Genomic DNA, 144,179 nt, shown 5'->3' with positions numbered 1-144,179 from the left:
AATAAAAGATTTGACTCATTTGTTTTGAGTATTGGTTTCAAAAGAAATGTTTATGACAGTTGCCTTTATTTTCTTATTCCAGACTATTTTGTATCTGCAACTTTATGTAGATGATATTTTGATTGCATGTATTGATTCAAGTCTTATTCAAGATATAAAATGCAAGTAAAAGTCTGAATTTAAGATGAAAGAGCTTGGGCCAACCAAGAAAGTGTTGAGGATTGAGATATATAGGAGTAAGGGGAAGGGGACTATGTATGTATGTCAAAGATCATACTTGTTTAAGGTTATTGAGAAATTTAGTATATTGAATTGTAAATATGTTAACGTTTCTTTGGTGCATATTTTAGACTCTTAAATGATCATTGTCCTAAAACTAGTTTTGAAAAGAATGAAATGTCTAAAGTCCCTTACTCTAGTCTTTTGGGGTCTCTTATGTATCTTATGATATGTACTAGACCTGACATTGCTCATGTTGTGAATGTGATGAGTATGTTTATGTCCAATCCTAATAAAGAGCACTGGCTTGCTCTCAAGTAGCTCTTAAGGTATTTGAGAAGTATTGTTAATAAAGGTCTTGTATTCAAGAGCTCATTTGATGACCTAGTTCTTAAAGGATATATTGACTCTAATTATGTTAGTAATAAAGATAACATGAAATTATTATTTTCTTATTTCTTTATGTTATTTGGTAATTGCATCAGTTGGAAGGTGCAACAACAGTCTGTGATTGCCTTGTTTACTATTGAGGTTGAGGTTGAGGTTGTTGTTGCATTTGAGTGTGTGAAAGAGTGTATATGGTTACATGATTTGTTGTGTGAATTGTGTGTTTTGAAGAAGAAACCTATTGCATTTATTGATACTCAAAAGTGTTATTTTTCTTGTCAAGATAAGACTAAGCATATGATATTAAGTACTTCTTCTTTAGAGAGAAATTAATTGATGGTGTGCTTTTGATTGAAAAGGCAAGTACTGAGCATAATCTTGTAGATTGTAGTACAAAGGCATTGCCTTTTTCCAAGTTTCTACATTGTCTTGACTTGTTGGGAGTTGGAGATGTTATTTTTAGCTATATGTATTTTCTGCAGTCTTAAGTTGTATATTATTTGTTCTTTTAGGTTGTGGTGTGTGTCTTGTGGATTTTTTGTCTCTTTCTTTTTTTTTTTTTTTTTTTTTTTTTTTTTTTTTTTTTTTTTTTTTTTTCTTCAGGTTTTGTCGATAGTTCTTTGGTCAGAGTTGTAGACATTTGAGTCATGGTTAAGGTCTTCTCTACCTATTGCATTTGTTGCATGGTGTGCCTGTAAGGCGTCTATTTTGGTGCATGTTAAGGTGTGTGTTTAAGTATTTTGCATATTTTATATTTGCATGGTACTATTGTGCTCCTATTCTTTTTTGTCTTGGAGGAACACTTTGATGATGTTGGTTGAAGTCCAGTCACTATATGGAAGAGAGGTCTTATAGATTAAGGGGAGAATTGTAGTAGGCTAATCTGTAATTTCAGCCTTGATATTGAACCATGGTTAGCATGGCTTGAGCCTTCATGACCGGCACCAAACCAACCAGTTTAGGCTGGGCATATATATACTTGTTTTTTGTTCATTTTGTAAGTTCAGTAATTTTCTGTTTGGGTTTTCTGTTTTGGGCTCTATTCTCTCTCCTCTCACGTGACCGGACGTTCAAGACTCTCCACCGCTGCTGTTGTTCAAGGTGGGTTTCCCCGACAACTTGGTGTGGTTTCAGGCGTGGATAACATCAAGTGGATCGCCGCTTTGAGCCCTCTCTTTACCATACATTTTCTCTCCAAAATCTGTAAGATTAAAACTTTGATACTTTAATATAATGATTGGTCTCCATCCGGAGTCCTAGAGATGTAGGCGTAAAGCCAAACTCCGTCATCATATTGTGGGTCTCTTCCTCTAGATTCTCTTTGCCATTCTTGCTTAATTATATGATGCAATCATAATTCATAACAAGTGATGTAGGAAAAACAAAAAGCAGGCACGTATGCCATTTTCTACTTAAAACAGATATCTTCTCCTCAGGAGTTCCCTTGTTAAACGACCATCTAAAGGATGGGTTCCTTTTTATTATAATTAGAAGAAGAATTCTTATTTTCCCCCATATATGATTCTCTCTCCTGCTCCCATAAAGGAAATTGAGGTCGAACCATGGTGGAGAAAAATAAACATTCGTACAAATTTTCTTTATGTATGATGCTATATTAAAAACTGAAAGAACTAAACATACTCAGGCAAGGAAACCAGAACCTGAGGGGGAGAGAGGGGGGGGGGGTGGAACTACTCAATCCTTGAAACTCAAATTAATCAAATTCTGATTAATAATTGAAGAAGCTGGTATTTTATACTTCTCTGCTTCCCTTTCATGAGGAGCTGGAATGGACCCACTCCATGGTCATGCTTTGTAGATTGATCTTCAATTGGTAATACCATGAACTGAAAAGTCAATGACTTCATGTTCGCTTGCAGACTAATTTGTCTTCAAATTTGAGATCCAGCATGCAAATTCATTTATAAGTTGTATTAAGATGTAAAACCACACCACAACTGTTAATCCCCCAAGGAGGCCTAACCTCTTACAACTCAAGGAAAGCTTAAATGCTGGAATACTACAAAACAGAACATCTTCCATAATCCGAACCATGAAAAGCAAAATGGGGACCAAGTCATACGGCCAAGCTTGTCCCACGGGTTTCGGAAATAAGCTGCAAAACGACTACAATTGGTCCAGATTTCTTTAACTTAAATATTCCTACTCAAACTAACATTCTATCCCCTGAATCCCATCTACTACAGCTTCTAAACATGAAGTAAAGTTGTGACTGCCAGTTTCCTGCTGCATGCAAACCTCAAATGTAATAAAAGGAAACACTTAAAGACTGACAAAAGCCATTGACAAGTAGCCTTACAAAGTAGATAACTAAGTCAAGCATTGATTCAGCCCAAAGAAATTCAGATCTTAAACCCCCCCCCCCCCAAACCGGGGCCACTTGACTTTGTCCATTTTTAAGTTACAGCATTAACCAGTAAGCTCTTATGAAGGATTAAGTTCCCTAAAAAATTTCCACAACTTCAAGTACCTAACATCCATATCATTCCAACTTGCTGACAATTGGGTTACTATTAACTTGGTTGAGAACTTGCCACTCTTGACCAGATGACATAGCCAAGAGTCCTCCTCAGCTCCGAGATTTACCTGAATGATTTCTGAAATCAAATGAACAGGCAATAGGGACTGCAATTGAGAAAAATCCCAACCGCCCTGGGTAACTCACTTACCCATTCTAAGCTAGCTATAGGGGATAGTTTTTGAAGGAATTCAGGGAATCCAACGTTGAATCCCCTCATCCAATTTTTCTAAAGATAACTTTCTTTAACGAATGCAAAACATCAACAATGCTGTTCCAGATGCGAAAGCCCTTGTTGCGCAAGACTTTTGGCACAAAGGAGATGAACTGGGGAAATATTTCCCCTTGATCACAAGGACCCACAAGAATGAGTCATCACTGAACAATCTCCAAGCCAATTTATAAAGTAAAGCAAGATTATGAACCCTAGCTTCCCCAAGCCCAGCACCCCCTAAACAAGAAGGTCTGAAAAGGTCCTTTTCCTAGTGATACCTAAAAGACTGATTGTGGGGATTTCCATTCGTTGGGTAAAAAGCAGAAACACCAAGAGAAGCTCAATTACAATAAGGGAAAATGGAATCACTTGTCGTCTACTTAACAACAACTAGTGACACTAAGTCTAGTATAACTGAACAATACAAACCAAACCCTCATATAAGATGATGAAACATCTCTGATCATCAATAATTCCATACAAAAAGGAAGAACAACTTCTTCCTAGCTTCATTTACCTATAAAGCCCCAAAAAACAAAGCAAAACAAAACATCACCTGTCCATATCCCTTACTATATTTTTCTGGATTGTATGTATGCTTCTTGGAATAGCTTGGTCTGCTTCCGCATTAGCTCCATGCGCTTGAAGAAAAGACCAATTTCTTCATTTCGGAGCTCACGCCATTGCTGTTCCAGTTGGTTCAACTGTGAAATGCTCACCAGACGGAAACCTTGTTTCACAAAACTGTCCTCCACTCTTGGCATGCTCGTAATAGAAGAAGCATTATATGACTCGGCCAGATGTGGATACGTAGATGACCAATCGTTTTGCTCTTCTTCCTTCACTGCACCCTTTGAAACGTCACCATTATCATTGACAGCATGATTAGCAGCGTGGGAACCCCATATTTTCTTGGACAACTGGAAAGATTTATGTTCATGAGGTTTTGAGAAATAGGGGTCCTTGCCTTCCCTAGCCCTGGCGGTATTATTCGTGTATTTCTTCTTTAACCTTCTGATTTTGTCATACAATTGATTCCGGGAGACGTCGAAATGGAGGAATTTCTTAATGAAATCATGAAAGGCATTCATATCCGCAACTGCAGCTGGGTCCAAGACCTTTCCTTTGTTGGAGTAGTAATCGAGCATGCCCTGCAACACAGCAAGCTCATCATCTTCGGTCCAAACCCTCTGAAAAAGAAGCTGCTGTTTTTTCTTATTGTCGTCGTCACCAGGAGGTTTCTTTTTCTTCTTCTTGTTCTTCACAGTATCATCCTCAGCCTCAGGGATCCCAACGTCATCCTCAGGGATCTCAACGTCATCCTCTTCATCCACGGACTTGTTCTTCCTTTTCTTGGAATTCTTCTTGTCATCTTGATTGTCTGGTTTGATAGGTCGCTTAACTGGGAGACTAGTAGACTTGGAAGTTTTAGAATGAGATACTGGTTGATCTGTACCAGACTCTTCACCGTCCGAAGATGTGCTTTTAGGCGTTTGAACGGGCTTCTGGCCGGAAGAACTTTTATTGTCTTCTGCTTCTTCATCTTCATTGTCTTCGTCTTCTTCTTCTTCTTCTTCTTCTTCTTCTTCATCGTCGTCTTTGTCACCGTCCACTTCTTCTTCTTCTTCGTCACCGTCCACTTCCTGCTGCTCCTCACATGTAGAAAACGCTGGGGGGTCTTCAATGGTAGATGAGCGTTTTGGAGCCATTTGGCCCATTTCTCTCCCAGCTACTCTTCCAAGCTGAGTGAGAAAGCAACCTACCAAGCAAGCGATAGGGTGTGTCTTTGAATTGAACGAGTCGCCTTTCGAGCTACCTACCATTGGAGTTTTGAACAGAAAAAGAGAATGGATACGAACTGCTGCGGGCGCATGCTGGAGTGTTCCCGAATCGCAATTAATGTAAGCAACGTATCCAAGATACACTCCCTCTTCCAAGCCGGTTATGATTTCCAACGTGTTATCATTGCTTTTGTTGTAGTCTGTTTCTTCGTCTTATTCCTTTCTTTATTATTATATAATTGCCCTTGGTTTTGTTGTAGTCGTTTGCGAATTCCAACGTGAGATCACCAAAATCTTGAAAAAGCTGTCAGACTTATGACTTCTAGTCCTATATCACTTGATGTTCATGATACAGATAAAAGGTATTATTGAAATTTGCAGCAAAAGCTTGATCAGCCCATGGTGACGACTGAGGAGGCTGAAAAAATCAGAGATATGTACAGATAAAAGGTGGGAGTATGCACATTCAAAACCTAGTCTGGGATGTGGTGATTCTGGATTTTTGTTCGCGGCTACGTGGGTATCCATCCGCGCAGCCGTCAGAATGTGCCATGTGGAATAGAAAAAATGAACGGTTTAGATTCTTTCACTAAATTTTTATATTTAAAATATTTTATAAATTACAATTATTCGTCCCTTATACTTTTTAAATTTACAAAATCAATCCCTGTTCATCTCCATGAGAATCAAATTGTAAACTACAAACTCCTCGAATCTCTCCAGTGTTTACTTTGCCTTCACCGAAAAATCACCGATGGGCTCCTCTGGTGACTTTTTTTCAAAGTTACAACATGAGAGAGATTTTCTAGCAACAGATCAATTTAGTAGAATGAATGTAGTGGGTTTGTGGTGTAAAGGGAAGGCATAACTGTTGGAATAAAAGGAAAGAAGACGAGCAAGAACAGAGTGATAGGAAAAACTCCAGAATACTTCTTCACTTAATCGATTACCAAAGACCAGCTTTAATGCATTTTTTAAAGAGACTCTATGTAGACTTCAAAACCAGAAAACCATAACTAACAGTCCTATAAAAATTAAAAACAAAACAACTTCTCAAACGGGACTCAACCTCCTACAAAATAGCTAACTACTTTTACACTCGATCAACTCCTAAAAATAGCAACAGAAATCAGCAACGGAGAACCGTTATATGTAGAAGACTCATTTTCCCACCATTCTACCAAATTATCTCTTCTTCTTCTTTCGGCTTCAGCACCCAAAATCCAGATGTTTCTTCTGTGGGACACCAAACTCAAGAGCTTCGGGAGGAAGAGGAAACTAGGAACTGCTTGTCTTACAAGATTGAGAAGCTTGCCAGAGGACAACCCGTTTTGTCTGCCTCTGGATGAGCAACGGATTTCCCGTTCATAGAGGCGATATCTTCCATGCACACCATATGTTTGCTTAAATGCTCAAAAGAACCACTACGCCACCTAATGAACCTCTTCAATCTTGGTTGAGTGCTTTTAGAGATACATTACTAAGTTGAATATCTGCTACATTGTGACAGGTAATGGAATGGGTAATTAGAGAAAGAGCTTGATTACTCTTATCTGTTGGTTGGAGTTCACGGTTAAGCTTCATGGGATATGCAAGGTGAGAGTCTTTTCTCCTCCTGAGTTCACGAAAATCTCTCTCATGTTGCCCATCGGTGATTTCCGGTGAAGAGGAGTTTGTAAATCCGGTTTATCTCTTATGTTGCCCATCGGTGATTTCTGGTGAAGAGGAGTTTGTAAATCCGGTTTAGGATTTTGTTCACACCGAGATGAGCAGGATTGATTTTGTAAATTTAGAAAGTATAAGGGACGAATAATTGTAATTTATAAAACATTTTAAATATAAAAAATTAGTGAAAGAATCTAAACCGTTCAATTTTTCTATTCCACATGGCACATTCTAACGGCTGCGCGGATGGATACCCGCGCAGCCGCGAACAAAAATCCTGGTGATTCTTGCTTCTCAGCTTCAAAATGTATCATTTCTTCATGTTCTAAGGGAGTGTAATGTAGTAGCTGACTCTCTCGCTTGTAAGGCTGTGTCCGTTGCGTGTCGGACTCTTTGACCTATTTTGGATCCTTAGCTTCTTGATCTTTGTAATCTTAATGTCTTGCGTGAGTCACGCGTTAATATATAGGCCCATTTCTACCCAAAAAAAAAAAAAAAGATGGGAGTAATGGAGGAGACATTTAAATTGTGCAGCTTGTGTTGCTTGCTTTTTCTGTTCCTCCCCCAGTATATATTCTTTCAACGTCTTACTTGGACGAAATGTTAATTATACAATGAATCAGATTCTCCTCCTCCTAGTATTACTCCGTTGGGAACCTGAACTTGTTTGGCTGCTGATATTCCGGTCAATATTTTGGAGTTCGAATTGTTCTGTGTTCATGGCTTTTCATTTTTTTATTTTTTTTTTTTTTTTTTTGGTAAAGAAAAGATATTCATTGAAACAGGAAGTATTCAAGGTAGCTGAACAAGTCTCAGACAACCGATAAGAGGAATTCCCTCTACCCTACGTGTACAGTGTACAGTTAAGAGCTTTCCTAACTACGGAATCAACAAGGCTGTTACTATCCCTAGAACTAAAACCAAATGTCACTTTGAGATCCTGTCTCAAAATCTCTACATCCTGGGTAATAGAAAACTTCTCAATCAAGGTGGGGATACTATGACATAATATGTCAACCACCTCTTTATAGTCTATCTCAAAGCATAACTCCTTCCAATGCTCTTGAAGACAATGTAATAACCCCTCAGGGGATTGCTAGCATCTCCCCTTGAGCTATTGATGAGAAATCCCTAGGAAAAGAGACAACAGCTTTAATCCTTCCATTCGCATCTCTTACTAAAAATCCCAATCCTCCTCTATTACTTTTAAGAGATGCATCAGTATTCACCTTTAAAATAGACCCAATGGGAGGCTGCCATTCCCCTTTTTGTTTATGCACTGATTGTATACAACTATGCTCGCTAGTCTTTCTAGTAGACAAACAGAATTCTCTAGAGGCCTTATCTGCTTGAAGCCAAGTTGCCACTAGATCCCATAAACCAACATTAAATAAGAACTCATTACGGGCTTTCCATAAAATCCAACATATAACAACACATTTACCAGCAATTTCCATCCTCCATTCCTTAGAGGCATAAAGTACTAAGGACCAAACACCAATAAACTGGTCCAATTCGTTACCTACAGCAGGGACAAGACAGGATAAGTTAGCAACAAACCAAGTAGCCCTCGCAAAAGGACATTCCATGAGAACATGCTCCACAATTTCCACTCCCATTCCACACCTCCAACAAGTAGTCTCAATGGTTATTCCTCTCTTTTTTAAAGCCTCCACTATTAGTAAACCCCCCAGCACACATCTCCAAAGGAATTCCTTAATTTTAGGCATGGTAGGACATCTCCAGATCTTATGCCAAGCATTTTGAGATAATTGCTGTTGCACAGGGACATTAATCTGAACATCACGCTCATTACAGAGCATATGGTAACCAAATTTGCCCGAGTAAATACCACTCTTTGTGTAGCCCCAAACTTGTAGATCTTCATGTGTTTGCACCCCCAACTTGATTTTTGTTATCTCCCTTGTATCCTCTGGATGAAAAAAATTCTTGCAAAATATCCAATTTCCAAGATTTGGGATGCTCATTATGTCACGACCCCAGTTTTCACACGCTTGGTGGGGCCCACATTATGGACATTTAACTAGGGCACGTGGCAGTTCCTTCCTTTATCAACCTGTTTATAACTACTAAGACAAAATGCTAAACTAAACATTCTCAAGAATAAACAAATAACATGTTTGACTCATAAACATATGTACACAATCTAAAGTCCTGTCATGTTTACATTTGACCTTTCAACAATGTCTAGTCAAGAACATACATTTGCAAAAGAATATATATATTCACAGTCCAGTTATACAAACATCAAACGTAACGAAAGGAATATGAGTTTACATCTTTAACTTTAAAAGCATTGACAGGTAGCAACACCCTTGCTTTTATCATGAATCTGAGTATCTGTCAACATTTACAATAATGAGCTTTGCGGCCCAATAAGCAATATAGACAACCATGTAATTAAGTTAGGCAGTTCATCATGCATCAATATTCACATCAAAATCATATAACATCATACATTCCGATTTTTCCTTTCGTTTTCTTTTTCCTTTTCCTTTCTTTTTCCTTTTTCCTTTTTCCTTTTCTTTTATTTTCATTTCTGTTATCTGACATTATAGTTTTGAGCCTAGGCAAATCCAGAGGATATACCTTTCTCTTCACCACTGAAATGGCTTCTGTCCCTTCACCACCGAAGTGGCTTCTGTCCCTTCACCACCGAAATGGCTTCGTCTCTTCACCACCGAAGTGGCTTCTAGGCACAAGGCCTTGTACACCTCGTGATTTGCCATCGGCACATACTCATTATTTTCACTTTTCAGTCTTGCTTCATGCCCTCCCATTGGGTACATTAAGCACCAGGACTTACAGAAGCCATTACATTTTCATTTCTTTTTCTTTTACTCTTTTCATATTCAATTCATCATTGCGTTACCATGCTCTGTCTATCTCAATGTATCTTTTCATTTCAATCATCATTCAGTCTCATCTGAACACAGTTCATGCAATTCAATCATTTAAATATGAGAGCATGATAATTCTACATTTAATAAGCATGAGCATCATTTCAAATTCATGATTAACAATTCAAGAATATTATCAGCATTCTAATTCAAGCAGTTCAATTCAAGTCATTAAGCTGTCATCCAATCCCATGCATTTTTGTCCAATACACAAAGACATATATCATGCACTTTCCATAATTTAAATCAATGAATAAATAAAATAGATTTCATGTCATCATGTGAATATTACATGTCTACTAAATGGAATCACCTAGTTAACATACATAGGTTGGTCAATATAACTTACCTGTCTCTGTTCCATGTGTGTGGGTCTTGACCCAGGTTCCGTTAAAATTCGCTCTTCCTCCTGCATCCCGAACAATTAACAACTCTTTCGAATATATGGGAGCCAACAAGGAATTTTCCCCTTTTTATATTATTTTCTCTCTCCTTCTTTCTTTCTCTTCCTTTCTCTCTCCTCTCCGCTCCCCACGGTCTTCCTCTCTCTGCTCTCTTGTCTTCCTTTTCTCTCTTCTCCTCCCCACTCTTTCTCTCTCCTCTAGGCCTTTAATGGCTTCTCTCCACTTTCTTTATTTTTCTCTCACCTATCTTCTCACTCTCTGTTCTTCTGTACCTCAGCAATATTTCTCCTTTGCTTTCTTTTCTCTCACCTATCTTCTCTCTCTGTTTAATGCTGTTCTCCACGTTCTCTTTCTCTTCTCTCTCTTCTGCTCTTTAATGGGTTCCTCTTCTTCTGTTTCTATCTGCTTCTCTCTCCACTCCTATCTCCACTCGTTCTCTCTCTTCTCTTCTCTTCTTAATCTTCTTTAATGGCTTCCTTTTCAATTTCTCTTCTCCAATTCTTCTTTCTCCTATGCTATTCTCTCTCTCTCCTCCGTAACTCCTCTCCACTTCTTCTTTTAATTCATTTCTGTCCATTATTTCCTAACATCAGTGTTTTCTCTCTCCTCTTACCTTAACACCTCATGCTGCCATGCATACTTCATTTCAGAAGTCACCACGTAATTAGGAGGTGGGGGTAAAGGTATCACCTCCTCCCTCCCTCTCTTTTCTTAATCGGTTAAGGATTTAATATTATACATTAATTAGTTCACATACTGACTTAGGAATCCGGATCATCACCCCCGACGGATTTTCCACCACAAAAAAGGTGGGCCCCACCACTGAAAATGTAAAACAAAAAAAAAAAAACCTCCCATCACCACCCTGGCCCCCCCTGTTTTTTGTGGTGGCAAGCCGTCGGGGGAGCACTTTGTGCTCCCCCGACGGGTCGCAGATCCGGACTCCTGATTTAGGAGCAGATGGGTCAGAATTACAATGAAGCAGTTTAAAGTTTGGATTTGTAGGAATCCAACCATCTTCTTGAATTTTAATATTAACCCCTATTCCAACAATCCATAATAGTCCCTTCACCAATGCAGATCTGCCCTCCAAGATGCTTTTCCACCCCCAACTAAGGGAGGAGCCAATTGCAGCCTATAGAAAATTGGTACTTGGAAAATAGATTTGTTTAAAAATGGTAGCCTAAAAGGAATCTTCCTCTTTCCATTATCTCCAAGCAAGAGTACCTAGCAAGGCTTTTTTTTGGCAATTCCTGATCGCAAACGCCCAGTCCACCTCTATCCTTTGAGTTACACATTCGTTTCCATGAGATCCACTACAAATGTTTCTTTTGGTCATTAGCATCCCAATAGAACTTTGTAGTAGCAGATCTTAGCTCCTTATGATGTGCCTTCAGTTGTAAAAAGTGGGATGCTTTTATTTGATCGAAAAAAAAAAGAAAGAAAGTGGGATGCTGCAAAGGAATTAAGAGTTAAAGCAACCGATTTAATCATTACTTCCTTACCAGCCTTTGACAGTAAATGAGAAGACCACCCTTGAAACTTCTTCTTAACCTTCTCCATGATCTCTATAAAACATTCTTTATTGCCCGAGCTGAAGTGAGGAGGTAAGCCTAAATACTTCTTTGGTATGCCACCATGAGGGATTTTTAAAATCCTACTAAACCATCTCTTAAACTTCTCTGTCGTATTTGACTAAATATAAGACTGGACTTTGAGTTATTTATACTCAATCCACTTGCTTGATAAAAAGTGTTAATACATTGCTCCAAATTATGGATTTCTTGCAACTTTACCTCATTGAGGATCAAACTATCATCTACAAAAAATAGATGGGATATAGGCTGAGACTTCCCTCCAATTTTCACCCCCTGAATAACACAATCCTCTTGAGCTTTATGAAGCGTTGCACTTAGTCCTTGGGAGCACATAACAAATAAACCAGGGGAGAGAGGGTTGCCCTGTTGTATACCCCATGACAGTACAACAATTCCTCTTGGAGCTCCATTCACAAGTACTTCATAGGAAATCAAAGATACACAAACCATAATGAGTTGCACCCATTTCTTATCAAAGCCCATTCTCAATAAGATATGCTTGATATAATACCAATCAAGACTGTCATAAGCTTTCCTAATATCCAACTTCATAGCCATGATCTTGTGCTTACCTTTTTCCTCTGTTTCAAATAATGAAAGAACTCATGGGCTACCATAATATTATCCAATATATGACGTGAAGGCACAAAGGCGGACTGCCCAGGGGATATTAAAATATCCAATAAAATCTTAAGACAGGTAGCAAGGATCTTTGTACCACCTTTACAACCACATTACAGAGGTTGATAGGCCGATATTGTTCAATTTTCTCCAGCCTATCTATCTTTGGTATGAGGCAAACAAAGGTTTTATTGATCGAATGAGGCATAGTACCTTTGTAGAATATCTCTTGTACAAAAGCACATAACGTGACCTTTGTCATCTCCCAATTTTGTTGAAAAAACATTGGTGGATACCCAGCTGGTCCCAAAGATTTCAAAGTGGCCATTCCAAACAGAGCAGCTTTAACTTCATTTTCTCGAGGGATCTCCAATAATTTCTCATTCATATGCGAATTAACAGCAGGGGTAATTGCTTGTAACACCAATTGAAGGGATGCATCTTCCACCTGTCCTGCTGAATATAATTCCCCATAAAATTGAGAAACTTCTCCATACACCGCCATTTCATTTGTAGTCCATTGGTTATTGGGTGACTTCAAACACAGAATCTTATTCTGAATTATCCTCTGAACAGTCGAAGTATGGAAAAATTTCATATTCTTACCACTTTGAAGCCACAACTTCCTGGATTTCTGTCTCCATAAAATTTATTCTCATTCTAGTTTCACCTGCAACTCTTTTTGTAGCTTATCTTCCAGCTCCTGGTTTGCCTCAATTGGTGGTCAGTCTTGAAGAATCTGTAACTCCCTTTCAAGTTCACTTATCTTCGTCTGAATATGATCGAACTGGTCTTTGTTCCATCTCCTATAATACTAAGTACATCTGGCAATTTTATATTGGGGTCTTTCAGTAGTAGTACCACTATCCTTCTGTTGCCAAGCCTTTTCAGCCACCTTTTTACAACCCTCATACGTCAACCAACAAGCTTCAAAACGAAAAGGTCGAACTCCTTCCCTTATATCACCATCAATACTTACTATAATTGGCAAATGATCTGATCTGATAGAGCTTTTGGTCCTAGTAACTACTTCAGGAAATTGCAGTATCCCTTTTGGATTAGATACAACTCTATCAAGTTTTACTTTAATATTAGCCATGCCCCTTCTTCTATTAGTCCAAGTATAAGTAGGCCCAATAGTATGTACATTCTACAATTGACAATTGCTAACCATCTCCTTAAATCCTTTGTTCGCATTTCCCCCCACTAGTCTACCACCCTTCTTCTCATGCCAAGAGAGATAAGAATTAAAATCTCCCATCACTAACCACTTATCTCCTTTATAAGAATAGTTAAGATCTTGTAACTAGTTCCAGGCAGCTTGCCTCAAAGCTTTATCCAAATCACCATACACCCATGTAAGATGAAAAACTGGAGTATTTGGCCCAGAGACTTCCGTATCAATGATTCTTAGATCTGCACTAATCACTTTATGGTTCCATCCTTCATTTCACAACACAGCAAGACCTCCACCCTTCCCTACTGGGTTGACACACATATAAGATGAAAATCTTAAAGTACGACATAACCTCTTAATCTTACTTTCTTTACATCAAGTTTCCATAAAATAAAATAAAAAAGTATACCAGGATTTGTCGAGTTCACCAAGTGTCTCAAGGCCTAATGTCACATCCCGCCCTAAATCCACCAAGGGGATACCCTATCCTGGATTACCGGGGAGTGAATTACAGTCCCGCCGATCAAGTTTAGGAACGATCATAGTCACTTAGCACAATAATATAATCAAAAGCAAGAACAATTCCTTGTATCCAATTAATTTAATAATAAAAGTCGAGAAAGTACCTCAGAAGGATTCACAAATAACATCAGAGTGCGGAAAGGATTTCATTAGTATAGACAATCAAGTGTGAAAAGGAGGGAGGAAACCCATCCTATAATATTAGCGGAAGATGAAACGACTAAAAGTAAAGATTACAACCGATTCACCAAATAACAAGTGAAACAACTAAGCTATAGTCCCGACAATTTAAATAAAAGGCTAAAAAGGGAATGAGGCGACATCCCATCCCTAACACACAAATATAAAACTGAATTGCTACAAACAAGTCCCGATCTCGGTCTACTCGTCTTTATCAACTGGTTCGTCGCCACCAGTATGATACAAGTCTTCAACTCTGCCTCCAGAGGGTTGACTGCCACAGTCAACAGTGGTAGTACCTATAGAAAAGTCTAACAAAATATGTTGCAAAAAGGAGTGAGTTCAAAAGAACTCAGCAAGGTAGTCATTCCATAAAATATAAACCATATGATACAAGCCATAATATGATGCAATATGATATGGAACACATGATGCAAGTATGGTTCTAACTCTATGAATGCTGGTCTCTAAGGTAGACATGCTTTAAGTCATAGCACCATACTTCTTTGGGTCGTCTGTCACTCTCCCATTCCATATCTTAGGAATGCCGGGGGAATATCGGTAAAGTCATCTCAAAAACCATGGTAAGGGGATCGGTCACCGCTCTCTCACATCACCATTTGGTATAAGTAATGGCGCATGTCACAGTAAAGCCTAGCCCAGTGCAAGTCATCTACTCAGTCATATCATCTCAGATCCAGATACGTCCATTCCTCGCCCTCGGCGATCCTTTTCGGTATCCTTCACACTAGAGTCAGCGTAATCCCGGATTACGGACTCATCAACCCTATTGGTCATCCACAAATAGTAAACGGGAAACTCTCACGTCCTCTCACGAGTTGGTTACCGGTCTTGAGCTCTCGTGAGCCCAAGTATATCCATTTGCAACCCTACCAATAAATGGCTCCCACAATGAGATTTATGACCTCTCACGGGTTGGTTACCGGTCTTGAGTGCCCACAAATCTCCACTGCTACCACGGGTCGTTCGGTCTCAATGCCCTTCCGATTCGGGTCTGATACGACAGGGACATCCTAGCCAAACCACTAGACAATCCTATGTATGTCATCCAATAACTCGGGAAATAGTCAATAGGCACCTTCGGAGAACATCCCATACTATTCCCTCCGGTGCCCAAGGACAGAAGCATCAATAGGACACTCCCTAATCCCAAGTTATACGTAGGCAATCACATATTCAAGTTCATCACTTCTCATGCATCCAATACATCTTCATAATACAAGTTAAATCATGATATTGAAATGAATCATCATAGACATAAGTAAACAAGAATAATAATGTAACATGACAAGAGTACAAAGATTTCAATACTACTGTTCTAACACATATATAACAGTCTTATAAAGATTAAAAGTAATCAAGAGATTCTATTCATAAATAAGAACATAAATCATAAGTTGATGATCTATATGTTTATGGAGATAACCATCCTTACCTTAGGTTGAGTTGATGATGAATTGAGAATACCAAGAATTAGTCCAAAAGAATTGTTAAGACCCTTAACAAACATCAATAATAAGTTAGAGAAGAAGTCAGGAAGATCGGATGTCAATTGGATCAAAATTGGCCAAGGTTACTGTCAGCAACAAGTTTGGTCGATAGTCTTGGTCGATGGTATCGACCAAAAGGATCGACCAAAATTCTCTTCGGGACAGAATAGTGGATTTTGGTCCGAAATGGGTCTTCAGTGGTTCGGATCGATCCGAAACTTGGAGGGATGATTAATAACAATGTAAGAACACTACCTAGCAAGTATTATCACAATCCAATGGTCCAAATGAAAACCCCCAAATTGAGGTCCTATGTTCTAAAGACAAGAATCCTAGCATTCATGAGAAATTGATGTAATTGAAAGGGAAGCTAGAGAATTAGTTGGGGAATAGGTTAGGAACATGATTACAATCATTTACAAGGCAGAGATTAGACTAATCATACTCCACATCTCAGTTTAGTATAAGAAATCAAGTTGTCAAGCAAGGAATCATGGTAATGTATATGTAAGGATCAAGATGCAAGAGAGGCATAGCAAGAATGAAGGAAAAGCAAGTATAAATGGGAAGAGACGTTCATGGCAAGGTGTTTGCAAGGTTGCAGCACCTTGGCCATGGTCTCATCAGTAAAAGAAGAAGGGAAGTGAGTAGAATAGAGAGCAAGAGAGAGAATCATACCTTGGAAGATGATAGTTGGAGAAAAGAGACAATGATTATTGTAGAAGATCATCACCCAAGCCAAAGAGGAGCCTAAGAGGAGCCTTCCCACGTTCTCAGGTGTTGAAATGAGTAAAATATAGTTCTAGGTTCGAGGTTTCACTTAAATAGATGAAGGAATATCCAAAAAGCATCTTTTTCTCGATTCTGGGTAACTTTGGTCGATAGTTTTGGTTGATGGCATTGACCAAAAGGATCGACCAAAACAGGTAACAGGTTTTAGCAGAAAATCCAGAAATAGTTCAGCAACTTCGAACAGGGATTCGGAGAGCTATACAAGGTCAAATTGAGTGAGGTTTTATCCTACAAGTCAATCAAGAAGTCTAGTTTTCAGAAATACTTTTGGATCAAGCATGGGAGTTCATTAGTTCCACCAACTAAGCTCACCTTCTTCGATGCGCAAGCAGGATTTGCCAGACATAGTTCAGCAACTTTGGACAGGGATTTGGGGGGCTATATGGGGTCAAATTGAGTGGGGTTTTCTCCTACAAGTCCATCAAGAAGTCTAGTTTCGGGAAATATAATCAGATTGAGCAGAGGAGTTCATTTGGTATTTCAACTAATTCACCCCTCTTCGGTGCGCAGATTCAAAACTAACACTGACAATGCTCTCAAGTGAGGGGCATCATCGTCAATGTCCACGAGCTTGGGTTCCGACACCAAATAATCAACCAAAAGGTTCCACAAGTCTCTTTTACCCCCACTTTGGGTCTTTGGACCTACAAACATAACAGATTTTGGGCCGGGTCAAGGTTAGGATAAGGCCAGATATTACAGGTCTACCCTAAAGGAAAGGTCTGGCATGACTTCTTAAGGCTTTCAAAGACAATAACACTGAAATCAAGGTCCAACTTTAAGGTCTAATATCAAACAAGTCTTTCTTTATCCCAAAATAAATAGGGTGCCCGAGCTAGGTTTGGGCTGGATGTTACACCTGAACTATCAAGGCAACACCTATTCCTTGACAATTCCAACTCATAAGAATCATGATTCCCTTGGGCTGATACCCAGCCTCCAAGGGGTTCTGCATTAAAAAATGCTGAGGATTTTCAATCTTCTCCCCCTCCGATTATTGTCTTTGTCTTTTCACTCTTACTCAGGTATTCGAAGGGCCATTAGATATATTCCGCTGTCCAGTCCCTACCTTAGTTTTACGTCTTGCAATTGGGTTAGGTGTGATGGAGTTCTGTTATGTTGAAATGATTATTTGAGAGAAGTTGGGAAGCTCTGAATGAGTGGGTAGATACGGAGGGTTATCTTGTGTTATAGAGGGAGATGGGCTTCCATTATAGGAAATTTCTAACATTGAGCTTTTTGTAGTAGTGGGCTCAGGTAGAAAAGGATCCGCTTGAAGAGGAGGTGGGCCCTCAGTCAGTTGAAGACCCTGGGTTTGTTGATTGTGTTGAGATAAAGTAATATTTGATAAAAGTGGAATAATTGATATCAAAGACTCTTGTTGGTCCAGATATGCCCTGATATGATCATATATGGTTGATAATAGATTGATAGTGACCTCAGCCAGCTGGGGTTGTTAGTTATTGGGTAGTGTGCCCAAATTGCTAATAGAAGATGATGGGTCATTTTGGATGCACTTTTTGGGTTTGTAAGGAAGTTGTAACCGACTCAATAATATATGGAATACAATGCAATGTCGTAGATGTCACACCCCACCCGCCGGTCTCGGTTACCCGCCCGACAACCCGTGGGTGCGATCCGTCACAAGATCCAAGGTTTTAGTCTATCAACAATATTTAAGACAAATAAAGATAATCAAGCGCAAAGACTATTCAATAACTGAATTAAATGAATTACAGGAGTCCAAATACTCCAATAACAATAATAAAGGAAAGAAATAATGAATAAAATGAATAAAGGTTTCAGTGGAAGTAAACAAAAAGGTTATATCAATTTCTTCCCAGTTTCCTTTTCTAAATCTAAAAAGTGTTTTTCATGGATCTCAAGGTAAGGTGTTCTCCAATTCAACTCTATTCGCCGAGCGAACTTTCTGACCACCCTCCGTCTTTGATCATCAATAGGAGCAATAAGCGCACTCCATGCAGCTACAGGAGCTCCTGCACATGCTATTTCCATCTCCCACTGACGGTGCCACATCTTCTTCATACGGGATGGTTCCTTCATAGGAAACCAGTCCATCTTCCTGTAAAGTTCCTTCTTCTTGTGCAGGCTAATAAACAATACAAAATAAAGACGTGAGTTCTAGAGAACTCAGTAAGAAACAATCACAATCCCATCAATTATCCAACAATGCCAAGATACATGAATAATATGAATGAATGCAAAATATGAATGATACTATGATTTCTAACTATGCAGGTCTCTAATAGTTGACATGCTTTAAGTTATACACCAGCCCTCCTTTGGGTAAGTCTCATCACTCTGATCCGGCAAGGACTGGTTACCTTTGTAGGGATCCTGGGAAAAAGGGGAAAGTCCACACCTGGCTCTCAATTCAATGGCTGGGGGTTAAGTCAACACTCTCTTACCACGACCATTGGTAATGAGTACTGGCGCATGTCGGGGTTTCTAATCCAATGCAAGGTCATACTGATTACATGTCTACATGAAGTCTAGATACATCCCCTATGGCACCAACCAACTCAGTTCAGTATCCTTCGCAACCTAGGAGAAAGAATCCTCATGGACTGGCTACCGCTGTTGGACTCCACTCCTTAACCCTATGGTCATCCACATATTATTGGGGCGGATGCTCTCATGATTCCTCACGACGTGTAAAACCCAGCCCTAACCTTGACCCGGAAACCTTGTTATTTGTAGGTCCGATGACCCGAAGTAAAGTAAGAAGTCAGCTTTGGGCCATCCCAGTAGAGGACTTGGTGTCTGGCTTTGAATCCATGAAAGTTGATGATGAGGTTCTATTTATGGAAACTGAATCCTGATGAAGATCTAATTAGTTGATGGACTTGGAGTGCTCTCTATCTTGGTTTGAAGGCATTTCTACCTATTAGGTAAGTCACTTGACTTGTGTGCAAAACCCCTTTTGAATTGGATTTGATCTGGACCTTCAATTCCCTGTTTTGGTCTTGCTGTCAGCATTGGTCGACTGATTGGTCGACCGGGCCGCGATCGACCAATCCACTCGACCAATGAGTGCTGTCTTTAGCAATTAGGTTGTTCTTGCTCTATTTAAGTCCAATCTCGAGTCCACTTCGTATTTGCTGCCTCCAAACTCTCTGGAACGAACCAAAGACCTCTGCAAGTCATCTCTCTTGCATCCTTGGTGTTTTCTTGACGGATCTTCGTCGAAACTCTTCTTTTTGCATCAAAAGGTATGTCTACTCTCTCTTCTTCTCCTCCATCTTTGTTTTTCTTTCCTTTTTGAGTTGAGACAGTAGAAGAGATGCTGCATTCTCTGTTGCAAACATCTCTCGAACATGTTCTCATGATCATCCTAAGGATTTGAGGCTAGAACAATGATCTTAACCATGATCATTGCAAGCTTTTGAAGGAATCATGATCAAACCATGATCTAATCTCTGTTAAACTTCTAATCTGAATTCTGATCTCTTTGGATCTTCTATGTTGATCATGTTAGTAGTTAATTACTGTGTTTTCTTTCCATGATCCATAATCTATAGATTTCTAGTTGTTCTCTTCTACCATACTATGTGTTCTTCATGATGCATGGTAGTTACATATATGGTAGGTTTTATTTCCTTATTTAGATTTATGCTTCTAAGCCTTATTCCATGAAGATCTATGTATGTTTTCATGATACCATTACCTGAAGCAAAGATCTATCCTCCTATTGTTTTTGTCTTTGTTTTCTATTTCAAATTCATCAAGATCCATGGTTGATTTAATTATGGTAACTTTTTGTTTCCTAATTTGGATCTTGATATCTTGATTGGATTAGTGTTTTGAGGTCCCCTATATGTTAGAATACTACTGATGTAGTCTACCCCTTGATTAGTACCCTTTTGAACCACCAAATTCGGATTTCATATCTTAAAACTCTGATTTTATAGGCTTGTCATCGCATTGGTCGATTGATTGGTCGACTGGACCCATCGACCAATCCACTCGACCAATGAGTACAAAGCAACTCCAGATTTGGTCTGTTTCGGATGTTTTGATATCTTTGCTGTTACGGATCTTTCCTAATATGTTGTATATACTTGTTTAGGACCTTCTTCTCAAGTTTGCCAAGATCTTACTTGATTTCTTAGGATTCCTTTGCGAGTTATAAAAGGTAAGGATGGTTATTTCCTTAATTACATAGATAGCATGAATCTAGTTTTTATATTTGAATATCATTAATATGTTTCCTAAATTAGATTCTTACAATGATATACTACTGTTGCATAACTTTGATTACAGTAGCATTACTTATTCATATTAAATTGATTCATGTATGATTTACTTACCAATGTTATACAAGTGATTGTAATTACTGATTTCTTTCCATATATGAAGTTACCATATATGTGATGATATGAATTGATGCATGTGTATGCTTACGTATGGTTTGGGAAGGAGAGGTGTCCTTTCGACACTTCTGTCCTTGGACTACTACGGGAATATTATGGGATGTTTCCGGAGATGCCCTCTGGACACCTTCCTAAACTGTTGGATGACATATCTAGGATTGTCTAGTAGTGTTTGGCTAGGATGTCCTGTTATGTCGGACCCTAATCGGAGGGGTATTGAGACCGAACGACCCGTGGTAGCAATGGGGATTCATGGGCGCTCAAGACCGGTAACCAACCCGTGAGAGGACAGGAATCACATTGTGGGGGCCATTTATTGGTAAGGTTGCATATGGTTAGACTTGGGCTCACGGGCGCTTAAGACCGGTAACCAACCCGTGAGAGGACGTGAGAGCTTCCCGTTTACCATATGTGGATGATCAATAGGGTTGATGAGTCCGTAGTCCGAGTTGGTCGGTGCCATAGGATACGCCGACTCTAGTGTGAAGGATACCGGAAAGGATCGTCGGGGACGAGGAATGGAAGTATCTGGATCGACTTGATGTAACCAAGTAGAAGACTTGCATTTGGCTAGGTTTTACCCTGACATGCGCCAGTACTTATACCAAATGGTTGTGAGAGAGTGTGTTGACTTAACCCCCTGCCATGGTTTGTCCTGAGGGATGAAGGACCCATTACCAAACGGCTGCTCAAGACCGGTGAAATGATCCGTGAGAGAATCCAAGATATCTTAAATGGTTGAGGATGTGAGTGGACTTTCCTAAAGAGGTACGGTGCTATGACTTAAAGCATGTCGCGCAATAGAGACCAGCATACATAGAGTTAGATTCATTCATTCATTGCTTGTCTCATATCATATTGCATTTATGTTTGTTCTGGAATCCTTCCATTTATGTTATTATGGATTTTAACTGCCTTACTGAGTTTCTTTGAAACTCATTCCTTTATTGTACAATGTTGTTAGACTATCCTGCAGTACCGAGTACTATGACGGTCCCTATGAAGAAGCGCAAGGCGAAGAGGCATATCTCCGGGAAGGTGATTGCGGTTACCACAATTACTCGAAGATTCCGCGAGTGGTTATGCTCCGTACGATGCTTAGTCCGACCATTGAGTGGAAGCGTCCTTGTGCTATTTATGAGATTTACACTTATAAGGATGTTGTCTATAAAGTGGAGAACAATTTAGTTACCCAATGTACTTGCTACTGGGATTAGATTTTTGTCTAGTTTATTCTTTTAGAGCTACTTTTCCGCTGGTTGTAAAGTGGGATTTTTGCCTCGCTTTACTTATCTGTTTGATACTCTGATTATATTTAGTATTCTGATTCATTTATGATTCATTCTTTCTTTATTGGATCTATGATTTATCTTCCGCACTCATGTTATGATTGTTCATGATTATGTTATTGTTTATGTGGGAGGTTGATCACTCGATACCTGATCTTCGGGCTGTGGATCACACTCTCGGGTATGCCAGATAGGGTACCGGCTGGGAGGGCGTGACACGACGCCCGGTCCGATCCTTAGACATCCATGAGCCCTACCCTAACATATGCAACCCTACCATTTATATGACTAACAGTGGACCACAATGTCACATCACGGGTCACTCGGTTTCAATCCCCCTACCGAAAGGGTAGTAGCATGTGGGGTACCTAACCATGCAATTCTAGACTCTACCTAAATAATGCCATCAAATAGTAAAGACAGTGCTGGAGACATCAGCAGACATGTGTCCCATTCCACAGCCTTCTGATATCCCTAGCTAAGATATCCCAAAATAGATACCTCATCCATCAGAACCATATACCAACTACCATCAATACATAACATCCATAATCAACACAATATGTATATAAGTAAGACAAACAGTAGTAAAGTAATATGATTTCTATATAAGACATATAAACAGCAGCATATATAAAGAAATATGATTTCAATTATACACTAGATTAACATATATAAGTCTATTTAAAAGATAGGATGAATTGTCCTTACCTGCATATAATAAGATTGTCCGTAAAATGAAATCCGATAACTATTATATGACTTTTCTTTCAAACAGTGTTTACCTATATATATGGTTACAATAACATATAAGTTAAATGAATCAATTTGAATCAGAACCAAAAACCATTTGGTCTCTGTTTACCAACCAGTCGCTTAGGTTGAGCGACCGCCACTAGTGACCGCCCCAAAAACAGTGAGTTTCAATCCAAAACTCAGGCCTCTGATTACTCATTTTCAAACCGGATTTCGAGTAATCTTGACCTAAGTCTCGAATCTAACACTCCCTAAGCCAAAAGGGTGAGGGAAAACTAACCATTACCATCAATAGATTACCCAGAACTCTCCCCTTGACTGGATTAACCTTCTCACGAAAACAGGGTTTCGTTTACGGTTAATTCATCTCAAGTAGATTAAAAAGAGAGTTAAAAATATCCAAGGGGGTAACCACAAAGACGAGGGGATGGGTTAATACTAATTTAACGGACAAAGAGAGTAAAGAACAAAGGATTAATTCATTACCTCATGCCAGAGAGTCAGAGAAGGAAATGACTGATCTCCAAGTCACTGCCAGCACTCCAGAGTCTCTTTCGGAACTTCCCCGCAGCTGTCTAACCTCCCAAATAAGCAACCACGAATAAAGTATTCGTTAATTAGACGAGGTTGCCTTTTATAGAAGTTACGGGCAAAATAGGGTAAAGTTCCTGAAAACAGACCAGGCGATCGCTTGGTTTGATCGACCGCCACTAGCAACCGCCCCCATGTAATTTACCATACAAGGGTGCTTTTGCTAGGGGGTTGATACCCAAGGCCAACCTAGCCCTAAAGAAGAGATGGGGGAGATCTTACCTTCATTCCGGATGTCTCCGAACAACGCATGACTTCCAGAATTCCAAAATCCAACCAAGGCAGGCTCTTTAGATAAAGGATCCAGATCCATGGGTTCAGGGTATGGATCATGGACTTCAATCTGGACACTCCACAAGTTCACCCGACTAGACCTTCAGGTTCTCGGACCTGAAATACGGATCTCGGGTTAGAAATATGGGGGTTGTTACAGTAGATGACTGGTTAAGGGCCAAAGAGGGATTTGACAGGGAATGTGGAGCAGGAACCAATGGGGATGTACCACGTGGAAAGGTTGTCTGAGGAGATGGGACATATCTAACAGGTGGTAAGAGTTGTCTTATTCATGAATGGCCGATGAACTCATCGGAGGTTAGAGATTTTTAGGATCCTTAGTAGAATAGGTTCAGCTGGAGAGTTAGGATCATCAAGATAAAGAAAGGGGGCCATTTCAATAACTCTCGAGGGGGGAGTTGGGGCACACATACTTGGATCATAAACTATAGCAGTGAACAGAGGACAACAAATAACAAATCTACAGCCATGAGTTAACTTATGCTCATTTTTTGCAGCAAACAAAGCATCACAATGCCGATCATCATGACCCAATTGACCACAAAAATAACAGTAAACCGGAAGTCCCTCATACCTTATCAACTCCATAATTTCCTAGCATGTTCGTTGTTTAACCATTATGGAATTTTGGATAGGTAGACGCACATCCACAGACACTCTGCATCTCAGAAATGGCTTCGTTGAATTTAGGAACTTAGATCTGATCAGCATCACCACCTTATTCTCACCCATTTGCATAGCAAGACGTTGTCCTAGTTCCAATTTACTGAAATCAGGATCCAACTCAGGATTTGAAGAAATCTTCTCAATCTTCTCCTTCAATTCTTGATCAGAAGTTTGCAGAGCAACATTTCTATCTCTAAGGGTGGATCTTGCCGTCTGGCAGAAAGAACAAATTCTGAACCTTCCGGAACAATTTCCAATCCGAGTTCCGAAATCGAAAACGACATCGGTTGACTCAAAGCATTCAAATCCAGCTCTTTTCTTTTAATTTTCCTACAAAGAGCATCAGCAACCACATTTGCTTTACCAGGGTGATATTGAATGTCACAGTCATAATCAGAGACCAATTCTAATCATATTCTTTGTCTCATATTTAACTCCTTTTGGATAAAGAAGTACTTCAAACTTTTATGATCTGTGAAAATAGCAATTTTCTCACCATATAGGTAATGTCTCCAAATCTTCAAAGCGAAGACAACTGCGACAAGCTCTAAATCATGAGTGGGGTAGTTCCGCTCATATTCCTTCAATTTCCAAGAAGCATAAGCTACAACCTTACCATGTTGCATTAGAACACAAGCCAAACCAATCTTTGACGCATCAGTATAGACTGTCAAACCAATGGAATCATCAAGTATAGTCAACACCAGGGCACTTGTCAATCTATCTTTCAACCCTTGAAGTTCTTCTCACATGCGTTGGTCCAGACAAACTTTTCTTCTTTTCTAGTTAGCTTAGTCATAGGGGCAACCAACCTAGAAAAGTTCTCAAAAATCTCCTGTAGTATCCCGCCAATCCCAGAAAACTTCTTATTTATGTCATGGTCTTCGGTCTATCCCATTCGGCGACTGCCTTCACCTTCTAAGGGTTAACACGAATACCTTCTGATGAAACCACATGGCCGAGAAATGCTACCCTTGAGAGCCAAAAGTCACACTTGCTAAACTTGGCATAAAGTTTCTTTTCTCTTAGTCTTTTGCAAGGTGAAACTAAGATGTTTTGTATGCTCTTCTTCATCCTTCGAGTAAATCAAGATATCATCAATGAAGACAATCACAAACTTATCAAGCACATCATGAAAAACTTGGTTCATAAGATCCATGAAGACAGCACGAGCATTAGTCAAACAAAAGGGCATGACTCTAAATTCATAGTGACCATATCTTGTTTTGAAGGCTGTCTTGAAAATGTCACTAGACTTCACCTTAAGTTGATGATATCCAGATCTCAAGTCAATCTTCAAGAACACAGCTGCACTTTTCAACTGATCAAAGAGGTCATCAATCCTGGGCAGTGGATATTTATTCTTTATGGTCAGCTTGTTTAACTCCATGTAATCAATGCATAGACCCATACTATCGTCCTTCTTCTTCATAAATAGAACCAGAGTTCCCCAAGGTGATACACTTGGTTGTGTAAAACCTCTTTCTAAGAGCTCGTTCAGTTGGTTCTGTAGTTCTTTTAATTCGGTAGGTGCCATTCTATACGGGGCTTTAGATACCGAAGCAGCTCCTGGTATTAAATCAATCAAAAACTCCACTTCTCTATCAGGAGGCAATACTGACAAATCATCGGGAAAAACATCTATGAAGTCACAAACTACCTTGACTTCCTCGAGCTTCTTTTCTTCTTCAACCTTGCTTACCAACAACATGATTTTCTTTAAAACTATGAATTACTTGGTGTTATTGGTTGGAAACATGCTTAGGTACATTTAGAATCATGCTTCAACAACTTTCCATTAAATTCTATGCCTTAACGACAAGTTCTATTGAAATCATGCTCACTTTCACTATTCACACAACCGAAAATCCCTAATTTGAAAAACTTTGATTATTTTCAAACCGCAAGGAATTTTAACACCAAATCAATTCCTACATGCTTGATATGAATTTTTACTTTTTAGACCATGAATTTGATGCATTTATCTTAAACAAACTTTCCTAACATGTTATTCCACATATTATGCACATGATAGTATGTTCAAATTGCAATATTGCCAAAATAAAAAAATTTCAAAAAATTACGAAAATGCCCTTCTTGTTGAATTTTTCACAAGAATACTAACATCAATCTTTCCTTGTCTTCTTAACAGACATTCTCATCATACCACCATGGGGACGTCTGATAGGTGGTAGGAGAGGTAGGGGCAAGGTACCACTCCAGCCACAGGATGTGGTCCTTTGAGGAGATCGATTCGTCACTCCTCAGGCTAAGTTTCTGTACGAGGCATATTTCAAGTACTATCACATACAGTATGGCTAGATACTCCATCTATGACAGCTTAGGACTTTTCGAATTTGACAGAGGTTCGATGTCATGCGGTGGACATCTTTTCACTGCTGATCTTCCAATATACCCTGAGTTAGTGAGGTTGTTCTTCAGCAACCTATCATCTTTCAGCGAGGCTAGAGGTCGGAGTTCTTTTCTGCTAATCATAGAAAGTCGGGTCCAAGAGACACATATCAGATTCTCTACGAGGACACTAGCTCATATTCTGCAGGTACCATATTATCCACATGAGTGTAGATGGATACCTACGAGTGCGGAGGTAGACTAATTTCTTCTTCCCTACGAGCTTCATGAGATTTGTGCTACACTTTGGGATGATACGAGGTGTCACAGTCCATGGACTAGTGCTAGGATGACACCATCTGCTAGGGTCATTGGTCGCATTGTGGGTCGGAACATTATACCTAAAGCCAGACATCACCATTGGATTACAGTGATGGAGGCTTTAGTGATCTATCACATTTACATGGGGTTCGAGATGACTTGTCCTATATCATTCAGAACACCATGATACATATAGTAGAGCATCCAAGTAAACGGAACCTTTGCTTTGGATGGCTTTTGACACTCGTCTTTAGGCACTTCAAGGTGAGATTAGAGGATACTGATGAGCTAACAAGAGATATGGGCTATGCCATTGGGACGAGGACCATTAGTCAGATGCAGCTCAGTCATGCAGAGAGATCTCCGGGTCCAGAGAATGAGGAAGACGATGAGGATTCAGAGGATGAGGGTGATGTTGGTCCAGATACTGATGACTAGGCAGGAGATGACACAGGGATGCGTGAGGCTGATCCAGATGATCATGAGAGTCCTGCATCATCACATTTTGAGGTCTGTGGTCCTTCACATACAGCTCCATAGACATAAGACTTGTATACACAGATGTTAGCTATGACTTCCATCCTGGAGAGGATAGAGGTCAAACAGGAGCAGATACATAGCAGACAGGAGAGGATGGAGGCTCAGTTGACACAGGTTACGGAGGATGTTCGAGTACTTAGAGAGCAGAGACAGTCTCCTAGATAGATTGTACTTAGGATCTCCTTTTATGCTTTATCAAATGTAACTCCATGCATAAATTTCCTAAAAGTTAATGAAGTTCATTTTGTTTCACTTTGTTATTTATGTATTATGTCTTTTCTTTTATTGCATTAAGTGATGTTTGTTCTATCATAATTATTGTGCATTATTCAACAAACATATTATGCTTCATTTATCAAATTTCTAGTCCAAGTTCTTTATTATTCACTTCTAAGAATACTTGAGTCACTTTTGGATCTATAACTCAGGAATGTTCTATTATTGTTTCCTGTGATTAGGATTTCCTTGAACTGTGGGCTCTGATACCACTCTATCACATCCACCCAGCCGGTACTCTACCTGGCATACCCGAGTGTGTGATCCACAACCCCAAAGATCAAGTATCGAGAAAACCAACGTCCCACATTTACAATAACATAATCATAAACAAGATATAATCAATGTAACATTATATAAATCAAGAGATCAAGATAAGATGAAGAGAATAACAATATAATCAGAGTGCGAAAAAAATGATACCAACATAATAATCAATATCGAACAATCACATGTAGAGTGTGCGGAAAATCACTCCACATAACATAGCGGAATGTAGCTCGAAACTAAAAAGGATTGATTACAACTAAACTAAGGTCTCTTCTAACTTATAAAGAGTATCTTCATAAACATAAACTTTAGAAATCAAGCACGGCCACTTCCACTCCAAGATAGGGCTAATCCTGGTACGCAGCATGATCACAAAAGGAATCTTCATTGTTATCTTCGTAACAGCTAGCACCTTGGGAGTAATATGCATCATCGGCTTGTGCTTCATAGTACTGGCCTTCATACTAGTCAGTACCTGCAAGGTAGTCTAACAAAGATATTTTCAAAAATGAGTGAGTTCAAAAGAACTCAGCAAGGCAAGTTATTTCATAACAACACAAATAACATGATAGCAGAACATAACAGATGCAATATGATATGAAACAGACAATGCATGTATGAATCTAACTCTATCTATGTTGGTCTCTATTGGCAGATATGCTTTAAGTCATAGCACCATACTTCTTTGGGTAGGTCTCAAATCACTCTCCCTCAACCATCTTGGTATCTTGGGTTCTCCGGTAGTAATTGGGTCTTGCATCCCTCTTAGACATTCCTTGGCTGGGGTTTAGGTCATTGCTCTCTCGCATCACCATTGGTCTAAGTATTGACAAATGTCAAGGTCAAGCCTAACAGCCTAGCCAAATGCAAGTCATCTACTTGGCTATATCAAATCAGAGTCAAATACTTCCATTCCTCCCCTCTCGGGATCCTTTTCGGTATCCTTCTCACTAAAGTCACTGTATCCTATGGCTACAACCAACTTGGACTATAGACTCATCAACCCTATTGGTCATCCACAAATAATAAAGGGAAGCTCTCATGTCCTCTCACGGATATCACAAAACGGTCTTGAGCAACCATGAGCCCAAGTCTATTACTTGCGACCCTACGAATGAATGGTCCCCACAATGTAATCCATGTACTCTCACGGGTTGGTTACTGGTCTTGAGTGCCCACAAACCCACATTGCTACCACAGGTTACTCAGTTTCAATACCGTCTGAATCGGGTCTGATATAACAGGAACATCCTAGAAACATCACTAGACAAGCCCTAAGTATGACAAACAATAATCCGAGAAAAAATCAAAGGGCACCATCGGAAATGTCCCATACCACTTCCACTGATGTCCAAGGACAGAAACGTCAAAAGGACATTCCCCAATCTCAAATCATACCTATTCAATCACATTCCCAATTCAGTCATAACATACACAACTGATATTCCAACATATAAAAAGATACATATAAACACGATTAGTTGAATATGTAAATTACAAGAACAATGTCCATACATGATCAAAGTAATAAGAAGAATACATGAATAAGGTCCTACTATACTTGAAGTACTTACAACAGTAATATCATATTAAGAAAATAGAAGAACACTAGTAAATTCATGAAATTCCCAAATTAGAAACTAAGGGTCACGCAATCTATGTTAATATTGAAACAGCTGTCCTTACCTTAATTAGATTTGAAGAAAATCCAGAGGAAGAAGAGATCAAGTCCAAAGTTAGCAAATAAACCCTAGACCAGCATAGATACAACATTAGGAAAAAGCCCTAGAAGATTGGAGGTCAAACGGATCAAATCGGACAAAGAAACCAATGTTGTTCATGCTTGGCAGCCTGGCTGGCAGCTTGGTCCAGTCATCCAGGTGAACAGTGTTCGTAGCCAAAAACTGAATTTTGATCCGAAACTCATCTTCCGAGATTTATAACACTCTGAAATTTCAAAGGAACCTTAGGAACAATAATCTAAGACTAACTAGCATAGATTAGACATCAAACAATGATCAAAATCATAACTTTCTAATTTGATCAAAAACTTGGTTTTTAAAGAAAACAACTATGGATGCAAAGGAGAATTAAGAATTCACTCAAGAGGATCATTAGCAATAGATCAGAGATGAATACTCATGCTAGAGAAATCAAATTAAAGGAATGATCGTGGCTTCATGAAGATATCATATAATTATGGCTAAGAATCAAGCATGAAGATCATAGCATCAATGTAATGAATGGAGATTCATTCACAACATTGGAGATTGTAGAAGAGGTGTTTACAAGGTTGCAATACCATCTTCATAATCACAGCAATAGGATTAGATCAATACAAGAGTAAATCAATGAAAAGTTAAGAGATTACTAACCTTGAAGATGAACAAGAGATGAAGAACTTAAGATCTTGCAAGAGTTCTTCAACAACACCAAGGAGAGGCTTTGAGAGAGGCTTCCCATGTTCTCTAAAGGTTTTAGAAACAAAAGAGGCTAAGAAACATGAAGTCCTATTAAATAGAGCTTCAAAAACCCTAAACATAAGATATTCTCGGATTCTGTCAACAGCTGGCAACCTAGCTGGTCGACTGGCCAGTGAACCAGATAGTTGACCAAGCCTGCTGACAAGGCCCAGACAGGGAATTGAAGGCCTAAACTTCCTCAAATTCAAGTGGGCTTCTCCCAACTCAACAAATGACTCACCTAGCATAGAGGGATGCCTTCAAACCATGTCCAATTATGCTTTAGGTCCATCAACTAAACTCTCCTTCATCAAGGTGTAGTTTCTTCTCAAACACTGCCAAAGTTTCCAAGTATGGAGCACCATCATCAATCTCCATGGGTTCTGGGTCAAATACCATGTATTCCATTTAGATGGCCCATAGATATCTCCTTCCTTCACTTCGGGTCTTCGGACCTACAAACAACAAGGTTTCTGGGTCAAGGTTAGGGCTAGATTTCACAATAGCCATTCAAAAAATGCCGCTCTCTCTTTTTCCAATGTCGGATGTGCTTCAATGGATTGGATCTCATAATGGTTCAATTACTATTGAAGTTGTGTATCATTATCTAAAGACGGTGGCGGATTGTGGGGGTTTGGGTGGTGCCTCATCTTTTTATTCTCCATCTAGGAAGGAAGTGTCTGCAAAAGTTTGGCAATTCATTTGGAAAGCTCTCATGCTTCCAAAAATTAGACATTTTCTTTGAGGGGATGTGTGGCTGGACTAGCTAAGGGGGAGGCTATGGCCAAAAGGCAATTTCGAGTTGATCCAAGCTATATTTATAATGGTAAGGACATTGAGGATCTTAATCACATTATGTTGAATTGTAATTTTGCTAGAGCCACTTGGAGTGCAAGCTCATTATCATACAATTCGCCATGATAAACCAAAGTTCACTGTTGGCTTGATGAGGTTCATAATGTTCACTAGCTTCAAAAGAAGAAAAGGAGGCATTTGTTACTCACTGCCTTTTTCTCTGTTGGCAATTATGGATTGCCCAAAATGATCTTCTATTTAATAGGAGGCAATGGACGCCAAGGCAAGTTGGTGTGGAGGCTGCTCGACATGCTATTGAATTCCATCAAGTTTATTTTCAGTCACTGTGGGTTCAAGGTCATGGGGGTTAGGGTCTTGTGGTGACCTGAGAACTAGCACCCTATGGGTGGATTAAACTTTATTTGGACGCTTCATTTGCTGGCGATGGTGACCGATGCGGGCTGGGTCTAGTGGCTCTCGATCATTTGGGGAATTTGATTCTAGCAGTTTCAGACCCAACTCGCTTCAATTCAGTGTTGGTAGGTGAAGCTTTAGATTTGAGGGCTGCAATGCTTTGTGCTGCTCAAGAGGACTGGAGGCATATCATTCTATAGTCGGATAACCTAGAATTGATTAATTGCTATTTAGGGAAAACCCCTCCCACTCCCTTGTGTATTGAGACTATTGTTAGAGACATGTTTCATTTATCTTAATGCGTGTTTTCTTATGTTACTAGCACCCACAATTCTAGCGGATGTCCTAGGCCAGAAGGGTCCAATCGGTTTTCCTCTCCCAGGTTTCTTGAGTCCCCTCCTGTAGCCTTGGTTTATCCTCAATAAATTTTCTTTTTACCTAAAAAAAAATAAAAAAATTTGTTGCTCGATCCAACCGCATGAGAGGTTGATTTTCTTACCCAAAAAAAAAAAAAAAAAAAAAAAAAAAAAAGCTGTCATGACTCTTTGGAATGTAAGATGGACTTGCGTTTTTAATCTTTAGTAATTAAAGTATTCAGTTACAGGAAGAAAAAAAGAAAATCTCAAACCTGTGGCTTACGTTCCCCCAGAAGTTAAAATAAAAATATAAAAAATCTTTCCTATTTTTGGAGAATTCCTATTCTGTTGCTTGCTCAAGTGTAAGATAAGTTCTACCAAAAAAAAAAGTGTAAGATAAGTTATCCCAACTTGATCACAGTCTGTTTTTGTTTGTATTTTATTTTGTACTTAATATTTATATTTGGCTCCGTTATATTGTAGGGCTCTCAAACCGAAAACTCTCTCTCACAAATCACAATATTCGAAAGAGTACATTGGTCTTCCACACCCTCCACACTTGATAGTTGCAAAAGTTTTTCCATTGAGTCCCATCAAGCAACAGTGTATTCGAAACTTACAGAAAAATGAATTTGCTTTTTACTTACATCTATTCTGTAAGCTGGCTAATATTGTTTGTTCAACAAATGCATTATAGTGAATGACTCGTCAAATTATAAAACTTGACCAATAATAGCTCATAGTGGAATGATTAGAAATTGAAGTGAACCTCTTCCTAATGGATTACCCTTTCGGTTGTTAGCCAATGAGGATTACCATATTTTTGAGAATTAATGGTGAAAGTGGGAGGTCTTTTGCATATCCCTGATCTAAGGGACCCCATATCTTATAAATCATGTTTGCCACAATCTCTAGCATCAAAAAACAATTCTCCTTTATCAAAAGGAGGATTTGAAGAAGCTCTTTGGTGTGGTTGGATGGATCAGAGATAGATACATTTAGGGAAGCTTAGTATATGTTAGAAAAACCTTGTGCGAAGTGAGCAGTGCACTTGTCAGACTTTCACAGGGGATCCCAATGATTATGCTATAAAAAAATTAGGGCATCATGTGAATGTATGGAATATTGAGAATGTCAAAGGATCGTTTGACAACGCTAGAATTGTCAATTCACATCCGCTCCAAATTAGGGTGGTGGATTGGGGTATGACAACTATAGTTGCAAACGGTTTGGTTCAGATACACCACCATCCAAATCTAAATCCGACAAATAAAACAATTATCCGAATCCAATTTGATATCTAAGGAAATTTACATAAAGTATTCGAATTTGAATCTAGAACTTTATCGAATATCTAATAATTATCTGTTTCAATGTACCATTCAATTTCTGATTGCTGGTTGTCTTTTTTTTCTTCTTTTTTTTTTTTTAATCTCTAGCTTCCAACTTCTAATTTTCCGACTACCAATTACCAATTTATGGGTCCAATTATGCCCTTTTTAGAGAAGAAGAAAGTTTAATTTAATGATTTCTCTATAGTTTGGCCAATTGGCTATGAATGGTTAATGAGGTTTAAGGTAACTTCAACCTGTTTATTAGGGTTAACTCGTTCAACTTTAATGAGGGTGGAAATCTTAAATTAAAGGTCGAAATCTTAATTGTTGTGATACTCTTTAAAATTTAAACATACCATCTAAAAAAAAAAACATTAACCAAATATGTATCATACCTGATAAACAATTATCCTAAACCAAATCAATTGCTCATCAAACAGATACAAATATTTTTCGATAAGAAAAATTCCGGTTTCAGACATCCCTAAACGAATACAAATGCAAATTTGGAGGCAAAATTTGACTATTCGTTTACAGTTCTAACCACAGTTGAGTGGATATAAGGTCATGATTCAAGTCATAGGTCACTTAAAACGTTCTGTGTAGGACCTAGTGGGCCTCACAAACTCCTGCCGTTTTAATACAAAAAATAGAACAGTCAGTCAATCAAATCCAATAATCTGCTGGAGCTCATAGTTTGGGTCAGCTTGGATCCTCTGATGGGTTTCAATGGTGCAAGGGGGTGCTGAATACCCTCTAAGCCATTTCCACCACCTCTTTTTTCAATAACGAAGGTGTCAAAAACCGTCCAGTCGATATTCCCTGAAAAACCTTTAGATAAAGAACCAAACCCATCTGTCAAACAAAATTTGGTTAAAACACTTCACTTGAATAAAAAAATTGTCCACCTGGATTCTACTTTGATGGGTCAGTTTCAGGCAGGTAAACTGTTCAGTGTAGGAATCCCTCCCTGGTCTGGGAAGAGGGTGGAGAGCGATGAGGATAGAGCTCCAAGGACAGATCAGCTACGCTGTCGCATGCAAGTAAAATTGGGATCTGTTCAACTTTTCTTCATGCATATTCTCTTGTTTCTGTGGGAACCTGAAGAAGCATACATCCTAAACTTCTGAATAATCCTCCTTTCACTCACCCTCAATGTTAGCGAATGGTACAGCTTCCTTCCCAGCTCGGAACAACCCCTTTTCTGTAACTCCATGTCCTCTTCCATCGAAGACACACCATATAAACTCTCCCGAATGTCTGCAAGCGACAAAAGTGCTTCACGAACCATGTTTGTCAGAAAAAGGTCATTCCCCACTTCCAGAGTTTCTGGTGGAAATTTCAAATTCTGTGTCTCCGACAAAAGAACTGGAATGACTTCGCTAATGTTACCAAAGGATGCTACCATCACATTCAATCTGTGATATGCTTCATCATTAATGAAAATGATGTATAGGAGAATCACAAGTTCTAGGTGAGGTTTTCCATCTGATGAGATCTCAAAATATTCAGAATCTACACCAACACATCCTGAAAAACCCAACCTTCTCCACAGTGACAATCTTGCTCGAACACAACGGCTGGAGAATAATGATTTACTCCATTCAAGCACCATGTTTAGGTCAATATTCACAATGTCAAAGGGATTATCAGGCTCTGTAAATCCATATCTATGAAGCAAAGCAGCATTTCCAATGGAGCCGTAAGTGTTGAAGACCTGTAAGAGGAACAACTTAAAATACTATCTTGAAAGAGTGGTAAAATATTGGAAACTGGAGATCACTGTAATAGCAAAGTCTTCAACTTGTTTCTGCCATAAACCAAGCTGTCAGCTTGCTAGTGCTACGGGCCAAGGATCTTTAGAAAATAGTGAAACTGCTCTTTTGAAAATAATATAATTATATTATATAACTACATGTTACAACGTCATGGACCAACAATCTTTCTGTGTGCACGCGTGTGTGCAGTAGTCATTGTTTGGTTTGAAAGGATAAAATTTCCATTACTCAAGAAAACAAAAATATTTTTTTCATTTTGATGGCCAAAATTGAAAAACCAACTAGAAAAAACACGCTAGAGCATTGGCCTCTTTCAACAGACCATTACAGTAGGGAGTCATTATTTTTTTTTTCGCTAAAAGGGTCATTTTATAACAAAATTAATAAAAAGAAAAGAAATACAGCAATTAGTACCTACCTTGCTCTCCCGCAACAACAGTTGCCCCCAATACACCCTTCCTCACTGGTTCCTACTCATAATTGACAACAACTAACCCATCAAAAATGATATCTAGGACGTCTAGATGCATCCAAATCAAGATCTTTAAGGATAGAAGCTGACCAAGGAATGTTAATTTCAGAAGTTCCCGTCCTAGCTATTGAAGTCGCCAAAAAATCTGCCACAGTAGTTCCCATCCAGTTGACTTCCACTTTTGGTTCAGCAGACACAAAAAAGTGTCTGGTTGATGAGTCATTAACAAAAGTTTAAAAGCTCTCATCCCAAACGCATTACCAATGCCGCAAATATTCCAAAAGAAAAGCTTCATAGCAATAGTTACATAGCAGCACTATCCTCTCCCAATGAGGGGCTCTTATTCACTGCAGATACTTTCTCTAAAGATGCATTGACCTTCTTGAATTCCTCTGCCATAGAACCCTTTTTACTTGTTACTACTTTCTTCACTGCGTGAGCCTTCTTTGGACGACCAGGCTTCCGACAAGGAGAACCTTCAGCCCGCACTAATATAGACGAAGAAGAAGGTGGAAGAACTACTTTCAATTGCAAATTTCCATCATTGGCCAAACTCTCCAGCCTAGCCAAATTCTGATGGGCCCCACAACAGTCCAAATCATCCTCCCTAGTTCATTCATTGGCCAAACTTCTAATAATATTAGCAACTTCAGGTCCCACCAATGAACACCCCAAAGAAGGGTTTCCAATTTGCTTAGAACTCTTACCTGCAACAAGCACTTTTTGAAATTCAAATGGAGTGGCCGAACCACTTTCGAGCTTATCTTTAGGTCCCACTAGTGAACTCCCCAAAGGAAGTTTACCAATTGAATTAAAATACTTTGCCGCATCTAAGGAGTTTTGAAATTCAAAACTAGAGTCCACGGCCAAAGAAGTTGCTTCAAAATTATTCAAATTATGTTGGGCCCCGCATGACCCCACTTCAAGCTCCAAACTAGAGTTCACGTCCAATGCGGCTTCTTCCAATCTAATCGAATTTTGTTGTGTAAAAGAGTCTTCCATTGTAATTGAATTCTGTTGCGTAAAAGAGTCTTCCACTCTAACCGAATTTAGCAGGGCCCCACAAGGCCTCTCATGAAGCTTTTCAAACCGTTCAAAAGAGCCAATATCCTTAGTGGCCGAATTAGGTGGAAGTTGGTTAGTCGTGGGACCAGCAGAGGTAACCACGTTCTTCGAAAGATTACCAACCAACATCGAACTCTTGCCCTTATCTAAAATTTTTTGAAGTTGAAAAGGATCACTTTCTAGAGAGAGAGAGATCAAGAGAAGAGTTCTTGCTAGACGCGATCACCACATCAGAGGGAACCAACCTTGTTGAATTGAAATTTGAATTGAAATTTGAAATTGAATTTGCCGCACCCACATTGGATGAAATAGAGTCCTCCAAACCCGCCTCCTCCAAACCCACACGAATTTGATGTTGGAGTGAGCTGGAGTCTGCACTCTCACACCGTCAGTAGGAATCCCATCCACAATAGGATTATCTGTTGGGAGATTTTCTGCAGGAACGATAGAGGGCTGAACCCGCAAACCATCCACAGAATCATTTGAAGCAAACCTACAATGAAGACCCAAGTGGCCTTCTCGATTACACCGTGAGCACCGCTGAATACCATCCTCAAAAATTACCTTCTGAAGAAAACTAAAAACTCGAAGAGTTCCTGGTTCAAGGCACTCAATCTGAACCTCATTCACTCAAACAGCATTGACCTCCAATTCAACCAAAATTCGAGCATAATGACCAATAGAGCCATGACGAGTTTGTCTATCAAGAGAAACAGGTCTCCTGACAGATTTTGCTATAGAAAAAGCACTTTCTCATGCCAATACTCAAGAGATAAATCAAGGAAACAAACCCAGACCAACTTACCCGCTGGTTGAAGAGAGTGGATAATAAAATCCGGCCTCCATCGCTGAAAACGGATATATTGCTTTCCAACATTCCAAAAACCTCTACGCCACACCTTAGTCATATCTGCCTCACTATGAAACTGAAAGATGATAAACCCTTTCCCCAATGAATGTAAGATCACCCCTTAAGACAATTTCCAAAGCACCCTAGCTAGCTCTTGCAATTCATCCATGGTTGTTATGCGAAAATTAGCTCGCCCAATCAATGAAAAACGGAACTGATTTTGTTGCAGCTCGTATTCCTGTTACGGGATTACAATCCTGCGAAACTTACCCGCCTGTATAGGAGAAGGGAGGGAATCGATCTCAGGCAACAACGAACTCCCCACTATTGCCGCATAAGATTTGTCCCCATTGGTAGGCACCTCAGGAGGCTTCAAATGTAGGAAGACCAATTCCTTAGGCACCTCCAAATTTCCTAGAGCTTCCATCTCCTCCATCTCACATCTTACTCTAAGCTATCTCCAAGTTCCTATGGGACCTTATTCAAAATTCATATGCTATAAGTCTCGACTTTCAAATAATCTAGCCATCCAAAAGGAATGCAGAAAAACCTTGATATCTTCAGCTAAATTAGGTTAATACAAACCAATCACCAAAATTAGGTAATCAAATCAAATGGTTCAACCCAATTGACTGTTCGCATAGTACAATATCTCATTAACATCTTGGCGAAATCTCACTTTTATCTTTCCTGCGGCCAATCAAGTCAAGATGGCTTTTGATATATTGAACATACAAGAATCTCAACAACAATGTCTCTAAGATTGTGAATTTCAGCTTGTATTCCAAAATCAATTCATTTCAATTGAACGAAGCCCAACCATGGCTTGAGAACTTAGTTTCACACCCCAACTCAATCAACCCGTGTGTGTGTGTGTGTGGGGGGGAAGTGAAAAACATACAACAAAAAGCACAAGCATTATCCCAACTAAATGGGGTTGGCTGAGCCATGCACATCTTTTATCACCATTTTTCCTAAAGGCTATCCTAAGTATACTCCTAGCTCTTTCAGTTCCTCACAATCCGGATTATATAGTCTTTCATAAGGGGGCATTAAAGCCTCCATTGAATATGGCCATGCCACCTTAGACAACTTTCTCGTAGCTTATCATTTAATGGAGCTACATCCAACTATCTCTATTATGGTCATTCTTTACTTTGCTTTCCTAGTTTTGCCACTCATCCATCTCAACATCCTCATTTCTGCTATATTAAGTTAAATCTATATGATTTTTCTTAACAGTGCAACACTTTGCACCATACAGCATTGCTGGTCATTCAACAGTCCTACAAATTGTTGATACCAGTGCTTGTACTTTTATTCATCGAGAATGGGTGGCTGTCATGCCTTTCTTGGTTGGTAAAGACAAGCAGCGATTTCCAGCAAGTCTTTCTGAACTTTTAGAGCATTAAGCGGAACTACAAGAAAGCTTTCTTTATGGATAACCAATTCAGTTTCGAATATAGTTGGAAACCAACCTAAGAAATGGATACACAAAATGGAAAATTGGAACATGGGAATAGATCGGATACCAATACGGACTACCCATTTCAATTGTTGTGCTTCTTAAATTGCATACCCATACAAAGGTTCAAGTATCAAACCGTACCTACAAAGTCGACTATATCCCTCAAAACCAAAGATTTAAACAACAACAACAACAATAAGCCTTGTCCCAACTAAATGGGGTCGGCTACATGGATTCTTGCCCTCCAATCAGTTCTGTTTGAGGCCATGCTAAATACAAGACCTAAGCTATACATATCATTACTCACCACTTCTCCTAAGGTTATCTTAGGTCTACCCCTAGCTCTTCTAGTTCCTTCAATATTGATTATATCACTTCTCCATACAGGGGCATTTATAGGTCTCCGTTGAACGTGGTCGTGCCACCTTAAACAACTTTCTCGAACCTTATCACTTATGGGAGCAACTCCCAGACCAACTCTAATATGATCATTTCTTATCTTATCCATCCTAGTTTTGCCACTCATCCATCTTAGCATCCTCATTTCTGCTACACTAAGTTTATCTATATGATTATTTTTAACAACCCAACACTCTGCACCGTACATCATAGCTAGTTGAACAACGGTCCTATAAAATTTTCCTTTAAGCTTTAATGGAATGCGCCAATCACATAAGACCCCGGACGCACCTCTCCACTTCATCCACCCTATTTTAATTCTTTGGGAAACCTCATCCTCTAAATCACCTCTTTTACTTATGATTGAACCTAAGTACCTAAAACAATCACTCTGAGGAATCTCTTTATCGTCAAGTATCACCACCTCACCATCTGCCCAATCATGACTAAAGTTACAAACTAGATATTCTGTCTTCGATCTACTAAGTTTAAAGCCTTTTGATTCTAAAGCTACTGTTTGTGAAATTTGCTTAAATTTGCCTTCTTTATCTCTTTAATATTTCAGAGTTGGCCCATAATCACATCTCTAGCCCATCATGCTCCAGATCAGGCCCATTTTCGCATTTGAGAACTTGAATGGACCTCTTGACGTGTAAAATTACATGATTCATGCCCAAAATTCCAAATATTTGCTTAAATATTGAAAAGTCCTAAAATCTGCAAAAACAACATAAAACCCAAGGTAGCTCCACTCAAAGTGTGTAAAATGCATGCTTTATGCCCTAAGATTTCACACATTAGGGGCTTGAGGGAACTGGACATTTGGATTATGAGAAAATTGGGCACTTTGTTTTTAAGGGGCACCAAAGTGATTTTGTGTGGAGTAATTGCTTAATCCATTTTGGTTTTGCCCTTGAAACCATGAAAAGTTAGGATGATTCTTCCACCCAGGATTGTACGTGTTACTGTATGGGTTTGGAAACATCGCACTGACATTTTCATGTTGGCCTCCAGAATAGCTAGGACATTCCTCAATTACATGTGTAAGAGACTGACACCATGCACACATAGCAATAGATTTGTCAATAAAATGTGTTTGACTAGGTGGTGGTGGTGGTGGTGGTGCAGCTTTAACTACCAAAGTCTCTAACTTTTCAAAATACTATCTATTTGTGCATCCTTATGAACTTGGTTATCAATAAAATCCCCTACTAGTCCTTTCAAATTCTTGGGTTGACTCATATTCTTTAGTTCTATCTGCTAGGTCTAAAAGAAATTCCCAAGCTTCGGAATCATCAGTGAACGATGTAAATCCTGTGGGGCACATAGATTCTAAAAGTTGCTTTGTTTGATAATCGATACCCTCATAAATTATTTGGCATAAATGTCATAATTCTATACCATGGTGAGGGAATTCTTGGAGAAGATTTTGAAACCTCTCCATTACCTTAGCAAAGGACTCATTGGGTTTTTGACAAAATTGAAGAATATCACTTCTTATTTTATTCGTCTTAGAGAAAGGAAAGAATTTCTTCAAGAATAGGACAGTAAATTGTTCTCATGTGGTAATGTTATCCCTAGGTAAGCTGTAAAGCCACTTTTTGGCTTGGTCCTTTAATGCAAATGTAATTAACCGTAGTCTTACGGCATCATCAGTGAGTTGTTGTACATTCATAAGAACACAAACCTCCTCAAACTCCCTAAGGAACAAATATGCATCTTGATCAGATAACCCATGAAATTAGGGTAACATAGACAAATAATGAGATTTAAGTTCAAAATTATTACCCCTCACATCAAGTAAACGTATACAGGAGGGTTGTGCAGATCGAGTTGGATAAAATCTATCTCCAAGACTCTTAGGTGGAGGTAGTGGAGGTAGGTCTTCTATGGTCAAGGTAGACACTCAGACAATTCTATTTGTGGAATCACGAGTTCAGACACACATGCACTAACCACCTAATGCAATTAATGGCTCTTATAAAAGAATGATTTTTTTTTAATTTTTTTTTTTTATAATAAAGTACCTAAAGAAGAAAACAAAATAACAAAAACAAAAGGGAAAGTAGTGAATTTCCCACCGCAAAGATTGAAACAATGATTCCAAAGCTGTAAGGTTGCCGTTTAGCTAAGCGTTGTATAGGTTTGACAGCAAAGGAATTCGTATAGTCTTCGGAGCCACCTACAATCGAATCCTGGGGATTCTGCAGTAGAGTGGGGACTACTATACGTTTTTGTTTCTACTCTAGTTAAGAGTAATATCTTTGAATTTAAAAAATATATATATATTTTTAAAAAAACACTTCGATTTACCTAAGAATGAAAAAAATAAAATGGACTAATACCTCCCCGGCAATGGCGCCAAAAACTTTTTTGTGAAATTTAAAAGTAACCGCAAGCACACGGTATCATGTAGCTAACGGGTCAATCTCAAGGAGATATGCCACTTAGAATTCAACTTCTTAATAGTAATGCGAGAGTGAAATGATTCAATTTTTGTTAACTAATTAACTAAATTAAACGATCCTAATCCATACATCTAATGCAATCGAATTGAAATAAAAAATAAGTTAAACACAATCAATGCATAAATAAAAGACAGGAAAAAAATGCGAACAATAAAAATAAAAGGAAAAGGGAAGTGATCCGAGTGTCAACTCTGGATCGAGGGAAGGGGAGTATAATAATAATGACTTTGACCGTGGACCCTTTGCCGTAGCTTACAGTCCACCGATCAGGGGAACGGATATTAAAGGAAGAAAAAAACAATGCAGAAAGTAAATAACAAAGCAATAAAAGGAAAAGGAAGCCTTAACCAAAGAGAGGCACGACTGTAGACATCTTTGATCAAGGATCCAGGGGAAGGGAGAACAATAAATAAATGCTGAAAGTAAATTGCAGAAAGTAAATAACAAAAAGTAAATTGCAAAAAGCAAAATGGAAACCTTAACCAAAGAGAGGCACGACTGTAGGTATCTCTGATCAAGGATCCAGGGGAAGGGAGAACAATAAATAAATGCTGAAAGTAAATCCTAAATTAAGAATATGGAGGGGTAGATAAAAGCGGGAATGGAGGGAGGAGAGAAGATTAATAAAGAAGGTTACTTACTTACGAATTGAACAAATGATTCGAATCTCAACCAACCCTAACAACCAGATCTAGATCTAGAATGATCTAAATCTGCACTTGCTAGACCCAGAGAAAAACGAATCTAAAAACTTGAAACTTGAATTGCATTACATAAAAAAATTAAACCTAAACATTCAATCTAGAAATTAAAATCTCACAAATGCAAGCAAAGAAAACTAAAGAAAGCCTAAATAAACTAAAGAGAAAAGAAAATGTGCTTCTCCTAAGCTCTAGAACACGTTCTCCTTTGATGGAGTATCCTCTCCTTTTTATAGAGTTTACATGTGATATGAATCTTAACAGAATTTGAATCAAACTCAGGGTTTCTATCTAACTCAGCCAATTAGGGTTTTGACGTACTAATCGGACCAACTTAGAGAGATCAGATGCATAATTCCACCGTTGGATTTGAGATTTAAGAAGTCGTGAAGCTCTCCTCCAGAAATCAGCCAATCGGACACCGGATGAACGTCCAATGAAGGGCTTGATCGAAACTCGACAGAGACATTCAAAAACGGGATTTTTGCCTCTTCCTTCTCTAAATATAATTCTTTTTTCTCTTTTTTTCTTTAATCAAATCCCAAATAGGAAATAAGATATTGAAGTATGCAAGGACTCTTTTCTCCATTTGGACTCTCTCAATAATATCTCTCTAGATTTGACTGATAATTTATAATCTTAGTCGTAGATCAAATTTGCCTTCTTTATCTCTTCAATATTTCGGAGTTGGCCCATAATCACATCTCTAGCCCATCATGCTCCAAATCAGGCCCATTTTCGCATTTGAGAATTTGAATGGATCTCTTGACGTGTAAAATTACATGATTCATGCCCAAAACTCCAAATATTTGCTTAAATATTGAAAAATCTTAAAATCTGCAAAAACAACATAAAACCCAAGGTAGCTCCACTCTAAGTGTGTAAAATGCATGCTTTATGCCCTAAGATTTCACACTAAATGTGCTCATTAGCTACTCTCCATGATTCTAATTTGGTATTAATCCCCACTTGGGTTTCATCAATCAACACAATATCATCTGCAAAAAGCATACACCAAGGGACCTCATCTTGAATGTCTTTGGATAATTCATCCATTACCAGTGCAAATAGATATGGGCTTAAAGCTGACCCTTGATGTAGCCCAACTGTTATCGGGAATTCATTACTTTGTCCCCCCACTGTTCTAACACTAGTCACCGAACCATCATAAATATCCTTAACTATATCTATATATTTACTTGCAAAACTTCTTTTCTCTAGTACTTGCCAAATTAATGCTCTAGGACTCTATCATAAACTTCTTCTAGGTATAACTCAAGCATTTGTGTACAAACCAATGCAGATGAAGTAACAGGAATATCTCCGATAGTCAAGCCATTTCCATCATTCGGCGAGTGGGAATGAGAAGTATGAGATACATCTGGTGTTTCCTCCATTCAATCATCCAGATCTATGCGGTATATAAACAGCTTATGGTTTCTAGGGCCATCCATTACAAAAATACCTTCCTCTGAGTGGACATGTGGAAATATGTTATGAAGAACAAGAGAAATGTGGGGTTTCTGAACTTACTGAGAAGACCCAAGAATTCTGCTACTTCAATTCTGTTAATCCTTGGAAACAGCTTAGTGACAGATGATTAAGAATTAGAGTAGGTCCAATCCAAGTCGATAGGAAATGCTATGCTTTGTAAGAATAAAATAACAAAAAACTTCTATGAAATGGTTTCATGGGATTCAACCAATCATCAGACCTCGTTTGCCTGCGATTATTTGTAGTATGGATTGAGTCAATCATCCACTTAGGTTTCTTATTTCAGAAAAATGGTGAGATTATAAGTGAAAAAAAAGGCTCTGCAAGACCTATCCTAAAAGCAGAGTAGTAGGAGCAGTTAATATTCTTTTTCCACATCCATATGATCTACTGAAGTTCTCTTGGTAAAGGAGTGAAGGTCTAAGAGGAGGCTGAAGATGGGATCTTTCTCTCTTTCACCTGCTGGCTTTGCAGTGGCAAAGCTTAGCTCAAGGACTTTTCTGGAAAATCCTATCTCACAACTTCAACATAAATGAATGAATAAATGCTTACTCATTCAAAAGCGTGACATACAAGGAGCGACTCGAGGAATGAAAGGCCGGTCTTTCATCTTTTATGTTTTATTCAATGAGAGCGCCCAATGGTGATAAAGAAAGGGGAGAACGGAAAACCACAACACTTTGAGGTGTCTTGATGAGTTTGAAGCCCAAGAAGAGTTGCAAGAAATGCACGATAGAATCTGAATGTGAGGTAATAGCCAGAGCAGTATGCCTACTTCACTATTTCATGGTTAGCTGTTTAAAAAATTTCTACTACTACTACTTCTCATTTGAATTTATTTCCACAGTCGGTAATAGCAAGCAGGACTAAAGAAAGCAGTAGTCAGCAGCAGTCGGATGCGGAGAACTTTCAGGTGTTTGTAATTGTCAGAAGTGGTAAGCAAAATGCAGTACACGGTTTATCGGGGGAAGCAGCAACAGCAGGCTATGAAGTAGCAGCTCTGAATCTGAAGGTAGTCAGGAAAGGCCTAAAAGTAAGGTCTTTGTTTAAGTCAAGTGACAACACATGGAGAAAGAAAACCATTAGTGAAGTGTCAGGAGATGCGTACTGTCAGGGCCCTAGGATCATGTCACGTGGAGGAGAGAGAGAAGGGTTAGTGTTGGTTGGTATGAGGAAAGGTTAGGGAATATTTTATGCAAGTGTTTTGGCAACCTATGGCGGAGGGGCAACATTGGGGCTCGACTGGCACCATTAAAACCAGATTATCATGTCGATTTCTTTGTTTTGATAATAATTTTCATATTCAATTCGTAGGTTCTTATCAAATAGTATCAAAGCGCATTTCGGTCCGAGGGAAGAGAGATAGAGACCAAATTATCCATGTTTTCCGATGAAGGCAGTGCATAGAGATGGTTAACAAAGGTCTTGCTTTTCTGTTAGGCACATCAGATCTAGTAGAAGCAGCAACTGGGAGTGGCTCTCCAACATTTAGATGGAGAAGCCTTGGGGTGGGTATACCAGAAGAATTAGCCGGTGTTTGATCGTGCAAGCTTCAAGGAAACCCGACAAACTAATTTCGGTAATGGGCAGGCGACATATCTGAACATGGGTTTGGAAAACCATCATATAGAAATTATAGGCAGTAATAGAGCAATGGAAATGGAAGACCAGGCCAAGTCAATGGAAAGAGCGCCAAGAGACATTGTTGGAGGAGACAATTGAGTGCAACGTGGTCTCATGCAGCACCTAGAGAAAATGGAAAAAGGGAGGTTTGGTTGTTCGACCTATCCTCCCAAAGTCCCTTAGAGGGCTTCAATACACCCTTGAGAGTCAAAAGCCATATTAGCCATACTGTGCAGTTACTACTGGAGATAGGGCTTGGTGTTATCAAAAGTTGGGAATCAGTGAAGGAGAGTAAAAGACTATTCTTTAGCAAAGGAAGAGGCATAGTTGGCTGGGAAGGGTGATAGGTTGGGTGACGCGACACCAACAAAGCCCCTTGGGTGAGGGTGATAGCAAGGGACAAGAGTCAGTGTGCTCACAATTAAGGGGACTTTGCTACCCCAGACACCGCGGCGACAGTTAGAGTGAAAATGAGGGCTTTGGTCATAGGCCTCATTGAGGAAGAGACAGCTCGAGTAGGGCTTCTCGCTGGACTAGGGGTTGAGGAACCAGTTGGATTTGGGTTAATTTTGGCCTAAACTTAGACTAATTGATACAACTGGGCTAAGAAAAGGAATCACAAATCTATGCCTTAAGATGGCCAATCAACTCGAAGATCCAACAATTTGGATTCCGGGATGGAAAGACCAAATTCAAAGCATAGGCCAGTAAAAGGGTTTAATTTTGGGCCTACCCTAGAAGTAATGCTAGCACCGCCCAAACACCCTATGGCCCACTTGTAAAGTAACATCACTAGGGGTATTTAGGGAGGCCATTAGTTCTCCTTCAACCTCTAATCCATCGATTGCAGGAGCATAAGATGTAGCCCCAAAAAATGGGACTCCATCGATTCCTTATTGATGCCGACGACCACCACAGAGGCACGACTCGCTGCAATGTTGAATGAAGGGGATTTCGACCGCTAACATGATAAAGATGTGAGCTTTGGTGGGGGTAATGGACAGGCTTAGATGATCAGTTTGGCAAAAACATGGCTTTTGACACTCCCATAGGTTCTGCTCACCAAGTTGCTCTCAAAATCTATCGTGGTGCCGGATTCCATGCGGAAATAGCTTACCTCTACAATTGATTTCAAGTGGGAATAACTGCTAAGATTTCCTTTTTCCTTAAATCTTTTTCGTGGTCACCTTTTGGATCTATGGTGGTTGCTACTCCAGATTAAGCTGCTCTCTTTGGGATCCTAAGGTAGAAGTGCAATCATATTTTGTTAGTTTGGTCCTAGAGATTGTCAAATTCCACATCAAAATCATGGGCATGTTATCTCAACAAATAATTCTCTCATCTTCTTTTATCCCATTAGCAGTTGGGAGGTTTGCTGCTTAGTTGAAATGCCTGGACAAGATGTCCCTTCCATTATTTGAAGATTGTGGTGGAACCCCAAGTCCCTTCTAAGCAAGAGATCCTTAGCAAGTCTGGTATATTACCAAACAAAATTGGACACCAGTTGCATATTTGGAAATGGGCCTGCTATTGGACCTCAAAGAACAATATTGAGTTGGCATATTGTGGCAAGCATGTGAACCCAAGCTTCTAGCCTTCCTTCACCTTCAGGACAAGGTGAATTTTGAGGGGGCGATAGTGCTAGGACGATAGGATCATGCCAGATGGAGGAGAGAGAGAGGGTTAGTGTTGGTTGGTGGGTTATAAATAAGGGAGAAGGTGTGCTGAAAGGTTAAGGAATATTTCATGCGAGTATATGGGCAGCCTATGGCGGAGAGGCAGCATTGTATGCTATGGGGGTAACTAGCACCATCAAAACCAGATTGCTAGAATATCATTTTCTATTTTACCTTAAGTTTCTATTTTGGTTACTTTCTATTTTTTGTTCTATTTTTCTTATTGCTTGATTGACAAGAATCTCCCTAGGATAGTGTAATTTTCCTTTTTGCTATAACTCAATTTAGGAAACTTTCCTAAACTAAGACTTGATTTTACATTATAGATAAGGTACTAGGGGAGAGCCAAAACATACACTTAAGCTCTCTCCCTCTTCTCTTCTTCTCAATCTTCTTATATAATTTCTTCTTCTTTCTAAATTTCCTTTCAGTCCCTATGCTGGTTACAGGTGCTGAAATTCTAACATAGTATCAAAGCAGGATTAATCAGCCTGGGGACTGCTTTTTCTTTCTTGACTACCTTAGTTCTTTTTTATCTTCCTTTTTTTTCTTATTTGGTGAGCAGCCACCTATTGCTGCCTCAAGTATGCTTTACATCCTTCTTCAAATAAAAAAGACTCCAAAGGAGCTATGGAATTACCTATTACTACCACTGCAAAGCCTATCTACTGAATACGATTGATCTAGAAAAGGAAAAAAAAAAGACGACAATATGTTTTTCTCCTTCACTCACAACTGCGAAGGATTCTCCGCTGATGTTTCTTCAAATAAAGTGGTTTATTTTTAGTTTTACAATTACTGCAACCTGCCTGTGTTTTTTCTTGGCTCCCTAGGTTACAATATTCATTGGATTACTTGCTTAAAGATCTGTTTGCAAGCCTGATTTATTGTCATTATTACTGTTGTCCTATTACTACCTATGCTGCCCTAGATGGATAGTACCCAGAGGTTTGAATTGGGTCTTGTTTGCTGCTGCCTGTTGTTACCTAATTACCGAAATCAGTTGTATGGTTTTATCTTCTGATAAATAGAAAAAATATTATTTGGACTGCTGTTTGATCCACTACAATCACTACTTATATTGCTACTGCCCCACTCTTTCATTAAGTGTTTATGGATAGAAAAAATAAAATAAAATAAATCTGTTGATACCATATTGCGTCCCTATTGCTGCCATTGTTTGTTTTGGGAGCCCCTTTGGGATTTTTTTTTTATTTTTTTTTTTTTTATTTTTATAACAAGGTATTGCTGTCCTACTTATCTGAATCGATTGCATCCCCATTTTATCCTTGCTTCTCTGTCTACTATATTCGACTTTAATGGTTTTATTCTTCTAGTAGATGCAATATTATATTAATAATCCTTAGTTGTGCAATAATTTTTCTACGTTAATTTGCTAATTTTTGGATCTTGGAACATAATATTGGCTATTGCTCTTCCTCTGATATTGGTTGGAGCTTCACTTATTGCTAAGTGGTCTTAGCTTCCCTTACTGCTACGTGGTCTACTACTTTTGCTATTGCCCCGTTTGAGTTGATGTTGGTGGTTTAGAATTTTCTGAATGTAATGATTGGAAGTTCTTGTACTTGGATTTGTCAAGCAACATGATTCCTTCACGTACCCAAGTGGTTCCTCAGTTTATACTTTGAGATATTGGTAATTTGTTGTTACTATTTGTCCACATGTAATGTTACACGTGAGGGGGAGACTGGAGACTCTTTTTATATCTACACAGGATCTGTTGAATAATATTATTGGTGAAGAACTTTATCCTCCTAAGATGGTATTCTATCTTTATCTACCTACTTTGTCTGTACTAACTCATACTCCTTACCTACCTACTGGGTCTGTAATAACCTATACTACCTTATTCGACCTACTTGGTTGTAGCAACCCATACTACCTTACCTACTTGGTCCGCAATAATCCATATTACCGTTTACCTACCTATTTGGTCCACAGTAACCAATACTGCCTTTTACGTACCCCTACCTTTGCCTATTACTTTCCCTTCCTGCGAGAGGTTATGTGTGGACATTGATGCTACAATTTTTTATCTATTGGTGCGGAGATTCCTCCCTATTACTACCCACTATATGGATAGTGTGTTTGATGCTGTTATACTAATGGATATTGTTCATCTTCAATATCGCCAATTGTTTCCATAATTAGATGGTTCGTTCGGCTTGAAGAATTTAAATTCTTTTATGTTGCTGTAGATTATCTCCTAAGCGAAGTACTATCGGCGTCTATTATTGCTACATATGCTCAAGTGTAATAAAGTTTCTTGATATGTTCTTGTAATTCCAAGCTAGAGCCTTTAATATGACTCTAGCTTGAGGGGGAGTAATAGAATATCACTTTTTATTTTACCATAGGTTTCTATTTTGGTTACTTTCTATTTTTCATTCTATTTTCTTGTTGCTTGGTTGACAAGTGATCTCCCTCGTATAGTGTCCTTTTAGTAGATTCGGGAGATTTTATGCAATACGCAATTTTCATTTTTGCTATAACTCAATTTAGGAAATTTTTCTAAACTAAGACTTTGATTGTACATTATAAATAAAGTACCAGGGGAGAGCCAAAACATACACACAAACTCTCTCCCTCTTCTCTTCTTCTCCTTCTTACTCTTCAGTCTTCTTCTATTCTTCTTCTTATTTCTGAATTTCCTTTAGTCCTAGGCTGATTTGAGGTGCTGAAATTCTAACACAGATTATCTTGTTAATTTCTTTGTTTTGATACTAATTTTCATATTCGATTTGTGGGTTCTTATCACATACAGTTTTGGAACTGAAAGAAAACCCACTTCTTTCCTTGTTATGGGAAGTACTACAATAATGTCAAGCTCCTTGTTGCAAGCTGAGCATAACAGATGATAGAGGAAATCAGAACTTAAGCTATTATAGCAAGTGGTACCTTGATGACCCACATCCACATCCCTACCTTTGTTGTGCAATGACATAAGGCGTGACCAAGTAGTCCCTGCAACTGATATCCCCAAATATCCAACATGTTTCAGGTCACAAAACTCCATTAAAAACAGATGTGACCAATTCCACCACTTATGACTTACCTTTAATAAAATCATAGGTCTTCCAAAGGAGACCTAAAGTCCAAAACTCTTGTGAATTCACGTCTCTGGCCTTCCAATGTAGAACGGGAGGTAGGAACGGTTCTTTAAGGATCACATCATCATTCCATGGTTGTATGATACCAGTAGAGATATTTTCACCCAGATTGGACACAGTTTCTTACCATGATCTTCTGACAGACTCAATATCCCCACTAAAGGTAAACTCATTAGGTATGACCTGGAGTTCCTTAGGCTTAATATGTTCCCTTATATGGGCGCTTGTTTAGAGCCCTCACAAGAAGGGACACGTAGGGTAACTCATACTCGTCCAAAACTCTAAAGGATAGTTGCTACCTTTTTCCGGCTTCTCAACCATCTTTCTAACCCATCCGATGTTTGAAATGGATACTATAATGAAGCTAACACTCGATGACCACCCACATGTAGTCTAACCAAAACGGAGAATCTTTTCACACCATACTTTTGACTAGAGGAGAGTTGTTCATTCAAGTGACATTTCATCATGGCAGCATTTCATAGAGACGGGCTTAGTATAGCTATGATTTTAACATGTTTGACATTCTACTGAAGAAAAAAAGAACTTGTCTATCACAGAATCGCTTTGCAAATTTAAAAGCACCCATGTGAATAATAATATACTTTCAGAGAAAACTGTCACCCAACTTGTTAGAATCTCGCGATAGGCCAAGGAAACTTCCCTATCCCCAATTACAACATCGTCACCAAGAATAGCATAATTGCAAACTTGGATGCCAGGTTGAAACAGCTGCTAGTGACACAACAAAGTAATGGGACAAAGTGAAAAAAGGCCAAGAAGAATACAACCTTAAAGGTTGCCCTGTCACAAAACACAAGTCCCAATTACAGTAACCCATGCGGGACCACCAAGAGGAAGGCCGAGGAGATGAATATACCGGTATAAAAAGAGCTATAACCATTTTTATTAAATCTTCTCGGAGTTCCAATAAGAAGTACCCTATTTGATAAAGCAATCAATGGAAATGAACGAAGGACTTCTCTGATAGAGAGACAAATGCAAAAACCCCAAAGTTCAAAGGTACCTGTTGTGAAATACAATGTTGGCAGAATGGCTTATTGATCAATGTGATCTCAAGCCTTCTATTTATAATTAAGTGGAAAGTACACTATTACATAAATAACCTTACTTGGGTAACAAGAAATTTATATGAATAAAAAACTCTAATAGAATTGGACTCCTAGTAGAACTCAACCAATACTCCCCCTCAAGTTGATGCATAGATATTAGTCATGCCCAACTTGCCTACAATAGGAATGAAATCTCCTTCTTCAAACCCTTAGTGAAAACATCTGCCACTTGATCTCCAGACCTCACAAAAGGCATGCAAATAAGCCCTTGTTCCAACTTTCCTTTGACAAAAAACCTGTCAATTTCGATGTGCTTAGTTTGATTATGTTGTATTGGATTATTAGCAATACTAATAGCAGCCTTGTTGTCACAATATAGCATCATAGGATTTGGAACTTGGACTCCAATATCTTGTAGCAACCCTTTCAACCATAGTAGCTCACAAACTCAACAAACCATAGTCTCCCCCTAGTCAAGAAACATTTTCTTAAAGAGTTCCTAGAGGGGGGGTGACCTAGCCTACGATGCCACTGATGAGGTCTGATATTACCGAATGGACCTGATTAGAAAATGTAGTCAAGAGCGAAGTAGAGCCTCCAATCGGCTCAAGCAAATGAAGTCTATTGTCTAGTTTACCACGTCCAATCTCCTTTCCCGTGACCAAATCCTGGAAGACATAGTAAGACGGGGGAAAAATCACTTTACAATTCAAGTCATGTGTAAGACTACTGATAGAGAGAAAGTTAGTAGAGAAAGAGGGAACATGTAAAACTTTAGACAAAGAAAGTGATGGAGAATGTTGAATGGTCCCTTTTCTAGCAATGGAAGAATAGGAACCATCAGCAATTCGAACAACTTTATCCTTTCCAGAAGTGGGAGAATATCGTAAGAAAAAGGAGGATAAACCTGTCATATGATTTGTGGCTCCTGTATCAATGATCCAAGGAGTAGAAACTGCAGAAACTTGGAAGCCCATAAAAGTTTTACCTAAAGTAGCAAGGTAGGAGTTGGTATGGGTAGTAGAGGAAGCAGTGGTAGAGGCTATACCGGTAGTGGAAGACTGCAGAATACGTCGCAGAGTAGCTAACTCCGATGAAAAACCGTCTGCAGAGGGTTTTGTGGAAACTATCTGAAAAATATGAGCTTTCGATTTTCTTCTTCTTTTGTGCTCTTTTTTGCTCAAAATCAGCAAGCTTCCCATGGAGCTTCCAACAATTGACCTTGGTATGATATGGTTTGTGAAAGTGCTCACACTTGACAATCTCCTTAACTGAATCAGATTTAGTGCTAACAGACTATAAGGCTGATTTCTCCACAATAAGAGCATGAAGCATGATTAATCAATGACTTTTCTCACACTGAACAAGAGCATAAGACTGTTCTAGTGTAGGAAAGGGAGAACGACTTAATACTTGAACTCTGATATGATCAAACTCCACATTCAAACCTATCAAGAAGTCATATACCCGAATCTTATCAATGTGCTTCCTATAAGTAGTCACATCATCTGGATTAGTGGGGTGATAATCCCCATAATGGTCCAACTCTTGCCAAAGAGATTGCAACTCAGCATAATATTGGGCCACAATCAGTTCCTTTTGGGTAATCTCACGAAGCTTCTTTTGTAGCTCATAAACTTGTGCATCATTTCCCAACTGTCCATAGGTTTCTGTAATAGCCTTCCAAATTTGGGCTGCAGTATCAAGTAATAGGTATCCATGGGCAATATTTGGATTTATGAAATTCAAAAAGAATGACATAATAAAAGAGTCATTCGAGATCCATTTATCCTCTGAAACCCATGTGGTAGTAGGTTTGATAGTGGTGCCCATAATGTGTCCAACAAGTCCTCTTCCGGCTATAGTCAAGTAAGCAGATATAGACTAGATCAAATAATTTGTTCCATAAAATATTACCAAAAGAGGATGAAGAGTGGGGTAATTTTCGGAGCCAGTGGGAGCAATAGTACCATCGGTAGTTGTCATGTTGAAAAAAACAATTGTCTGCAGTTCTTCAATCTTCACCCTTCAACTGAAACATCGCAGAATTCAATAGCCAAATCACAATTCAAAAAGTGCATGTAAGGAACAGCATGTCTTCTTCTTCTCTTTCTTTTCTCTCGTCTTTTTTTTCCAGTAATTACAAATACAACCCTAAAAATCAGAATTTGTAAATAGGTCCCTGAACTTGTACAAATTTACACTTAAGTCCCTGCAAGTATGTAAATTTGCAAATAAGCCAATAAACTATGCAAATTTACCAATAGACCCTTGATAGAATTCAAATTTACAAAATTAAACCCTCAAACATCAGAATTTGGTTTTTCTGTTTTGTTTGGGCTAATCGAATCGCAGGCTTCAGATGAAGAACCAGAGAGAGAAAAAAAGTTACAGGAGCAGCGGTAGGGCAGAGGAAGGTAAAATGGTTCGAAATAACTCACTGTAGTGCAGCCGCGGAATCAGGAGCAGTGGTAGTGCAGCGGCGGAGTTCTTCTGCTCATCTTCTTTCCTTTTTTTTCTCTGTTCTTGGTCTTTTCTAATCAAACTCACCATATGCAACAGGATTGAAGAATGTAGTGCAGCAGTGGAGTTCTTCTGCTCTTCTTCTTTTTGTTATGTTCTTGGTTTTGTCGAATCGAACTCACCATATGCAACGGTACTGAAGAACAGCCAGAAAAAGAAGGCGGAACTGCCAGAAAGAAAGGGGCAATGGGTTTTCGATGGGTTTGAAGAGCTGCGACAGCTACAGCGAGAGAGAGGCGATGGGTTTTCAAAAATTAGGAGGTAGGTTCGACACTCTTTCTGCGATAGCGACAGCGAGAGAGAGGCGATGGAAGGAGGTAGTTCCGACACTCTTTCTACAACAGCAACAGCGAGAGAGAGGCAATGGGTGTTCAAAAATTAGAAGGAGGTAGGTTCGACACTCCTTTTTTTTCTCTCACTTCCCTAATCGTACTTGGGCTCTAATACCATGTTGTGAAACACAATGTTGGCAAAATGGCTTATTGATCAATGTGATCTCAAGCCCTCTATTTATAATTAAGTGGAAAGTACATTATTACATAAATACCCTTACTTGGGTAACAAGAAATTTATATGAATAAAAAAACTCTAATAAAATTGGACTCCTAGTAGAACTCAACCAACAGTACCAATAGCAGCCAAGAGAGGAGCAAACCAAACACTTTACCAAACGGTGGATCAACAAGAAGATTCCAAAGAATGGAAAAGCTGCTACATGAGGCAGACCACCTCAAGGGGAAATCAAACAGCAAGAAAGCTGGAAGAGGAGCCTAGGGAAGCTAGGATGTTTATCTCTTGTAGGGGAAGCCAATTATGAAAGTAATACAGAGCCTGAAAGCCCTGCTGAACTGGGCTGCACTGAGAGAGGTTGAGAGTATAGAAAGGAGGGAAACACACACTCACCTCCCACTAGATCTGATATTGCGTTTGCAGTAAGCCTTATCAGTCATACATGTATGATCCCTACTATCATCTTGATGCGGTGTATACAATCTTGAGGTACTTGAAGGGAACTTCTGGAAAAGGCGTTCTTATTTCTCCTCATAGTCATCTTCTGATTAAATCCTATGCAAAATTGCAAACGCTGATTGGTCAAGCAATCTAGATAATCAGAGGTGGTCTAGTTCAAGATATTGTACTTACGTTGGTGGTAATCTAGTCACTTAGAGAAGCAAAAAACGAACTATGGGAGCCAGGTCCAGTGCTGAAGCTAGCTTAGAGATGTATCTCAAGGGGTTTATGAATTATTATAGTTGAAAAGACTACTCCAAGATTTGTGTGATAAAACGAACTTTCCTATGCAACCTACTTTGAATCTTTGATACTAGGCCTACAGTTACTCCAGCTCATACTTAGTCCATCGTAATAGGACCAAGCATGTGGACAATGATCGTTACTTCATCAAAGAGAAGACTGAACAAGGCCTTGTCTCCATTTCTTATGTTCCAACAATTCACGTGATATTTCCCAACAGAAATGGTGAAAAGCACAAGTTTACAGTGCTTTTTCAAATTAAAGAGGCAATTTTGTCAAGTTTTGGGTATTAGCATATATACTTAAGCCCTATACTAAGTAGGAAAAGGAAATATAAAACAAATAGAAATAAAACTCTAGACTTATTAGGAAAAATAATCATATTCAAATTAGAAAACCTCAGTCTATGTTTTCAACACTCCCCCTCAAGTTTGAGCATAGATATTTATCATGCCTAACTTGCTCATAATGTAATTGAATATCTTCGTGCTCAAGCTCTTTGTGAGCACATCAGCCCGTTGCTCATTTGAAGTAACAAAGGTGATATGGATCAGCCCAGCCTCAACCTTCTCTTTGATGAAATGTTTGTCAATCTCCACATGCTTCGTCCTATCATCCTGTACTGGGTTATGAGCTATGTTGATTGCTGACTTACTATCTGAGTATAACTGTATAAGAACCTCCAAATCTGTCCCAACCTCTTGAAGCAGCCCTTTAAGCCATAGTACCTCACAAATGCCTTAAGCAATCACCCTAAACTCGGCCTCGGCACTGGACCGCACAACCACAGTCTGTTTCTTGCTTCTCCAAGTCACAAGATTACCTCCCACATATACACAATACCCAAGGTAGACCTCCTATCATCTGGACATCCTACCCAGTCTACATCTATATATGTCTCAATCTTCAAATGTCCATGAGCTGAAATTAAAATTCCTTTTCCTGGAGTAGTCTTCAAGTATCTTAAGATTTGATATACTGCATCCAAATGTGAGAAATAGGAATCATGCATATACTGGCTAACAAGACTTACAGCAAATGTGATGTCAGGTCTAGTGTGAGATAGATAAATCAACTTTCCCACTAATTTTTGATACTTAATCTTGTCAACTGGTTCTCCTTCCTTTGCCTTCAAGTGTAGATTAGGCTCAATAGGAGTCTCAACAGGCTTACATCCTAGCATTCCAGTTTCCTCAAGAAGATCCAATGTATACTTCCCCTAAGATAGATATACACCGCTAGTAGAATATGTCAACTCTAAACCTAGGAAATGTCTTAATTTTCCCATATCTTTGATCTCAAATTCAGTTCCCAAAAAAGTCTTTAATGCTGAAATCTCATCATCACTATTGCCTGTGATCACAATATCATCCACATATACTAAAAGTATAGTAGTGTGGCAACCATCTCTTTTAATAAACAAAGTGTAGTTACATTGCTCTGCTTATAGCCATTAGATATCATTGCCTTATAGAACTTTCCAAACCACGCTCTTAGAGATTGCTTCAACCCATATAAAGTCCTCTTTAACTTGCACACTTTCCTATAAGTCTCTGTAGTAGAATACCCATGTGGTATATCCATATATACCTCTTCTTGGAGTTCTCCATGCAAAAAGGCATTCTTCACATCTAATTGTTGTAAACTCCACCCTTTATTAATTACGCATGAAATAATAGTACGAACTATGTTCATCGGGAACAAGGGCAAATGTCTCCTGGTAGTCAACGCCATAAGTCCGAGTGAAACCTTTGGCCACCAATCTTGCCTTGTACCTTTCAACAGTCCCATCTACCTTGTACTTAATCACAAACACTCATTTGCACCCAACAGTCTGCTTTCCTATGGGCAAAGTCACCAAGTCCCACGTTTTGTTTTTTTCCAGAGCTTGCATTTCCTCATCCATAGCTTCTTTCCAATTTAAGTGAGATAATGCCTCCTGCCAAGTGTTAGGAATAGAAGTAGAGGACAAAGAGGAAATAAAACTTTGAAATTCTAAAGATAGAGACTGATATAAAACATAATTGGAAATAGAATGTTTGGTGCAAGTTCAAGGCTGCTTTCTTAATGTAATTGGTAAGTCCAAAGTAGGATTAGAAGAAGGGTAAAAGACAGACTCACCTGGAGGAACGGATTGTTCAGGGCCAGGAACCAAAGCTTTTGACTGGCTTGGTTTAGAAGGGATCACTTGTTGCTTTTTTTTATAGGTCTTCAGAGGTCTAGTCTTCCCCTGTATATCATCCACCAGTTGTTCCTGTCCGATCATTCCATCTTCCAAAGGAGGATCATCTGCAGGAATCTCAGGAGAAATATCGAGAGGCATCAACACTGGAACCTCTTCAATAAAACTCTCCCCTTGAAGAGGTGTAGAGGGAAAATAAGGAATTTGTTCCAGGAATACAACATCCATAAAGACAAAAAAATGACGAGAACTAGGATGATTACACTTATACCCCTTCCATGAACATGGTGGTTCCAGACAAAGGCAACACATCCAAAAACCTTAGGTGAGACTGTAAAGACTGTTGTTCATGGTGGTTCCAGACAAAGGCAACACATCCAAAAACCTTAGGTGAGACTGTAAAAACTGTTGTCATTAAGAGAACCTCAAAGGGACAGCGTTGATCTAAGACTCGGGAAGGCATTCGATTAATTAGATATGCCGCAATAAGAACGGCTTCACCCCAAAACCGAAGAGGCACATGCATAGAAAACATGAGGGAACATGCTACCTTAAGTAGATGTCTATCCTTGCATTCGGACAACCCTATTTTGAGGTGGAGTGTTGACGCAACTACTTAAGGGTATGATGCCATGGTTTGCTAAGTAGGAAGGGAATGCGCCACCCAAGTACTCAGTTCCGTTATCCGTACAAAGGATTTTAACTGTTGCCCCAAACTGAGTCCTAATCATATTATGAAAATTTTGAAAGCACGAGAAAACGTCACTTTTTTGGTGACGTAAACCCATGTGGCCCTAGTACAACAGTTAATGAAGGTAACAAACCATCTATGACCAGATACAGACACAGTTCGAGAAGGACCACACACATCAGAGTGAATGACTAAAAAAGGAATTTTACTACGATTATCTGAAATAGGGTAAACATGCCTGGTCTGTTTGGCCAAAATACATGTCTCATAATAAAAACCATTCAAATTACACCTTTTAATCAGATCAGGAAATAATTTGGACATAATAGGTAAAGGAATGTGGCCAAGAAAACTATGCCACTATAATAAGGTAAAAAGTGCAAGAGAGGTGGAACTAGAGACCGTAGAAAGAGCTGATGGGGACCCATCCATTAAGTAGAGCCCCCCTTTCTGTCTACCACTACCAATTGTAAGCCCCGTTTCCAAGTCCTGAAACACACAATGAGAAAAAAAGAAAGTTATTTTGCAGTTCATATCACGAGTAAGGCTACTAATAGATAAAAGATTAGCCGAAAACTTAGGAACATGCATGACATTAGATAAGGTAAGAGAAGGTGAACAGATAATAAATCATTTCCTAGAGATAGGGGAGAGAGACCCATCAGCCGTTCGAACATCTTAAGCAATAGGTACAGATGAATAAGTATGAAACAAAGTAGATGAGCTTGTCATATGGTCGGTTGCCCCAGAGTCAATTACCTAGGAGGGATAAGTAAAATTGACATTGTGACAACCAAAATACCTGTGGGAAATTGTGGACCAACACAGGGAACAATGACAGATGCTATACTAGCACTGGAAGTCGGTACTGGAGAAGATGAGTTAAGTCTGGACATCAATTGGCGAAGGTGCTGGAGCTCATCCGAGGAAAGGGATGTTGGAGTACTCAGGGTGTCAGAACTGGCTTGATTTGCAGATGTTTGATTGCTGCCCTTGATTCCATTTATACCTCCTCCACGGGAATTTGTTGGACGTCCATGCAACTTCCAACACTTGTCCTTTGTATGACGCTCTTTTCCACAATACTCACACTTTACTAAAGGGTGAAAATGATCAGAACTAGATTTATTATTGCCATAACCAGCCACCAATGCATATCTATCAGATGTTTGAGTGTGTACCATAGTTGTCCTTCGACTGTCTTCGGTATCTACCATGGCATAGGCTTGAGCTAGAGAAGGGAAAAGCTCTCTAGAAAAGATCTGTGCGCGAATTTGATCAAATTCTATATACAATCTTGCCAAAAAATCATAAACTCTCTGTTTATCTCCCCATTGTTGATAGGCAATAGAATCTCCAGCATTCTTTGGTAAACTTCCTATAGAAATCTAAAGTCTTGTAATATCCCCGAAGACTGTTATAGTATTGAGAAAGAGGAAGGTCATTCTGCTGTAACTAATTGATTTTCCATCTAATTTCAAAGCATTGTGCATCATTGCCAACTCTGGAGTATGTATCTTTAGTAACTTTCCAAATAGTTGCCACATCAGCAAGGAGGAGATAACTCTCTGCTATACTAGATTCAATGGAGTTGATGAGAAAACCCATGACCAAGCATTCATCTATATACCACTTGAAAAGTTGCAAACCAGGTGTGGAAGGTTTCGTAGAAGTCCCATCAAGATGGCCAGTAAGACCATGAGCACCAACAACGAGGGAAACTGAACGAGACCATCTAAGATAATTTGTCCCATTAAGTTTCACAGTGGTTATCTGAAGCGGAGAAAACTCACGATCCTTATGAATGGAAGACATGGGAGACTCTTTAGATGTACCAGATAAAGGAGATATGGGATCAGCCATCATCATAAGGAGAAATTATTCAAATTTACAAATAGCCCACTGAACTTTTTCGAAATTACGAACAAGTCCTTGAAATTGTTAAAAATTGCAAAAAAGTCCTTGGATTTTTTTTCAAAATTACAAAAACGTCCCTGAAATTGTTGGCAATTGCAAACAAAACTCTGAACTTTTTTAGAATTTACGAAAAATTCCCTGAAATTGTTGCAAATTATAGAAAAGTCCCTTAACTTTTTCAAAATTACAAAAAAGTCCTAAAATATTTTCAAAGTTACTCCCACTAATTCACATGAAAAGTATCTCCTCAGGTTACCTCCAATTGGTATATTGTTGAACCAAAATACCCCATGAAAGTTTCCAAGAAACACTGGAGGGACACAACCGGTCCGCTTAAATATCCAGACTCCTTAGACAAAATTTTCCTAGACATGCACTTAATCACCCAATATACATTTCAAATATACCCGAAAAGAAAACAAACATGTGAATAGCGACTTCTAAATTTCTACAGCACCTCCGTAGGATGAAAACAAAACCTTGCTCTAATACCATGTTGTAATGTGAGGAATTGCTCCTTTAAAAGTATATCATTCACAAGACCCCAATAGGGTATTTATAGTTACAACCTAGTTAAGCTCTATACTAAATAGGAAAATGAAATATAAAACAAATAGAAATAAAACTCTAGACTTATTGAGAAAAATAATCATATTCTAATTAGAAAACCTCAGTCTATGTTTTCAACAAATTTTTTGGTAATTGTATGTGTTCCACCGAAAATTGATGAGTCATACTATGAAGTTATAGGAGAGGATAATTGAAACCTATTTGAGACAAGAAACCACTATTATCTGGTTCGGTTTATACCAGGAAGATCTATGATGAAAGACATTTACCTTATTAGGAGAAGGTATATAGTGTAAGAAGGATCTTCATATATGTCTTCATTGGCCTAGAAAAGCCTACAACAGAGTCCCAAAAGAGTTAATTTAGCAAGTATTGGAGTAATTGAATACAGACATAGTTAAGGATATGTACAATGGTTTAGTGACAAGGGTAAGAATGACGGGGAAGGTGGCGAATTCCATATTACAATTAAGTTACGTCAAGAATTAGTCCTAAGCCCTTGTTTATTTGATCTTATCATGGATGATTTAACCAAAGACATTCAAGATGAGGTTTCTTGGTGCATGCTTTTCGTTGGTGATATTGTTTTGGAAGATGAGACACAAGAAGGGGTTATTGCCGAGTTAGAGATATGGCAATCAACTATGGAGTCAAAAGGTTTTAAACTAAGTATAACGAAGATGGAATATTTAGTGTATATTTTAAGTCATGCTCCAACAGAAAGTGAGGTGGTGAAACTTGATGAGAAAGAGATTCCATAATTCGATAATTTCATATACAGAGTTATGGCTGGACCAAGCTCCACTCACTTGTATGACGATGCTAGTCAGGCACAACTTATACTACATATAGAAGACATTGCATCATCATCTTCTATTGTTTACTGTATCTCTTCATTCTTTGCATTTGCCAATATTCAATAAACAAAGAAATTGTTAGAACTATGACTGAGTTTTCCTAATTGGATTAAAATTCCCCTTTAAATTCCCTATTTTAATTGTATTTTATTATCTTATATTTTCTATATTGGTTTCCCATTTTGTGCTAAATTGGTTTCCTAATTAGTCTAAGATTAGTTTATCTACTCATCTTTTGTATTTCTTTTCCTACTTAGAGTAGGGTCTACTCAAATTGTAACTATAAATACCCCCATTGGGCCTTACGAATGAAATATACCTTCTGAGTAATAATTTCCTCAAATTCCAAACATAAATTTGAAATGAAGACTATTTCTAATAGTTCAATCTATTCACCGCCCTCTAGGTTGATTTACACAATGCACATGTAATGAAATGCCTATCAAAAACCTAAAGCGATACTTCAAAATAATCAACTTATTTATCTATCATCCCATCGACCTCCCACTCGTAAGAAATACATCTTTCTTCTGATAAGAAGGATACTGATGTTGATTGCTATAGAGCAGCTACCCATCCCTTTCCCTCAAGCCCTAACCCCACCCCCCAATGTAAACCAAATCCAAGACCACCTAATGAGGGTCTAGGGGGCTTACCAACATCCAACAGCCCTACCAGCAACCTAAGCAATTTTGTCCAAGTGGAGGGGTATTTTGGTGATTTTGCTATTTTTTAGTTGTCTACTTAGGGTTTAGTTGGGTCCAGTATATTTGAGGGACTCTAGATCTACTTTTGCTTTAAAATTTGAGTCATATTTTGCAGGTTATTAAATACTCCTAATTACAATGGGATCCCTAATCTTGTCCTACTCCTTGTGCAAAGGATCCACATCTACTCTCAAAATTCAAATTGGATTCCTGTAGAGTAAGTTATGAAGGTTCCTTGTGAGTTAAAGTCTCAAGAGTTTTAGTTTGATTTGTATTGCAAGTTAGAGTCCAAGATTGATTTCTTTTTTAAGTTGAGTCTTTAGTTCAATTTCTTTCAGTAGGCTATAAATAAGCCTCCAAACCTTGAAAACAGCAAGTTGATTTGATGAATAAAATATAGACTGAGTTGGAGACAAGCTAGAGAGGTCATGTGGCTACTTAGTGATTTTCTGAAATTATAGCATCCTTCTTCAAGGACCCAAGTAAGTTAAACCCCCAACCCTAATCCTTCTTCTTCTCTCACTTCCGCAGCCTTCCCTCCCCACCCCCACCCCCCAAAAAAAAATCGCATATCCTTTTCTTACTTTCCATAATTTTTCTGGAATTATCGGACTTCCATAAAGACCTAAATTTCAAGGTCAAATCTATGGCAATCTAACCGTCAGATCACTTTACAAACATCATTCCCATAATCCTAGTGGCATTTTGCTTTAGTGCAGCGGCCACACATGCAGCCAACGGCTGGACGTGCAGCCGTACTCCCACTTTAATTCTGAACCGTTTAATTCAACGGCTCAGATGTTGGATGGGTGTATGGCTGCCCATCCAGCAGTTGGCTGCACATGCAGCCGCTGCACCCAAGCAAAGCCCATCCCAGTGACCTTCCCTCCCAATTTCAACCCATTAAATTAACCCAACCCTAATTCCTTTGCCGCCCTAAAATCCCAAAACTCTAGAAACCCTAACCATTCTTTCAACCATAACTTTGAAACCGTCCATCCAAAACCTAATTCCTATTAGGATTACCTTCCCCAACTCCAACTTGACCTTTGAATATAACCATAACCCAACTCAAACCCTAAAAACCCTAGGATCTTAGGAAATCCTAATTTTTAAACCCTAGCTTTAACATTCAATTCTGCAAAAAGAAATTCCAGCATAAGTTTAGACTTGGATTTAATAACCCTAGCTGAACCTAAACCTACCCCATTCCCAACCTAGAGCCCTCTTTCCAGCCCTAATTTCATAACCATAGGGTATTACAAACCCTAGAAGACTGCTGATTCTCAAGAAGAGGATCCTGAAGTGGACCTTGATCTAGGGCATTAACTCAGTCAGTCAAACCGTAGACACCCCCCCCCCCCCCACAACCAAAAAAGAAAAAAGAAAGAAAGGAAGGGGAAAAAAAAAGAGCAGTCACAAAGTTATAAGAATAAAACATCTTTCCAGAAAAATATAATTCTTTCATTTCTCAAATCAGCATCAGCAGGAAGATATTTCAATAACAAATCCATATACTTAACATAGAAGTCTGAAAATTTAAAGTAAATAAATTTCAACAAACTCAAGGAAAATATAAATTAAATCAATGACTATGCTAACCTCAGCCCCAGTTTTTACAGCCTTCACAATAATCATTTCTAGAGCCGTAGGATCATCCTCAGGATTTGGAGAGTACTCAACATGGCTATCATTAAGAGAATAATTTCCAGAAAGAACACTTGAAGACATATCCTCTTTAAAGCGATGGTCTTCAGTTGACAGTTTAGTGATGCAACTGTCGACCCCGTCATCCTCAACATCGTTGTCACTGCCAGAGCCAGAATGGGAAGACACAGAAGTGAAGTGAACATCTTCATCTCCTGTCTTGTGATTAAAGCTGTTATTACACAAGGAATTAGGATAAGTAAATGAACCATCCAATCTCTAGATGCACAATGTGCACAAATCACAGCTAGAGTAACTCAAGTAGTAACACTAAGACAAGTGGGGGGGGGGACCTAGAACTTAAGCAACCAGAGTAGGGGTTCTAATGCTAATGCCTACTCATAGACTTTATACGGAGGACATTAGTATCCTTATGAAGCCAACCCTAATCCAAACTAGTATCAATATGAGAGTGAAGCAAGTTTCTTGACTGACTACTTCATAAACCCATCCCCGTCTATTTAGGACCAAGGCTGGCTTTGTGATTCAAACCATAAAGGCTACCCTGGGTTGTCGTTCCTTCATCATGCAAGTGATAACACATGAGTAATGTACATATATACAACCAGGGAATAAATTTCAACCGAAACATGAGAAATTTTGGTCGAAATGCCAGTATATTTTCAAATCAAAATGAAACTGGGCAGATTTTGTTTTGGTACAATGTTTCGACAGAAATTTCACAGGTTTCGACACTCCGAGTTGTTTTTCCTTGGTTTTTGTTGATTTCTATCACATTTTCACCTAATTTCCAAAACTCCTTTGCCTTCAGCACCTCATTTGCTCCTCTTTTGCCTTCAAACACCTCTTAAGCCACAACAGGTACGAGCCATTCCAACAGTTTGGGGCCCAACAGCTATGAGCCATACCTAATTTCCACAACACCCCTTTTGCTTCACATTTATGCCTAAAATGATCTTGTATTGCTTTGAAATTAATATATGTTTAGTCTAGGAGTATGATATGATTATGTGCTGTTAAACTTATTTTTTGATTATTGCTAATTAGTTTTAATTTTTAAATTTTAAAAATTATTTTCTAAATTATGTATTTTTCAAAATACATATGTATACATGAAGGGCGGGCCTAGCGCAATGGTGGAGTCTCTCCATTGTGCGCTGGAAGTCGCGGGTTCAAATCAGCCTCTCTGCAAAAAAAAAAGCAGGGGTAAGGCTGCCTAGAAAGTCCCTTCCCCAGATCCCACAGTGTGGGAGCTTCGGCACTGGGTATGCCCTTTTTACATATGTATACATGATAAATGGGCTTGAACTTAATATATGTGAGACACCATCACTTGATCTAGTTGGTCTCTATATTTTGTTGATTTCTATGTAACCATCCTATCAAACAATTCATGTATGCTGATGATTCTATGCTTAAATGCACTACATTTTGTAATTGTCGAAATCAGTCATTTGTTAATATACTTGAATGATAATTTTTCAGCAGTTTTTTTGGCAAAATACTAGCTCTATTGTGTTTATTATGCTTTAAATAGGTAGGAGGCAAGATTTTCAAATGAAATGAAAGTCATATAAGGCCCGAAACCTAGGGTTGAAATTTCAAAATAAGTACCAAGTTTCAACTGAAATTTCGGTTGAAACCTAAATATTTCAGTTTTCATAGGATGAAACATAGGTTTTGACCAAAATTTGCACCATGTATTCAAAGGTACTATAGGAGCATGATGATAAGAAAACTATTCGATACAATGCAAAGTGATGAGCTAACCAGTCACCACTTCTCTACATTTTAGCTAAGGTTTGAACTTCAAACACAAACTTTGTTTATTTGAATGTATAAATTTTACTACTTATATTAGCATTTCTCTAAATTTTAGCTAAGGTTTGAACTTCAAACACAAACTTTGTTTATTTGAATGTATAAATTTTACTACTTCTATTAGTTAACATATAAGTATCTTAATTCTTTCACCTTGACATAGAATATGATGGTTTCCAATTCAATCTATAGGTTACTTCCTATTTCTTACTTCAAAATTCTACACAATGGCATATGAGAATATTGCATGGCAACAAGGAGTCCGAATGGATGCAAGAAAGACAGGTGTAACTACTGCGATAGAGTCTTGGCAAGAGGTAAAACAATGTTGAAGCAATACTTGGCTGGAGTTTATGCAAATACACCCAAGTGCCACCAATTAATTACCTACGTGCATGAAGCTATAAATACAAAAGTCGACCCAAAGTTGATAAACCAGCCGGAGATCGATGGCGAGCAGGATCAATACATTAACAAAGACAAAATATAAGGCTTTTTTTTTTCTTTCTATTACGTATGGAAGAAGAACATGGAAGGATAAGAAGAAGAAAGGGATATGAAAGAAGAATAAATAGAAAAAAGGGGGTAGAGGATGGGCTATCCCGGTCCTTAGTCCCTCACCCAGAGCTAACTCAGCTGTTGAACATGGATTTTCTCCATAATTGAGGCTACTAGGCCACAAATCAATTTCTCCAAAAGTCTCCCTTTCTATTGCAATGTGAGGCCTATTTAAACCTTTATAATGAATAGAAACTAATAACTTAGCAATACTAACAATAGAATCTTATGGAAACAGAAACTAACTAAAATAAAAAACTACTAGGCTTTATGATTCAGCGACACACATTAGTACTAATATAGGAACTACCAAAATAGAAACTAAACCAAGATCCTAAATTTTCCAAGAATAAAATCTTCATGTAATCTCATTTTGGCCCACAAATCCTCTACGAAACATCTCAATGTGCCAAATAATAGGCTGTCACACTGTTCATGTGAACAGTGCCTCGGCCTCCCTCCTATTGAAGCAATCCAGGTTGACTGGACAAAACTGTGGAGCAAGGGGACCTTCTAGTTGGACCATCTGGTTGTTTTGAGTTGGCATCCAGTGCTGGTTCAAGTTGGTTCTAGCTGGTTCCTTCCTTGGTAAGTTGGTAGGTTCCAAACTGCCCAGGTTGTACATCAGCTGTAGCAGAAAACATATATTATTTGGACTTGGCTAAAGCTTGAGGAAGTAGAGGAGCTGTACGACCTGGTGGAGCTTGTGCTGGCGTTGGTGGAGCAGGAGTTGGAGGAGCTACATAGTGTTTTCAGTCTTGTACTCTTGTGGTGTAACTTATTATTATCTTGTCATGTGAACTTACTCGTATAAACATTGATTATGAACACGTGTGAGGTACAATATAGAATAATTGTTTGAGTTTGTACCATAATGTAATCATATATATTAAGAAAATCATTGTGTACAATAAGTTTTATAAGTTTGCATCTTCACTTCTTCAATGCAGCAATTTCAACCCTAAGGTAGAAATGGATCTTACATTTACACTTGTTTTTTCATCAATCTTACGCCACTAATGTGTTTTAGAAGGCGAGGTTGGACAGCAATTACTAGTTCCAAACAACCCTTAAAAGTAACCAAGATGGAGTTGAAGCAAGACTTGGGGAAAATTTTATCCAACCCTCCAAGATCTTGCCACAAGCTCTTTTTTTAAGCCCAAAATTGTTTTTTCTTTTCTTTAGTTTGCCTTTGAAATTCAAATTCTATCTATATATTTTAATATATAAAATATTAATTTTTTAACTTATACCATTAAATTTTTAAAATTATAGTTATTTATTATATTATATTCAATTATTATTTAATATTAATTTTTTTAATTTATACCATTACATTTTTAAAAATTATAGTTATTTATATATATCATATTCAATTATTATTTAATATTTTAATTTCTTAGTTGAATTGAAATCTCAATTATTCTAATTTAGAATAATCAAATTCTAAATTAGATCTACAAGAGAGATGGCTGGTGGGAGCAAGTTCTCAAACCATGAGTAGGTGGTAGTGTTACTTTGAAGTGCAGCAGATCTCTAGATATGAACGGAGGAGAACTGCTGAATTTGGGATGAGTAGTCATCAAAACTCCGTTCGAAGTAGATCCAAGGAATCGAAGTTGGTTCTTTCTTCGAGATTGCCTCTGGACAAGTTATTGCCAGATCTGATATGTATTGAGGGAACAAAATTTCTTTTTGAGAATCACTACTTACGCTAGCAATTTACAGATCTTTTCAGCTAGCTATCGCAAATGAGAATCAAAAAATAGGATTGCATCGAGCCCTTAGGGAGCTAAGTCAACATCAAGCTTCTGTGACTTAAATGCAGAGATTGCCACTGCAAATCCCAGCTGCCCATCAACAATTACCTTTAAGGAATCTGAAGGCTAGTCACCGATAACAGGTGCCATGAACATAAGTTTTTGAAGGACTACACCATCTTGAAGCTTGCTTCCTTCTCCCCCAATCCAATGCCAATTATGGCCTGGTAACTGACCAACTGTTTGTTACTGTAAACAGGCGACTCGTGAGGCCTGATCACATTAATGGCTAGGAATGGTGCAGGCTTCAAATTTAAGGTGCCCAACTGAAACTGACCATCACCAACCAGTTGACAACCCTAGATATTGTGTATATACAATAGAAGTGGTGACCTTATTGTGACATGAATAAAGCAATCAATGGCCTCACTTTTTAGCATCCTTTGGATAATGAATCTATTTCTTACATGAGGCTGATAAATGTGTTCCTTTAAATAACAAACATATTATACAAGGTCAGTCCAATATTCAATTTTTATTGTCAGAAAAATTTAATATTTGGACCAACTAGTGAAAGATTCTGGAACTTGGAATCTTTGGATAATTATAAACCATTTAGACCTAGCAGTCAATGGTCCAACCACTGTTACTGCCTGTTCTATTCTATGAAAAAACCACATTTTGATAAAACTTAGTAATACCAATGAGCAATAAGCCAATGAAGAAACAAGAAAATATTGCAGATGCCCATATTCCAACTTAAAAATATATCCCAACTGAGTCAACTGACAGCAGGCCACCTGATTAGAAACAAATGGCCTTAGTAACTCAAAACATTCTAAATAAAGCATTCACCTCTAAGTAATTTTAAGAGTTAAACCAACAAATAGAAGATATTACTCACAGATCTGCCACAGGCACCATTCCAACTCCATGATAGTCATCTATCTCAAAGGATCGAGAAGCAATAAGGCTTCTTGCAGCAAAATATTGCTCCACACCAAAACAATTTGGGTCAAATGCAAATGGCCCATTAACTATAAGAGGCAGAATACACTCTTTCCAATCCCCATAAAAGAGAGTCTTGTCTTCCTTTACCGTCTGCCTAGAAAGTAGAGGTTCACCAAAATAAAGCTCAACAGAAGAATAATCTAATATCGAACCTATTGCAAAAGCAACAAATATCAACACTATTAAGCCACAGAAATAATTTCAATGCAGAATTCCATCTAATATTATTCAATCAGTTGAACTACAAATGCAACAATTAAAGCCAACTATTTGTTTGTTAAATCCAGATAGTAATTGCACAAAACTAATATAGGTGACCAGAAATTCAAGTTGTAAAGCTCAACCAAGAAGAAGAAAAAAACAGAACTTGTCAAAGCACTTGATTAAGTAACAAGCACAATCCAGCTTAGGAAATCAAGGAACCAAGCAGAAAATAATAACATCAAAACCTAAAAGCAATGGCATCACCAAATGCAGCTTAGGAAATCAAGACATCAAGCAGAAAATAATACATCAGCACTTAAAAGCAATGACACCACCAATTGTTCTATAATTTGCCAAAATTTACATTGAAGGAGAGGTTTGTGACCAGTCTACATCGGTGTAGCCTCAATTTGCAATTGATTTTGAGGAGAAAAAAGAACACCTTTTTTGAGAAGAATACCTCAAGATTCTATATGCTGCCTCCAGATTATCTGAGTGAAGATCATGCATATGCTAGCAGGCCCAGGCAAATATCTCAAGCTTGTACTATTATGGAATGGCAACATCAAGTATACATCACTACTCCCATGCACATGCAGCGCAAGATCCATTTCACATGGAACTCACATGGTATTGCATTCAAAGCAGCATCAATAGAGAAGAAATGCCGGAACAACTCTTCCGATGCACTTCCTAGGAGTTAGTCACCTGACCTCGTTGCTCTAGAACAATGTTGATTGTAGAATAATGGCTTATGACATTTTGGTCACTAGCCCCTCTTTATTATTTACAATGAGCTGGAGAACTTCCAAAGGAGGTACAAGGACAGAAATACCCCTTAGGACAAAAGTATCATTGTACCCATATAATAACATTATGTAATGACTATAAGGCTACCACCTGAAGACAACATAAATAAATACTCATGGGTATGCTTCTCACTACACAGGATCATAAGAAAGTTGAACTTATTTGCATAAGGAGAATTTAGGAGGAAATACATTGAAACCATGACGGAAATTCAATTCTAGGGTTAGGGTTTCTAAGAAGATCTCCATAGAATTTGGGATTTGCTCAAAATCTTCCAGTAATTTTCATGGAAAGTTTTCAAGAACCACGGGTGATTTTAACACTATTACAGGTTGGCAGGATCAAATCTAAAATTCTATGGGAAGGCCTTTGGGAGAAAAGGGAAAGTTCAGAGTTTTAACAAAATTTCTACGGGTAGGGTAATTGGAAGGGAAGGTAAATTAGATTATTTAAATCCCCATGGGATGTAAAACCAAAAAAAGAAACACACCCCTCCCCCAAGGTAAAGGCCAAAAATATGGATTTGTTCTTCCTCTGCTTTCTTTTCTTCTTTTCTTCTTTTCTTCTTTTCTTCTTTTCTTCTTTTCTTCTTTTCTTCTTTTCTTCTTTTCTTCTTTTCTTCTTTTCTTCTTTTCTTCTTTTCTTCTTTTCTTCTTTTCTTCTCTCTTCTGTCTTTTCTTTTCTTCTGTCTTTTCTTTTCTTCTTTCTCCTCCTTTCTTTTTTTTTTTTTTCTTTCTATTATTCTTTCTTTTTCCTTTTTCTGTATTTATTTCTGCTTGTCTGATTTCCACCAGAAACAAGGAGCAGAATGGAGAGGGGAGTTTTAGGGGAAATCTCAGGGAGTGGGCAGGTTGAGGAAAGGGATTAGCAGGGTCACAGGGAGAGGGGAGGGTGCCTAAAGGTGTTAAAGTGCAAGGGGAGGGGGTTTCTAGGGCCTGCAGGGGTCTGGGTGTGATTGTTCTGCTATGCATAGAACAAGGGATGGGGCAGGGGTACCTTGCGAGTTGGAGAGAGGATGAGGGAAGGGCTGGGGTCTTGCTGGGACTGAAGGGGAAGGGAGAGAGAGAGGGTGCGATGGGGTGGGGTGGGTTTCCTTGGCCTGCGCAAGAACGGAAAGGGGTAGGGAGGTGGTGCAAGGATCTGGTGTGGAATTCTGTACTTACTTGGGTAAGGCTGTAGATCTTGTAGAGGGCAGCTTGACTGCTTGAAGCTTGCTGGAATGAAGAAATAAGGCTGCATTTTGATGATAAGTTGCTTGATTTTGAACAAAATCTTACTCAACCATGGCCCCCTCAACTTAGGAAACCATGATCCTCAAACTCAATGACTTTATTCAATCAAGAATGAAGAATGTTGGATTCTACTAGGAGTTAAATCAGAGTTTGTATAGGAGTTAAACTAAAGTTAGTATTCATGTAAAATTCTTTTCCTTGTAATAGTGTACTTTCCACTTAATTATAAACAGAGGGCTTGAGATCATTGATCTACAAGCCATTCTACCAATATCATGTTTCTCAACATGGTATCACAGCCTAAATTCGATTAGGGAAGTGAAAAAAAAAGGCGGAGTGTCGAACCTACCTCCTAGCCTCTCTCTCTCTCTCGCTGTCACTGTCGCAAAAAGACCATCGAAGACCCATTGAAACTTTCTGGCAGTTCTTCAAACCCATTGGCATCACCATCGCCATATATCTGCTTCCATTGCTATCGCCATCAACATCGCTCTTTCTTCGAACTCTCTTTGCACAAAACCCCTAATGGTATCGACAACGCAGCCCCTTCCCTTGCTGGCTTCAATTTTTTTTTAGCTCTTTACGCTTCTAAAATCAAAGCTCGAGGCGGAAAACCTATTATGATCTCGATTCTGGATCTTTCCCAGCCATCTTTGTACCAAACCTAGTCTCCATCTTCTCCGTCTCCGTTGTCAATTCCTTTTCAGACTGGTCGGTGGCAAGTGGCGACTAAAATTCTTCAGAACTCAAGAACCAGGGATTGAAATTCCGTTGTCAGCTACACTTCTTTTCCATCGATTGCAACAGCGGCAGCGTGACCATCTCCGTTCATCCAGCAGCACAAAGGGAACTCTAGAAGAGGAAGTTCAAAGAATCGCAGGTAAACCTCGATGCTTCTGAAGTCCTAACCCTATTAAACCCATAGCATGGAGTAGACTAGGTCAAACCATCCATCCTTTGGCCGAATCATATTTGGTATATATTTGGTTGTCTCTGGTTCAATTGGTTTATTGATATTTCAAGGGTTGGTTGGTTCAATTGGTTTATTGATATTTCAAGGGTTGGTTTATTTGTAATTTCTTTCATAGTTTAGGAAAAGAAGAAAAAAAGAGAGAGGGGTATTTATAAGTTTTTTTTTGTGGTTTGGCTATTGCATTCTGCGACATTTCAGTTACTTTGAAGGGAGAAGACTAAAGAACTGCAGACAATTCTTTCAACATGGCAACCACCGATGGTACTACTGCTTCCATTGGATCTGAACATTACTCCACTCTTCATCCTCTTTCGGTAAGATTTGACGGCACAAATTATTTGATCTGGTCTCGATCTGCTTACCTAACTATTGCTGGAAGAGGACTAGTTGGACACATTATGGGCACCACTATCAAACCTACTACCGCAGGTGTTTTACAGGATAAATGGATTTCAAATGACTCTCTTGTTATGTCATTCCTTTTGAATTCCATGCATCCAAATATTGCCCGGGGTTACCTATTACTAAATACTGCAGCCCAAATCTGGAAGGCTACTACTGAAACCTATGGATAGTTAGGGAATGATGCACAGGTTTATGAACTACGAAAGAAGCTTCATGAGACTACCCAAAAGGAACTGACTGTGGCCCAATATTATGCTGAGTTGCACTCTCGTTGGCAGGAATTGGATCATTATGGGGATTATCACCCCACTAATCCAGATGATGTGACTACTTAAAGGAAGCACATTGATAAGATTCGGGTATATGACTTCTTAGCAGGTTTGAATGTGGAGTATGATCAGATCAGAGTGCAAGTATTAAGTCATTCTCCCTTTCCTACACTAGAACAGTCATATGCACTTGTTCAATGTGAGGAAAATCGTCGATTAACCATGTTTCATGCTCCTATTGTGGAGAAATCAGCCTTACAGTCTGTTAGCACTAAATCCGTTTCAACTAAGGAGATTGTCAAGTGTGAACACTGTCACAAACCATATCATACCAAGGTCAATTGTTGGAAGCTCCATGGGAAGCCTGCTAATTTTGAGCAAAAAAGAGCACAAAAAAGAGGAAAGCCGAAAGCTCATATTTTTGAGACAATTTCTACAACACCCTCTACAGATGTTGGTCTTTCCCAGGAAGAGTTAGCTACTCTGTGACATATTCTGCAGTCTTCTACTGCCGGTACAGCCTCTACCACTGCTTCCTCAACTAACCAAACCAACTCCTACCTTGCTACTTCAGGTAAAACTTTTACAGGCTTCCAAGTTTTTTCAGTTTCTACTCCTTAGATTATTGATACAGGAGCCACAGATCATATGACAGGTTTATCCTCTCTTTTTTTACAATATTCTCCAACTTCTGGAAAGGATAAAGTTCGAATTGTTGATGGTTCCTATTCTTCCATTGCTGGAAAAGGGACCATTCAACATTCTCCATCACTTTCTTTATCTAAAGTTTTATATGTTCCCTCTTTCTCTACTAACTTACTCTCTATCAGTAGTCTTACACATGACTTGAATTGTAAAGTGACATTTTTCCCATCTTATTGTGCCTTCCAGGATCTGGTCACGGGGAAGGAGATTGGACGTGGTAAACTAGACAATGGACTTTATTTGCTCAAGCCGATTGAAGGATCTACTTCTGCTCTGACTACATCTTCTAATCAGGTCCATTCGGTAATATCAGACCTTCATCAATGGCACCATAGGCTAGGTCACCCCCCTCTAGGAACTCTTAAGAAAATATTTCTTGATTTAGTTTCTTCTTATAATAAGGATGATTTTTTTTATGAAGCCTGCATTTTTACAAAGCAGACTCGTTCTACTTATTTACCTTCTCTTTATAATAGAAAAACTATTCATTTTATGCTAATTCATATTGATGTGTGGGGTCCCTACCGACGTGTGTCTATTACTGGCCATAGGTACTTTGTTACTTTTATTGATTGTCACTCTCATTCTACATGGATTTATCTTTTAAAACAAAAAAAAATGAGGTTTTCTGATGTTTTCGTGATTTTCATAATATGATTAAAACTCAGTTCAATGCCACTGTGAAGATCCTTTGTAATGACAATGGCACAGAGTATATTGATGGTGAATTTTAAAGATATCACTCTGACTCTGGCATAATACACCAAACCAGTTGCGTTGATACGGCAGCCCAAAATGGGGTTGCCGAAAGGAAGAATCGGCATCTCTTAGAGATAGCCCGTTCCAATATGATTGCTATAAATGTACCTGACCAATACTGGAGTGATGCTATACTCACTGCTTCTTACCTTATGAATAGGATGCCTAGTAGGATACTTGGTTTTAAATGTCCTAATGAGATTCTTCAGGGAGCCTCTTCTTTTGTTATTCCTCCAAAGGTTTTTGAATGCGTTTGTTATGCCAAAATCACAGCCCACCAGAGTAAGTTGGCTCCCCGCGGCCTACACTGCATATTTTTGGGGTATTCTGCTACTCAGAAAGGGTACAAATGTTATCATCCTCCTTCCAGGAAAACCATTGTATCCATGGATATAATTTTTAATGAGTCTTGCCCTTACCATACACCTCTCCAGGGGGAGAGTCCTAAAGGAGAGGTGTTCTTTCCGACTCTAGATCTTCCTATCACACACCAACACAACTTAAGAATCCCAGAAGAGTTTCCTGACCAGGGGGAGACTTCGGCCAGTATACCTGAGGACTCTAATCCTCCCCCTCGTTTTCTGAACCATGTAAAGAACCTAGCCAGGGGGAGACCACTCCTGTGAGACACTATTGGGGTCTTTCAAAACCAGATTGAACAAAATAAGGAGGTGCAGACTTATTAGAGGAAGAATTACAACCGACTAAAGCAGGTGGAGAAAGGTGATACGTTACCACTTCAGTCTCTTGCTCCAAAATCAGATTCTACTGTTCCCCTTAAGGTATCTTCTTCTGATCTTCCTATTGCTATTAGAAAAGGGGTCAGATCTTGTACTCAACATCCCATAGCTAAATATGTTTCTTATAACTCTTTATCTGACTCCTACAGTGCTTTTATATCCTCTCTGTCATCTGTATCTGTTCCTAAAAGTTGGCAGGAAGCTTATGTTGATAAGAGATGGAAGGCAACTATGGTAGAGGAAATGCAGGCAATGAAGAAAAATGACACTTGGAGTTGGTTACACTTCCTCCAGGAAAAAAACCAGTGGGCTGAAAATGGGTATTTGTGGTTAAACAAAATATAGATGGATCAGTCAACAAGTTAAAAGCTAGACTAATTGCAAAGGGGTTTACCCAGACCTATGGGATTGATTATCAGGAGACTTTTGCCCCTGTTGCGAAACTAAACACTGTCAAAGTTCTGCTATCTGTAGCTGTGAACAAAGACTGGAACTTGCACCAACTAAACGTAAAGAATGCCTTCTTACATGGGGAGTTAGCAGAAGAAGCCTATATGAAAATCCCACATGGTTTCTCCGACGACAATACTGCAGGGAAAGTTTGTCGGTTGAAGAGGTCAATTTATGGGTTAAAACAGTCTCCTAGATGCTAGTTTGGATGCCTCCTTAAGGCAATGACTTATATTGGGTACAAGCAAAGCAATGCTGATCATACACCATTCGTCAAGAAGTCAGGTACTAACATCACACTTCTCATTGTCTACGTAGACGATATTGTCATCACAGGGAATGATGGTGAAGAAATTAAAAAGTTGAAGGACTTTCTTGGCAGAGAGTTTGAAATTAAAGATCTAGGGAAGTTACAGTATTTCTTAGGGATTGAGGTGGCTCGATCAAAGAAAGGTATATTCCTATCCCAAAGAAAGTACGTCCTAGATCTATTATTAAAAGTGGGAATGTTGGGGTGTAAAGCAGTTGATACCCCTATTAAAGCTGGAGCTAAACTTAAAGAAAAAGAGGGAGAACCAGTGGACAAAGGAAGATACCAAAGGCTGGTAGGGAAGCTTATTTACTTGTCCCACACCAGGCCAGACATTGCTTATGCTGTAGGGATAGTAAGCCAATTCATGCATAATCCATATTTAGCTCATATGAAGGCTGTAACTAGAATACTACAGTATTTGAAGGGAACTCCTGGAAAAGGAATACTTCTATCACCCACTGATAATCTAAAAGTAAAGGCGTACACTGATGCAGACCGGGCTGGATCTCCTAACAGGAAGTCAATTTCAGGCTATTGTACCTTTGTTGGAGATAATCTAGTCACTTGGAGAAGTAAGAAACAGAATGTGGTAGCTTTGTCTAGTACCGAAGCTGAATATAGAGCTAAAGTTCATAAAGTTTGTGAGCTACTATGGTTGAAAGGCTTGCTGCAAGATATTGGAATCCAAGTTCCAAACCCTATGATGTTATATTGTGACAACAAGGCTGCTATTAGTATTGCTAATAATTCAGTGCAACATGATCGAACTAAGAACATTGAAATTGACAGGTTTTTTGTCAAAGGAAAGTTGGAACAAGGGCTTATCTGCATGCCTTTTGTAAGATCTGGAGACCAAGTAACAGATGGTTTCACTAAGGGTTTGAAAGAAAGAAATTTCCTTCCTATTGTAAGCAAGTTGGGCATGACTAATATCTATGCCTCAACTTGAGGGGGAGTGTTGGATTCTACTAGGAGTTCAATCAAAGTTTGTATAGGAGTTAAATTAGAGTTTGTATTCATGTAAAATTCTATTCCTTATAATAGTGTACTTTACACTTAATTATAAAGAGAGGGCTTGAGATCATTGAATCTACAAGCCATTCTACCAATATCGTGTTTCTCAACAAAGAATTACAAAGACTACTTGGCTATTTATAGCCTTTAAAAACTTGAAACCTACATGGGAATCCTTAACAGACTAGGATCCCACCACTAAACCTAAACCTTGGATTGGAATCTACTAACTAATGACATATGCTGAAATTAGACTTTAAGTTAACTTGGATAAGCACATGCTAAATTCTCCTTCAATTAAAACTCTTAACCACATGTGCCAATTTAAGATAACCCAAGACTCAACAAACCCAACTTCAATCAAAACAAAACTCCTAAGACCACTTTAAAACAAACTCAATTTAATAAATAAAAACAAACTCAAATTCTACAAGTAGAGTTGGAAATAATTCCAGCTCTCAAAAGAGGGCTAAAATGCCCTAAATACCCCTACTAGAGAGCTCGGCCAGCTTAGGGTGGCTTCTTGGATCCATCCAAGGGGCCCACTTAGGGTTTCGGCTAGGGGGTCTTTGTGTTCACATCAAACCATTTACTAACAAAGTTGTCAAACAGGTAAGCAGGACTGTGAGGAAGACACTAAATGATATGGAATGAAATGACCACTTGTATCAATAAATTCCTCTGAAGGGACTTGGTGATATAATAATGATGTTCAAACAGCCACCAAGTAAGAAATCTAATTTTAAAAACTAGGCAAAAAGCCTAATGATTCAAAGGATCTAAGAAGGTATGAATTTGTCAAAAATGAAGCAAAGAAGATTGTGGAAAAGCAAAGACAAAGCAATATGATGATCTTCATATCAATAAAGCCACAAAGGAAGGGAGAAGAACTATCTATATGGTAGCTAAAATAAAGGAAAGGAAGAGTATAAATCGTGACCATATTTAAATGCATTAAAAATGAACACAGTAAAAGGTACTAAAAGAGAAGAGGACACAAAGAAGAGATCAAAAATTTATTTATACAGCTTACTAAATGAAACATTCAAGTAATAGTTTATTGAAGACTGCATTATTCATCATGAGAAACCATGTGGTAGACATATTCATGCATCAATATTTCGTTGACTTCAAAGTCTGCCTTGCTAGAGATTTTATCAGGAAATCTTCTTCTTGCTACCAAAACAGATAGTGATTTCTTTTGGGTTCTATTGCTCCTATGGATTTTTTTTTACTATATTAATCTTTGTCCATGAGTTCACCACTATGATCGAGAGATTGCACTGGTCATTGTACTCAACTGAATGCAGCTTTTAAGCAATAGTTCTATGAATGAGTTGTATATCTTGCAAAATTTAGAAAGTGTTTTGTCAGTTTCTTCTTAAAGAGAATATAGGAATGTAGATGAACCTGTTGAAGCTTCCTTCAACACATGAACATGTAAAAAAGTGTTAGATGTACTTATGAAATTATGATTATATAATAATGCCATGACAACACTATAATAAATATGCTTGAAAGAAATCTCATCATCCCTTATAATTGCTGAGCTTTAAACTTATCCTATAATTATGTTTCTGAATGAATAATCCGGGAAAGATGGTCCATCAACTCTTTCCTCTTCCATCTCTCATCCAATTAAGTACACTATTAGCTGGAATCATATTATTAATTTTTATTGATGTGACCAGGGTTGAACCCCTGGCTGAAACCATAAAGTGGGCTCATCTAGGGTTGGCCGAACCCTAAAGAGGGTATTTTGCTCAAAACCAGCCCCAAATAATTGCTGGTTTTTATTTTCAAATTTTTCTATCTATTTTCTGAAGAGTTTCAGTCAGTTAGGAAGTCCAGTTTGAGTCTTGAGTCTTTAGTTTCTTTTAATTCCAGCACATGTCAATTAGAAACTTCAATTAGATAGAATTTAGCATGTGTCTGATGTAAACCCAGATTTAGGGTTAAGGGTAGTATTGGAATATCTCTAAATTTCTCTAAATTTAAGGGCTACTCAAGAATTTCCAGCAAAAGAAAATGGTTATGCTAGAGTTTATAAGGTATTTTATTACTCTAAAAACCCTGGTGAAATGTGAACTCAGATCTGAAATTTTAACAAAATCAGAAAACTAGGTTTTTCTTTTTTCTTTTTTCTTGGGGGGGGGGGGGGGGGGGGTTGGCTAGTGTAGGAAAGGGACTGAACTTGCTGCCTTTCAATGCTCAGACCTTACTCTAATGATTCTGGAATACGGGGAAGGGTCTGAATTGCAATCGAGCTGGGCTTCAGAAGATTCAGAGGAAGAAGATGAAGTGCAGCAGAGTTTTCAGATTTAAGAAGATAGGATTATTTGGGAAAACTGACAGTAGCTCAATAACCTGAAAGGAGTGCGATTCTAGGGAAAGAAGAAAGAATGTGATGCAGGCTGGGGTAGGGAACTACAGGGGGTGGGATTTGTGTTGCCGCAGGGAAGGGGGGTAGGGGAGTTGTGAGGCTAAGGAAGAGGTGCGGGACAGGCTGGGGCTGTCGAAAGGAGTAGGGGAGGAGAACTAGGGGACTGTTGGGGGAGGGGAATGAGCAGGAAGGGCTGCAATCGGGTGGGAATGGTTTCTAGGAGTTGTGCAAGGAAGAGAAAGGGGTGGGGAGGGGTGCGCTGGTCTAGGGGAGCAGGAGGATTGGCTGGAACTTAAGAATACTTACTTGGAGCTTGCTGTGAAGGCTAATGGCTGCTGTTGAAGGAGATGGATTGCTAATTGTAGCAGTAGAACTCTTCAAAAACCTGTCGTGGCCCTCCCGAAGAGAACCACAACCCTGTGTATCAAAAAATTCTTAATTTTTTTCAATCGAACTTGAGTATTACAAAGAATTATTGGCTATTTATAGCCTTTAAAAGACTTGACACTGTGGGAATCCTTAATAACAAGGATCACACCTCTCCACCTAAATTCTTTATTTGGAATCTAAATAATTAAAGACCTTAACTCTAGGTGGGATTCCTATAAATTAGGATTCTACCACATGAATTGATCTCAAACATTCAAAACATAAGATCAAAGGGATATAAATTAGGATTCTACCACATGAATTGATCTCAAATATCCAAAACATAAGATCAAAGGGATACTAAACACATGCTGAAATAAAACTTTTACTGTCTTAAAACTCTGATTAGCACATGCTAAATTCTATTTAAATAGAATTCTAATTGACATGTGCTAAACTAATGACTTAAGGACTCAAAAGTCAAAACAAACTCAATTTAAGAAATAAAAGCGAACTCAAACTCTAGAAATAGAGCTGGAATTAGTTCCAGGACTGAAAAGAGGGCTAAATAATCCTACAATGGGGTTCAGCAGCATCCTGGGGCCCGCCTTGGAGTTCAGCAAGGGGTCTCTGTTTTCACATCAGTGTTAATTAGGATTTTATTTCAGCATGTGACAATTAGAGTCCATTAGATCTTCTATTATTTGCTTGGTCGGTTGTGATTAAATGTAACGGGGGTTCTTAATCTATAAAGGGGACCCACTTAGGTTTAGGGTCTTTTTTTTTTTGGATAAATAAATAATCAATAAAAGACGGAAAACCAAATTACAGAGAAAGATCCCAAAAGACAGGATCAAGGGTGAAGATGGGAGTTGAGCCCCAAGGAAACAACAATGAGCTTGTTCCTTGGGGAGTCAACCACCGAGGGGATGGGGCTAGCAGAAATTTTAGAGGATACATCAAAGTAAATAGCATTCCAAATAGTGTCAATAGAGCGGGATTTAGAGGTCCAGCGACAGAGATTTTGCTCCCACCAAAGATGGTGGACTATAGCACCAAAGACAAGTCTGCCAATGCGGTCACAAATAAATGAACCTAAAAAGTTACTCAATACCCAAGACCAGTCCCGGCTAAAACCAAAAGAACGACGGGAGCAGGGCCAAATGAAATTAAGGGGCTTTTCTCCAAAGGGAACTAGAGAAAGGGCAAGAAAATAACAAATGCTCAGTGTCCTCGGCACCATTCCAGCAAAGGATACAATTTGGATTCACAAGGATGTGGCGGGACAGGAGGAATGACTGGGTAGGAAGGGCTATGTTTGGGGCTCTCCAAAGGGTAAGTGCATGGCGGGAAATGTGACCTTTGAACCAAACCAAGGGGGCCAAGGAGGGGTTCGGACCAAGTTCCAAGCAAAAGAAGTGGTAAATGATTTGGTGGTAAAGGGAAGCCAGATAACTAAGTCGTGGGGATGGGAAACTAAGGGGGGGGGGAGAGTTCTAGACTTGCGTGAGACTCTGGTGAGGAGAAGGGACCCAATAACCATTAGAGATGAAGTGGGAGAATAGGGTAGATTTGGGAATGCGGCTCTCATAAGCAATGCGGAGGGTGAAAAGGTTGAGGAGGATCCCCATCGGATGCCATGGATCAAGCCAGAAGGAAGTAGAAGAACCAGAAGAGATGTGGATGGTAATAGCAGGAAGAGCCCGAGGTCTAAGAAGAAGAAACTTCCTCCAGATCCAGGAAGGATTAGGAGGGATAGGGGCAATCCAGAAAGAGTCGGATATGAGAAGGTGAGAGTGGACCCAGTTGACCCAGATGGAGTCATGATTTGTGACAATTTTCCAGATGAGTTTAAGCAAGGCGGCGGAATTGACTTCTTGGATTCTACGAATTCCTAGGCCCCCCTCAGATTTGGGTCGACAAATGTTGGACCAACTGATGGGGCAAAGGAATCACGTAGATTCCTGACCTTTCCAAAGAAAAGCACAGAAGAGAGATTCCATCGCCGATGAGATGGCCTTGGGGATTGGGAAAAGCCACACCAATAAAGGTAGGAAGATTGGAGTACAGATTGAATGAGCCACCCTACCAGCAAATGAGAGAAGCCGGCTTTTCCAAAGCTGGAGACTCTTGCTGATATGGTCCAACATAGGGGAACAGTGATGGCGAGAGAGCCTACCCGGGATAAAAGGGAGACCAAGGTAGACAACCGGGAAGGAGCTTGGCTTGAAACCAGAGAGATTTAGGAGATTAGAGCGCAGGGGCTCAGTCACTCCAGAAAGGAAGAGAGTAGACTTGTCAAGATTGACCCTAAGGTCAAAGATGGATTCAAAAAAGGAGAGGGTTTAGGGTCTTTTAGTAGGCTATAAATAGCCTATTATTTCTTTGTAATAGTTAAGACAAATTATGTGAATAAGAATATTGAGTTTGAAGACCCTAGTTTCTGTTTGAGGGGCCACAGTGGATTTACATCAAACTTCTTCTTCGAGATCAGCAACCTACTCTGTCTAGCACTATTATTCAGAAATTCCAGCAAGTTCTCAAAGGTTTCCAAGTCAGCACAGCAGTCACAGCCCTCTTCCCCCTTTTCGTCTACCATCGCAAGTCTCCCCCACCCTTTCCCCTTCTCGCACCCCTTCCCCAGCCCCTCCCATGCCTGCAAAACCCTAGACCCTTACCCCTTGCTGCTGCACCCTGGCAGCAGCTTTCCCCAGAACCTGCAAATTCTTCTTGGTCACTCCCCCAACCCTCCCCTACCCTGCTGCCCTTTCTTTCCCTCTCTTCTCTTCATCTCACCCTCCCCTCCTCTCTTTTCTTCCTTGCGGCAGAATCAGAAAAACTGGGGGGAAAGAAAAAAAAGAAGACAGAAGCAAAGAAAAAAGAAAAGAAAAGGAAGATCAAGGAGGAGATAGAAGAGATCGTTTTCCCTTTAAAATCCAACCCATATCCAGCCTTGCATGGGTATATTATTCAACACCTATGGTTATTCTCATTGTCGATAGAGAATACATGATCAATCAACTCTATTTTCAATCAACTTTATCCAATTAAAAACACTTTTATCTGAAATTATATTATTAATTTTTCTCTTGTTATCATTAGCTAAGGGTTGCAACATCTCTCCCTGGCATAAACTTTCCTCCTCAGCCATCTATTTCTCTTGTTTCTCATCTTCGATATCTCATGTCCAACTTCACTATGTGTCAGTTAACACTCTTCAATTTCCAAAAAGAAATGTAAAGAAGTAAATGTACACTCATCAGGTAACACTCATCAACTTTACAACTTTTAAATCATAATCATGACAACAAACCAACACGTCCATCTGCATGTACACCTTACAACTACTAGTATGTGCGCGAATATATATATATATCTCCATTTACTAAACCGATTACTATTTATGATAAGCACAATCAACAAACAAATTATGAGCTTTCCATACCTTGTGCAGTTCAGTCCCATTAAGAAGAGAATCAACCTCATCCAAGGTCCAGACCAAGGGCAAACATTCCCTGTCAGGGAGGAGCTGCAGATACCCGGCCCAAGCAGACGCCTCCCCTAAGCTTTTTTCATACATTATGGCAACAGAGAGGCCCAACAAACCCGCTAATCCTGCGTCTTCAATTATTTCTCGAGCCGCAGAGGTCTGGATTGTGAGGCAAGCACTCTTGGGTATGGTTGCAACAAGATCCCCTTCGACTAAATCACCTAGAGCTTTCACAGAGAATCCTTGTTCACAGCCGCCGTCAATTATCTGGAGAGCATCGCTGCATTCTATCCCCTGGGACCTCATCCATCGCTTGAATGCTCTCAATCGCCTGTACATGGATGAACAAATAATGAATTAAGTTGATACATGTAATACAAAAAAACATCAACAAAATTAAATCGACTAAGTCGCGGGAAAATTTCCGACCTGCTCATGAGGTTGCTTTTTCTTTTACCGTCTGCGATTTCTCGGTGTGTAAGGGTGGTCAGATACCCAGTTTTGGAGTCGCAATTTGTTTCAGTCTTCTAAGAGGTTAAGTTTGGCCCTGATCGGCGAACCCAGCCTAATCCCGGATAGGCTTGTACTGCTTTCTCAATCCTGAAGCTGGTTTGGTTGGAAATTGCGGACGTTGGCTCACATGGGCATGGCTAACCCCGTAAATGGAGAGCCCAAATCGGATTAAGCCAAACTAGTGCTGGCATACTCAGGATTGGATAGGTGCGAGATGGACTTCATTAAATTTCTAGGGCACAAAACGCCATGTGCACGTACAATCAACTCTTTTTTTTATAGACAGTACTTGTAACAACCCCCGTCTTTCTAACCCGAGATCCGTATTGCAGGTCCGATAACCCAAAGGTCTAGTCGGGTAAATTTGTGGAGTGTCCAGGATAGAAGTCCATGATCCATACTCTGAACCCATGGATCTGGATCCTCTGTTTGAAGAGCCTGTCTTGATTGGTAGTTAGACTTTTCGAAGGCAAGTGTTGTATGGAGATGTCCGGAATGAAGGTTAGATCTCCCCTATCTCTTCTTTATGGTTAGGTTGTACTTGGACATCAACCCCCTAGCAAAAGCACCCTTGTATGGAAAAATACATGGGGGCGGTTGCTAGTGGCGGTCGATCAAACCAAGTAACCGCCTGGTTCTGTTTTCGGGGTTTGCCTTATTTTGCCCCCTGACTTCTATAAAAGGTAACCCTCGTCCAATTTACGAATATTTTATTCGTGGTTACTGTTTTTGGAGGTTAGATGGCTGTGGAGAAGTGCCGAAAGCAGATCTAAAGTGCTAGTAGTGATCTGGAGATCAATCCTTCCCTGTTTCTGGTATTCTAGAGTGAGGTAATGGATTCACCATTCATCCTTTATCTCCCTTGTCTTTCAATTTCATGTTAACCCATCCCCTCATCATGGTGGTTACCCTTTTGATCAATCGTAACTCTCTTTCCAATCTTCTTGATGTGATTCATCCGAAAACAAAACCTTGCTTTCGTGAAAAGGATAGATCCAGTTAAGGGGAGAGTTATGGGTAACCCAATTATGGTGATTGTTAGGTTTCCTTTCACCCATTGGCTATAGGAGTGTTAGATTCGAGATTTAGACTATGATCACTCGAAATCCAGATTAAAAACGGATGATCAGAAGTGTGAGTTTCGGATTGAAAATCTCTGTTTTTTGGGCGGTCACTAGTGGCGGTCGCTCAACCTAAGCGACCGGCTGATAAACAGTGACCAAATGACTTTTAGTTTTGGTCCACTTTGATTTAATTGACTTATACATTATTGTAACCCTGTGTTTAGGTGTTCTCTGTTTGAAGAGAAAGTCTTATAATAGTTTACCGATTCCGTTTTACAGACGATTTACTTATATGCAGGTAAGGACATTCAATCCTATCTTTATGAATAGACTTGAACATGCTAGTCCAGTGTATGTTATAATTAGTCTTTCATTATATATGTTGTTGTAATCATGTGTTACATACTAATCTTATTATATTATTGTTGTTTATCTTGTTTACATATATACTTTGTTGGTTATGAATGTTATGTACTGATGATGTTAGTATGTGGTTCTGATGGATGAGGTATTCATTTGGGATATCTTAGCTTGGGATATCAGAAGGCTGTGGAATGGGACACATGCATGCTGATGTCTCTCAGCACTGTCATAACTATTGGATGACATTCTTAGGTAGAGTCTAGAATTGCATGGCTAGGTACCCCACATGCTACTACCCTTTCGGTAAGGGGATTGAAACCGGATGACCCGTGATAACAGTGATGTGACATTGGTCCATTGTTAGTCATATAAGTGGTAGGGTTGCATATGTTAGGGTTGGGCTCATGGACGTCCAAGGAACGAACCGGGAGTCGTGAGGAGTCATGAGAGCATTCTGCCCCAACAATATGTGGATAACCATAGGGTTATGGAATGAAGTCCAATAGCGGTAGCCAGTCCAAGAGGATTCTCATTCCTAGGTTGCGAAGGATACTGAACTGAGTTGGTTGGTGCCATAGGGGATGTATCTGGACTTCATGTAGACATGTTACCAGTATGACCTTGCATTGGATTAGAAACCCCAACATGCGCCAGTACTCATTATCAATGGTCGTGGTGAGAGAGTGTTGACTTAACCCCAACCATGGTTTGAGAGCCAGGTGTGGACCTTCCCTTTTGCTCAGGATCCCTACAGAGGTAACTAGTCCTTGTCGGATCAGAGTGACTAAACTTACCCAAGGTAGGGCTGGGTATATCTTAAAACATGTCAACTGTTAGAGACTTGCATAGTTAGAAATCATAGTATCATTTATACTTTGCACTCATTCATATCATTTATGCATTTATGATTTGTTGGATAATTCATGGGAATTGTAATTGTTCTTACTGAGTTCTCTATAACTCACTCCTTTATTTGTATATGTTTTATTAGCCTGCACAGATGGAGGAATTGTGTCGGAAGATGGACTGGTTTCCTATGAAGGAACCTTCCCGTATGAAGAGGATGTGGCACCGGCAATGGGAAATGGAGATAGCCTGTGCGGGAGCTCCTGTGAGTGCATGGAATGCGCTTATCGCACCCATTGATGGATAGAGACGACAAGTTGCCGGGCAGTTTGCTCAATGAATGGAGAAGAACTGGAGGACGCATTTTCTAGAGATTCATGAGAAACATTATTTAGCCTTAGAAAAGGAAACTATAAAGAAAATAATATAACTCTTTTTTATTGCTTTCCGCTAAACTCGTATTCATTTTAAATTAGTATTCTTTCATTCATTTTTTTTGTTGGAGTATTTGGACTCCTGTAATCCTTTAATTCATTAATTAAACCATTATTGCTCTTGATTGTCTTTATTTGTATTTAATACTGTTGATAGACTAAAACCGTGGATCCTGTTATGGATCACTCCCGCGGGTTGTCGGGCGGGTAACCGAGACCGGCGGGTGGGGTGTGACAGTACTTCTATTCAAAGTGGGCACGAGGGAAAGGTGTACAAAGTTCCACCAACTACTAACTAGAAAGTAGCCATTATTTCGGGCCCAAAACCAAAAGGGCCTTCCTGGCTGAGAGATCCGCTATTCCTAGGAATGTAAGAAGGAAAACAATGCATACAACTATCAAGAAGGTAAAGGATATCCTGAATCAATGGCACTATACTCATCGGCGGTTGCACTTCTCCCTTGATATAGTTGATTAATTGTTTGCAATCCTTTTCAACGAGGATAGAATCATTGCCACTTGCAATCGTCTCTAATAATCCTTATCTGAAAACCAAAACTTCACCTTCTTCTGCTGAATTATAATACCCTAGTAACGATGAAACTCTAAGAGGATTATCATTTGCATCTCTAATAATGAACCCCCCCCCCCCATTATTGTTTTTGCAATCCATGAAGCATCTGTGTTTACCTTCAGGAAGCCTTGTGGAGGAGGTTCCAAACCTTGCTACATCTCTTCATTGCTTCCTTTTGTCAAGGTTAAAGATGATCTGCATACTTTTTGATTTTCTAAAAATTCTACAACACTGCTAATAGCCATGGTAATAACCTCTATTGGGTTCCATCTTTTTTCTCCCACAATACAGTCATTTTGAGCTTTCCATAACCACCACACCACAAAGGAGCTTAAACATTTTAATTTTTTTGCTTCTTGGTTTCCCAATTTGCCAAATTCCTTCCACATTGTAATCCATTCTATGAGAGAATTGCAACAATCATCTGAGACTCTCCATGACAAAGGGGAACCAAGCCACACTCTTTTTGCAAACTAACTAATACGGGAAGATCATACCCGACTGGGCCTAGGCCCGAACATGGTCAACTAGGTATGGACCCAAACATGGGCAACTGGGTTTGGACCCGAACATGGGCAACTGGGTCTGGACCCGAACATAGGCAACTGCGTTTGGACCCGACCATGGGCAATATCCAGTAAAACAGTTAGGATCTTAGCCGACCGTGAAACCTAACCCTGACCTTGACCCGGATCCTTTGGTGTTTGTAAGTCCGAAGACCCGGAGTGGTGGAAGAAGAGACTTGTGGGCCCTCGTAGTTGAAGACTTGGTGTGTATGATTCAGAGCCCATGGACATTGACAGTGTTGCCCCTTACTTGGATGCATTGTCAATGTTTAGTGAGAAACTACACCTAGAAGAGAGGAAGCTTAGTTGAAGTACTTGATGCGCTCCCGGTCTTGTTTCGAAGATATTTTTCTAATCTAGACTTGTTAATTGACCTGTAGGAGAAAACCCAACTCAATTCGGATCAATCTAGCCCTTCATTTCCTTGGATCAAGCTTGCTGTCCATGCTTGGTCGACTGATTGATCGAATGGGCCAGTCGACCAAAGGATGCCCAAATCAGAGAAAAATATGCTTTTTGAATATTCTCTTCTCTACTTAAGGGAACCTCGTGTCTTGAACCCTATTTCACATTCCTAGCTTGCTAAGAACGTGGGGAGAGCTTCCCAAAGCATTTCCTTGGTAGTGGTGAAGATTATTCCATTCAAATCATTGCCAATCATTGTCTATTGCCTCCATTTGCATCTACAAGGTATGATTCCTCATTCTCACTCTCTATTATACTATTTTCTTTTCTTTTCTTGTTGTTGTAACCTTGGAGTTGATGCTGCAACCTTGCAACCATCACTTCAATTGTTCACTCTTGTTTAATCAATGATCTTATTCTATTCCTACCTATGCTATGCCCTCATTTTGATTCTTGCATATGCAATGCTATGATTCTCTTCTTATCTTCTTGCATTCTTGTCCTAAACTGAAGTATAAAGTGTGCTAAGTCTATGTTCTATGCTAGCATATGATTCTAATCCATTTCTTATCATTTCCCCTAGCTAATTCCTTCATTTCCATTGCAATTTCAATTGATTTCAACTGCAATTTCAATTGATTTCAATTCATGCTATGATTCTTGTATTTAGAACATAGGGTTTCAATTTGGGGATTCCTAATTAGACCATTAGATTATGCTAATTACTTGTTGTATAGTGTTCTTATACTATTACAATGAATCCCTCCAAGTTTCGGATCGATTCGAGCCCCGGAAGATCGATTTGGGCCAAAAATCACTATTCAGCCCCAACACTGTTCACTTGGTCAGTCAACCAATCAGTTGCTGAATTGTGTTCTTTGCCGATTTGATCCGTTCGACCTCCGATTTTTTCTAATCTTTCATTTATGTTTGTCTAGGGTCTTAATACCATCCTTGGATCATTCTTTTGAGATTGTTGGATTATCATCATCGCGGCTTAAGGTAAGGACGATTATACCCATATGAGATAGACAATGTGATTATTACACTGATGTTGGCAACTTAATAGGCTTAGCTTATTGGTTGTATCTGGACATCATATGACTACTGTAGGTACTTTGTGACAGTAGCATCATGTTTATTTACTCTTGTTTATCATGTCTATTCATTCTTGTTATTTACTTATACACTTGATTATGTGATGTTATGACATATCTTTCAATATGATGATGTGTCATGAATGTATGATATGATGAAACTGAGAATGTGATTGGATAAGTATGATTTGGGATTGGGGAATGTCCTTTTGACATTTTTGTTCCTTGGACATCAGAGGGAATAGTATGGGATGTTCTCCGAAGATGCCCATCGACGCTTTCCCAGATTATTGGATGACATACATAGGACTTGTCTAGATGTGTTGGCTAGGACATCCCCGTTGTATCATACCCGAATCGGAAGGGCATTGAGACCGAATGACCCGTGGTATAGTGTCACACCCCACCTGCCCGACAACCCGTGGGAGTGATCCGTCACAGGATCCACGGTTTTAGTCTATCAATAATAATAAATACAAGTAAAGACAATCATGAGCAAGAATAGGTTCAATAATTAAATAAAAGGATTACATGAGTCCAAATACTCCAATAAAATAATCAAGGAAAGAATAAATAATTAAAAAGAATACGAGTTCGGCGGAAACAATCAAAAAGAATTATATGATTTTCTTTCCAGTTTCTTTCTCTAAAGCTAGATAATGCTTTTCATAAATTTCTAGAAATGGGGTCGTCCAGTTCTCTCCATTCGGTGACCAAACTGCTTGGCAACATGTCTCCTCCGCCCATCAATGGGTGCTATAAGCGCATTCCATGCACTCGCAGGAGCTCCCGCACAGGCTATCTCCATTTCCCATTGCCGATGCTACATCTTCTTCATACGGGAAGGTTCCTTCATGGGAAACCAATCCATCTTCCGGCGTATATCCTCCATCTATATAAGCTAATAAAACATAGACAAATAAAGGAATGAGTTATGGAGAACTCAGTAAGAACAAACAATGATTCCCATCCATATGTCAAACCAATCAGAAATGCATATATGATATGTATGAATGCAAAGTATGAATACCGTTAAGATCTAACTATGCAAGTCTCTAACAGTTGACATGCTTTAAGATATAACACCAGCCCTCCTCTGGGTAGGTCTAGTCACTCTGATCCGGCAAGGACTAGTTACCTCTGTAGGGATCTTGGGTAAAATGGAAAGTCCACACTGGCTCTTAAACCATGGCTGGGGTTAATTCAACACTCTCTCACCACGACCATTGGCATGAGTACTGGCGCATGTCGGGGTTTCTAATCCAATGCAGGTCATAATGGTAACATACTACATGAAGTCTAGATACATTCCCTATGGCACCAACCAACTCGATTAGGTATCCTTCGCAACCTAGGAATGAGAACCCTCAGGGACTGGCTACTGCTATTAGACTCCACTCCATAACCTATGGTCATCCACATATTGTTGGGGCGGAATGCTCTCATGACTCCTCAAGACACCCGGTCCGTTCCTTGGACGTCCATGAGCCTAACCCTAACATATGCAACCCTACCATTTATATGACTAATAGTGGACCATCGTCACATCACTGCCATCCCGGGTCATCCGGCTTCAATTCCCCTACCGAAAGGGTAGTAGCATGTGGGGTACCTCGCCATGCAACTCTAGACTCTACCTAGGTATGTCATCAAGTAGTTATGATAGTGCTGGAGATATCAGCGAGCATATGTCCCATACCACAACCCTCTGATATCCCAAGCTAAGATATCCCAATGGAATACCCCTTCCATCAAAACCAAAAACCATCAACCATTATCATATTATATTCATAATCAACAAAGTATAAGTAAAGACAGTACAAACAACAAGCATATAATAAGATTAGCATGCTAACCAAGGTTACAATAGCATATGAAATGAAAGAACAGTAATAACAAACACTGGACTAGCATTTTTAAGTCATTTCATAAAGATAGGATTGTATATCCTTACTTGTAATTATATAGAATTCCTCTAACTTGCAAACCAGGAACAATTATAAGACTTCTATTTGAAACAGAGAACACCTATATACAGGGTTACAATAAGGTATAAGTCGAATGAATCAAAACCAAAAGTCAATTGGTCATTGGAAACTAGCCGGTCGCTTAGGCTGAGTGACCGCCCCAAAAACAGAGAGTTTCAATCCAAAACTCAAGCTTCTGATCATCCGATTTCAATTCGAATTTTGAATGATCATAGTCCGAATTTCAAATCTATCACTCCCATAACTAAGGGTGATACTAAACCTAACCAATGACATCAATTTGGTTATCTCGAATCCTCCCTCTTGATTAGATCAGCCCTTTTCACAAAAGCAGGGTTTCGTTTTCGGATCTGATCTCACCAAGATCATCAAAAATGTAGAAAATGCAATAGAAGGATCAAGAACAACCAAAGAGGAACACTAATCAACTTTTATCAAGCTTAAAGTGAAGTATGAGTGAACAGGGAATCACTTACCTCAACCAGATCAGCTATGAAGGACAATAGAACCTTCTAGAACACTGACAGCACTTCAGATCACCTTCTAGCATGTCTCCACAGCCGTTTAACCTCCAAAAACAGTAATCCCGAATGTAATATTCGTAAAATAGGCAAGGGTTACTATTTATAGGAGTCTGAGGGCAAAATACGGCAAAACCCCGCAACCAAGACCAGGTGGTCACTTGGTCTAATCAACCGCCACTAGCAACCGCCCCCAAGTAAATGCTATAGAAGGGGCTTTGCTCAGGGGGTTGATGTCCAAGTACAACCTAACCCTAATGAAGACATGGGAGAGGTCTTACCTTCATCCGAACATCTCCAGACATCACTTGCCTTTACAAAAGTCCAACTACCAAGCAAGGCAGGCTCTTCATCAAGAGAATCCAGATCCATGGGTTCAGGGTATGGATCATGGACTTCTATGGACACTCCACAAATTTACCCAGCTAGACTTTGGGTTCTCGGACCTACAATACGGATCCTGGGTTAAAAATACGGGTGTTGTTACAAGTAGTATGGTTTGATGGGCGCTCAAGACCGGTAACCAACCCGTGAGAGGACATAAATCGTATCACGGATACCCGAAAGGGGCCATTCATTGGTAGGGTTGCAAATAGCTAGACTTGGGCTCACGGGCACTCAAGACCGGTGGGTTATATCCGTGAGAGGACATGAGAGCTTCTCGTCTACTATTTGTGGATGACCAATGGGGTTGGTGAGTCCGGTGAGTAATATCCGTGACTCTAGTGTGAAGGATACCGGAAAGGATCCCAGGATGGGAGGAATGGACGTATCTGGATCTGACATGATATGACTGAGTAGATGACTTGACATGCACCACTACTAGACCAATGGTGATGTGAGAGAGCGGTGACTTAAACCCCAACCATGGATTTGTCCCGAGGGATGCAAGACCCATTACCAACCATGTTGAGTGATTGAGACTTACCCAAAGAAGTATGGTGCTATGCCTTAAAGCATGTCTACTATAGGGACTAGCATATGTAGAGTTAGAATCACACTTACATCATGTGTTTCATGTCATTTTGCATCATGTTATGATTTGTATCATATGGTTTATGTATTATGGAATAACTGCCTTGCTGAGTTCTCTCGAACTCATTCCATTCTGTGCAATTGTTTTGTTAGATTTCTCTGCAGGTATCGAAAAAGCTGATGGCTCATACCTTGAGACAGACCAGGATCCCTCATACTACTCTGAAGCTCTTGGCCACTATGAAGGTTACGGTGAAGATACCGAGGGTGGTTACCCTTTGTACCAAGATTAGCCCGACCCTGGTGTGGGAAAGGCCATGCTTAGTTTCCTACGTGTACACCTATGAGGATATATTGTATAAGACCGAGGAGACCTTAGCGTAGGCCTTTATACTGTTATTTTGGAACCTGGATCTGTAACTTAAACTTTCATTAATATACTCTTTTAAACTTTGGATTCTATAACTTAACTTTGATTGATTTACATTCCGCTGCCACTGAAGGAGTGAATTCCGCTCACTTCCTTCCTTTTGATTATACATTTGGTATCGTTTTATTTTGCACTCTGATTATTTGACCTTATCTTATTCTTGATGTCATTTATTATATGTTTTTACCTTGTTTAATATTGTTCATGATTGTGTTATCGTGCATGTGGGAGGCATGGTTGCTCGATACTTGATCCTTGGGACTATGGATCACATACCCATGTATGCTTGGTAGGATACCGGTTGGGTGGATGTGACAGACCGCACCACATATGGAAGGCTCCACTCACGCTGAGCCTACATGGTAACATCACCATGAACGGAAGGTCAACCCCAGGGCTGATTAGGTGGAACAACCAACGGGGGAGTCTGTCTAGGGCTGATTAGGTAGAACCACCATCAAGGGAGCCCGTTCAAGGCTGATTAGACGGAAACACAGTCGGGGGAGCCTATCTGAACCAAAAAGGTAACCCGCATACTATTTAAACAAGGAATCACCCCTCCGGTAAAAAAAGAACTCTTTCTTAGCAAATTCTTGTGTTGCACTCGCACGGGAGCTTTACTTGATCACCAACTAACTTTGCCATTGGAGGCGGCTTCCCGGCATCCTAGCCGGCCCGCGTCTAACCTTTCTTGCAGAGCTCATCGTCTTTGGACACTAGAAAGCAATCGAAGCTCAGTCAGAACCTTGATCGAAACTGAGACACATCACTAACAATGAAGGAGCACATGTGGAGTTGTTTCTTCTACCTGACCGCACTCCCCAAATAGTGATTTCACACCAACTTTCTTTGCTTGTAAGCTAGTTCCTATGGCCAAACATTCATTGTATGTGCTCCATATGAAATTTCTAATTTTTGGCGATGTTTTGCACTTCCAAATCTCCTTCCAATGTTCCTCTTTCATTTCATCCCAACTGTGTATCTTAGATGATGATGGACTCCTCTTTTCCTTAGTAAGTTGTTGTTGCATTAAGATATTGTATGCACTCTTTATAAAGAAGTTTCCATTGTTGCTACCTCCCCAAACTAATAGATCAGATGAATGAAACAAAGCTAATTTAATACTTAAAATTGCATTTGTTACCTCCGGAGAGAACCATCTAATAATTTTAGTGTTATTCCGTGTTTTTGAATTTTGGTTTATCAAATTTGTCACTATTATCCCCCCACACTCTCTAGATCTTCTTGTCTAAATTTTGAAGTTCTTAAGGCCCGGCACCCAAGGACCAATCCATACATCAATCTGATCACCAAAACCTATCTTCCATATTAGTCCTTTTTTAAATAGCTCTTTTCCTTCTATTATGCTTCTCCATGCCCATAATGGGTTATTTCCCAACCTTGCTTCAAGAAATGATGTATTTGGGAAATATATTCTCTTGAAAGATTTTGCCCACTCTGCATCCGATTGAGACCACAACCTCCATGCTACCTTGCTTAATAATGCCCTATTATGCATTAATGGATCTTTGAAGCCAACTCCCCCCTTATCCTTTTCCTTGCACAATCTTTTCCAAGACATCCAATGAATGGTGGATTTCTCTTTTGTCCCTCCCCAAAAGAGTCTTGCTACCCTAGCCTTCATCTTGTTATGGATAGATGTTGGAGTTTTAAAATGAGAGGTAGCATTGATAGTAGATGGTAGTGCCACACCTTTAAGAAGAACTTCCCTGCTTGTTTGGTTCAATAGCTTTTTGGTCCAACCCTGGAATCGATTTTTAGCTTGGTCACTAAGAGAATGAAATATTACCACTTTAGACACTCCAAAATCCGTAGGAAGCCCTAAGTACTTGGTTGGTCCATCACCATAGCTCACCTTACAAATTTTAGAAAACCATATTTTCACCCTTTGTAATGTGTTGGGACTAAATCATAGACTTGATTTGTTGTAATCTCGAAGCTTTGCAATATATATGGATCCCTTCCTTTAATGTTTGAATGTGCCTCAAATTGACTTTTGAGAGAAGCACACAATTGTCAGCAAACATCAAGTGTGTGAGTGGATTAATCCTTCCTCTAATCCTAACTCCTTTTATATCACCCATTCTCTCACCCAATGATAACATCTGTGTTAGCCATTGAGAGCATATTACAAAATATGCTGGAGATAGGGGGTCCCCTTACTATATCCTGCTCTTTGGAGTCACCATAAATCTCTCTGATCCAATAATGATAAAAGAATATCTCACAAAAGACATTATATCATATCCACAAATCTTACATCAAAGCCCAATTGAGTTGATATAGCTGCTACATACCTCGATTCAACTCTGTCATAAGCCCTCTTCATGTCTAGTTTGAGAGCCAAAATTGATTTCTTACCTTTTTTCTTCTTTCTGATAAAGTGCGAAGCTTCATGTGCCATATAAATGTTGTCCTATATAAGGCGACCCTCCACAAAAGCTAATTGAGTTGGAGGGACAATGTCAGAGAGCAAAGCATGAAGTCTGGATGCTAGAACTTTGGTGGCCACCTTCACTACAACATTGTAGAGACTAACTGGTCTAAAGTCTTCAACCAGTTATGGACTCTCATTTTTTGGAATTAGGCAAACCAAGGTGTCATTTGTGCCTTCAAGGAGGAAACCTGATGAGAAGAAATCACAAACAAACTGAAATAATTCATCACAGGTTAGGTCCCAAAACTTTTGAAAAAATGGAGGGGGGGGGGGAATCCATCAAATCCAAGACTTTTTAGGGTCCCATGGAAAACAATGCTTCTTTAACCACTTCCAGAGATGGGGGAGCCAAGAGCATAGCATTTTGTTCCCTTGTAATTTTTGGCTGAATACCTTCCATCACCTACTCCAAGTCTGTGTCTTCTACTTCCTCTGAAGTAAATAAGGTTTGGTAATAGGTTTCAAATAGGTCATAAATCTCCTCCTCCTTGGAATACCATCCACCTTCTTCATTCTTGATTTTAAATACTCTATTATGTCTTCTCCTAGCGACCGTGCTAGCATGAAAAAATGAAATATATTTCTCACCCCAAGATTTTTGTCTCCAAAGGGTTTCCTCACAAGTAAGAAGATACTCAAGCGCACGAGTTACTTCATTTTCTTTAGTTTGAGAGGCATCCAAGGCAAGGAGATTATAGTTGGGACAATTCTTTCTTCAATTTTTTCAATTTGCTTATGAATATTCCCAAAGAAATCCCTATTCCACACCTTTAGGTCTTCTTGACACCAATCCAACTTTTTAAATAATTAGGATGGGGAGGGGACTCAACTTCTTTTTGCCATGCCGTCTCAACTACCACTTGGCAATTAGGATTTTTCAACCACATTGTTTCAAATCAAAAGGCTCTAGGACCCCTCCTAGGTCCCTCCTAAGTCCACCCTCCACATCTATCACCAATGGTGAATGATCTGAGAAAATTGTTGCCTCTACAAAAACTACAAGTTTCGAGGTGCATAGCCAATCTGGATTTGCCAATGCTCTATCTAATTTCAATCGAATATTACCAACCCCCACCCTCTTATTGCTCCATGTGTAAGCAGCTCCATTAGAGTCCAAATCTTTGAATCCACAATTGTTAACCATCTCTTGAAAGTTCCACATACCCCTACTACCTGTGCACAATCCACCACTTTTTTCCTGCCAAGATAAAAATGAATTAAAATCTCTAACTCAAAGCTAGTTGCCTTGCCTTCCTTCACTCAATTTGTCAAAGCATCCCATACTTTCTGCCTTTTATGCTTCATTGAGTCCCCATAGACCGAAGTTAAGAATGCCTTCTTTTCTTGAATGTGATTGTACAGTCCATGGACCTTCTATTGAATTTAAAATTACCTTTTATTTGAATTTGAAATCTCCAACTAAATGTTATCATTCCAAAATAGAGCGAGTCCTCCAATAGTTCTAATAGGATCAACATTCACACAACTATCCATGTTTTATTTTTCTTCTAATCTTCTCTATCTCCGTGGCCTTGACCTTAATCTCCATAAAAAACAGAATGTCGGGTTTACATCATGGAACTACAAAAGTCTGGCAAGTCCCTCTACAATTTAGGCACTCAAAAATCTCCTGGATCATCAAGAGTTACTTCAACTTCGGCAATTTACATACTTTCCTAAACTAATTGTAGAATTAAAGTAAATAATATATCAAGTAATAATTATAAACTTAATTTTCATGTTTATGGTGATTCAACTTGAAAATAAGGGTACATAATTAACTTATATGTACAGATGACATATATGACTCATGTGGACCAACGAGAATTAATTACCATATACTTTATTAATATAAGTAAAAAGAAAAAAGAAAAAAGGATTGAGGCAGAAAAAGAGGTTTTTTTGCAAATTTGGACTCAAATGACTTGCAACGCCTTCCTTGTGATGAACTACTCTAAATGGAACAAAAATTCATCCAAATCCGACAGCCGAGTGTAAAGTAATTGTCAATGTTTATGTAATGAGGAGTAGTTTATGAAACTAATTTATCTCCCTAAGTGTTCATGTATAATATTGGTTTTAGCATTTTATCTCCCTAAGTATATGTATGTGATTTATTCTTTTGTACTAATGAATAGATTAGGTGTCTTAGAGAATGACTTCATCATAACATTCCACTCGTTTAGTTCATTATTATCTTTCTCTTTATCATCTATTTGTTCTATAATTTTTCTTCTACATAGTTTTTTGTGTTATATTTTTTAAATTCTAACATGGTATCAGAGAAAATCTTTTTTATTTGAAATTAAATATCTCTACCCTGTGTTATTGTTTCTCTTGCTTGAGAATCACATAATATAAATTGGTTTCAATGAATGGATTAGTATGAAAAATATTTAAAGAACTATCACAAGGAGCGTAGATGCATATCATAAGGATGTTAAACAATAATTTTGGTTAAAACAATAAATCTTTTCATTTAATCTGTTAAATCCCTTAACCCTATTATTCTATAGCTTTTTCCCACTTAGCTGAGAGTTTTTATAATGTTAAATCAAAGAAGATTACAATTATTTTTTAGTAGTTTTCAGATCACCTTCAGATACATTAAAGTCTCCCATAGTGTTATTCTTTATTCCTTAATGATCGGAACCTTATAGTTCATTTTGTTCCATAATTCATTATTGTTGCTAGACTATTTTTCCTACAACTGTTATCAAAAGTTTATGAGCATTTTGTGCTTGAATATTAATAATTTTTAAGCTCATTTAGTATTAGTGTCATGTCAACATAGTTTATGACTATATTGATTGTTATTCAGCTCTTCTGAAGTGTTACATTTCTTATTAATGCTCTTTTATTCAACCATCTTTGATGTACTTTCTTGATAGTTTATTTATTTTAACTGAGTTGAATTATACTCACATTGAAGGTGAGTACAAATCTGTTCTTATTGCCCAGCTATACTTGAGTTGAGATTATTTTCCCTTATTTACAGTGGCTATAAGTAGTGGTTAATAAGATGTTACTTTCTTTTAGACATTTACATACCTACCTAAACTAATTATTAAGTTAAAAGGAAATAATATATCAATAAATATCTCAAAACTTAAATACCAAGACTATGATGACTCAGTTCGTAAATAAACATAAATATATACACTTGACTAATATGCACTCATTTATTACATATAAGTCAATTGGCTCAACAATAATTAATTATTATTTAAATAAATGAAATGTCAAAAAATAATAAGAATAAGAGGATTTGAGGATGGAAATTTTGATTTTTTTTGTAAACAATGATGCAGATGGCTCGTAACACCTTCCTCATGGATTACCCCAAAATAGAATAAGAATTAATCCAAACTTGATATTTGATTGTAAAATCATTGTTAATATTGATGTAATGTGGGAGTAGTTTATCAACTAACTAGTAAGGACGCACATGTGGTTTATTCACGCCGATATAGCATTAGAGTGGCAGAGTCCTTGTGCTGGATTACCTTTTCAGTTGAGCTTTAAGAAGGTTTGACATATTCATGGCTTAAAAACTTATGTTAGGAGTCTGTTTTTGTGATGTCTTAGGCGGACAAACCAAGCCATAAAAAAAAAGACAAGAACAGGTCAAGAAGAAAAGAGGGAAGAGAAAAAATGAAATGGAAAAAAGGGGTCAAGATAAAAAGTTAAAAAGAAAAAACAAGGAGAAAAGAGGAAAAAGGGATAAAAAAGGAACAACCCCACAGAACAGAAACCACAAAGAAGAATGAAACCCAACCAAAGGACAAAAGTCAGGTTGGAGGAATAGTGCAACAATATTGAACATTTCCAAATGACAATGATAATGAACCAAGGCCTTAGTTTCTGAGTGAATTTATTTTTTTACCTCTCCCCAAGAAAAGAAATAAAAGTGCAACGAAGACATGTTCCCAGTTAAACACCAATGGCCAGCAAAAGAACTGAAAATTGATAAATCAAGAAAGTATAAAACCATGCAAGAAGAATACAAACATTCAAACAACTTGATCAAAATTTTGCTGGAGAGTTTTGTACCTTCTTCAGACAATAAAAACATTCAGTTGCTTCTTTTCACTGAGTCGATGTTGATTGTTCAGTAATCCTGTAAGCAATTATTTGATGAATGTGATGAGTAATATGTAGTTATGTTTATAATAATGTATGTAAAATGTAATGTTTTTATTACCTTTTAATAAAAACTTCTTTGAGTGGGCATTTGGGTTTTGAGTGGGCAACTGAAGTGCGATCTTGGAAGCGAAGATCTAAGCCCAACTAGTTGGTTTTTATGTTATGCAAGAAGTTTTTATGTAAGTCAGTATGTATGTAAGTGATAAAATATATTTGTTTATATTTAGGTAGGGAAATTAATGTAATATTTTTTTTTACATTCTTTGGCTATTCTGTTGCTTCTTTTGACTGAGTTGATGTTGATAAGTCAGTAATCCTATAAACAATTGTTTGATGAGTGTGATGAGTACTATGTAGTTATGTTTATAATAATCCTAAAAACACTATTTTTTATATTTATGAAATTTTGATTTATGTATGTTTATGTGTTGGTAAATATTTTATGTTTAACCAAAAAAGAAGATAAATATTTTATGTGTTGTTTAGTATTTTCCTTATGACTATTATTTTGGCACATATGTGCTATATTCATGATACATGCATCCTTCAATAACACACTAGTTGTCCATCAGCAGCTTCTCTTGATTAACATCTACTTTAAATAAATAAATGTGAGTAAAAAAATCTCCTACAGGTGGGTTGGAGCGACAGAGACAATGTCGTATTTGCTTTTTATGTGAACCCTAGCGACAGGGGCAAGAGGCGCTGCACACGGCATTCGCCGTCATTGACGAGGTTGGTTTGGGAGAAGTTGAGGATGCAGTAGGTGAAGAGGGACGTAGGATCCAGTTGTTCATCATTGGAGCATCTGGGTTTGAATGGGAAAGTGGAGCATGATCTTGGAAGCAGAGATCTAAGCCCAACCACCTCCTCTTCTTGGTGTTCCTCTTCAGCACTCCATGACTTCATCAAGGTAGAAGACATGCGTGTAAGGATCCCACTTCTTTGAAAAAATCCCAAGCAGCAGCCACAATCGAGCAAATCTGACTCATACAATTATTTTCAATATAAAGACAGCAGTCATAATTGTATCGTATACAGAGATGCTTCCTCCTCCTCTTCTTGCGTTTCGGTTCAGCACTCCATGAGTTCATCAAGGTAGAAGACTCAATATGTTGTGTTTTGATTCTTGTTTTAGTACCCCTTTGTTAATGGGTTTTGTCATTGTTGTGTGGAGGTACTGGTTTGGGAGTCACATCTCGATTTAAGATGGGATTTTTTCATGAGTTGTTTATCGTTTTCCCTTTATGTTCTCTTTCGTTTGGCTTTGGTGGGTTTGGAAGTGAGTGAGGCATGGCGATTGAACCTTTACCTCTATTTTTTTCTTCCTTGCACTGATTGGTAATTTTGGCTTCTTTTGTTTTACCTTTTTAAGTTATTTCGTCATGACTGGGAACCGGTGTTTACCATTTGTCTCCCTTTTCCAATCTATGTTTATCGATCGTTGGTTGGATTCAGGGTGCTTGACGATATACTGCCAGAGCAGCAGCCACAAATTTCACACCTTGATTTTTATACTTGTTAATCAACGCTTCAACAATGAGACTTTTTTTTTTTGTTTCGTTTACCTTTTCTATTTGAGTTGAATGGATGTATGTGGAGGTTGGTTTTTTGAGATTGATGAGTAGTTTTAACTTGTTACTTTTTGGCTAAATTTTGATGACTCACATTTGTTGGTTAGGACTTTACTACTGTACCAACTATGGTTAACCTTGGTTGCATGAGAGATGCGATGAACAATCTTGGCAGTGATTCTAGCAAGAGCAAAATTTTCTTTTCAATCAGATTTTTCTCTCCCTTGAAGTTATTTCGGGCTGGACATAAAAATCTGCCCCATAGTGGAAAAAACAACAATGAAGTAAAAATTGCTGAAGTGGTGGGAAGTGAGCTACTTCTGTTCTTTTTTCTATGTTATATTATAGAGGTTGTATTTGATTTATAATGTAAGGATCAAAAAATGCAGAGAAGGCAATTATGGATCTTGAATTCCAGATTTGCTTTTCTTAATTGGGTGTCTACTGCTTTTCACAACATGGTTGTTGTTCCTCCAGGCTCTGGTATAGTGCATCATGTTAGGGAGTTTTTCCCTCAGAAATAGAAATGTTACCTGATATGGTTTCGACTTTTAGATAGCAAATCTGTCTCCCCCTCTCCTCTCCTCTTTGAGTATTCCTTTTGTCAATTGAGAAGTAGAATATATGAAATCTTCAAATAGTGTTGTGTCATTCATGCTAATGTTATCGTTTTTGTCTTTATGTACAGGTTAGCCTGGAATACCTTGGTCGGGTTGTATTCAAAATAGTTTACTTCAATATACAGGTTAATCTAATTGGGGAACATAGATTACTTCAAAATACAGGTTTTGGACTCAAAACTGTCAAAATCAAGTTTTGGACTCCACAATTTTATTGATATACTTCTATCCCTTTTATAGAGTGAGACATCTATATGAGTTTATTTAAGAGGCCAATGAATATAAACTAAAATATACGAAGCCTAATATCCGTAAAACCGAACAATGGGCTTAATAAAGTCTTCAAAGGCTTGATTGACCAAATTGGTAAATATAAAGGTAAAAAAACTATGCAAAGGTGAAGCAAGAAGAAAATGGATAGGAACAAGTTTGGTTGACTGATTTATTTCTTGACTTGGTTTCATGATTTTGTGGACTTCTCGTAGATTGGGATTAGAGACGAGGTACTTTGTTTTCTTATATGTCTCATTATGTTGTCTCTCATGCTAAGTACATCATTCAATGAGGTTTCTGTTTACCCTATTCCTGCAGCAGTCTATCTTATTAAGAACTTACTTCAGGTAGCATATGGACTTCCCTTCTTTTCTTTTTTTAGTCTCAGCTCTGTATTTTTCATTGCTTTCTATTTTTTTGAATAAATAAGTCATATTTTTCTAGAGGGAAAACTTGATTAGATCAATTTTATGTATCTTGTTATAGTACTATATTTTTGCATATGTGGATGCTCCTGGTTACCAGATATTGAAGAACCTGAATCTTATCGGAACCGGAGTGTTATACTGCATCATACTAAAGAAAAAGTAAGGATTCTGTACCTTTTTATCTGATATTTAGTTTCTACCTTGATTGCATAAACTTTTTTTATTGTAGTCCCCCTAGTAATTATTGGGTTGATATCTTAATTGATGTTGAACCTATGAATGCCATCGAATCAAGGTCCTTGACCAAAAGGCATGCCCGGTGCATGAGGTTCTTGCTTGTGGGGTCTGGGAGGGTCATAATGTATGCAGCCTTACCCTGCTTTTGCAGAGGGGCTGTTTCCATACTCAATTCAGTGGCTTGGTCACAATGGAATGTTCTTTACCAAAAGGCCCACCTTCAATTCAAGGTTCTTGACCATCATAGAATTTTTTTTTAGGCATGGAAGTATGTTCTTTTATTTAAGTGAGGAGGTTTTGAAACCAAAATCCATTTCCCAATTGGATCGAGAGTGAATGGAAAAAAGTGCAAAACTTATCCTCAAGCTTAGCTGCTTTGGAGACAATAGTTGGGGAAAAATGTGATTTTGAGTCTTGTGAGAGGTCTAAAAGAAAGGATTGTTATTTTTGTCAATACAAGGAAGGTAAATGAAAAAATGGAATCCATCATCTAAACGTGGAATGAAAAAAATTGAACTTAGTCACCAATAGTTCATATTAATTTTTCTTTCAGGTTAAGTGAGATTCAGTGGGAGGCTTTTGTTTTGCTATGTGCAAACTTTACAACAGGACAACTTGATTCTTCATAAGTGTTCCATTTGCTTTGTCCATATGCCTGTTTTGCCCTATGTTAATTTCTAAGATGTAATTTTGTGATTTATAAGCCCGAACTCCTTCAAGGTACCACACTGATCTAAACAATCATTTCAATATTTGGATAACCTGAACTATCTAGTAATAATTGGTTCTTTGTAATTTTTGCTTGGTACTTTTGTAGCTTTCGTAGTTCGTCTTTTTCCTAAGCTTGCCCTCCAGGTGTTATTCTATTTCATCACTTCGGGACTCATGATTGATGGTTATATGTTCCTTGTTTGTGCTTTATGCTTGAAGGATGGTACTTTTTGTAGTTAAATTTTTTTGCGATACTTGCCCTCCATGAGTTATCCTGTTTAATCTCTTGGGAATTTCTTATGGATGGTTATATGTTTCTTGTTTGTGCTGGAACCTTGAAAAGTGGAATGTTTGTTTTTCTTCGAATTAAATCGGATACCTTTTATTGTAAATATACTTGCTTTCTCCATTTGCAACCATTATGCATGATTCAGCTCCTTTATTTATTTTGTATGGAAAAGACAGGACAATGTGACATAGGAGTTTGGCAACAGCCATATGAGTTATAGGGGTTTCAGGGTTTTAAAGTCAACCTTTCAGTTATGAGTTATGAGAGGTTTATGTAGATTGGGGAACATAGATTACTTCAATATACAGGAACTGTTATACAGGTTTTGGACTCCAAACTGTCAAAATCTATTCCTATCTTGTTTCTTCTAATTTTCTTATTGCCTGTTGTTCCCTGATAGGGTGGTTGGAAAGGATTCCCATACCACTTTGCGATACACAAAGATATCTATGTCAAAATGGATATAATTTGCTCTATTTGAACATTTATAGTGGATTTTGTGTTTTGTTTCTTGGTTCTTTAGATCAAAGATTATTTTGCTGCAACACGTAATGTTGTTGTTTTGCATGTGTTTAGCATTAGTAGCTGTAGATCTGTTCCAAGATCAGTCTCTGAGCTTTCTTTTTGTATATGTCATGCACCAAAAACTCACGTGTCAGATCAATACAACTATTGTTGTAATTGAACGATTTGAGTGAAAGTTTGCTATCATGGGTATGAATTTATGTTGTGACCTGGGTTTTAACTTATGTTTTCGTTCATTTCATGATTATTGTTTGGTTGTTTGGTTTAATTTCTGCATAATTTTATTGAAATTTGATTAGATGAATTGATGAGACTTCAGTTTTATTCAACAATGACTTCGTTTTTATTGGTATGTATAGAACATCTATCTAATACAAATCAGCATATTATTCCTAGAGAAATGTCTGATTTTTATAGATGATTAGATGTTTTTTAGTTGATTAGATGATTAGATGTTTTTTTTTTTTTTGTGTCTATTTTTATTTTGTTGGTTTACCAATTGCTGGACTGAACTTGCCGTACTGATTTGGCAACTTGATTGGAATATAAAAGGAGGAGTTTGTCCCCCGTTCGGGATGACAGCTTTTCACTTGGTGTTCCCTATTCTATAGCTCCTACTTTCGATTTTTTTTATGATTGCTTCCTAGGGGAGAGTTGTTTTATAGGTATTTCGGCTAGGGTAGAACCATAGGATAAGTTCTCGTTGCTGTTTATGTAGATTCAGAACTGAATTTCAATGATTCAAGGGCTTGGGTAGGTTTGAAGTTTATAAACTTAGGGTTTTCAGTAGTTGGATAAGTTGAAAAATTTTAAGGTGAAGAAATTAAGTGCAGGATTTTTAGAGACTGAGAAAACAAGTTCTAAGTAAGAGATTCACTGCAGCTTTAAAGCCTAAAGGGTGGTGCGACCTAAGGGGAGAAGAAAACTAGGCTTAAGGGGCTGGGTTTGAAATCTAGAGGGAAGCAACCCTAAGGCTGTTGTGGGGTAGTGGGAGGTGTGGGAGACGTGCGGATGCTAGGGCGACGGGGGGAAGGAGCTAAGAGGGTCGTGGGGCTTATGTGAGGCGGTCAGGAGAGTGATTGCGGGTGGGGGAGGCTGCTGTTGAATACATAATAGGTAGCAAGCCTAGTGGGTAAACATAATGGGAAGCATGCATGTGTTTTTATTGGGATATGGAGAACATCTATCTAATACAGCTCAGCATATTATTCCTAGAGAAATGTTTGATTCTTATGGATGATTAGATGTTTTTTAGTTGACAATTTCACATAGATTGACATAATTAATTGATTTATGTTTCTGGTTGTGGCACAGCTTCTGAGAATCCATTGAAGAGATTGTTAAAGAATCTTCCCAAGCCTGGGGGTTCTGAATTTTGAAAGTACTATAGTCTAAGTGCTATGACTGATCCAACGGTTGGTAAGTGTCATAATCTTTACTTCCATCATGAGTTAATGATCATCTTATATGCACCTAAATACCCTAAAAAGCAAGTACATGCATTGCTAAATTGAACAATTGATTGATTACATGTTAAACTTCGTGTATTGATTACATGTCTTGGTGATTGATTAGAATTTAAAGAAACAGAGGGAAGAGGGGGGGGGGGAGCAAGGGTGGTGCAAGGGGGGAAAAACCCACCCCAAGAAGAGTTCCAAGGCCTAAAGAAGGTTGTAGGTTTGCTGCCAGTAGCCTAGGTGGCTGCACAACAACATAAGAACTTAAGAATCATGGTTCGCCATCAGGGGTAGTTTTGTAATTTTGGCAGTCCTTCTTGAGGCCAGCTGGCCATAATTATTATCAGCAGTTTGCTTGTTGTTAAATTTTTTTTTTTTTTTAATTGAGTTAGTCTATGTTGACATAAGTAAGAGTCCTATCTAAGATAGAATTCCTATTACAATTCTATTTGATGTTACGATCTGTTAGGAGTTAGTAATAAAGGCCATAAATAAACAACCTATACTTGTAACAAAGACAGCTGGATGAATAAAATTATTAAGAAGATAATATATATATATATATATATATATATATATATATATATATATATATATTATTTCTTTTCTATGTTGAGATAAGTAAGATTCCTATCTAAGGTAGAATTCCTTTTACAATTCTATTTGATGTTAAGACCTGTTAGGAGTCGGTAATAAAGGCCATAAATAAACAATCTATACTTATAAGTTGTTACAAAGACAGCTGGATGAATAAAATTATTAAGAAGAGAGTTACAGCAGAGATCAAGGATGAAGAAGGCTTGTTAAGGTTTTCAATTATAGAAATCTCTTGCGGCAACTTGGTTGGTCTACCTTCTTTTATCTATTTTTCATCATCGCCCTTGTAAATCACTCCCTCTAGCACTTGACCGACCTCATCCCTAAGTAAGAGATTCACTGCAGTTTTAAAGCCTAAAGGGTGGTGCGACCTAAGGGGAGAACAAAAGTAGGCTTAAGGGGCTGGGTTTGAAATCTGGAGGGGAAGCATTCATAAGGCTAACAAACAACACAGGTACCAAACTTTTGGGGCACCAGTGCAATTTTTGTTGGTTCCCTATCATTGGATTCGGCTAATGCCTTCCAATCACTAATTCTAATTCTAATCCAGCTGCTTTTTGAGAACAACAGAATAACATAAACACCCTTAGAAGATCCACAAGTTTAATTCCATTTGATTTTTCATACCTTAATTGGTGTTCACAACATGCAAAGTAACAATAGATTAAATGGGGAAATTGTTTTTGTTGTTACAAAGAGTTTTCAATCAACATATTTTCTATTCATAAGGGCTCAACCGTATGCATAATGAAATGTATAGATAACGATACTGAAGTGAATTTAAACATACCTTAAAAGTGGTGTAGGTGAATCATCCGAAAACAATTTCTTAGAATGGCAAGAGTTTTAACATATCTTTTGAACTGATGTAGCTGATTCAGAGGTAAAGAATGTCTTACAGCTGTTACAGAAAGAATACTAAAATATGTGAGTTCAAATGTTTTATCCATATGCAACCCTCCAATAAATGGCCCCCACAATGTGATTCCCGTCCTCTCATGGGTTGGTTACCGGTCTTGAGTGCCGTGAATCCCCATTGCTGCCACGGGTCGTTCGGTCTCAATACCCTTCTGAATCGGGTCTGATATGATGGGGACATCCTAGCCAAACACTGCTAGACAGTCCTAGGTATGACACCAAATGATTCGGGAAAGCGTCAATGGGCAACCCCGGAAACATCCCACACTATTTCCGATAATGTCCAAGGACAAAAGTGTCAAAAGGACACTTCACAATCCCAAATCATACTTAATCAAACACATTCTCAGATCAATCATGTCATACACAATCAACAATTCATCATATAAAAGAGAATATAAAGTCATGATCTAATCATTAAACAATATAGTAATAAGCAATTCATATAAGCTTGAATAATGAAAAAGAAAACATAAGTGAAGTGCTACTGTACTTACAGTAGTACATCGAAGTATAAAATTACAAGAACAGTTAATAAACTTATAGTTTTCTTAAAGTAGAAACCAGAGAGTATACGATCTATGTTATTATGAAATAACTGTCCTTACCTTGATTATCGCCTAAGATAAACCAAAGATCAAAGAGCGCAACTCCAAACTTAGCAAATAGACTCCTAACAAGCATAGATACAACATTAGGAAATATACCTAAAAGATCAGAGAGCAAACGAATCAAATTGAGCGAAAAACAAAGCTACTGCCTCCTTTGGTTGAGTGCTTGGTCTACTGACTCAGTCGACCAAGCAGTTGACCAACCGAGTCAGTACGGAATTGCAGAATTTAGATTGGTCATAACTTCTTCGTTTGAAGTCGGATTGATCCGAAATTTGAAGGGGAACTTCCTAGAATGTATTAGAACTATATGGGAAGGTAAAATCATCAAGTCAAGGTCAAAATATGGGTTCTTGATTTGAATCAAGAAACTAGGGTTTCAACCTTATGGCTCCCATGAAAAAGTTATGATCAGGATGAAAGGGAATAAATTGCTTGGCAAAAAATAACAAGAAAATTATTGAAAATCAAGTTTAGATTAATCTAAACATTGCCCATAAGGTTTCCCTTGCATGGGAGGTTACCAAAGGTTTCTAGAAAGATCATACAAGGTCAGGGTTTCAAGAAAATATTCGGCTAGGGTTAAGATCATGATAATGATCATAGATCCTCAAGAATAGAATGAGATCACGAAGGGATGGTTGCAAGGATGCATCATCTTCTTTCTAATCTCAATCAAGAATAAGATTAAAGAAAAGAAATTCGTAATGTCGAAGTGATTACTAACTTTGAATTGGCAGATCAGAGATGAGAAGCTTTAGATCTGCAGAGGAATCGTTTGAATCACCAGAGAGAGTTTCGAAGAGGTCTTCTCATGTTCAAAAATGAGTTAACTTGCCTAACTGAGTTTCTTTTGAAACTCATTCCTTTTTGTATAATGTTTTGTTAGATTATCCTACAGGTACTGACTACTATGAAGGACTGTATGATGAAGCGTACTACATGCAAGGTGTTGGCGACAATCAAGATTACATTGATGATCCCGCAAGTGATCAAGTTGTATACTACGATTAGAGACAACGTGGAATTGGAACATCTATGTTGGACTGACGAAATTCACTATTTTGAAGATGTCATCTACAGGATAGAAAACTCTTAAGTTTAATTTGTCTTGCTTATTTTCTTTTGACTCGGTTGTAATTCTTTTTAGACTTACATACTACGTTCCGCTGTATCTGTGGAGTGAGTTTCCTCCTCTCTCTACTCTATTTTGATATCTTTGGATATCTGGTATCATTTTTCGCACTCTGATTACATTATTTATTCATTTCCTGATTTGGATATTTTGTTTATAATATTGAATATTGATTATTTCCTGTTTATCATTATGTTATTGTCTATGTGGGAGGATGATTTTCTCGATACTTGATCTTTGGGGCTGTGGATTACACACTCGGGTATGCCAGTTAGGGTACTGGCTGGGTGGATGTGACACCCTTCCCTCACACCTCCTTAGTTGTTCTTATGTTAAGACAAATATAAAACATAATGAATATCAAAGAGAATAGAAGCATAAAGAAAGAATGGACACCGAACACTAAGCTTGAAATATTTTTCATCACAAAATCAAATCTATGAAACCCTACACCCTATACGAGGGTAGAAAAACCTAATTAAGTACCTCCTGTATCAAACCGTCTGGACGTCGTCATTGAAAATTTGAAGAGTAACAACTGTCGAAGCTCTCAATCGCTTGCTAAACTCGCTCTAAGTCGAAGGAGAAAGATGAAAAGATTTTGGAAAAGGAAAATTTGACTTTTGAAATATAATTCGTTTGGTTCAAAATTAACCAACTCTACAGTCTGAATTAAATTGCAACCAAGCCAAGTCATTGCCACTTATAGAGTTTTTATTGCACGCAGAAAAACGGGCGATCAAGATTTAAATCAAGCTTCAAAATGAAAATCGGATCGTTCACTGCCTGAAGCAATGCCACGTAGGCATTGTTCCCAAGCAAAATCCCATTGTTTATTATCCATGTAAAAAATATGCAATGTTTATTATAAAATAAAAAAATCACCATCCTTATATTTCGATGCTTTGTCTACTCAAATCAGTGAGTCAGGTAGCGATTGTACACTGTTTGGAAATCACTTTGTCGGAGTTGACAGAGCATAAAAGCGATTAAACATATCCATGGCGGTAGCCCTTCGAGCACATGAGCAATTTTTCATCGCCTTCCTTCTTCTGGGCTTTGTTGTTTCGTCATTTCCATTTGCTGTTCTCGCAAAATCTGGTCGTCCAATCTCGGTAATCTTCTTCTGTTCCAACCTATCTTGCTCCTAATCTCTAGGATTTTGTCTATTTTTCTTCTTCGTTAATTTTCATTTTTCTGTCTCGCCTCCTCCTTGTTCAATGAATTGCAGGATATTGAGGTCAGAGAGAAGAAAAAAACTTGCTACGCAGATATTGAAAGGTGACTTAAGTGAAAATTTGATATTTCTAATTTCTAGACTGGTTTTATTTTGTTCTATTGATGCTCAATGTTGGTTATTATCTTCAAACGGGAAATATAAAGTGGATTGTGGGGGTGGGAGTGCAAGTCATCTATGATAGCGAAAGAGAATTGTGCCAACCGATGTCTCTCTCCTCCTTGTTATGAGCTCGTCTATGAAAGTGATCCGGTGAGGAGATTGCAGAACTCTTTCTTGATTCTAGGTTTCCGGGAAAACTCATCTTCATTGACATGTTTTATTCATCTAATTGTAATTGTACTTTTTCAGCTTGAGGAAGGAGAAAAAGATTTCATAAGGAGCCAAGAGTTTAAGTACTGCATGCACAAGTAAGTGTATTCTTTTTACTGATTTAGTTTATTTTATGTTTTTTTTTTTTTTAATTTCAATCTGCAGTATGACATCCAAATTATGTGACTTAGTGCTGCCATGCTGGAAAATGTGAAAATTAGTGGAAAGAGAGGAAGAGTTGAAAATGTTGGGAAGACTTAACAGAAATAGAGTCTGTTACAATGATGGGGTGGTGGAACTTTGAGACTCATAGATAAAGGGTTTTGACTTTTGAGGATAGATTTTAAAATAATGTGCGATTGGATGAATATTTTGAACAATTGAGCAATTTGGTCTTGATTTCAGTGTTGTATAGAGTGTGAATGTAGCTTTGTTTTCTGAATTAGAATCGTTTGGTTTGTTAACAATGTATTACATGAAGTAGAAGTAGGTTGATCTAGATGTTCTGAAATGGTTTCATTCAATTATTTTGTTAGTGCCCTGATGATAATTCATTCTGGTTAGCTAGTTATGCAACATACTAATGGAATGGCTGAACTGTAGCTTTGACATGTTATTGACTTCTGATAACGAGGTTGAAGCACTAGCGTGTAGACAAATTTAAATTTATGGTGAGCAAGTACTAGTGATTCTGTGTGTATTGTTTCTCTGGTGTTTTTGGTTATATTGTTAGATAGAATTCATCTTCAAGGTTGAAAACTGCAAGAGTTTGCTATGAGATTTCTGCCAAATCTCAAACTTTCTCTTTGTGGCGGGCCATGTTGTCCATATCACATATCAAACTTGATTCACAGGGTGAGTTTCCAATAAGTAATGCATTTATGATGTGCTATGTAGTATGTTCAGCTAGTCAACCTTAATCAGGATCTGGACAGTTATTAATAATTGATACATGGTTGAGCATATGAGTTTAATGTGAAATTCAACTTGAACGTTGACTTTTCTCTGAAAACAATTGAAAGGTGGCCAAACCAAGGTCCTCTAACAATTTTTAACTACTCAGAATTGCCACATTAATTCACATCTGCCATATGCTGATTTATCGGTTTGAAATAAATGAAAGAAAAGCATTAGTTGGTGCACCACTAAATCAGGCTGGCATTTGGCTCAAACATGAGATAATTTTGATTTGCTTCTCTAAATGGGTCATCTAGGAGAACTTTTGCCCTGAACAATGCAGGCCCTAAATGAATGCTCAAGGCCGTATAGGGATTTCATCAACTTGCGAACATGACCAGTAGCAGATGGGAATGATAACCAGGAGGCAAGTCCAACTTGACTTCTTAGGTCCCATTCATGCTTTATTTTTGACCTTCAACTGTTCAAGATTCGACCTGAATTGGCAGCACAAGATAGTTACATTCTCGCTGAATACATTTTTGCTGCAGGTGCATAGGTTTTATGGTAGTTGACTCCTTAGGTTCGGGTGAAGTCCTCTTCAAGTAGATGTTCCTTGTATCTCTTAATGGTGCCATTGGCCCTTTGCTTGGCTGTAAATACCCAATTGCGTCCAACCATCTTTTTTCATTCAGGGTAAGGAGTAAGTTCCTAGGTACCCTTTTTATCTAAGGCTTGCATTTCTTCTATCATGTTAGCCGTTCATAATTCCACTTCGAATCCTTGATGGCTTCCTTCCAAACTTGTGGAAAAGGCATAGGAGACAAAGGAAACAAATGTTACCGAAAAAAAAAAGACAAAGGAAACAAAGACCTGTGATAAGAACTTCGCAAAATATGAAAGAACAATGAACACAATAATGATTTCAACAAGTAAAATGTGCAAGAAATCTAGTTAAAATGGTGCTAGTCACCCCCTTACAGCAACATGCTGCCCTCAGCCAAAAGGCTGCCCAAGACTCTCATAAACAAATGATATCTTCACCTCACGACTCCTCCCTTTTTTCCCCTACAAAAGCAGTTGGTCTGGTAATCCTTTTCTCTCCTCCACGTGTCCTGCTCTCAGGGGCTATCATTACCACCCGCTTTGAAATTTACCTTGTTCTCAAGGTGAGGTAAGATAAGAAGCTTGGTCTTCACATGCTTGCCACACAACCATGCCAATGCAGTGGCCAATCTCATGTGCCTTGAATGATGTATAATAACACTGGTTGTAAAGAAAGACTGTGAGTGCACACCATCAACCATACATGACAATGGCACCTGCACCTTTAACATCACATGTGCGGGCTTGATCACTCGCCCAGCTATAGATGCATAAGAGGCTATTGCTGCTTGATGCTGTATTATAGGGTCCTTTAACTTTCTTCATTAACATCTTGCATCAAACAGTCTGAAGTAGCAGTGCCATTTTCAGATGGATATTCTTCAAACCTCTTTTTCTTAATTTCAACTTTTGAGTCTTCCCCAGAATGTGGCACCCTATTAGCATGTTCATAACTAGTCTCTGCACCATTAAAGCTGTATGACATGCCTCCTTACTGTAAGATCTATAAAGAACTTCAGGGCAACTTAGTATGCACTTCCTACAATATTATTGAGCGTCCCATCTGGTGTGACAGAATCGGATAAGCCAAAGTCTTTAACCTTCAACTATAAGTTTTCATCCGTTGAAGTAAAGAGGAAATTCTCTTGTCTTGGATCTAAATGGACCACACCCTGGAGATGGCAGAATGCATTCATGCAACAACATTCAGTATCTGTACTCTAACAGCCCTTGCATCATCTTCAGAGTACTTCCCACACCTTGAACATGTTCTGGCTAAAAGCTCTCCTCCCTTGCAGGGTTTTGTAGGTATTGAACCCAGTCCCTGTTCGATTAGTGTGACCCAACTTTAGACACAATCCAAGTCGCAGTAGCCATTGTCTTCCCTGGCACCGGCATCTGCATGAAAGTGATGGAGCAGTGCCAGTCGCTGGCTTTATCCGGCAGATTTTCCCCTGCATTCATCACTGCTGCAAGTTGCGTCTCTGTAGTTGTTGAGTTGAAGGCAGAAGGGGGAATAGTGCCTTTCTGGATATGCCCCTGCTCATACTGTTCTACAGATGGACTGCATGCTTTTTGCGCTGGCTGCGTGTTTCCTAGCCCACCTGATGGGCTGGGCCTGAAACTGTCGCCCTTAACAGGCCCTAAACTTGATTCTCCTTCGGCCCATATTCCAAGTAATTGGGCTGTTGGGCAATCGGATTAATGGGGGCTTCTTAAGGCCTAGTTTTGTCAATCAACTCCCTGGGCCAGCTGCACTGTTCGGTCTAAACTCCCTGGGTGTAAATGACAAAATGTTGCTTGTATCTCTGCATTGTTCACCCTGGATTATTCTTGTCTCTTCATTGCGACAAAAACCCTAAAAGTCTCTGCAACTTTTGACTCTGTTAAACTAACTTTTCAAGGGATGTTGACAATCGAGGATGAGTGAGACGAATGTGGAACTGTCTCTGTAACCCTCACATTGCAAAAAGGCTTCTCCACTCTTGGTGTTGTAATAGACCACAACTTCCCTCCATTGCCACCACCCTCACCCAAGGAGGTTTTGCCAAAGACCGCGTCACCCAGTTGATCTCTCTGATCTGACGTTGCTTCTCCAACTCTCTATTCCATCGACCTTATCTTCTTCTTCTCTATCAGGCTTTGCCTTGTTCTCCTTTCCAAGGATTTCATCTTTAGGCCCTTCGTTGACCTTCCTTAAGATCCTACTCTCCTCTAGATATGCCAGACCATATAAAGAATCTGGAGCAATGGTGATCATACGAAGTGCAGCAATAGCAGACTCAACTTTGCTACTAAACTCCTTCCTATTCCTGTCTACTGTATCCTGTCTCATCTCAACTTCTCTATCGTTATATGTGGAAGTGTGGAACCCTCGCATATGGCCTGATGGTGCACCCCACATCCCACCTACATGATCTTAGTAGATTGAGAACTGATTTTGATCGGCTCCATGTAAACCTTGAACATCCTTTCCAAATCCTCCACTTTCTTTTCCATTCTGGTACTTACCTATTACCTTTGGATTGTATCTGCTATGATATCAATTTGGGAACCTCCTAACAAATGAGCAAAATATGAAACAACAATGAAACGGTAACGATGACAGCAAGTAATAACCAAGAAACTTGGTTCCAGTGGTGCCAGCCACCCCCTCAGCCAAAGGCTGCCCAAGACTCCCATAGAACAACTCATACCTTCACCTCACTCACAACTGCCCCTCAGCCAAAGGCTGCCCAAGACTCCCATAGAACAACTCATACCTTCACCTCACTCACAACTGCCCCTTTTTATCCCCTACAAAAGCAGTTGGTTATGGTAAGCTCCTTCTCTTTCCTCCATGTTTCCTGCTCCCAAGAGGCCTATCGGCCCGATAGGAGGGTGATGAGACTCATAGAGACAAAGTGATCAATGGATGCTGATGACTAGATTGCATTTAGACAAATGTTAATAGAAGATTTTCTGGGGGCCTAAGACCAGATTGCGTTGAGGCTTCATAAGAAATTCCAATTCTGTGTATCATCAAGGGATTTAGGAGTTGTTGTTTTGTTTCTATTATTAGTTTAGTTGGCTAACAAGCTAGTTAGTTATTAATTTACTTTCTTTTATGGTTCTGTCATCTTTGTTTATTATAGCAAAGCCAGTAATTGTCCTTGTAATTGTTGTCTAATAAAAACAGAATTGGAGTTACTTAGACAGAAGTAGATCATGCAAGAACATTCTACAAGCTTCAAGTCAATATTGTGTAACTGTTCTTTCATTTTGGTAGCTTAGTCCATGTATTGTGACAGACCCAATGGCCCTTCCCAACAATTTTATGATGAATGAAAACTTTGCTTTATGCAATTGTATATCCTCGTGAGAGGATTAGAGGCTGAGAGAGCCAACCCGTGTCCCCTATCTATCTCTTCTGTCATCATCTTCACCCTCCATGCAATGTCTGCTGCTGCTACTATGAGACTGCAGTAATTCTCTTATTTCTTTCTTTAATTTACATAGCGTGCTAATGTGATCTGCTACAATTTCTGTGATCGATCATCCCCCATGCAATGTCTGCTGCTGCTGCTTCTACTATGAGAGTGCAATTATCCTATTAGTTCTTTCTTTAATTGTCATAGTGTGCTAATGTGATCTGCTAGAACTTCTGTAATTGAAGAATAATTCTACTTCCTGAACAGACTGGTCAGATCTCCTATTGTTCCTGGTATTTATTATCTCTTTTTAGCATCAGTTCTGGCCTGTCATCAATCCTGCTCGTAAAGTGGTTACTTATGTAATCTACTTCAATGTTATATATTCTTGTTTGGTGTGCCTTTCTCTCAGGTATGTTGTAGAGCAAACATTCTTCTTGATTAATCAAAATGCATCTGAGTCTTCACTGCAATTGCTTTGTAGTTACTTAAGTAGAAACAAAACAATTGAAGTGCTATTCAGAATAGAGACTTGATGATGCGTATGGGATAGCACATGGGGTAACTCAGGGTCCCAGACTCGGAATGGGATGAAATTCTTCATGTTGATCCGAAACAAGCTTGTGAAAAGGACTCATTGCTTTGGGTGATGGACGTCATTTTTTTCACGTTTTGGGATTGTTTTGGGCATTTTACTGTTTTCAGTGGCATTTTCATGATTGTGTTTTTTGTTTTAGGGTTTATTGGCACTATAAAATTATGTTTTGTGCGTCTTTTTGAAGAGCTGAATATTGTTGTTTTTTGAAGAACTTTTGAGAGACGGAGTTCTTCATTTTCAATCAATTCTTTTGTTTGGCTTTGATTATTTGTCGTTTTGGCATCATTTTGTTATCAGAGCGCTATGTTGCTTCTACCAATGGTTGAACAGAATCGCGGTGGTCAAGGGCGGGGTGCTCATGGAGGTAGGAGACATGGAGGCATTCCTGCAGTAGACGAACAATCACCTCACAGAGACCTGTGAGACATAGAACTCGAAGAGCAGAGAAGATGGATCCAAGATTTGGAATGACAGTGCAGGCTAGATTGAGGGTCCAATCTCACTTTGAAGAAGGAGAGGAATTGGAGGACGTCGCTGATGAAGAAGAAGAGTGTCAATGCTTTTGCCAATCTGAATTGTGGATAGAATCGGAGAGCATGAAACCCTTTTAGATATCGGAATGAAGATCGAAATTCTTGATTTTGAAGGTAAGGCTCATCCTGATGAGTTCATTGATTGGTTACATACAGGAGGACGAGTTTTTGATATAAAAGAATTGACTGAGGCTCAGAAGGTTAGATTAGTAGCCATTAACTTGAGAAAACATGCTTCCATATGGTGGGAACATGTTAAGAAGCAATGTGCTAGAGAAGGAAAGCCAAAAATAGATGGGATAAGATGAAGAAGTTGCTACAAAAAAATCTTTTACCCACTCGTTATAGACAGGGGACGTTCATTGAGTACCATAATGTTTAGCAGAAAAACTCCACTATTGAGCAGTATACAAATGAGTTTGATCGCTTGTGAATGCAGTGTGATGTGGCAAGGAAGATGAACAGATTATTGATCGATATTTGGCAGAGCTGTGATCTGAAACCTTAGATGTTCAGTTGCAACAGTATTGGACTTATGAGAATGTGTGCAGATTGGCTTTGAAAGTGGAAGGACAATAGTTTTGGGAACAAATTCTAGATTAGATTTCCAAACAAATTAGGAAATTTTGTAGCGAGTTCAACACCATCAATAGTTAAGGGTGCAAATTAGACCTGCAACATCTAAAGAGGGTCAGAGTAGTGGAACTAGTAAGGGAGGAGCTGCAGCTAAGTGATGTTTCAAATGTCAGGGAATTTGGCATTTTGCTATTGATTGACCAAATCGACAGGTTGTGATATTAGTTGATAACCCAAACTTGGATAACACCCCAGTCTTTGATGAATCTGATGGTGAAGAGGAGGGTGATAATCCAGATGAGGAAGAGATTATTTATTGCTAATACTGGTGAGTCCTTAGTTGTTAGAAGAGTTTTAAACACTGTTGTAGCAAATGATGAATTCTGGCTTAGGCATAACATCTTTCATACTAAGTGCACTAGTAAAGGAAAAGTCTACAGTTGATGACTGATAGAGAGAGCTGTGAGAATGTGGTGTCCACTACCATAGTGGAAAATTTGGGATTGACAACAGTGGATCATTCTCAACCATATTAGCTATCATGTCTTAAGAAAGGGAATGAGGTGAAAGTGACAAAAAGATGCCTTGTGCAGTTTTCCATTGGGAAGAAATATGTTGATGAAATATGGTGTGATGTGATCCCCATGGATGCTTGTCAGGTTCTGTTAGGAACGCCGTGGTAGTTTTGATAGAAAGACACAACATGATGGATTCAAGAACACCTACACCTTCAAGAAGGATGGTAAAGCCATTACACTTGGTCCTTCACATTTAAGAAAAGAGGCAAAGAATAGTATGTTGTCCAAGTCAGAGTTCTAGAAGGAGGCAGTTAAAGCACCTGAGATTTTTGCATGTGTTGTGATGGAACAGAATTTTGATAGGCCAAAAATTCCTTTGCAAGTCATGCCTTTGCTTAAGGAATTTGTTGATGTTGTATTGCAGAAGATACCAGCAGGGTTGCCACCTATGCGAGACATTCAACATTGCATTGACTTCATTCTAGGATTTGTTATCCCCAATAAAGCAGCTTACAAAATGAGTCCAAAAGAACATGAGGAGATGCAGAGGTATGTGCAAGAACTATTAGAGAAAGGAGCAGTCCAAGAGAGCATGAGTCCTTGTGCAGTTCTAGCTTTATTGGTACCTAAGAAAGATGGGTTGCGGAAAATGTGCATCGATAGTGTGGCTATCAATAAATCACAACCAAGTATCGATTTCCTATCCCTTGATTTGATGATTTAATTGATCAGTAATATGGAGCAGCTATCTTTTCAAAAATAGACCTGAGAAGGGGTTATCACCAAATTCGGTTGTAACCTGGAGGTGAGTAAAAGACAACATTTAAGACAAGAGATTGTTTATATGAGTGGATGGTTGTGCCTTTTGGATTGTCCAATGCTCCAAGCACTTTTTATAAGACTGATGAATCAGGTTTTTTCGTCCTTTTACAAGTCATTTTGTTGTTGTTTACTTTGATGACATTCTGATTTATAGTGCTTCCATTGAGGAACATTTGCAGTATTTGAAGAGTGTTTGGGACTTTAAGGGAGCAAAAATTATATGCCAATAAAAAAAAGTGTCAATTTTTATCTGATCAAGTGACCTTCTTAGGGTATATTGTGTCAAAAGATGGCATTCGAATGGATCCAAGTAAGATAGAGGCAATTACAAACTGGAAGGTGCCAAGGAATCTTCATGAGATTCATAGCTTTCATGGGCTGGCATAATTTTATCATAGGTTTACTCGCAATTTTAGCACCATCATTACACCTGTTATGGATTGTTTTAAGGGAAGCTGCATTCCATTTGTTGAAGCAGAAAGTGATTGAAGCCCCAGTTTTAGTGCTGCCAGATTTTAATGAAGTTTTTTTAGGTGCATTGTGATGCTTCAGGAATTCGTGTTGGGGGTGTCTTGAGTCCATAGTTGTCACGGCGACGAGGCGATACAAGGCGGTTCAAGCTAGTTGAGGCAATGAGTTGATGAGGCGCCCTCCGAGGCGCTTTTAAGGCCGTTGAGGCGTTTTAAGTGAAATTTTTTGTGTACATCTCATTCACTCTAATCCATTATAAATCTATCATATCTTATATAATAAAAAACTAATATTAGCCTACCTCAAGTCATCCAACATGCTACAAACCACACATAGTAGGTCCTAAATAAAAAGTCGCAGGAAGAAACCAAGAGAAGAAGTCGCTTGTCGCTGGCCACTTCTTGCCGAGTGTCCTCGCGGGAATCGAAGAGAAGAAGAGAGGAAAAGAGAAAGAGATTAGGATTAGAGTGAGAGTGTGAGATTCGAGTCAAGAACTTATTCTCTTTCGATTTTGTTTGTTTTTATTTTGATCACATGTAGCGTCATTATAAATATGCATATAGGTTCAAACAATAAATACTTTACAATCGGAATCTAATAAGTAATTCAATATATGCCTTCAATTTGGCATCTTTCATGTGATTTAAAAAAGAAAAAAAAGTGGACGCCTTAAGGTATAAGGCGTCCGAGGGGCTTGAGGTGACGCCTCATACCCTAAGGCGGTCGCCTTATTGCCTAAAAATAAGGCGATGCCGATTTGAGGCGCTTCGAAGGCACCCGGACGCCGAGGCGACAATTAGGCGACGCCTTGACAACTATGCTTGAGTCAGAGAATCAAACCTGTGGTATTCTTCAGTGAAAAGTTGAATGAAGCCAAAAGAAGATATTCAACTTATGACAAAATTTTATACTATAGTGAGAAGTTTGGAGCATTGGAGGCATTAATTAGTTTCAAAGGAGTTCAATTTATATTTTGATCATGAGGCGTTGAAGTACATTAATGGACAACATAAACTGAATTCTAGACATATGAAATGGGTGGAATTTCTTCAAGTTTTCTCTTTGCCATCAAACATAAAATGTCTTCCACTATGCAGGTGAGAGTTCTAGGATTCGACATTTTTAAAGAGCTAAATGATGATGATCCCAATTTTGGAGACAGTTGCCAGAAGTGTAAAATAGGTCACTTTCAACAATTTCAGATTGTGGAGGGATTTCTTTTCAAGGGTAATAGGTTGTGTATACTTTAGTGCTCTCTAAGGGAGGCCCTCATTATTAAGAGTCATGCAAGAGGTCTGGCTGGGCATTTTGGAGTGGATAAGATTATGGGCTTGTTGTGTAAGCATTTTTATTGGCCTCAGATGAAGTGAGATGTGACTCAACTTGTGGAAAGATGTCGGGTGTGTCATGTGGCAAAAACCAAAAGTATTAATGCTGGTTTATATATGCACCTACCTGTTCCAGTTGCTCCATGGGAGGATATCAGTCTTGATTTTGTCTTGGGTTTACCAAGAACACAGCAGAGTAAAGATTCCATCATGGTGGTTGTAGACAGATTCTCAAAGATGGCACACTTTGTTCCCTATAAGGACACCTTTGATGCTTAGTAGGTGGCTCGTTTGTTTTTGCAGAAAATTGTTAAGTTGCATGGGAGTTCCAAAGTCCATAACTTCATATCGTGATGTCAAGTTGAGTAATTTTTGGCGTACCTTGTGGAGACAGTTGGGAACCAAGCTACAGTTCAGCTCCTCTCACCATCCTCAAACAGATGGGCAGACAGAAGATGTCAATTGGAGCCTTGGGAAAGTTGTTGCGCAGTTTGATTGGAGATAGTCCGCGACAATGGGACTTGGTGATACCTCAAGCAGGTCATAAAATTGCACTACGGGCAAGAGTCCCTTTGAGATAGTCTATGGGCGTAATTTGATTGCTCCTTTAGACCTCACACCATTGCCAGCTCACAAGCAATAAAGTTCAGATCTAGAATGGCAAGCTAAGCAGATCAAAGAATTGCATTCACAATTTTTTTGGTCGTATCAATAAATGGAATATTAAATACAAACAACAAGGGGATAAACGCAGGAAAAGGGTTGTCTTCAAAGATGGTGATTTACTATGGATTCATCTTCGACGAGAGCGTTCCCAGCTTGTAGGTTTGACAAACTACACCCTCGGGCTGATGGGCCATTCAAAGTTTTTGGGCCCATAAATGATAATGCTTACAAGAATGAACTGCCTGGTGAGTACAATGTTTTTGGCACTTTTAATGTAGTAGATCTGTCTCCTTATCATTCAAAAGAATCAACACCTGAAGTGATTGATACGAGTGAGGATGAAGCATATTGGAGGATGAATCTTTTCCTAGTAGGGGAGAATGATGCATATTGGGTGGCACATAGGGTAACCTAGGGTCTTGGACTCGGAATGGGATGAAATTCGTTATGTTGATTCGAAACAAGCTTGTGAGAAGGACTCACTGCTTTGCGGTGATGGGTGTCGTTTTTCGCGTTTCGGGATCGTTTTGGGCATTTTACTGTTTTCAGTGGCATTTTCATAATATTGCGTTTTTCTCGTTTTAGGGTTTCTTGGCTGATTGGCTTTATAAAATCATGTTTTGTGCATCTTTTTGAAAAGTTGAATATTGTTGTTTTTTGAAGAAACTTTTGAGAGAGAGCTCTCCATTTTCAATCAATTCTTCTGTTGAGCCTTGATTCTTTGTTGTTTCGGCATCACTTGACTTGTATTGCTGATTACTATTTATGACTCAAAATTTGAACAAACTTAAACAATACATAAACTTAGAATAAAGGTGATAAATGCTGTTGTGTTAGAATTGACTACATCTAGACGCTGTTACGTGTTAATAGTAATCAATAAATTTATGTGATATTTATTCTTTTGACTCTGATAGGTTAGGAAGTATTGAGGATTTCCCTATTACGTACTCCCCTAGGTTAGGTAATGGGGGCCCCACTTGGGCATTGTAAATTGGGTTTGTAACAGATTATGGTTTGAATACTGATATTCATTCATCAAGAGACCAACATCATTACATGACTGCAGTAACGTACAATTACTCCCAAGTAAACTCCCCAGTCCACTCACCCGAGAGTCTTCCCATCCCCGCTAGCAAGCATGCCTAGCCACTACTCAATTAATTTCTCCTTTCTCTTTACTGGCTCTCCCCTGAAATGACCCGACAAAACCCCTGACAAACTAACAAACCCCCCTTTCCATGTAGGACAGCCTGGGAGTGGTTGCTCCCAAATGGGGTTCTGCCAACTGTCCCTGTGGCTGATCCTGTCCCCCACATGTTTGGATGGGTTTGATCCCCTAGCACTTTCCCTACCCCTATTAGAGTCTTATCAACCTCAAACAAAAGTTTGAAGTTCTTAATAATGTACAACTGAGTCATCTCTATTTCTCTTAGCAACTTAAGTCAGTTTTGATTTCCATTACTTAAGAAAGGAGTTTCTTTGGAGTTATCAATGATATGATGATGAGGGATATATATTAGTAAATAAAGTTTTCTTTTGAGTTATCAGTTTCGGCTAAGGCAGAGTTCTTTACACATGAGTAGATGTTTATAACTGACCTGTACATAGGCTGAGGCCTAGAATGGTGATGCTTTTTCTAATGCAGTGTCAATTGCAAGTGGGTTTACTGGCCTTAACCATTGGATTTTTCTGGCAAATTTGGGTTCAGCCATTTTCCTTTTGTGGTCACTTTGGGGTAACCTTTGAGTTTATCTGAAAGGTTAGGTGGATGCCTCTTAATTCCTTTTCAAGGTAATTAAATTGACACAACACTGAACCCAGCAATCCCAAGTATGTTGTTCAACATCAACAACAATCCTTTCCCAACTAAATGGGTTGGCTACATGGATTCTTGCCTTCCAATCAGCTATGTTTAAGGCCATGCTAGATATAAGACCTAAGCTTTGCATATCCTTTTTCACAACTTCTCTTAAGGTAATCTTAGGTCTGCCCCTAGCTCTTTTAATTCCTTCAATCTGGATTGAAGCACTTCTCCATAAAGAGGCATTTACAGGTCTCTTTTGAACGTGACTGTGCCACCTTAAATGACTTTCTTGAACCCAAGTGTGTTGTTTAAACTCAAGCAGAAAACCAAAATAGAAGCAAATCAGAATTTGAATGTGATGCCAAAAATAGAAGGTAACAAATACTATGTTATTCTGACAGCATCGGTGTCAAACCTGAATTGATTGAAGCAGGGATTGAGTCAGTATTGTGCTCCAAAGCTTAGCCAATTCTGATGGAATAACTGAGCTATGAAGGGAATCCCAAAATAAAACATTCAGTGAAAACTTGCAACCAGTTGAATCTGAGGCTAAAATCAGAGATCAGATGGAGCTTTTGCTGATCTGAATCAGTCCTCAGAATCTCTTTTGGATTAGAGTTCAGGTTGGAGAGAAATCGAAGAACAAAGTTGCAGGAGAAAGCCAAGGCTGGAGCAAATATGCAGGATTTAGAATGTCTCTTTTTGATTTGTTACAGAAGAAACAGTCTTCGGCTTAATTGGTGGCTCTGTTCTGAGCTCCAAGAGAGTTGCAGCAGCAGCTTGTGGCAGTCATGGCAGCAGTAATAAAATTGGAAACTAATTAGGTTAAGGGAAGCAAAAGAGAAGATAGAAGAAGAAAGTGGGGTAGGGGATGGGGGGTCACCTCTGGCTGGATCTTCCAACCGTAGCTATCTCAGCTGTTGATGACAGATTACGTTATAAGCAGTGGCCTGCATATTTGATTTCTCCAAAATATGTTTCTATTTCAATGAAAGGACCCACTTGTAGCTCTAACAAAGCTTTGAAAAAAGATAGGAACTTACAAAACTTAATGTAGGAATTACTATCTTAGTAGCCAGTAACCATAGAATCAATCCTATTAAGTAAAAGCTACTGGGCTTATGGTTCAGCCACATACAAGTATAACTAAAATAAAAACTAAACTAAGCTTCTATCTCCTATGAACAAAGCCACCATGTAATTTGATCTTGGCCAAACAAATATTTTAAGAATATTCCCATATAAGTCAAATATGGAGTGGTGACAGTGTTCATGTTAAGGGTAACTTGAACAGTGTTTTCGCCTATTTTTCTTCGTGCTTTGTCCCACATCACTTAGACAATGGAAATCTCAAGCTTTTAAATTACAAAAACTTTTCCCCCAGGCTGGTTCTTTGGGGTACTCATTGGCATGTAAATGGGCAAGACATTGATGGGTGGCATTATGGTTTGAGTATCTTCACAGTTGCAATTGAAGAACCTTCATATTGGTCTAGCAGTTAAAGATCTATAATCTGAGTACTTCTATTGGCTGCTCTGGTGGGAGCTCCTGTTCACAGCAGGGTGTCTCAACTATCCTCCTCTACCTTCTCTAAAATTTCAATTATTTTTGAAGAATGTGGTCTGAAGTAATGAACTTCGTTTATTCTTAATAACATCAAAGTGATGATTTAATGTAGAAAATGAACTAACTTTGATGATTTAATGTAGAAAATGAACTAAGTATCCAAGTGCCCAAACTAGCCTTGAGTTGTAGAATATTACTATTTCTTTCTTGACCAATATGACCAAGTTGCCCCTGTCTTCCCTACTTCCTCCTAATTTCTGAATCTGAACCTAAAGCCATGACCACTTACCTAAACCTTTCACCAATACAGCTTGCAAACCCCAACCCAGCTGATATTACCCCGACAAATATTACCAGAGAATTGGTGATTTGAGTTAATACGCCAAAACCAATACTGAGTAGCAGTTCATATTCACCCCTTCCATGTACAAGTTCCGGCTGCTCTTGAGGGATCTGTCTCAGTTTTGAGAGAAATACAGCTGAAGAGTGAAGAAACTGACTGATGAAGGGTTTCCCAAGTTCAATTTCTTAGTTCTCAACAGCAATTACCATTATGTTTCTTTTCATTGGGATTCAACTAGGATAAAAATACACTGAGAATCAAACATCAATAGGTTCCCTTGCTCGGTCGACTATTCTAATATTAAATTGGAAACGGGAGGGAAGGGTTAATAGATGACGGAAGGACAACGTCTGATTACCTGTTGCTAATTACTATCAAGTTCTCATGAAATGACGTAAGTAGAAATGTAGAATGAATATCAGGTGGGGCATTATCATGTAAAGAAAAAATTGTGGCGAATGGACGATTCTTGATGCCTGACTTGTTTGTGCAGAGACAGATGAACGTCTTCTGGACATGGGTTTAGTTGTGCCATTAGCAAATCCAAGCGGAGGAGTTAACAGATATAAATCCAATCCAGTGCTTTCATGCACAAGTACTGATTTCTAACAATTTGTATGATTTTGTTGATTAACAGGGTTTCCCTCTATTTACCCATATTCCTCTTATTATATGTTTTTAATAGATGCAGAAGGTCAAGAGATTGAGAAAGTTGGAGAAGTTGATTTTTTAAATTATGTAGCATGTTGATTTGTTGCTGATTCTGTCATGGTCCAGTTGTCTGAGTCAACTAACCCAATGTTTGGTAGCTAAGGTTACAACTTATCAAGAGGTCTAGGCTATCATTCAAATCCAGTAACTTTCATTGCCATTTTAAGTTACCAGTTACCACCTAGGAATGAGTTGGTATCAGGGTGTGGTGTTGCCTAGGTGCAGGGGAGTGCTAGACAAGATTTTAGGGCAAGATGAGCTGCATGGTTAATGGAAGGTTTTGTGTGGCTAGTAATACAATTAGGGACGGTTTGAGCAGAGAAGTGAACATAGATAAGACTGCTTACTGGGGCGGGGGTTAGCTGGGTCACTGGGGTCAGAGGATACTTCTTTTCTTTGGAAACTGAAGATGGGCGAAAAAGTTATGTCTTCACCCATCTCCTAAAACCATATGGGGTGCTATGTTTAGTCATTTTAATGTAAAGGTAATTTTGTAATTTATCGTCTTGGTAATTAGACTGAAGGGTGTAATGGACCTTTTACATTAATACCTAAAAGACATTTAACACTGTTAAACACGAGTAATACTAATTTTAAAAAGTGCAGAGTTTGATCGGTAATTTTGCTATAGTCCAAGGGGGCAACAAATTTACCCTTCATAAGATGCTACAGGAGTAGAAGTAAATAGTGAAGGAAGAACAAATAAGTTAATGTTTAGGGTTGTGTCTGTTAGCTTGGGTCAACTACTTCTGAATGAAGGTAGCAAAACGTCCAGAAGAATTAGTTTGATGGTTAAGCTCTTTGGGCAATCTCCTAATCTCTGCTTATACTAGGTAGTGTAGACTGCAGTTAGTGGAAGTTGGATGCTTTTTCTTATGGTATTCTTTTTTTTGTCAAATCTCTCAATGTGACCTCCATGACTTTAAGCACTTCCATGTTTTCACTCAAAATTTTCTTTGAAATGTTAGGTAATATGAAGAGCCTCATTAATATTAGATCTCGGGAACCAACAAACAATTTAGTTTGTTTTAGAGAAAACTCTGGTTTCAGATAATTGGTGGTTGAACTGTATGGTCATAGAGTTAGATCTATTTCAATTGTAAGTCATAACTACCATAGGTTACATCGCCTATGTTGGTGACTGCTGTCATTGCATTCCTCTGTTTGTTGGGGGTGTTATATGGAAAACTAGCGTACCTTAATTGAGATAAGTCTGGAATGAAGGGCCTATGACTTTTAGCCTTCTGGCAGCTCCCGAAAAAGTCTGTTTTATTAGGATGGATATATTTTATCCCTTCAAATGTTCTCTTCTCCCCCCCCCCCCTTTCCTTCTTTCTGAAGGCAAAACAGTGGTGCTTGTTTGCTCTGTGGTTGCTGTTAGCGGATTTTGTTTTGGGGTGGGGGGTGGGTGGGGGGGGGGGGGGGGGGGAGTGGATTTCAAGTGAATCTCTGCATCATAATAGGTACCCATGGTCTATTCGCTTCTTTATACTATGATGGATAAGGGGAGGGAAGCTGTGAATGAGGAGGCTTGAATCCAAGGCCACCTGGTATTAATGGGATTTTTATTTGCAGCAGCCACTGCTGGCTGCTGCCAACGGTCATGATCCAGCCACATATTCAAATTAAGATCGAATGGTTAAGAATCACATAGTGGGATTTATTTGTAAATATTATTTTTATTTTTATATTTTAAGGATTTGAAGTTTGTTAATTTACAAAACCATACCCATCCTTTGCTCGACTTCAAATTCTAAATCGCCTAATTTCCCAAACCCCAAGTGGTCCTCTGCTCCACCTCTACCTTCCCTTAATCGTCCGGCCATCATCATTGTTCCTCCGCCACCGCCACAGCCACCCATATTGCAAGGGAAAATATATTGTCAAGCCTTGGGAGATCAAATAGAAGAAGGTAGAGTGGGTCGCTTGATGAAACTATTGATTCCACTTTGGAGCAGGAGCAAACCGTGTTTTTGCCTCTGAATGTTACCTGTGTTGCTCTATAGAAGTACTGGTTCTCGTATCACAGATCTTGAGATGCGTTGGTATAAAATTTCAGCTGTTCTCTTCCAGTTCCTCATTTACAGAAATTAAAACAAAAAAAAGAAAGCAGGCTTTCTTCCCCCTTATTTCGGATGAAAATTGTCGGTTATGAGGACAATAGAGCCAGAAAACAAGAAGGGTAGATGAAGATGGCTTTAGATTTATTTGGCTTTCAATGCTTTGTCTTCGTTTCTAGAACATCATTGGTTCTATGGGGTCCCCATAGAATATTAGTGGTCCTATACCCTCTGTAATTCAAATTTTGGGTGGTTACAACTGTGCTACCCCAGTTTCTCTTCTTCTTTTTTAAGACAATTTATGTTCTGTTCCCAGCGATTTGACTGAAATCTCACTGCTTCAATTCCTTATTGTTTGTTTTTTCGAATCTTCACACGTTATGATCTTTGGGTCTCTCCAACATCCCGTTGGAGGTAGTGGTGGTGGAACAACGATGGCCGGAGGATTAGGAGGAAGTGGAGGTGGAGCGGAGGAGCACAGGGTTTGGGAAATGGAACGATTTAGGATTTGAAGTCTAGGGGTATGATTTTGTAAATTTGTAAATTTTAAATACTTAAAATGTAAAAATGAAAATAGTAATGTGATTCTTGACCGTTAGATATTATTTTGATTACATGGCGTAATCACGACCGGCGGCAATAAAAATCCGTATTAATGGTCCTTTTAGCACTGCAGGCTATGGAGTGCCCGTGTTCACTTAAATATATGTTTCTGATCCAGTATCTTTTGTTTCTGTTTTCTTTCCTTCCAGGTTATCAATGGGAGAGAGCTTAGAGGGTATTAAAGGGGCATTTGATTATTAGAAAAATGAAGAAATCCAAAGGCTGAATTTCAAAACTTTTTCCACTCTTAACGAGCTCTGCCTTGTATATTGATGTGTGGTAATGTGAAGAAATGTATTACTGTTTCAGCATTCTTGCCACTGTCTATGGGGTATCCTGAACATACCTCGCCCCCCTTTTTTTGCGTCTCTGTTTGTGTGCTAGCAAAAGGTTTGTTATGCAAAAGGTTTGTATAGGTCTTATGACCTTAACTCTTTCATTTAATATAATCGTAATTTTCTTGTTTTGGCCAAAAAAAAAAAAGGTTTGTTATGCAAAACTAGTGTGGCAAACCAAACCATTATAATTGGCATGGGTCATTTGTATACCCTCCCGTTATGTAATCAAGATCTTAGGTGGTACAGTCCTTGCAATCAGGCGTGAGATTCCTGCATAATGGGCCAGGAACTGGGCACCTTTTTTCCCTTTTTGTATGCATAAGATTTTATAAAATTAACCTCGAGGGCTGGCTCAGTTGGCAAAAGATCAACGTTTCCACATAAGAAGTCATAGTTTGAATCTCCTAGAGACTAGGGCGAAAACTCGCCTATATTAATTTTATGAAACTCTCTTGAGAATGTAGTTGCGGTTAAGCTGGCCCGGATGAACTTTAGATTAAAATTTTTTTTTTCAAAGAATTAAATACAAAGGAACAAAGTTGACAAGCATCGAAATGCATCTGGGACAGACTGTCCCAAAGAGGGGCTTAAATCCCGAAATACAACAAACAAAATTCGTAGGACTTGTATCGGCTCAAGTTTTGACAAAATGTTTGGTCAAGTTCACCCTCGGATTGCTTAATCCAGCGGTCAACCCGACAGTGTTCAAGAAACCCTATAAATATGGTTTCACTTTCCTACTTCACCTGCAAACAGCTATATTGGTTTACTTTCCTACTCCGGCAGTAAGTTATTGGCTTCATTCTCCACGATCATAGTCTCCAGTATCACCACTATCTTCCTTTATCTTTTGACCAAAAGACTACAACTTGATTCTTCTCTGTAGCAACGAACCAAGGAACCAGAATACCGTTGGCTTTGAAAATTCAGCCAAATGTGAAAATGATGTTCAGTCTTCGTAGAAGCAAACCAGTAGGACTAAGACCGTAAGCCAAGAATATCATGACTTGGAGGCTGAATCTTTCCCTTGAGGTTCACGGCAATCAACAAAGAAAAATCATATTCTTCAAATGGAGTATCCTGAGAAGATTCAGCCAGTTCTATGATTGTGTTAATGCACAGAAAATTCGTCCCGTAACCGTTTTTGCTCTAGATTCATAATTTGTTCATTGAGGGAAGCAAATTGAAGAGTAGAATAATTTACAAAGTTGTTTGATGTATGCTACAGATACAAGAAAGTAGACTAGTGGCGTGTATTTTTTTTTGGGATGAAAGAGAAGAATTCATTACCTTACTGGGAATACTTACAAATATTTGCTTGGGTTCCACTAATTTTTGTCACATGATTAGATGCTGTTGTATCTAAATTAACAAACCAAAGTTGGAGGATTGGGGATGGGAATTTATCATACTTAATTGTTTGTGTTGTCTTAGCAACATGCATTAACCTAGATTACAAGAGGCCAAATTTTTGCTATTGGCTTTGGTAAGTGATAAGGGAGAAATATACAAGCCTGAACCAGTTCAGTAAAACTCGAACCAGTTTGGATTGAACCTAGTCCGACTAGTTCGGATTGAACGACCAGGGCAAGGTCGGACGAACAAGTACAAAGGCGGAACAGCAAGACGAATCCAAGGAGACTTATAGTCAAAGAAAAGGTATTCGATTGGGACTCAACTATTTATATTTTAGTAGGACTCATTCACTAAGAAGAGGATTGCAGTCTAAACAGTGTTTGATTGGGATTCAAACTCGTACAGAGAAAACCTATAAAAGGGTAAGAGAATACAAGAGAAAGGTACGCTGAATAGAACTATCACTATTCGTATTCTTATTGTTCATTACTTTCTTGTCTTCCTGAGTTGGATTCCTAACTAGATCGTCGGAGGTGAAAACTTGACCTCCACGGTCGAGCTCATTCTTGCAGGTTCAACCGGCTGAAGGGACGAACATGATTGTGTAGCAACAATTGGCGCGCCGTCGTGGGAATTCGATAAAAAAGCCATTATGAGAACTAGATTAGGATTATTGACATGAGACGGATTTGACGGAGAAAAGGAGGTTGATCAAGGCGAAACTCCACAAGGAATTAACAAAATTCTTGAGCCCCAAATTCAGCAAGATCCTCCGATTCTTTCATACCCTCCAACAAATCAATTCTCGACAATGCATCAAATTGACGAATTCAGAAGGAGCAATCTGAGCTCAGGAAAGAATTCTCATCCCTAAGCTAGTTGGTTAGGATGGCCATGCGTCATATAATCACTCCCGAAGCAGATTCTCAGGAAAAACAAAAAATTCCGGAGGGAAGCAAACATGACCGACCATTCGTGCTCGATCAAGAAGCTCGACCATCCCAAAAAGAGAAGGGGAAGAAGATAGAGAAATCCCGAGCTTCAAAAGAAGTTATTCCAGAAGAAAATCCTCCAATCAATGATGACGGAGATCGAGGAAGCAGTTCGGATCCAATTCAAAATCCAAAAGAAAAAAAAAGTCACAATGGTCTAGACAAGCGAGACGAAGATATGAACAAGCGAATCGCCGAATTGGATGAGACGGTCGAAAAGTTGAAGAATCCTGGCAAAGATAAGCTATATGCCGTCTTAAAAGAGGATCCATTCATCCAAAGCATCTCGAAGCCAGAGATGCCAAAAGGCTTCAAGTGCCCCACTTTTACCGCTTTCGACGGATCGTGATGCACAAAGCATCACATCACACATTATAAGTCCGTTATGTCTACTTTCAGACATAGTGAAGCAGCCATGTGCCGAAGTTTTCCTACATCACTAGTTGGAGCAGCGTTAGACTGGTATTTGACACTTCCAAACGGCTCTGTCAAAAGTTTCGACCATCTAGGTCGGACTTTCCTACTACGATTTCAAAATGGAGTAGGAACTAAAAAGAGGGAGGATACCTTTTTCTCTATAAAACAAGGATGAACGGAATCCATTCGAGACTTCCTTGCAAGATTCAATAATCTGACCATGCAGATCGAAAATCTGGACGAGAAGATAGTTTTCCATGCCTTATACCAAGGACTCAGCCATGAGGGCTTGCTCGAGAGACTCTTGCTGGATATGCCTAAAACGTACGATGATCTCAGGGAGTGATGCCACAAACAATCTGAGATATTAGAAACAATTGAATCTCGAAAGAAGGACCTCCCAACCACTGAGGCAAGAACACACAAAGAAAAACACCAACTAGTTAGGAAACCGACCATAGACCCGACCAGGGATGGTCGACCTGACCAAGTAGGGGCACCAACTATGAGAAGATCGGAAATCCTAATGCAAATTAAAGATCAAGGAATTCTAAAGTGGCCCAGTAAACTATATTCCCGACCAGATGAACGAGATAAAAGCAAATATTGCGAGTTTCACAAAGATCACAGACATTGGACGGATGACTGCCGACAACTAAAAGCAGAAATTGATAGAATCATATCTCAAGGGCAGCTCACAAAATACCTCCATCCTACCCAGCCAGGTAAAAAGCAAGCAGAAGGAAATACCAAAAGATTGAGATCTCCGAGTAGAGAAAGATACCAAAATAAGACCCGAGCAAAGGAAGGAGGAAATCGAAACCGACCACCAATATTTATGGTGTTCGGTGGTCCAACAGAAGAATCAGCCTGACAAGCTAAAAGAAAAGCACGTTACATAGGGAACGCCGAACTCGAGAAGCCAATTGGAAATATTAGAACCAATCACCTTCTCGGCCAAAGACATGGAAGGAGTAAATACTCCTCATGATGATGCCCTAGTCATCAAAGTCATCCTAGTAGGGACGAAGGTCCACAGGGTTCTAGTCGACACAGGATCTTCCACAGATATCCTATCTCTAGAAGCCTTCAAAAATTACAGCTCGACGAAAGTATGCTCATCCCATGTGGCACACACCTATATGGTTTCACAGGGTCATCAACTCGAGTAGAAGGAACTGTTAGATTAGACCTCCGAATTGGCAAATACCCTAGAGATAGACTCATTCAGTCAAATTTTATGGTCGTCCGAGACTTATCTGCCTATAATGTAATCTTGGGACGACCAACCCTTGTTGCTCTAGAAGCAGTAGTTTCATCCTTACACATAAAGATGAAATTCCCTACGAAAAAGGGCATAGGAGAATGCTCGCCGACCAGGAAAGGAAGCCGTCAAAGTTACGCCAACTATATGAGAAAAATAGCAAAAATGAGCTCAACCATGGCGGTCGAAGTCAGGGATGATCGAGACGAAGAAACCATGCAAAGGGTGGAACCAGTAGAAAAGTTGGAAAGAATTAGATTGAATTCAAAAGAAGATCAAGGAACAATGATCGGAGCAGAACAAGAGAAAGAATTCAAAGTTAGTCTGACCAAATTTCTACAAGAAAATTCGGACGTCTTCGCCTAGTTGGCCGAAGACATGCCTAGAATATACAGAAGAGTAGCCGAGCACAAATTGAATATCCAACCTCATGTAATTCCAACAATTCAGAAAGGAGAAATTTTTCTCTAGAAAAGCACGAGGCTATCCGAATAGAAGTGCAGAAGCTAAAACAATCCAGATTCCTTAAACCCATTGATCACCCAACTTGGCTAGCCAATGTGGTGATGGTGAAAAAAGCAAGTGGAAAATGGAGGATGTGCACGGATTATACCGACCTCAATAAAGCTTGTCCAAAGGATTGTTACCCTTTGCCAAGAATAGATCTACTAATTGATGCAACTGCAAGCCACGAGATGCTAAGTTTTATGGATGCCTACTCAGGATATAATCAAATTTTGATGAATCCAGACGATCAAAAGCATACAACATTCATGACCGATAGGGATAGTTATTACTACAAAGTAATGCCCTTCGGTTTGAAAAATGCAGGGGCAACTTATCAGAGGGCAATTAACAAAATATTTGAATAGCAAATAGGCAAAAATATGGAGGTGTATGTTGATGATATGTTGGTCAAAAGCACATCTCAATCCGACCACCTCCAAGATCTAGCAGAAGTATTTGATATACTTCGCACATACAAAATGAAGCTCAACCCAGAGAAGTGTGCTTTTGGAGTATCATCAGGAAAGTTCTTGGGGTTAATGGTATCCCAAAGAGGGATAGAGGCCAACCCAGAAAAGATTAAAGCCATACAGGAGATGAAACCACCAAAAAGCATCAAAGAAATTTAGAGTCTCACTAGTTGGGTTGCTGCTTTAAACAGATTTATTGCTCGATCAGGGGAAAGGTGTTTCCCTTTCTTTCAATCTTTGAAGAATATAACCAAAAAGGGAGTACCAAAATGGAGCGAAGAATGTCACCAGGCTTTTGAACAACTAAAAGAGAAGCCAACTACCCCACCTTTGCTTGTACGACCGACCACTGGAAAAGAGTTGATCATCTACTTGGCTACATCACCTATGGCCGTCAGTGCGGTGCTCGTACAAGAGGAAGAAAAACAACAAAGCCCTGTCTACTACGTGAGCCATGTGCTCCTTGATGCTGAAACAAGATATCCAGAGGTAGACAAACAAGCTTTGGCCCTGGTTGTAGCAGCCAGAAAGCTAAGACCATATTTTCAGTCACATCCTATCGCGGTATTAACAAACTTTCCTCTAAAGAAAATACTGCACCGACCAGACTTGGCCGGAAGACTGGTATCATGAGCAATTGAGTTAAGCGAACATCAAATTGAGTTCCTACCACGACCAGCTATTAAAGCACAGGTCGGTGAGCAGGTTCATGAGAAGTGGGGACTCTGATTACAAAGTCATCGGTAATTGCATACCGAGCTTGGATGAGGACCAAGTCACTCTCAGTCAGCTCGGAAGGAAAAAAGCTGGGACCTGAACTACTAGGATCAAAGTCTATGTGTTCGGGGGTCCTAGGACGACTTCTCTCAAATGCAAGCTCAGACGGAGAAAGACTTTTTAACCATTTTCTCCTATTTGTACTAAACCGAGCACGAATACTTAAAGTCCTAAACTCCTCACCACTAAGCAGGTTTGGACGAGCATTAGGAGACAAGGTCGGGTCAACAGAAGTATCACTCTCAGTGTCACTATACCCGGAAGAAGAAGCCCCACTGTTCCCAGAATGAACAGTTTCACTTTCAGACGAGGGTTGTCTAGGGGGAACTCTAGGAGTTTTAAAGGCCATCTTCTTGACACCCATTACTAAGCAAAAACTAAGGTTACAGTTGCAGAAATAGAAGAAAAGACAAATAGAGCCCAAGAAAAAGGAAATGGAAAATACACTCAGAATATAGCATGAAGCAAAAAATAAAGCGGATAAGAGTAACCGTGAAGGAAAGACGAACTTACTTGCAAAAGGAATCGAAGAAAGAGCTCTATGAAGGTCGAAAAGAAGTCTTGAAAATTCTGCAACCTTCGTCTTCTTCACAGACAAAACGATGGACACAGTGGAAATGAAATGGAAGAAGTCTCTGACCCGACCATTATTACGATGCATAGAGGCTCCAGAGGCAGCTATTATCTTAAAAGAAATTCATGAAGGAACTTGTGGAAGTCATATAGGAGCTAGAGCACTAGCAGACAAGGTAATAAGGCAAGGGTACTTTTGGCCCACACTACAAGAAGACTCGAAAACATATGTTCGAAAATGTGACAGATGCCAGGCACACGCAAACATACCTCACGCTCCTGCAATGCCCTTAACATTAACCCTCTCTCCAATTCCTTTTGCTAGATGGGGGATAAACCTGATAGGAAAACTACCAAAGGCTATAGGGAGCAGAGAATACCTGATGGTGACGATAGATTACTTTACTAAATGGGTTGAGGACGAAGCATTGGCATCCATTAATACCTACCAGATGAAAAAGTTCGTCACACATAATATCATGTATCGGTATGGTATCCCAAAAATCATCATCACCGACCACGAAAAACAGTTTCGAAAATTCGAGTTCAAATGATTTTGTAAAGAGCAAGGTATAGAACATTCGATGGTCTTCTGTAGCATATCCACAGAATAATGGTCAAGTAGAAGTTACCAATAGATCAATGCTCGAAGGATTGAAGAAAAGATTGGATCAATCCAAAGGCAAATGGGTAGAAGAACTACCTAAAGTCCTCTGGTCTTACCGAACTACTGCCATAACAACCACCGGCGAATCCCCATTCCGACTAGCTTATGGAGTCGAAGCTAGGATTCCCGTGGAAGTTAAGGTCGGATCTATCAGAGAAGAAGAATTCAATGAAGAAGCAAACATTGAAGGAATGAGGGCAAACATAGATTTCATTGAAGAAATCAGGGATGAAGCACAGTATCGTTTGGAAGAATATCAAAGACGCATTGCAACATATTACAATGCGAAGGTTAAACCATGACAATACCTCCCTGGAGATCTAGTCCTCTGAAAATCATTTGCTTCTGATCCCACAAATCAAGGAAAGCTAGCTCCAAACTGGGAAGGACCATACATCGTTGTACAACAAGTTGCACCTGGAGCATACATGCTGCAAGATCTAGAAACCGAGCAGCTAATACCTCAGACTTGGAACTCAAACAACCTGAGGAAATACTATCAATAGAATAGTATTAAATCCTCACCAAATTTTGAAGTTTTCAATACCTAAATTTTCTAGTCTTTTTAAATTTTTAGACATTCATGTCATAGTCTTTGATTTAGACACTGTGAGTTTTTTCTCTGTTGAATAAAGTTTTGGAAGTTTGTCAATTGTTTGAATTTCCAAGCATATCATCACAGCTCAAATCAGAATACCGAGCTATGGTAATCGGGGGAGTAAAGACAGGAATTAAACTCCACAAGACCCAAAATCCTTGGGCACCAAAAGACCTAAGTCCCTTAGGCACTACAAGACCCAAAATCCTTGGGCACCAAAAAGACCTAAGTCCCTTAGGCACTATAAGGCCCAAAATCCTTGAGCACCAAAAAGACCTAAGTCCCTTAGGCACTATAAGACCCAAAATCCTTGGGCACCAAAAAGACCTAAGTCCCTTGGGCACCACAAGACCCAAAATCCTTGGGCACCAAAAAGACCTAAGTCCCTTAGGCACTATAAGACCCAAAATCCTTGGGCACCAAAAGACCTAAGTCCCTTAGGCACTATAAGACCGAAAATCCTTGGGCACCAAAAAGACCTAAGTCCCTTAGGCACTATAAGACCCAAAATCCTTGAGCACCAAAAAGACCTAAGTCCCTTAGGCACCACAAGACCCAGAATCCTTGGGCACCAAAAGACCTAAGTCCCTTAGGCACCACAAGACCCAAAATCCTTGGGCACCAAAAGACCTAAATCCCTTAGGCACCAAAAGATCCAAAATCCCTGGGGCACTAAAAGACCTAAAAATTTTAGGCATAAAAAACCGACCTACTTAGGTCGGTAAGGAATAACTCAAAAGACCTAAGTCCCTTAGGCATCAAGAACCAAAAAATATGGTCGAACAAACTATGGTCGGTAAAGAATGATTCAAAATCGAAACTAAAGGAAACCAAAGAACCTTAAGAAATTCAAAGAAAGAGGACAAACATGCATCAAATATCTTGCAAAAAAGGTCATACATACATATCAAAAAGACCTTAATAGAATAAGGTCTCAAAAAAGAAATAATTCCAAAGTCTCAACAAACAGGGGTTACAACAAACTAAGCTAGGATTTACCCTCCGGATTTGTAAGGTTTGACTGGCTCTTCGAAGTAGAGGTATCCGAACTTCCAGCCTCTAGCAATGGATCCCAGTTAGAATCTAGAAATCCGACCACTTCAACCCCTTGAGGCTTGGGAAATCTTGGTCAATCAGCACACCAGCGAGGATGAGGAATCTTGAGTCGTCATAGATACCAGGGTCAATCAAGTCTTGAATCTCTCTAGGTCCAAATCCTTGAAAGCTGCAATAATACCTTGGTAAGCATGACGCTGAGCATAGATATATCTTGGTGCAGCTACCTTGGACATGAACCTCCTACAGCTGGCTGTCTTGACCCACCTCTTTATCACCTCAAAGCGAAGCTCGTTGGGAATATCTTTGAAAACACAAGGAGCCTTCTCCTCAACCGCCTTCATCAACATCGCAACCTGGTTGTCCGAGCTCTCTAACTAGGCCTGCAGGCTGGAAATCTCTGCGTCCTTACCAACCAAAGATCCTTCTGTTTCTTCCAAACGAGTTTCAAGAGACGACTTGTCGATCATCAAGGCTTCGTAATTCCCTTTCACTGCAGCTAACTTGTCGAGTAGTTCAGCCTCCCGAGCAACCAAAGAAGTGTTACTAGATTTCAAAGCTGATAGTTCAGTCTCTAATTCTTTGTTGCGTTGTTCGACCTTTTGAAGAGAGAAGTAATCCTGTCTAGCAGAATCAATACTTTGACCTAGAGACTGGATCAAAGCACAAGCCATCCTGTGAATAAAGGATAAAAAAGTTTTATAAATAAAACAAAGGAAATATATTTCCAAAATAGAAGAAAACAAATACATACCTCACAGTGATGTTGTGGGCTTGCAAATGACCAAACCCTTGAAGATAAGTCAGGTCGGATGGAAGGATGGCTCCCCTCAACCAATCATTGGCAACATGGGACATAGAATGAGATTCGCCCCTGAACACCGATGAGCTAGCATCCAGCGACCAATCTGGTCGGAGTACATTGGTCGGTCTAGGGACCCTCTCTTCTGATTCCGAGGTGTCGTCAAAAGAAACATCCTCACCGAAAGAAGGAGGAGGTTCAGAATCCGAACCTTTCTCTGGGCCAACACTCGAACTAGCCACCCTCTTCGATGGTTGAGGAGGAAGGTCGGAAGGTTTTTCCTTCCTAACACGGGAAACTTTCCCTTTCGAAGAAGATGAAGTACCAGCCAGTGCTTTGTCCTGCTTGGTCGGATGTTGTTCCTCCACTTGCAGCATCTGTAAAGTCTTCTTCACCGAGCAACACTGCATCATTTTTCCGAGTAAGATAACTTGGGAAATAATAAAGTTATGAAGAATCAGAATAAACAAAAGAAAAGACACATCTTACCAGTCAAGAACCCCCAATGATGAAGGATATTCGGATATTCCGGACAATATTCATTCACAACAAACAAGTTTTGATTTTCAATGGGGATCATCCGAATACGATCCCTTGCTTCCTGTTTGGAATGAGAAAGGGGAGGGATGGCATTTGAGTCCTCCCTAGGTTTTTTGGGCCAATAGGTCGGAAAGCTAGGAGGAGAGGGAGGATGAACAAAGAAATACATGGATCTCCAACCCTTGGTATTTGAAGGAAGGGTGCCTATTCCTACAAAATTACCTTCCCATCCAGATTGCAAAGCAGTTTGTTTTGAGAATTAAAACCAACGACTTTGCTCTTGCTTCTTATGCATAAAGAATTGAAGGGATAAATTTAAGGTCGGAATCACACCAACCTCATTTTTCTTACAGAAGCCCCCAAAAACAAATTATGTTGCGCCAACTATTTGGCGCCAACATCCCCGAGCACATCCCAAAATGATTAAGAATGTCTGCGAAGACTGGGTGCACGGGAAGCCTAAAACCGCTAATAAAAGCATCCTCATATACAACAAACTCATCCAAGGAAGGTCGGTGAGCACGTTCATGAGAAGCGAGGACTCTAATTACAAAGTCATCAGGTATCGCATACCGAGCTTGGGTGAGGACCAAGTCACTCTCAGTCAGCTCGGAAGGAAAAAAGCTAGGACTCTGAACTACTAGGATCAAAGTCTATGTGTTCGGAGGTCCTAAGACGACTTCTCTCAAATGCAAGCTCGGACAAAGAAAGACTTTTTAACCATTTTCTCCTATTTGTACTAAACCGAGCATGAATACTTAAAGTCCTAAACTCCTTATCACTAAGCAGGTTTGGACGAGCATTAGGAGACAAGGTCGGGTCAACAGAAGTATCACTCTCAGTGTCATTGTACCCGGAAGAGGAAGCCCCACTGTTCCAAGAACGAACAGTTTCGCTTTCAAATGAGAGTTGTCTAGGGGGAACTCTAGGAGGTTTAAAGGTCATCTTCTTGACTCCCATTACTAAGCAAAAACTAAGGTTACAGTTGCAGAAATAGAAGAAAAGACAAACAGAGCCCAAGAAAAAGGAAATGGAAAATACACTTAGAATATAGCATGAAGCAAAAAATAAAGCGGATAAGAGTAACCGTGAGGAAAGACGAACTTACTTGCTAAAGGAATCGAAGAAAGAGCTCCTATGAAGGTCAAAAAGAAGTCCTGAAAATTCTGCAACCTTCGTCTTCTTCACAGACAAAACGATGAACACAATGGAAATGAAATGGAAGAAGGAAAGACAGGTTTATATACTCTCTAAAAAATCCTAATCTAAGGGATGAAAAAGGGAGAGTATAAAAGGATTTTAATCCATCATCTTCAAGAGTAATTCCGATCCAACGATCAGAGAAATTATTATCTTTGAAAGATTTGAATCTAAAGGACGGAATGGAGAGAGAAGAACGGTTGGAATTCATGTCTTTTAAAATTTCAAAACCATTATGAGATGCCATAAATGAATGTACACGTGTCAATAAAGATAAACGTGCAAAAAGTCATGCGCCGTTGTTTCCCTTATTACGGCGCATTGTCTTGTCAGATGACGTCAGCAACAACACCTCCCAAATCAACTCTCAAAAATCCAAAGTCACGTTGGTCGGAAATGCAAACGTATTTGATCATCAAATCTCTAAAGCTCGAACAGTATGAAGCTCGGACTTTAGAGACTGGGGGCTTATGATAAGGGAGAAATAAACAAGCCTAAACCAGTTCGGATTGAACCTAGTCCGACCAGTTCGGATTAAGTTAAACCGACCAGGGCAAGGTTGGACGAACAAGTACAAAGGCGGAATAGCAAGATGAATCCAAGGAGACTTATAGTCAAAGAAAAGGTATTTGATTGGGACTCAACTATCTATATTTGAGTAGGACTCATTCACTAAGAAGAGGATTGCAGTCTAAACAATGTTTGAATCCCAATCAAACTCGTACAGAGAAAACCTATAAAAGGGTAAAGAGAATACAAGAGAAAGGTATGCTGAATAGAACTATCACTATTCATATTTTTATTGTTCATTACTTTCTTGTCTTCCTGAGTTGGATTCCTAACTAGATCGTCGGAGGTGAAAACTCGACCTCCACGGTCGAGCTCATTCTTGTAGGTTCAACCAACTGAAGGGACGAACAACATTTTGCAGCAACAGTAGAAGAGAGTTGGTAACTCTGGATGGTTGCTCCATATCTCTCAATTCTAGCCCTTGATCATTTGCTTCATCAATCCCTGCTTGTATGCTAAAAGGTGTTGCCTCCAGTTCATTCACTATTTTTAATTTATCAAAATTGATGAACCTCATATGTCTGCCCGCGTAAATGCCCATGCTTCATCCTGCAATTCTTGTCCGTTTGTTAATTATCCCTGCAAACATTAAGACAATATTAGTAGTCTGTGGTATATGAGTGCAATTATAGTCTTCAAATTGTGTAGGTAGCCTAGTATCATCTAGTATCAAAATAGGCTGTGAATTGAGAATATTGGTTTTGTTCTCTTATAACTGCAATGCTACAATCCAATGGTGTACTCGAGAAAGTATCATCAATGGATTGGGTATCTTTATGTAAATACCCGTGAATTTCTTTCTTGCCAAATAAAGTAAGAGGTAACTATAAAAACATCATGAAGCCATGTAGCATTTGACTTATCCATTTGAGAACGGAAATTTTGACACAAGCTCAAAAGAGATGTACCGTTCCAATTTTTTGTTCGTAATCCTAATAGTCCAGCAACATGAATTCTTTTTGTCCAATCACAAGAGACAAAGATATGCCAAATAGTTTCATTCTCCTTCTCGCTCAATACACATTCAGACTGGATATTTGTCCATTGAGTTAGTTTTGCTCTAACAAGTATCTCTTCATTCAAGACATGCCAGAAGAAAACTTTAAATTTTGAGTGAATTGGTAGCTTTCACATATACTTCCATAATGTCGTATATTGGTTGCCATTGGGTAAAAAATGCGCTTTAACTATTGCACGGTAGGCCGATTTGATTGAGAATTCCCCATTTGGGGAAAGTAAAGAGGACTATGAGTCAATCTGGTCCAATAGGGTGAATGGCAAAATTATAATGGGGGTGGCGTTAGAGGAAAGTTAAATAAACACTTGATAAACACTTGAAATCGCAGAAGTCTAAACCAAGAAAACGACTTCTTACTAATGCATTACCGGTTTTCTCCTCCGCTGTGAGTGGTTTTCTCCTCCGATGTGAGTGGTGTTATCCTCCTCTGTGAGTGTGGTTAAAGACTCAGGTGAGTGTGTTTTTCACATCTGAATCTCTATTTTTCCTAGCAGTGGCAACAAACTAGTTAAGGTTTACTAGCAGTGGCAGCAAACTAGTAAAGGGAAGAAACAGTATGGAACCAACTAGAGCAACACATGGAAGAGGCAGAGAACGTCCTATGCCAGCAAGATATCCTGAAGAAAGGTCGTATGCAACAACAGAGCTCATCCTCTCCGACGAAGAGGGTCTGGAGATTGACGAAGAAAGGGAACATAGAGTAGTGGTGAAAAAGGAAAATACCTTGGTGGGGCTCGTCATCTCAGGGAAAAACTATAGAAAACAATCGGTGTACGAGGCGTTGCCACTGGCTTGGAACACTGTGAAATCAATCATTATTGCTCAACTAAACACAGATTTATATTCTTTTCAGTTTGAGCATACCCAGGACATGTTAAATGTCATTGAAGAATCACCTTGGTCTGTTGCAGGGAATCCACTGATTCTTGAACTCTGGAAGGAAGAAAGAAATTGGACATTTAATCATATTGATTTTTGGTGCTAGTTTCACAACATACCATCAGATATCCTCGACACAGAACTGGGATTCCAACTTGCAGACATGGTAGGCTCACCTAGACAGGGTATGTTGATAGATGGCATTCAATATGGGAAGAAGATCAGCTACTTCAGGTGCAGAATAACCATTGACAGAAGAAAACCTCTGAAACAAATCATCCCTCTTCGCTGGCGATCAGGTACTCATGATTCTGCAATAATAAAATGGGAAAAATTGCCATCATTCTGCTACCTTTGTGGAGTGCTTGGACATGAGGATAGAAGATGCCCTACTCTATTCGGTGAACAGGGAAGAAATAGCGGGAGACTGAGGTTCGGACCTCACCTTCGGGGAACACCGCCGAATCGAAGATTAATTGAAGGAGCAGCGACGATACACTACGGTGAATCGAACCTTTTCCGGCGAAGAATGGATGAGGCACAAAGGCAGAACGGAGAAGATGAAGCAACCAATCATCAAGCTCAGGGAAGAAACGACAATCTCAGGGAAGAATCAGTTCCGATTGTTAGGGTTTTTCAAAATCTGCAGAATTCATTTCATTTGGGACCACCAAATCAGATGTCAGAAAACTTTCTGCAGAATTCGGTTTCTTTTGAGCAACAAAGCACGCCTATCCTCCCACCACATCAGCCACTACCCCATGATCTGGCCGGTTCCTCTGTGACAACACCTCTTCAACTGCAGAATCACCTTTACAACTTACTACAACAGATGAATCTTCTTTCCACCGCCTCACCATCACCACTTCAAAACCCTAACCCACACTCCAACGAGCTACACAACCTCCTTCTCTCTCTCCTCCCTAACCTAGCAGCCGTAACTCTAACCCCAAATCCCATTGAGAATAATATATTGCACCCTAATACCTATTTAACCCAAAGCCCAAGCCCAGCCCGCGAGCCCACTTCCCCTTTACATATTTCTTCAGCCCATGGTGATGTTCCCTCTACCCATTTAACTAATCAATCTTTAATCCTACTCATGAAAAGCCCAAAGCCCATCCCATCCCCAACCCAACCCCCTCACAACCCATTATTTTCAACCCATATAGAATTAGTTCCATCTACCTGGCCACACCCAACAAGCCCACAACACTCCCCACTTTCTTCTACCTCTCACTCACCCGTCTCTTCCCCAACTAAGTAAAAAAAAAAGGCGTAATAGAGAGCTTGAATCCGAGACTTTGAGGAACTCTTCTGAACTTAATGAGGAGCAGCTGCTTATGCAAGAAGCCGTGGTGTATGGTGGAGACCATCACCACGGTTCACAATGATTATTCAAAGTTGGAACTGTAGAGGATTGGTGGGTTCCTCCACAGTTCGAGTGCTCTCAAAACTCACCAAACAGAGGAGTACTGACATTCTTTATCTGATGGAAACGAAAGCTAAGTGCAGAAGAATTGAAAAAGTAAGAAAAGCATTAGACATGGACTTTTGTTTTTCAGTGGATGCAGTTGGAAAGGGTGGAGGTTTGGCAGTGTTTTGGAAAAAAAATGTTCAATTATCGGTGAAAGAAGCTTCTCTTCGAATGATAGATTGTTGGGTGACACTTCCAAAAGATATGAGCTTCTTCATCACTTTCGTTTATGGTGACCCATCTAGGCATCTTAGACAAGAAGTTTGGATTTCACTACTTGAGTTAAGTAAGAAGAGAACAGAAAATTGATTATGTACAGGAGACTTCAACTCTTTCTTAGCATGGCATGAAAAGAGTGGGGGCCCATGTAAAGGGTCTAGGGATA

The 144,179-nt window shown here is 39.0% G+C and overlaps 3 protein-coding genes across 4 annotated transcripts; 1 reads left to right on the top strand and 2 right to left on the bottom strand.

Moving 5' to 3' along the window:
• Positions 1-3,887: 3,887 nt before the first annotated feature.
• On the bottom strand, positions 3,888-5,182 carry LOC149012064 (uncharacterized). The gene has a single exon (XM_089158978.1). It carries the CDS (start codon positions 5,180-5,182, stop codon positions 3,932-3,934), a length of 1,251 nt encoding a protein of 416 aa, XP_089015104.1. The 3' UTR covers positions 3,888-3,931.
• Positions 5,183-34,126: 28,944 nt separating this feature from the next.
• LOC149012063 (SET domain-containing protein) lies at positions 34,127-84,165 on the bottom strand. The gene is made up of 5 exons (XM_089159479.1): positions 83,904-84,165; positions 83,430-83,805; positions 69,252-69,448; positions 64,143-64,419; positions 34,127-35,358 (listed from the first exon to the last, which is right to left on the bottom strand). Exons 1-5 carry the CDS (start codon positions 83,909-83,911, stop codon positions 34,702-34,704), a joined length of 1,515 nt encoding a protein of 504 aa, XP_089015605.1. The 5' UTR covers positions 83,912-84,165; the 3' UTR covers positions 34,127-34,701.
• Positions 84,166-110,134: 25,969 nt separating this feature from the next.
• LOC149012062 (uncharacterized) lies at positions 110,135-129,004 on the top strand. 2 transcript variants are annotated; one of them, XR_016173905.1, is made up of 6 exons: positions 110,135-110,344; positions 110,461-110,510; positions 110,613-110,718; positions 110,818-110,876; positions 128,443-128,683; positions 128,778-129,002. XR_016173905.1 is itself a non-coding variant. In XM_089158096.1 (5 exons), exons 1-5 carry the CDS (start codon positions 110,231-110,233, stop codon positions 128,492-128,494), a joined length of 381 nt encoding a protein of 126 aa, XP_089014222.1. In that variant the 5' UTR covers positions 110,135-110,230; the 3' UTR covers positions 128,495-129,004. The 2 variants fall into 2 exon arrangements, 1 of the variants encoding a protein (XP_089014222.1); XM_089158096.1 differs by having other exon boundaries at positions 128,443-129,004.
• The last annotated feature ends 15,175 nt before the right edge of the window (positions 129,005-144,179 follow it).

Source organism: Hakea prostrata, chromosome 6, assembly GCF_041222555.1.
Source record: "Hakea prostrata isolate BN-2017 chromosome 6, UWA_Hpros_2, whole genome shotgun sequence".
NCBI lineage: Eukaryota > Viridiplantae > Streptophyta > Magnoliopsida > Proteales > Proteaceae > Hakea > Hakea prostrata.
Note: the sequence above shows the minus strand (reverse complement) of the source record. Positions and strands in the feature narration are given on the sequence as shown.

Excerpts from the sequence above, each read along its gene's own strand:
- LOC149012064 (XM_089158978.1), bottom strand. The coding sequence starts at position 5,182 with ATGGTAGGTAGCTCGAAAGGCGACTCGTTCAATTCAAAGACACACCCT.
- LOC149012063 (XM_089159479.1), bottom strand. Across the intron at positions 64,420-69,251 it reads ATGGTGCCTGTGGCAGATCT|CTTTAATCACAAGACAGGAG; the intron begins GTGAGTAATATC and ends GTGTAATAACAG. Across the intron at positions 35,359-64,142 it reads CTGTAAAAACTGGGGCTGAG|GTCTTCAACACTTACGGCTC; the intron begins GTTAGCATAGTC and ends TTCCTCTTACAG.
- LOC149012062 (XM_089158096.1), top strand. The coding sequence starts at position 110,231 with ATGGCGGTAGCCCTTCGAGCACATGAGCAATTTTTCATCGCCTTCCTT. Across the intron at positions 110,511-110,612 it reads TGCTACGCAGATATTGAAAG|TGGATTGTGGGGGTGGGAGT; the intron begins GTGACTTAAGTG and ends GGAAATATAAAG. Across the intron at positions 110,877-128,442 it reads TTTAAGTACTGCATGCACAA|GTTATCAATGGGAGAGAGCT; the intron begins GTAAGTGTATTC and ends CTTTCCTTCCAG.